The sequence below is a fragment of the Henckelia pumila genome, chromosome 1 (assembly GCF_033568475.1).
Source record: "Henckelia pumila isolate YLH828 chromosome 1, ASM3356847v2, whole genome shotgun sequence".
Lineage (NCBI taxonomy): Eukaryota > Viridiplantae > Streptophyta > Magnoliopsida > Lamiales > Gesneriaceae > Henckelia > Henckelia pumila.
In genome coordinates, this window is record NC_133120.1 from 124,833,691 (window position 1) to 124,977,869 (window position 144,179).

At 35.0% G+C, this 144,179-nt stretch overlaps 8 protein-coding genes and 1 pseudogene across 16 annotated transcripts; 3 read left to right on the plus strand and 6 right to left on the minus strand.

The window, feature by feature from the left end:
• Nucleotides 1–9,031: 9,031 nt before the first annotated feature.
• LOC140873941 (fructose-bisphosphate aldolase, chloroplastic-like) lies at nt 9,032–9,816 on the minus strand. The gene is made up of 2 exons (XM_073277225.1): nt 9,796–9,816; nt 9,032–9,412 (listed from the first exon to the last, which is right to left on the minus strand). The coding sequence occupies exons 1-2, from the start codon at nt 9,814–9,816 to the stop codon at nt 9,032–9,034; spliced, it is 402 nt and encodes a 133-aa protein (XP_073133326.1).
• Nucleotides 9,817–11,741: 1,925 nt separating this feature from the next.
• Nucleotides 11,742–17,614, plus strand: LOC140889142 (rab GTPase-activating protein 22-like). Of its 3 annotated transcripts, none has more exons than XM_073296855.1 (12): nt 11,742–11,875; nt 12,267–12,363; nt 12,814–12,909; nt 13,105–13,208; nt 13,405–13,616; nt 14,338–14,460; nt 14,541–14,629; nt 15,749–15,854; nt 16,313–16,410; nt 16,641–16,904; nt 16,995–17,078; nt 17,188–17,614. In XM_073296855.1, the coding sequence occupies exons 2-12, from the start codon at nt 12,268–12,270 to the stop codon at nt 17,200–17,202; spliced, it is 1,287 nt and encodes a 428-aa protein (XP_073152956.1). In that variant the 5' UTR covers nt 11,742–11,875; nt 12,267; the 3' UTR covers nt 17,203–17,614. The 3 variants fall into 3 exon arrangements, with proteins under 3 accessions (XP_073152956.1, XP_073152952.1, XP_073152961.1); XM_073296851.1 differs by lacking the exon at nt 11,742–11,875 and adding an exon at nt 11,923–12,151; XM_073296860.1 differs by lacking the exons at nt 11,742–11,875; nt 16,995–17,078; nt 17,188–17,614 and adding exons at nt 11,923–12,151; nt 16,503–16,552 and having other exon boundaries at nt 16,641–16,758.
• Nucleotides 17,615–27,258: 9,644 nt separating this feature from the next.
• LOC140876058 (uncharacterized) lies at nt 27,259–28,791 on the minus strand. The gene has a single exon (XM_073279913.1). The coding sequence runs from the start codon at nt 28,767–28,769 to the stop codon at nt 27,378–27,380; it is 1,392 nt and encodes a 463-aa protein (XP_073136014.1). The 5' UTR covers nt 28,770–28,791; the 3' UTR covers nt 27,259–27,377.
• Nucleotides 28,792–42,864: 14,073 nt separating this feature from the next.
• Nucleotides 42,865–44,426, minus strand: LOC140876138 (uncharacterized). Of its 2 annotated transcripts, none has more exons than XM_073280014.1 (3): nt 44,222–44,426; nt 43,866–43,930; nt 42,865–43,640 (listed from the first exon to the last, which is right to left on the minus strand). In XM_073280014.1, exons 1-3 carry the CDS (start codon nt 44,378–44,380, stop codon nt 43,070–43,072), a joined length of 795 nt encoding a protein of 264 aa, XP_073136115.1. In that variant the 5' UTR covers nt 44,381–44,426; the 3' UTR covers nt 42,865–43,069. The 2 variants fall into 2 exon arrangements, with proteins under 2 accessions (XP_073136115.1, XP_073136114.1); XM_073280013.1 differs by having other exon boundaries at nt 42,865–43,664.
• Nucleotides 44,427–46,055: 1,629 nt separating this feature from the next.
• Nucleotides 46,056–47,847, minus strand: LOC140873942 (multiple organellar RNA editing factor 2, chloroplastic-like; annotated as a pseudogene).
• Nucleotides 47,848–62,300: 14,453 nt separating this feature from the next.
• Nucleotides 62,301–64,074, plus strand: LOC140876254 (uncharacterized). The gene is made up of 3 exons (XM_073280173.1): nt 62,301–62,483; nt 62,871–62,965; nt 63,054–64,074. Exons 1-3 carry the CDS (start codon nt 62,397–62,399, stop codon nt 63,841–63,843), a joined length of 972 nt encoding a protein of 323 aa, XP_073136274.1. The 5' UTR covers nt 62,301–62,396; the 3' UTR covers nt 63,844–64,074.
• Nucleotides 64,075–64,849: 775 nt separating this feature from the next.
• Nucleotides 64,850–69,121, minus strand: LOC140875726 (uncharacterized). Of its 5 annotated transcripts, none has more exons than XM_073279502.1 (10): nt 68,903–69,121; nt 68,273–68,371; nt 68,038–68,176; nt 67,765–67,940; nt 66,848–67,046; nt 66,380–66,553; nt 66,111–66,211; nt 65,888–65,956; nt 65,774–65,814; nt 64,850–65,304 (listed from the first exon to the last, which is right to left on the minus strand). In XM_073279502.1, the coding sequence occupies exons 4-10, from the start codon at nt 67,773–67,775 to the stop codon at nt 65,213–65,215; spliced, it is 687 nt and encodes a 228-aa protein (XP_073135603.1). In that variant the 5' UTR covers nt 67,776–67,940; nt 68,038–68,176; nt 68,273–68,371; nt 68,903–69,121; the 3' UTR covers nt 64,850–65,212. The 5 variants fall into 5 exon arrangements, with proteins under 5 accessions (XP_073135603.1, XP_073135599.1, XP_073135602.1 ...); XM_073279498.1 differs by having other exon boundaries at nt 65,888–66,013; XM_073279501.1 differs by having other exon boundaries at nt 65,719–65,814; nt 65,888–66,013.
• Nucleotides 69,122–133,345: 64,224 nt separating this feature from the next.
• On the minus strand, nt 133,346–135,230 carry LOC140874865 (large ribosomal subunit protein uL14). The gene is made up of 4 exons (XM_073278320.1): nt 135,135–135,230; nt 134,749–135,033; nt 133,866–133,907; nt 133,346–133,620 (listed from the first exon to the last, which is right to left on the minus strand). The coding sequence occupies exons 1-4, from the start codon at nt 135,145–135,147 to the stop codon at nt 133,538–133,540; spliced, it is 423 nt and encodes a 140-aa protein (XP_073134421.1). The 5' UTR covers nt 135,148–135,230; the 3' UTR covers nt 133,346–133,537.
• A 1,804-nt stretch (nt 135,231–137,034) lies between these two features.
• On the plus strand, nt 137,035–143,156 carry LOC140882007 (nuclear transport factor 2-like). Of its 2 annotated transcripts, none has more exons than XM_073287717.1 (9): nt 137,035–137,458; nt 137,575–137,709; nt 139,444–139,753; nt 140,264–140,544; nt 141,149–141,323; nt 141,726–141,847; nt 141,939–142,004; nt 142,537–142,615; nt 142,881–143,156. In XM_073287717.1, exons 1-9 carry the CDS (start codon nt 137,420–137,422, stop codon nt 142,994–142,996), a joined length of 1,323 nt encoding a protein of 440 aa, XP_073143818.1. In that variant the 5' UTR covers nt 137,035–137,419; the 3' UTR covers nt 142,997–143,156. The 2 variants fall into 2 exon arrangements, with proteins under 2 accessions (XP_073143818.1, XP_073143826.1); XM_073287725.1 differs by having other exon boundaries at nt 140,270–140,544.
• Nucleotides 143,157–144,179: the final 1,023 nt, after the last annotated feature.

Genomic DNA, 144,179 nt, shown 5'->3' on the forward strand with positions numbered 1-144,179 from the left:
GGTTGAGAAACTGATTTTTCATAGTTATTTAATGCATTTAAGTTAATTAGAATTGATTAGAAAAAATTAATGATTCCAACTTGAATAGATTTAACAAGTCTAAAAATAAAGTGTTGAACAAAATACGAAAAAATCTCCGCGATAAGAACAAACACGCTTCTTAATTTGTGCCACGTCATATGTATATAAAATAGTTGACATCTTCATGTGTCTTGATCATTTTGTTTGAATTAAATTTCTCTTTGGAACCCTCGTTGCACAAAATTTTCTTGACTATTTATTCGTTTAAACTTTATTTTATGCAATGATTTAATCTCGTATAAATTCATCACATCCCCTTTAATTGTGTTGTCTAGATTAAGTATAATAATCGAAATCTTAGTAATCAACTATCGGTCTCTGTGGGACGACTCGGACTTAAAATCTGATTTATTACAACTTGACCTAGTATAACTCTCATAAGATAGTTGTCTCACATGTTAATTTTGTAAGATGAGTCCCCTATTCAACTCGACATGAAAATAATTTTTTTTTATTCTAAAAATATTACTTTTCATTATAGATGTGTTTTAAGTCAACACGTGTAACAGAATACCTACTGTTTGTTGATTGGTGTCATGCAAAATTTTATCAAAAGTTCCAAAATACCTAGGAAAAAACATATAATGTTTATGATAATTATATTATGAAATGTATCAATGTACTAATATATTTATTAGGTTCCGGATATCTTAATTGAGTGGATTTATGGTGTAATGTAATCTAAGTAGAATCCAGGTAATGAAGAGAACTTTGGCCCAATAATAAAGGTTAATATATGGTAAAATAAATTTATTTTGTGGTTATTTGATTTACTGGACTTGTAAAATTTATCGTATGCCGGATTTGGCATATATTATTGATCTTTAATTTGTTTAATTTAACACATATTTGATATTATTGTTGAATAGTTACTTTGATAGTTCTTTGATGATAAGAGTTGTAAGTTTAATTATAAATTCTCTGATGTGCAATGACGTAGAAGAGTATCGTATACATGAGGTAAAATTTCAACATCCGGATTTCAATATTAGGAGTGAGACTCCCATGATAATCATCAATTTAATGGTTTCAAGGCGATTTGGTGCAATTTTTAAAGAGTAGAAGATTTTGCCCTTGTGGGGTGTGATGTAGAAAATCTCTATCTCTTCTCTTCACAAGCTCGACGCAAACCTGAAAAGAAAATAAAAAGGAAAGATAAATCATAGAGCGATGATTTCTTAAATTTTTCCTAAAATAAGCATTATATGATCAAAATAGTTCAAATTGGAGTCCTAGGTATGCATTTCATTTTGGCAGGATTATTTTGTTGACCATAGAAACTCCTATGAGATGGTCTAACGAGTCAATTTTTTAAGATATGTCTTCTATTCGACAGATCTCGTAGATATAGATCCGTGAAACCATATCATAGGAGACATACTCCTTATTGATTGGAATCACTCAAAATTTTATTAGAAAGTTCAAGAATAATTAGAAAAATAACTCATATTATTGATGATAATTACACTCTGGAATGTATTAGTACATCGATTAGATTCTGGGTATCATAATTGAGTGGATTTAGGTGGAATCTAGTTGAATTTCGGCAATGGAAATAAGTTTGCCCAATGATAAGAGTGGAGATATCGAATAACTTTATTTTATATATGGTTTTTTTATTATTGGTCTATTAAAATGTGTTGAATTGTTGGATTTTGCATAGATGATGGAATGATCATTTGTCTAATTTAACATATATTTGATATTGTTATTACCTAGTTACTAACTAGTTACTTCGAGAGCCTTGGATGCGAAGAGTAATTGTAACTATAATTATACATAATCGGGTACGAAATGATATACGAGAGTATTGTATGAAGATTTCTCGTTCCTATATTCTCTTGAAAATTTTAATTGATCTGATCGAAATGATGATGTGATATTTATTATGTCTTGACTCTTGATAGTAGGGATGACAACGGGGCGAGTTCGGTCAAGCCCGAGACCCCCCGTCTCCATTTGGCCCCGTCCCGTGAATCCGACGGGTCCTATCCAAGTTAGACCTGTTGAACCTGCTAGAATTTATATAATTTAAATGTTATTAAATAAAAAAAAAGTTTAAAAAGTTTAAAAATTAACAAACATCATTAAATTTATTTTTCAAATTTATATTAATAATATTTAAGACAAAAAATATTCTCACAAGTCAAAATTTATCAAAATTTATTTAATTAATAATTAACAAAAAAAATTATATCAATATATTTTTTATATTAAACACATCATAATAAATTAAAAACATTTCAATCCAAAAATATTATAAACTAAAATTATGGATAAGGTATTCATTATTCAATATACAAAATATAATTATATATTATTAATTAATATATATATACATATATATTTTTATATTAATAATATATATCTTTTGGTAGGGCTGGTTTGGCCAAACCCAAGATTTGCCCCAGACCCACATGTGAACCCTCTTGGTTGGGTCTAGATCTGCCCCGTCGGATCGGGTTCAATACGAGACCGGGTTTAGACCCTACTCATTATCATCACTATTTGATAATTGCTATGCTGGTATGACATTTTTTTTAAAACAAAGAAACACCGAGCGATCAGGATATGGTGTAGAAAATCCTTCCACAATATAACACAAAACAAGGAGGGACATTGAAACAACTTCTCTTGAAAAATACAACTTGGTATTTTTACAGTGTAAGCAGGATACACCAGTATTATCTGGTTTTATACAATATAAAATGCGCTTAGAAATATTATGTATAATATTTAAATGAGCCTCACGAGCCAAATGATTTGCGACCTGATTTAATTTCCTTCCTTGTAGACGTGCATGATCGATGTAACATGGAATTTGATCCAGCAACACTTGAATATCAGTGACTACATGTTACTGTTAGGTGGATGGTGGCATTGAAGATGGTTGGATTGCAGATGGTGGGTGAAGGCGCGTGAATTAAATTCACGCGTACTGGGGAGCTCTATAAATAGAGCTCTATTTTCTTCAGTTTTATTCATCCCTTCAAGCTCTCCCTTCAAGAGCAATACAAAAAAAATATTGAGTGTTTTTTTGTGTGAGTTAGAGAATTATTTCTCGGTAATACTCGGAGTTTGGGTTGGTAAGAGAAAGTGTTTTGTATACACTTGTAATATTTCTCCCTGATATAAATATTTGCAGTAGCTCTGTGGACGTAGCCTATATTGGGTGAACCACGTAAATCTTTGGTGTTCTTTTTGACTATTTTATTTTGTATTTTATTATCGTCATGATCTCTTCGGTATAATCCATAACAACTTGTATCAGAGCTGTTACGGTGTCCGAGAGCCTTGGTGAAAAATTTCTTAAAATTATGAGTATGCTCTGTGGTTGCAGCTTTGACTAATCTTCCACATAAGAAAAGATTTTTTTGAAATTTTATTAAGGCATAAGAAGCGATGGCCGGAAAGGACGAATCGCGACCTTGAATCAATAAGTTCAATGGTACAAATTTCACGTTCTGGCGGTTACAAATTAAAGATTATTTGTATAGTAAGAAGCTGCATCAACCTTTATACGGAATGAAGCCAGAAAATATGGAGGCTGATGAGTGGGAGCTCCTTAACCGACAGGTGTTAGGTGTAATGCGATTGACCATAACAAAGAACGTGACACATAATGTGACGGAGGCAAAAACCACGGAGGAGATGATGTCCATTTTGTCGGACATGTACGAAAAGCCATCGGCAAATAATAAAGTGTATCTCATGAAAAATTTATTCAAATTGAAGATGGAGGAAGGTGCTTTGGTGGCAGCACACATCAATGAGTTCAACACGATTGTCTTCCAGCTAACATAAGTTGAAATCAAATTTGATGACGAAGTTTGTGCTCTTATTCTTTTGGCGTCTTTACCAAATATTTGGGAGCCGATGCGGGCAGCGGTTAGCAATTCTGCTCGCAAATGATGTCAAAGATCGAATATTTGGTGAAGAAGTTCGCAGGATGGATTCAGGAGAAGGAACATCATCGAGATCTACCCTAAATATTGAAAACAAAAGTAGGGGCAAAAGTGGTGAGAAGAATTCTAACCGATGGCGTGGCAGATCCAAATCAAGAATTGGAAAAGACAAAAATAATTTCGAAAAAAAATTGAAGTGCAGGAGCTGTGGTAAAACTGGTCACTTAAAAAAGAACTACAAATCACCCAAGAAAAATGCAAATATTTTTACTGAGGATGTGCACGATGCTTTGCTACTATCCTTGGAAAGCCCGACTGATTCTTGGGTTATGGATTCGGGAGCTTCGTTTCATATCACCGATGATCGTGAGGTGTTCAGTAATTACATTGCTGGCAATTACGGAAAAGTTTTCCTGGCAAACGGAAAACCTTTGGAAATAGCTGGTATGGGTGACGTTCATTTGAAAATTTCAAATGGATCTATCTGAAAAATAGACAAAGTATGTCATGTACCAAGATTGACCCGGAATCTGATCTCTGTGGGACAGCTCGATGACAAAGGCCATAAAGTAACTTTGGTGATGGCTCTTGGAAAGTAAGCAAATGAGCCATGATTACTGCGTGTGGAACGAAAACTGGAACCCTTTATATAACTTTCAGTTGCAGAGATATGCTAGCAGCTGTGGATGCTGGGGCAAATTCAAGTCTATGGAATTGTAAACTTGGGCATATGAGTGAGAAGGGAATGCAAATGATGATATCTTCTTAGAAAACAGAAAAAGGTGAGCTTTTCAAAAGGCGGTAGAGAACCAAAAGCAGCAAAGTTGGAGTTGGTTCATACTGATGCATGGGGACCATCTCCTGTGACATCCCTTGGAGGCTCAAGATACTACGTCACTTTTATTGACGACTCGAGCAGAAAAGTTTGAGTTTATTTTATGAAAAATAAATATGATGTTTATGAGACCTTCAAAAGGTGGAAAGCCATGGTTGAAAATGAGATCAACTTGAAAGTGAAGTGCTTACTGTCTGACAATGGTGGAGAATATGAAGATGTTGAGTTCAAGAGGTACTGTTTACAGAACAAGATCAAGATGGAGAAAATCATTCCTGGTACACCTCAACAGAATAGTGTGGCTGACAGAATGAACAAAACCCTAAATGAACGTGCCAGAAGCATGAGATTGCACGCTGGACTGTCGAAATCATTTTGGGCTGATGCAGTTAATATTGTAGCATATTTGATCAACAGAGGACCTTTGGTACCACTTGATTGCAGAATACCAGAGGAGGTCTGGAGCGGAAAAGGAGTAAACCTTTATTTTTTGAAAGTGTTTGGTTGTCTCTCATATGTTCATATTGATTCAGCTAGTAGAACAAAACTTGATCCAAAATCAAAGAAGTGTTTATTTATTGGTTATGGAGATAATGACTTTGGTTATCGGTTCTGGGATGACCAAAATCGAAAGACCATTCGGAGTAGAAATGTCATTTTCAATGAGCAAGTATTGTACAAGGACATGTCAGACAGTGCAGCTGGAGATAAATGTCTTGAAGTCAAGAAGACAAATGAAGTTCCATTGACAGATATTCCCATGAATGAGTCAGAGGATAGTAACCAAGAAGAAACCGCACAAGAAGTTGACCCACAAACTCCGATGATTGAACTCAAGAGATTTTCGAGAACAATAAAACCACTTGAGAGATACTCTTCTTTACTTCATTATATTTTGCTGAAAGATAAAGGTGAATCGGAGACCTTTGAAGAAGCAATGCCAAATGATGATTCAACCAAGTGGAAGTTAGCCATGGAAGATGAGATGGATTCACTGTCATCCAATCCGACGTGGGAGTTGACGAAACTTCCAAAAGGCCAAAAGACATTACACAACAATTGGGTGTATCGGTTAAAATAAGAACATGATGGTAGCAAGCAGTACAAGGCAAGACTTGTTGTAAAAGGTTTTCAACATCGGGAATGCGTTGATTATACCGAGATTTTCTCTCCAGTGGTGAGGTTAACCACTATCAGAACTGTACTTAGACTAGTGACAAAGGAAGACTTACATCTGGAGCAGTTAGATGTAAAGACAGCGTTTCTTCATGGTGACCTAGAAGAAAAAATTTAATTATACAACCACAGGGATTTGATCTACGAGAAAAAGAAAAAAATGGTATGTAAATTTCAGAAGAGCTTGTACGGTCTTAAACAAGCTCCAAGATAGTGGTACAAGAAGTTTGATGGATTCATGAGCAACAATGGTTTTTGAGGTGCCAAGCCGATCACTGCTGTTATGTAAAAAAGTTTGGCGGTTCTTATATCATACTATTGTTATATGTAGATGATATGTTGATAGCAGGATCTTGTATGGAGGATCTTGGTAAGCTCAAGAGAGAGTATCAAAAGAATTTGCTATGATGTATTTGGGTGCTGCAAAACAAATCCTTGGAATGAGGATCTTAAGAGATCGGGTTAATGAAATCTTGAAGTTATCTCAATAAGAGTACGCGAAAAATGTTGTTAGAAGATTTAATATGGATGAAGCTAAAGCTGTGAGTACTCCTTTTGCTAGTCATTTCAAACTAACCAAAGCACAATCACTATCAATAGAGCAGGAGCAGGTTTACATGAACAAGGTTCCTTATGCTTCTGTTGTCGGAAGCCTCATGTATGCAATGGTGTGCACAAGACCGGATATAGCACATGCATTGGGAGTTCAGAGTTGTGAGCAAGTTTATGAGAAATCCAAGAAAGCAACACTGGGAAGCAGTGAAATGGATTCTCAGGTATTTGAAAGGTACTGCTGGTTTATCTTTATGCTTCAGGAGGACTAATCAGGAGTTACAAGGATATGTCGATGCCGATATGGGTGGTGACCTAGATGGCAAGAAAAGTAATATCGGGTATGTGCTCACATTAGGTGGTACGATAGTAAGCTGGGTGTCTAAACTGCAAAAGATAGTTGCACTTTTGACTACTGAAGCTGAGTACGTTGCAATGACAGAAGCAAGCAAAGAGATGATTTGGTTGCGATCATTTCTTGAGGAATTAGGCCAGAAGCTTGAGGATAGCACGTTACACTGTGACAGTCAGAGTGTTATTCATTTTGCAAAGAATCATGTTTATCATGCTAGGACAAAGCATATACAGGTTCAATATCATTTCATCAGATCAGTTTTGGAAGATGGAATATTGTTTCTTGAGAAGATTTTTGGAAGTAAAAATCCAGCTGATATGCTCACAAAGACAGTAACCATTGACAAACTAAAGTTGTGTTCAACTTCAGTCAGACTGCAAGTATAAGAGAGGAGACATGAGCTGCTGCATTGACTCTATGAAGCCATTATTGAAATCAAGTTTTCAAGTGGGAGAAATGTTAGATGAATATTAAATGTTAGGTGAATGGTGGCATTGAAGATGGTTGGATTGTAGATAGCGAGTGAAGATGCATGAATTAAATTCACGCATACCGAAGAGCTCTATAAATATAGCTCCATTTCTTCAGTTTTATTCATCCTTTCAAGCTCTCCCTTCAAGAGCAATACAAAGAAAATATTGAGTGTTTTCTTGTGTGAGTTAGAGAATTATTTCTCGGTAATACTCGGGGTTTGGGTTGGTGAGAGAGTGTTTTGTATACACTTGTAATATTTTTTCCTAAAATAAATATTTGCAGTAGCTCCGTGGGCATAGCCTATATTGGGTGAACCATGTAAATCTTTGGTGTTCTTGTTGATTATTTTATTTCGCATTTTATTATCGTCATGATCGCTTCGATATAATCCATAACAGTTACAACCCCCAATATATTCTCATAGAGTGAATGACATTAATGACCACTTGTGAAGTTGTCACAAGTCCAAAGTATCATAAAGTTAAAATAAAATTTTGTGTTGGGGGTTGAGCTAAATATAAACCATCATTCTTTTATATGAAAATAAATATTTGTTCATAAAAAAATTAATGTATCAATTTATATGATAAGTCTTATAATAATAATAATAATATATCAACTAAATACAAAAACAAGGCAATCTTAAAAGAAAAAAGCACATAAAAAGAGTTAAAAGATAAGAACCATGCTCTTATACAATCAATCAAATTCATCGATATTATGTTTTAGTATGCGAGACTTCTTGTCATACTCCTATTATGGATTCGACACCTATTGATGTAGTTTTTGGGAAAACTTATAGAAAGTACTTCTCAGTTTTTTATCAACAAAATTTCAAATTTTTGTTAAAGAAAAGCTAAAAAGTACTTCTAAAAGCTCTCTCAAAAACTACCTGAATCAACAAACTTTTTCCAATGTAGATAACCAAATAATCTGTAAGAAAATCATTGTCCAATTATCAAAAATTGTTGTCTTCATAATTTATTGCTGAAAATGCTCTCTCTCTATAGTCATCGTCGAAGCTGAAAAATTCAACAATAAGAGAATCGATCTATAAACTGAAAAAAGAATGATATGAATTTCTTTGTTTCAACTCATACTTGACATAGCCTAGAAAAACAAGTAGGGGTGTGCAGTCAGTTAAAACCGAATCGACCGAACCGAACTTATGAAAACCGAACCGATCGATCAAGTTTTTTAGCAAACCGAACCGACCGAATTTTTATTGCTAAACCGACTAAACCGAACCGAATTTTTATGAAAACCAAAATAAGTGATTTTTTATTTTTTTAAAAAAAACCTTTTAAAATGCATTTTTACAAAAACAAAACTTAATTAAAATAGTCATTAATGTCTTCGATAGAAGGATCGAAGACTGTCTACCAAAATACAACACCACAATATTCAAATAACAATGTGTAAAAGAGGGTGATTGAACTGAATCTGACAAACATTTGAAAATAATTAAGCTTACCATTAGACTAATTATGTCAATGTATGAAATCGAAGAGAAATAGAGAACGGAAAAGAAGTTTTGATTTATGAAATCAAATTGACCACTCTCCTTCAATTGCATCTTTTCAAGAAATCAATAACTGGTATAGAGTTTCGTAGGAAAGAAATTCAAGGGTTTAAACCTACGAATTGCCTTTCTTAAGCAGCGGAGCGAGAGGCAAGGCCATCGAGACCTTGGCACCATGACTCGTCATTTGAACCAGCAAAGGGAACCAAACCCTTATCGACTTTAATGTCAGGGATGATATTTTGCTCAACAAGAACATCAACTATTTTCTTACCATCAATGGTAGATTGGTAGAGAGTCTCCTCAAACAAGATCGCTCCAGAGATGTACTGGCCGAGTCCAGGCGCAGTCACGAGAAGCGTGTGATAAGCCAGATGGTTTGCCTCGGTGTTCTCCAGCCCGATGGATGCTAGGCGCTTCCCGCAAGTGGCGTTCGATTCATCCACGACAAGAATACCACGCCCCAGATTTGGCCAAAAATTTACATGAAAATCGAGAAGTGGAGAGAAATTCTGATGTTGGGAATTAGGGCGTGGCTCAACAAATCGATGGGGAAAATGAGAAACTAAATTGAATGGAGTAGTAGATATATTTTCTAATTGGGCTGGAATTTAATAAAATTGGGTATGTAGTGTTTAAAGCCCAACAGAAATTAAGGCCTAATATAGATATATTTTTTAAATATATAAATAAATATCGATTTAACCGATATTTTTTCAAAATAACCGGAACCGAACCGACTAAACCGATATAACCGATATTGTTTTTAAAAAAATAACCGATCAACCGAATAAATCGAACCGAATTTTTGATTTTTTTTCGGTTCGATCGGTTTTTTCAGTTTGACCGATATTTTGCTCACCCCTTAAAACAAGCAACATTCTAAAAATTTTACCAAGGACAATTGCATACTCATAATTCCCCAACTATCTCTCAAAGCATCTAACTTAATCTGAGTAAAATCTCGAGGATAGATTGTTATGCAAGCGTATATGTATACTTGATGTTGAATAATTTGAATGTTAGAAATTTAACATATTGAAGAACTAAATTCGTTCTACATATGCACTACCATAACACGAAAAGATCAATATGCAAAAAAATAAAGGCTAATACAATTTATGAGATGATGTATTTTTTGAATAACTCCATAGATAAGGACTTGTATGCCACTATTTGTAGATATTCTCTAACCATAATAGAGTATTTCAAGATTTGACAAATATTGATGATATCTATCCAGGATATGATAATTCAAATATTAAAATATGTACCATTCTAATCAGATAATATTCGTGATTTACTTTCTTTTAAATATGAGACGTCTCTCATATTTATCTTGATGAAATATGTTGACCGTAATTAAATTATTTTATAGACTTTAATAAAATAATCTAACAATCTTTCACTTGGGTCTACATATTTTTCAAATTAACTAAATAATCAAATTATTTTATGGACATTAAGAAAATAATCTAACATGACTTCGGGAGCTCCGATTGTATTCGACCGATCTGATCCACACTTCGAAAGTTATGATCTTATATGCATCTCACGTGTCAACATCATTTTGACATCTCACTGCTGTTGTAGTTTGGACGATCTGATCTTCTTCGGATGGTCCAATCTTGCCACTTGTCATCTTTTTTTTGACATCTCATTTGTGTGCGTGTCTGCCCATGTTTTCAATATCGGACCGGACCACATCGATCGGTTCAACCGAGAACCAGTCACTGGTCCGGTCCGAAACACTCTCAAAAATTATTTTTACGGTTGAATTACTCAGAACCGGTCAAAAATCGATCGAACCGGTCAATAACCGGCCCCAAGAACCGGTTCAACCGGTTTTTCGAATATTTTTATTTTTTATTTTTAAAAGTCAATTTTTTTATTTTATTTTAAAACCATAATTTAATATTTTATTTTATATATACATAATTATTTGGAATTTATACTTCATTAAAAATATTATTTTAGTATTATTAGAGTTTTTTTAAATTTATTTATTTATTTTTAAAAAAATATATAACTATAATTAATATTTTAAATATATTTATATAGCTATTTATGTTTCAAACTATGATAAATATATACTTTTTGTCTATTTATATACATCTTTTAAGTTTTTAAAATTTAAAATATATTATTAATTATATTATATTATATTATATTATATAAACGATTTTTCGGTCCGACCGTCCGGTTAAAATGGTCCGATCGATTGAACCGTTTTTTCGAAGTAGACCGGTTCGATCAGCGGTCCAGTTATGAAAACATTGGTGTCTGTGCGCTTCCAAAATGGTTCAGTTGGATCTGAACTACTTGGGTCCATGGACTTCCCAGACCATTTCCGAATGTCTCGGAGTTGATTTTTAAGTTATTTTTCCTTAATCATGTTTTACAATTTAATATAAGAAAACGTAGCTTATAGGTCACTACAACCAAACTAATGCATCTATACATACAATACAATATAATAATACATGAACCCCTTAGAATAACCATCTTGGTCAAATTAATAGGTGAACAAAAATGTCCCACACTACTTATAACTATTATCTTTCAAATTTATTTTTCAATTTAAAAATATAAAAAATGTTTATTATTTTTAAATATAATATAAAATATTTATGCACGCGAATTTTCGCGTCCGCTGATTACTAGTATAAATTATAACATCTTATATAGTTTGGCAGTGCATTTTAAAAGTGTGTATAATCTTTAGCCAAAACAAGAAATAGTATAATATTTCTCTAATTTTATATTAAAACTAAACTTGTGAAGATTTAAAATATTGAAAAAAAAGTGGGCAAGAGAGAATCTAACAATCTCTTATTACCGTCCCCAAAGGACAGTGTTTATGGCCAGCATGTATTTACTAATATTTCCAAAACATTGTCGCAGATTCGGCTTCGTAGAATTTTTCTTCGTGAAAGGTTAAATTTTCCGCGATATTCTTCACAGCAAGTTAAAAGGTTCGTTTTGTAAATTTGAATGCGTCCCATTTCACTGTATATTTTGCCCTGATCTGAACGTGCGTGACACGATTTTGTAATAAATTTGGGCGAGGAAATTTGTGTTCCCATTTCAAGAAATTGTGCTGGATCGCGATAAGTTACCAAACGAGGTCTTCGTTGGATAATATCTATCTGATTGTGGGTTGTGCTGAGCGTTGAATTTCTTGAGTCTATTATAAGTAATTTGTGAAAATACATGGGGAACTCCATGTGCATTATGTGCAAGAAAGATGGGTAGGCACCGGTTGAATTCTTTTTGTTTTGTTTTCATTTGTTTCGTTTTCGTGTTTCGTAATTGTAGCAATATGTGCGAGTGATTGCTGGTAAATTCGGATTCTCTTTGTGGCAGGATGTTTTTTAGCTCAGCGGTTGAGGAGCTGGATGCTTACTATCCTATTAGACCTGAATGTCAAGCTGATGCTCCCAGGACCAAATTTAAGGCGCGGGTATGAAGAATGTTATGCTTGGATTTCCCCAATTTTCTAATTTGATTGGTGATTTGAGCACCCTGCGTCGGACATTGGATACTATCTTTTTGTGCTGGATGTAGGAAGATGCTTTAGTTCTTTTAAGTTTTTAGCGCAGCTTCTTTTTTTCATACAGTTCGATTTATATTAGCTTTGTCATGGTAATTGAGGAACACACTTGACTTTGTAACTGGTAATTGACGGTATCGTAATACATGATCTGTTTGGAAATATGCATGTCTCCTAAATTTCAAATTAGGATATGAATGCTCAAAGTCTTTATTTCTTGTTCATCCTTATATGGGCATGACGAGAATACCTGCCTGTTTCATGTGAATATTTTATATGACTATATGACCTATTTTTCCTAATATCGTGATACATGGGGACCACACTTTTTTATATGCTTCTCTCATGCCATATTTACAGGTAGGCAAGACTCTCGGTCCAAGAAGATGGAATGCAGCATTTTCTCAAGATGGTCATTTGGATATAGCAGGTGTTCTTAGAAGAATTCAAAGAGGGGTAAGTTGATTTTGTGTGGCTATACCTTGTTATTGCTCATTGTAAGTTTTGGATGCCTGCTTATATCAAGTTAACTTCAGATTTACAATCCTGCATATTTTCACGGTCTAAACCAAATTGCAACAAAGATAATATTTATATACAATTGTTGGCATGTTGCATTACTATGAATTGGTTTTTTCCTTTTATGGTTAGGGCATTCATCCATTGATTAAAGGAGAAGTCTGGGAGTTCTTATTGGGTGGTTTTGATCCTAACAGCACATTGGATGACAGAAATGTTGTCCGACAACGGAGAAGGTATTAAAATCAATTTGGTGTATGACTCAGTTCTAGAACAGCTGCAATAATGATTAATGACTGAATTGAATTGATCTACATCACATCTAAAATTCTGTTTGCTGTCTATCCTACATTATAAAAGTAGAGCCAATTTCTCTGGAGAATTCGTCTTCATTGAATTCAAACATCAAGTTGTATCTGTTTATACTCTTAGGGAACAGTATGCGGCATGGAAATCCGAATGCCAACAGCTGGTACCTGAAATCGGCAGCGGAAAGATTATCACAACATCTATAAGTAATGATGATCGCCACCAAATACAAGATCCTTCAGTTAGCAGTAACGACCAAGATGATGGTTTTCTGTCAAATGGTGGCTCTTTAGATCAAAGCACGATTCAGTGGAAGCTTGGATTGTCACAAATCGGTCTGTTTTTAGGCACAACTTAATCGACACCTTTAGTTTGTGCTGAAGCTTAATTTTTACATGGTCTCGTGTTGCGTCGACCATTTTTTCCGACATACTCTTGCCTATTTAGGTGTCTTTCACAAAGAATGGTAGCACTTGTATGTTATGATCTGCATTCTTCGATGGAAAATTTAGTTGCGGTATTGTGTTACCTATAGCAAGGTGGGGTTGTATACGAGTTTTTGTGAGGACTGGCAAAAAAATAAGGTCTAGATTGACACGGGGATCTCGAGATGATTGAAACCATATAGTTGGGATTTTATACATTTACATCAGAATATTGGTGAACAATGGGCACTTAACCATTTAAGCTTTTAGACTAAGTGACTGACCTTATCTGGATCACACCGCATACAGTTCTTGGTCTGTTTCCCAAACTTGGATAGTTTCCACATGTGTGGAGCATAATGACAATAATCATTGAAAGGAAATTAAGAGAGGATGTTGAAAGTGAAATATCGACACAAAAAAATGCAGCCTATGCACCCATACAATATATGCACATTTTAGTCGCAAATACTGATGGTCTTGGTGCAGACATGCACATCTATTCTACTCCCTTATTATCATGTAAAATTCCCATTTTCTTCCCAGCCTATCTGAAGTTCTTGTCAAAAATGATTTTAAAGTATGCATTATTTACTTCTGAATCTCACTGCTGACATAAATCATGCTCTAGGTTTGGATGTTGTGCGAACAGATCGTGCTCTTGTTTTTTATGAGGATGAAGCTAATCGTGCAAAGCTCTGGGATATACTGGCAGTATATTCTTGGCTGGATAAAGATATTGGATATGTTCAAGGTGATATTTCATGTACCACAACTGTAATTGAAGAATCAACTATCTAGCCATTGTTTTATTTATTTTATTACCTTGATTAGGAATGAATGATATATGCTCTCCAATGGTTATTCTTCTCGAAGATGAAGCGGATGCCTTCTGGTGCTTCGAGCGTGCAATGCGTAGAATGGTGAGACTCCCCCAGTCTTAGCAATGTTCTCATTTGTATTATATTGGTGATGATGCAATTTCAAATGATTTACGTTGAAGTCTGGTCTCATATTAAATTCATGAATAATCACTTTATATTAAGATGATTGTAATCATGTAACTGTGTCTTCATCCCTTTGATTGGATTGAGACTGACTAGATTTTTGTAACCTACTAATTTTAATTTTGAATTGACTTCTGCCTTTATGCTCATGCAAAATACATGAGAGGCATTCAGGTAGATCTTAGAAGCAATGATATCTAGAGCATTAGCACTGTATTCTGTTTTTTGTCCCGTGATACACTGGGATTAGGATCTTGATTCTATACAATATGATATTCACAGGTGTATTCTTATTCTTCCTCATCTAAAAAAAGCTTAGCTCATTTAGTGATGATATCCAAGAACATGATTAGGACATAGACTGGCTGGGCTGGCGCTCTTGAAGACAGTTATCATTAAATTCACTGTCTTTAATGAAAACCCCATTACGAACTAAGAGCCATCAGCCATCTCTTCCTTTCTCTTCATGGTAAGGTAATAAGTGGATAACCATGTGAGACAAATGACTTCTCGGTTCTCAAGTCACAGGTCCCTTGCTGATAAATAGCTTTTACAATTTAGAAAAGTTATTGTCTCACATTGGCCAGTAGAAAACAACAGAACATGGAGTTACTTTAGAGCATTCTACCGTGGCTAGAGGCTTTCAGTTGTTATAGGTCTAGACTTGTTAATTTGGGCGATGTATTTTATTCCTTCAAACATATAGATATTTGTGAGTATTTGTTTATCTTGTGGTCTTCTGTTGATTCAAGTGCTATTATGAGTCTTGGCTGTGGAAAGTCATAAAGCCCTGGCATGTATCTCCATGGATCACACTCGACACCAAACAAGTCCTATTTTTGGAATGCCCTCCTAGAATCAGCTGGACTGTTTAACTGTACTATGGATTATGCTGCTAAATTTTACGTAATGCTCTCAGTCGTTTATCTATAGACACTCTATTTTCTTTTATTTGTTTTTAATAAATTTGATTTATGATGATATAGGTTATATCTCCTCTTGTTTTTATAACTCATTTTCCATCCTGTTTTAAAGAGGGAAAATTTCCGTTGCACTACAAGTTCCATGGGGGTGCAAACTCAACTTAGTACTCTTGGACAAATTATTAAAGCTATAGACCCAAAGCTCCATCAGCACCTTGGTAAGTCTGGTTTTCTTATTAGAAGTGTTTTCGAAGCCCCACCTTTAACTTTTTCATCTTTTCCAAAATGGCATCGGTAAAATATTTTTTAATCACCTCATATGAAGTGCTTTACAAGTTTCCCATTTGCCACCATTAACAAAATTTATTGGATTTAGCCTTGAATATTGCCTTCTAATTGTATTATGTGTTTCAATTTCATCCCGTTAACATTTCAAGTCTGATGTTTATCTTCCTTAATACCTTTCTTAAAATATATTCTCATGACTATTCCCTCACTCAGATTGAGGAGCAAAGATGCTGCAAAAAAGATGCATACTTTGAAATATGAAATTAAGAATCTGCAAGATATAACCTAGAACTAGTCGCTGGCCTCTCTCTCTCTCTCTCTCTCTCTCTCTCTCTCACAACACACACAATCGACTTCTTTGATCTTACGCCACATTTTTCTTTGACAGAGGAGTTGGATGGTGGGGAGTACTTGTTTGCAATTCGTATGCTCATGGTTCTTTTTCGTAGAGAGTTTTCATTTATTGATGGCCTGTATCTCTGGGAGGTAAACAAAGTCACCTTCTTTTGCTCAAATACGTCATCAAACCTACAGAAAATCACTGATTCTTACTTGTTTTTCATTGTTTTATTGCCCAGAGTTTGGTACCAAACTAGATTTTGTCGAATTCATTATTCATTTTGTTTTCGTAAGGCTCATTGGCCCTTTTTTCACCTACTTGTGTGGGATATTCTGTCGCAAGAATCTCTGAATGTGGTGAAAAAATTGTAATTCAGGTCATGTGGGCCATGGAATACAATCCAAGCATCTATTCATCATACGAGTCAAGTGGTTTAATTTCTTCTCAAGTTCATCAAACCGAAGAAATTAAAGCAGATAACAAGCTTCTGAAACAGTGTGGGAAATTCGAGAAGAAGAACGTGAAAACTGGATTGACGGACCAGAGGGGTGCTCTTGCTATTTTCCTAGCTGCTAGTGTACTTGAAACCAAAAACAAACAACTTCTTAAAGAGGCTCAAGGCATGGATGATGTCGCACAGGTACTTCTTCTACTTGAAGTATTCACATAAATTTATTTGATGGGCTTCTTTTAATATCTGCCAATATCCATTTTCGTGGTACCATTACAGATTCTGGGTGAAATCACTGGAAATTTGGATGCTAAAAAGTCTTTGAACGCAGCACTGAAAATTCACAAGAAGTATTTGAGAAAGGCAAGCTATATTTTCTCTATGACGGCGTCTCCATATTGTCCACCTGTTAAAATCCAGCATACCTTTAATATATTTGACCAGATTTCTCATTTCTCGCTGTTAAATGCAGGCCAAGAAATCTTAGTATCCACAGTTATAGCACGACAGCAAGTCACTGGATACAACAAACTTGTCGTTTAGGCTTTTTTTAAATCATTTTTTTCATAATATACCTATTCTTTCAAGCGCTTCAGCCAATCGGTCATTGCTCCGATTCATTCTTTACAAATAGTTGTATATAAGATTCTGGTAATGAGTTATTCACGGCCTACGTACTGTCTGTGGCATCCGACTTCTCGGGAAAGAAAAAGATGTGCGAAATGTCTGATATTTGTATCTGTGTACCGTTGATATTTACTTCCCTTACATCAATGGTGAGGGAATTGTTGAGCGAGGAATTTACATTAGCCAAACTGGGAAATTGGTTCAGATTTGGCGAATGGTTTTTGGCTTCTTCTGTTGTAACATTTCTCGATTATGTAGTAAAATTACCAGTTACTGCCTTCTGTGTTTGTTGAATATTATCTCCATCACTTTTTCCTTGTAGCATCTTACATTCAAACACCCATCATACTCTATCCAAATCTCATGTAACCTATTCTTCTAAAACAAATGTGATAATATATACTCCCTCCGTCTTAATTATATTGTTCATGTTTTTTTTATTTATCCCAAATATATAGTCATATATCATATTTAGCAATATTTTTTTAAACTTTTTTATTAATATACTCATATTAACTATACCTTGAAAATTGTGCAATCATTTTTTAATACATTAAATATGGATAAAATAAGAAGTTTATATAAAATTTGTTTTTTCAATAAATTTTTCTTAATCTGTGTGAAAAACAAAATAGGACAATGTAATCGGCGGAGGGAATATAACTTTGTCCTTGGGACAGTTTTTGTGGCTCGGTAGATGTGTTACACTCGACGAAGAGTTTTTGTGCCATGTAGATAGAGTGTGTTGGCTCAGGTCGTTTGATTTGAAGGGCTCTACATGAATTCATGGGATAATTTCATCTTACCATTACAAACACTATCCCAATAATGTATTTAAAGGTGAAGATTTATCAATATTTGTGGATACATTGAAAAAATAGTAAGACTCACGTGTATTGATAGATTTACATCGATGCAGTGTCTGTACAGATATGATCTCACTTACTGAATTCCTGTAGGTTTTTTATTTGTTCTCCGCCCATATATTTGTTCTCGGTCGAGTATAAGAGTATAGTATGCAACACAACATGAACATGTTGGAATAAGATTCGCAGGAATCTTCAAAATGTTCGAGTACATCGATCGCAACATAAGGATGTTGTCCTTATACATGTTCCCTATTGTATTTAGACATGGATCTATAGCTCCAAATGAATCGGGACCATCGTTAAGGTTCTGGTTTTCCTATATATTCTTGGTCTTGTTTATATTTGGTTTCGAGCCTCATTCTAAAGTATGGTACAATCAAGTAAAATGAATCATTTAACAAATAACTCAGGTGAGACAATTTGTGAAACGAATCTTCAATTTGAGTCATCCATAAAAAATATTATTTTTTATATACAAACAATATTATTTTTTATTGTAAATATGTGCAGGGTTTATCCGTGTCACGGATAGAAGTCCCACAAGAAACATAATCATCATTTAATAATTTTCCCATTTGGTATTTTATTTTTTATTTTACAAGAAACCTGTTAAACCTGCCAATATGAGTTCTTGGATAGTCACACCAAAACAGAAACATTTTTTTCATGGAAAGGGGAATTGAATTTTTATCCAAGCTTGTGCTTATAAGTGCATGGAAATCATTGCACACAGGCTGCGTCTTCATCCAGAAATAAATTGATGATGTCACAATTAAAACAAATAAAATTCTCATATAGGTAAAAGAAATCATGTCATTTGTCGTTCCATATTCGTAAAAGAATCCTGCTAGAGTTTGACTTATATCCAAGGGTCCCATCATTTATTTAAGATAATTACTCAAGAATATAATTAATATATTTATCAATTAAGATAAGATAATTTACACAAAGTGTAAGAAAAAAATGTCTCACAAAGTAACGAAATGGGAAAACATTTCAGCACACAAACACAAATACATATCTATTAGTATGATGTTTTATTCAATTAGTTTCAAATAAATGATAAAAAAAAATTATTTTATCGTAATATATGATTCCAACAATTTCTAAGATAAAAAAAAGGGGTTTCATTTTTCTTAATCTTGTATTCACGTCTACCTATCTATATAAAGGATACTCGTTGTTTATCGCCTTCTTCAATTGGATACCATAATACCGTATTATCTGGGTGATTGAATTTAAATATTATATTTTACTTTAAGATTAGTTAATTACTGATAATTTTTGCTTACAATAATTTTGATCTACTTATGTTATGTTCTGATTTTTAGTGAAATAAATGTTAAAAATTATACAATTGAGATATGCACATGTACACATTAATTTGCAAATGGTTTCTAAATTTCCAACTCATATAATTTATAGTTATGATAGAAAATAATATTTATATTTTGCCAAGATATAATTAGTATGATGTAGAAAAATCTGTCTAAGGATAATAAAAATAAAAAAAGAAACAAATTAAAAGAAGAGACTTTAAATTGGAGTTCGACTGAAGATATTGAAACAATAAAACAACGAGAGAAGAAAAAAATTGGTGACTTGACAGATATAAAATGAGAAAATCAAGATAACAACAATGTTGGGTAACTTAATTAATTTATGGGATGATAATGGTAATTAAAAGAAATTAATATTCGAGCTTTCTGTTATGAACAAATTCAATGAAAAAGATAGTATTAATATCATATTATTGAAGATAATAAATATGTAAATATGAATAAAAATAAAGTTTGTTTCCTTGTGATTGTTGAAGATTCATATAATTGAGATAAAAATATTAAATGTTGAAAAATATATTATTATTATGTTGAATATTGAATATTGAATGTTGAATATTGAGTTGTAAAATGTGAAAAATTAGTGTGTGATGATGTAGATGATGATGTTTTAATTTTTGGACTAATCTCAAATGTGGATCTATAAATAGGTCTTCATTTGTGATGAAAAATACAATTGAAGTTGAGAGAAAAATATTATAAAGTGTAGAGTTTGATATATTTTGAGTTTTGGAATATTTACTTTTTACCGTAAATTTTTACTTTTTCACAACACGTTATCAGCACGATCGCTCGAAGGTTCTCTATATTTTCCGACGATCCAAAATACAAGAAGAAGTCAAAAATATTCAACAAGTAAGAATAATTATTTTATTGTTTATTGTGTATATATTTAATATATATTATCATGTTATGAAAAAAAAAATTAGTTTTTAAAAACTTGTTATAAATCCTGGGAGGATGTTAAGACGACATCCCACACTCCCGGTAAGGGATACGACAAGTATAAAAGCCTCTAAGATTTTTAAACAATAACGTGATATGATATATGTATATATACTAACTATATCAATATATAATTTCATGTTATTATATAAGAGGTTGTCTAGGACACTGACCTTATAATAACGTGATATGATATATATTTTATTGCGTATATTTAATTATGATTATCATTATACGCATCACATGATTATCACGAATTTTTATTCAACACATAATCATTTTTTTCTTACCCTCAACGGTCACAAACGGTCACAAACGGCTAGTTTTTTTGCCTATAAATATGTTCACTCAAACTCATTTTCAATCACACCAAAATTCATTCTTCATCTCAAAACATTCTCCTCGGTTTTTTTTCGAAAAAGAAGATGGAGTTTTTGGCTTTTCTAAGGATATTTTTCATAACGACTATGATCATCATGTTCACGAGTTTTGTACTCACCAGCGATTTTCCACCACCTATTTTCTCTATTTGTATACGCACTTGTAATCTTCGTTTATCCATTATTTTGAATTGTCATATTAATGGAAATTAACTAATAAAATGTATTGTTATTTTTTTAGTACCACCATGTCAAATTTGGCAAAGATTGAATTCGTTGCGCTCGATATCACTGGAAAGAATTATATGTCATGGACTCTCGATGTAGAAATGCATCTTGAGTCATTGGGTCTAAGTGATACCATCAAAGAAATTAATATATCAACCTCACAAGATAAAGCAAAGGCAATGATTTTCTTACGCCGACATCTTGATGAAGGGTTGAAATATGAGTATCTCACAGAAAAAGACCCAATGATTTTATGAAAAGGGTTGAAAGAAAGATTTGAGCATATAAGGGAAGTGATACTTCCAACCGCCCGTGATGAATGGAATTCGTTGAGAATCCAAGACTTTAAAAAAGTCAGTGAATATAATTCTGCAATGTATCGAATAGTCTCACAATTAAAATTCTGTGGACTTGAAGTCACAGAGATGGAAATGCTTGAGAAAATATTTTCCACTTTTCACGCATCAAATATAATTCTACAGCAACAATATAGAGTATGTGGTTTTACGAGATATTCCGAACTCATTGCATGTCTTCTTGTGGCGAAAAAGAACAACGAATTGTTAATAAGAAATCATCAATCCCGACCCACTGGATCAACGGCATTTCCTGAAGCAAATGTCGTAATGAAAAATGAAAATCAAAATCAAAGACATAGACCAGATTTTGGTCGTGGACGAGGTCGAGGACGTGGGCGTGGACGTGGACGTGGACGTAAAAATGATCGCGGTCGTGGTCGCGGCCGTGGATATGAAAATAATAGAGATAGTTACTTCAATAACTCATCTCAAAAGAACGTCGCGAACCACCCACCAAAAAGGCAGCATGAAAACCCGAGTGAAAATAAAAATCACTCAAAAAGATCTGAGAGTGTTTGTTATAGATGTGGCACTCCAGGACATTGGTCACATATTTGTCGAACCCCTGAGCATCTATGTAAGCTTTATAAAGAATCGACAAAAGGGAAAGGAAAAGAGACCAATTTTGTTGAAAATAGTGACCATTTAATTGGCTCAACTAGTTTCAATGCTGCAGATTTTTTGAATGATTTCGAAGACATTGATTAAAAGATTGGTGGGACTATATTGTAACAAATTTGTATTTTTAATGCATTCTTGTATTATAAAGCATGTTATATTTTGCATTTGTATTGTACTTAATTTTTCTTTATTGCATTTTTTGTGAAGTTTGATATGGAAAATGCTATGAGCAAACATGGAAATAATATCATGGAAATTTGCATACCAGATAGTGGTACAACACACACTATTCTGCGAGATGAAAGATATTTCTTGGAAATAAAACCAACAAAAACAATGGTGAATACCATATCAGGTCCTGTAGACTTGATTGAAGGTTGTGAAAAAGCACATTTTTTGTTACCTAATGGTACAAAATTTCTGATAAATGATGCTTTATATTCACCACAATCGAAAAGAAATTTGTTGAGTTTTAATGACATATACTCTCATGGGTATGATACTGAGACGATAACTGATGGAAATCAGAAATATATGTGGCTTACCACATATAAATCAGGAAAGAAATATGTGGTTGAAAAATTATCAATGCTCCCTACTGGATTGCATTATGCACATATAAGGCCAATCGAATCAAATATGGTGGTTAATAGTTCTTCAATATTAACAAATTGGCATGATCGATTGGGACATCCTGGTTCAATAATGATGCGAAGAATTATTGAAAATACGCATGGTCATCCATTGAAAGACCAGAAGATCTTTCAGAATAATAAGTTTCAATGTAAAGCATGTTCTCTTGGAAAACTTATTATAAGACCATCACCAGATAAAATCCAAACAGAATCACCCATATTTCTTGAACGCATTCAGGGTGATATTTGTGGGCCAATTCATCCACCATGTGGACCATTTCGATATTTTATGGTATTGATCGATGCTTCTAGCAGATGGTCACATGTATGCTTATTGTCAACTCGGAATGTGGCATTTGCAAGATTAATGGCTCAAATAATAAAATTGCGGAATCAATTTCCAGATTATACAATCAAAAAAATAAGACTTGATAATGCTGGAGAATTTACATCCCAGACTTTCAATGATTATTGTATGTCAATGGGAATCACTGTTGAACATCCTGTAGCTCATGTTCATACGCAAAATGGATTAGCTGAATCATTGATTAAACGTCTACAACTGATTGCTAGACCAATGATTATGAAAACAAAACTCCCTATTTCTATATGGGGACATGCAATTTTACATGCTGCGGCATTAATTCGCATCAGACCAAGTGCATATCATAAATTCTCCCCATTGCAACTTGCATTTGGTAAAGAACCAAATATCTCTCATCTGAGAATTTTTGGATGTATGGTGTATGTGCCTATTGCACCACCTCAACGATAAAAAATGGGTCCTCAAAGAAAAATCGGTATTTATATCGGTTATGATAGTCCATCAATCATTAGATATCTTGAGCCTCAAACAGGCGATGTGTTTACAGCACGCTTTGCTGATTGTCATTTTAATGAAGAAATCTTCCCAGTGTTAGGAGGAGAAAAGAAACACATCGAAAAAAAAATCACATGGTATGTACCATCATTGTTACATTTGGATCCAAGGACCAAACAATGTGAGAAAGATATACAGCAAATTGTGCACATGCAAAGAATTGCAAATCAAATGCCAGATGCATTTGCAGACACAAAAGGGGTAACAAAATCATATATACATGCTGTAAATGCCCCTGCTCGAATTAAAATTCCAAAGAAACAAATTGAAGACACTCATGATGTCATAAAACGCTTGAAGCGTGGAAGACCAGTCGGTTCCAAGGATAAAAATCCTCGGAAAAGAAAAGGCATAGAGAAGCACGACGATCATAAAATAGAAAATGGTGTTCCAGAAGAATCACCTGATGATGAAAATATTCTGTCAGAACCACAAACTGACGAGAATCGTGAAATCTCTATCAATTATATTAATACTGGAAAAATATGGAACCGAAAAGACATCGAAGATATTGATGAGATATTTTCTTATAATGTGGCTTGTGACATCGTAAATGAAAATGAGGATCATGAACCAAAATCTTTTGGTGAATGTAAAACTCGTCATGATTGGGTCAAATGGAAAGATGCCATCCAGGTTGAATTGGATTCGCTGAATAAACGTAATGTTTTTGGACCTATAGTCCTCACACCTGAAGGTGTAAAACCTGTTGGATACAAATGAGTTTTTATTCGAAAGCGAAATGAGAAAAATGAAATAGTCAGATATAAAGCTAGACTTGTTGCACAAGGTTTTTCTCAAAGGCCTGGAATTGATTATGAAGAAACGTATTCTCCTGTTATGGATGCAATTACGTTTCGATATTTGATTAGTTTGGCAGTGTCTGAAAATTTGGAAATGTGTCTTATGGATGTTGTTACAGCTTACTTATACGGATCACTTGATAGTGATATATACATGAAAATCCCTGAAGGATTTAAGATGCCTGAAGCACAAAGTTCAAAACCCAGAGAATTTTATTCTGTAAAATTGCAAAGATCATTATATGGGTTAAAGCAATCCGGCCGAATGTGGTATAATCGGCTAAGTGAGCACTTGATGAAAAAGGGATATGTAAATGATCCAATATGCCCTTGTGTTTTCATCAAGAAAACAACATCCGGATGTGTAATTATTGCTGTATATGTTGATGATTTAAACATCATTGGAACGAATAAAGAAATTCAAGAAGTTATGATGTACTTGAAGGAAGAATTCGAAATGAAGGATCTTGGAAAAACCAAGTATTGTCTGGGTTTGCAAATCGAACAAAAAGAATGTGGAATTTTTGTTCACCAGGCAAATTATACAGAAAAGATCCTTAAACGTTTTAATATGGATAAATCAAATCCATTAAGTACTCCAATGGTTGTAAGATCATTAAACATAGAAAAGGATCCATTCCGTCCATGTGAAGATGATGAAGTTATTCTTGGTCCAGAAGTACCATATCTAAGTGCCATTGGTGCCCTTATGTATCTTGCAAATTGCACTAGACCTGATATATCTTTTGCTGTAAATTTATTGGCAAGATTCAGTTCATATCCAACAAAGAGGCACTGGAACGGAATTAAACATATATTCCGTTATCTACGAGGAACGACAGATTTGGGACTTTTGTACTCAAAAGACACCAATCAAAGTATCATTGGTTATGCTGATGCTGGATACTTATCTGATCCACATAAGGCACGTTCCCAAACCGGATATGTATTTACTCGTGGAGGCACCGCAATTTCTTGGCGTTCACAGAAACAAACACTCGTAACAACTTCATCAAATCACGCCGAGATTATTGCATTACATGAAGCAAGTCGTAAATGTGTATGGTTAAAGTCAATGACCAAACATATTCAAATATCGTGTGGATTGACAGTAGAAAAGAAGCCTGTGACACTATATGAAGATAATGCTGCATGTATTGCTCAAATGAAAGAAGGATACATCAAAAGTGACAGAACCAAACATATCCCCCCAAAATTCTTTGCCTACACTCAAGAGCTTGAGTAGAATAAAGATATTGATATCTGTTACATTCAATCAAGTGAGAACTCATCAGATCTCTTCACAAAGGCTCTTCCCACGACGATATTCAGAAAGCATATATACAACATTGGGATGCGCAATCTACGGAATATGTGAAGAATCACTCATGTTAACATGAGGGGGAGTTTACGTGGCTGCACTCTTTTTCCCTTACTATGGTTTTTATCCCACTGGGTTTTTCCTAGTAAGGTTTTTAACGAGGCAGTATAAAACACGTAATGAATACAGTCATCATATCACGGTCATCATCACAAGGGGGAGTGTTGAAAAATATATTATTATTATGTTGAATATTGAATATTGAATGTTGAATATTGAGTTGTAAAATGTGGAAAATTAGTGTGTGATGATGTAGATGATGATGTTTTAATTTTTGGACTAATCTCAAATGTGGATCTATAAATAGGTCTTCATTTGTGATGAAAAATACAATTAAAGTTGAGAGAAAAATATTATAAAGTGTAGAGTTTGATATATTTTGAGTTTTGAAATATTTACTTTTTACCGTAAATTTTTACTTTTTCACAACATTAAAGACTTATTAGTTGAAAAATAAACTAATAAAAATAATTTTGGAAAAAACAATGGCCTATATATAGTTCGAGGACCCAATTACCTTTTAATTTCTATTCACTCCCCCAAACTCTCAAGTATAACATTGAATCCATTGTATATAGATCACTTCGGGCTCCCATGTTGCTACATAGCCCTGGCCCCAAATTGGATGAAAATCATCGGATATGGTATACTATTTTCGATCATTGATCGGGTCCGACCCATATGCATTTGTCTCAAGGGTTACATGTTTTTGACACACAAAAATCATTAATGATTAAACCAAAACTCACATTCTGTCTCTCGGAAGCAACAATGATTTGGTATACTTTGTATTTTGTTGTCATATCATAAGATTAACTTCAAAAGGTGTGAAAGGGTTGGCATGGAATTCAGAGTACCAAACATGTAGTACACAATTATAGGAAGGAATACAATTGTAGGGCCATCTCCAACGTAACACCTTTATTTTTTTGGCAGAGTTTCTTCAATTAATAGCCTCTTATATTTCCACCATTCTTTTTTATGTATTGAACTTATATATATACATTCCATTTTCTAGAAATTATGAGAATTAAAATAAGTATTTGAATCAATTATATTATTGGGCATGCATGTTGTTTTTATTTTATGGCAACAATGTTGACAATTTGTCATCATTATGTGTGATGGCATCAAGGATTTGAAGGACAAATGATATAAATATGAATATGTCAAGTCCCCTTCAATCCATAATTAAATAGCTGGATTACTAGGCACTAGCAATAACTATTTTCCATGCATGCCATCATAAGGGCTGTTTCAAAAAAAAAAAAAAAAAGCCAAAATTCTATACAAGATTGCCAAATTATTGCATTGAAAATCATTTGTTTTCATCTTATATTATACATGCAATTTCATTAATCTTGTTACGACATAATGCATGTCAATAATAACAAGAGTGTACCATGATGCAAGAAATGGCTATGAAGAAAGTTGAACATTAAGTACCATAAAATATAGATATCTAGTTACACAATTTTCCCTTTTCTCCCAACATTTGTAACACTTGGATCTAACACGATTTCCTAGTCAAAATTCAAATGGTCTTCGGCAAATTTGTACACATTTCTACCCCAACCCTTCATTTTTTTCCTCTCTAGCAAAACCAAGAAAACAGAAGTCCTATGGATATCAAGGCATAAGAGCAATGTGATCTCCTAGGATAAAAGTTCTCCAAGAAAAGGGCAGTTTGGGGAATATCTGGCTGTCTGCACACTTTCAGCTGTCCCAGCACAGCACTGAGCTTGGCAGACCTCAAGCCCTGGTCGATGCAAAGGTCGGAATTGCCCTCCAACTTCAACTTATTCCCAAGTTTGGACACAAGGTCAGCAGAGAATGGAACCCTTCCGGTCAAATTATTGTTCTCCAAATTCAACTCGGTGACAAATTCCAAAGCCCCAAATTCCTCAGGCACTATCCCTTCAAGCCTATTGTTATCCAGCCCTAAATAGCTCACTTTTCTCAGATTCACCCCCATTGATTTTGGGATATTCCCAAAAAGTCCTACCCCTGATAGTCCAATACCAAGAATGCCCCCAAGATTTTCCCATATCTCCGGAATCTGCCCTCCAAGAAAGTTCCCACTCAGATACACTTCCTTGAGGCCGGGCAGTTCCGATAAGAACAGGGGCACTCCGAAGTTGCCGAAACGATTGTAACTCAGATCAAGAAACTCCAATCTGTTCAAGTTCTTGATCATTTCTGGGATTCTTCCTGAGAACTCGTTGTAGCTTAGATCAAGCTTTAACAAATCAGTCAAGTTTCCGATGGATTCCGGCAAGCTTCCTTTGAACCCATTTTCGCTCAAATCAAGAACCTTCAGTTTCTGCAAGTTGTGGAAAATAATCGCAGATATCTTACCTTCGAAGTTGTTCCTCGAAAGCGTGAGCTGTTCCATATTGGCCAACTCGCCGAACCCTCGTGGGATTTCGCCTGAAACACTTGTTCCTGTCAAAACCAGCCTCCTCAAAGCGCTGAAATTGCCGATCCTGCCCTCCAGAGACCCGGATAAACCCGGGTTTTCGATAAAAACCAGCTCCTCTAAAGAGGAAGCTTGAGAAGAAGATGACAATGGCGAGAAATCGGGAAACGGTATTTTCTTTCCGGTGAAGCATTTATAGAAGAACAGCTTCTTGAGGTGAAGGAGCGGGGTTAAAAGAGAAGGCTGGAAGGTGATGGAGTAGGAACCGCAAGGAGGGTTGGGAGAATAGTCGGAGACGTATCCGAAGCTCAGCTCCGTCACGTGGGCCGTGACGGCGTCGGAGGTGTCGGAGAAGTAGTCGCAGACGACGCCGTGTGGGGCGGAGGCGCACATGTCATCTGGGAAAAGCGTGCGCCAGGGGATACCGGAGTTGATGGATTCGAGAACTCGGTACACCGCCTCTTGCTCCGCCGAGCCGAGCGGTGGCTGTGACGAGACTGAAATGAGCATGTAGGATACTGATGCGAGCAAGAAGAGCAGGGGGAGAGTGAGGGTAACCTGTGCCATTGGAGGATTCAGAAAGCTTCGAGTGTAGAGATAATTTATATCAAGAGTGAGGGGGTTGGGTGAGGGGAGGTTTATATAAGCACCAAAACTCACGATGAGAATGTTTATGTCTTAATTTTATTATATGAATCTCATTAGAATAAAAAAAAATATTATTTTTAACTATAAATATAGATCTAAACAATCATTTCACGGATATAAATTTACAAGATTGTTTATATATATATATACTAGTGATCGACGCACATGTGTTGTGTGTCTAATATAATATATGAATAATTATATTATATAATTTTATATGTTTTTCGAATCTAAAATCCAACAAAGTAAATAGAATACATATAAATTCGAAAGTTCAAATCAGATATTAACAACCAACAAAAACATAGAGATTGAGAAGAAGATTTTTGAGTTCTTACGTTGTGTCAAATTTGGAATGGAGAATGGAGTATATCTGGAGAAGTTTGTGAGGACAAACGTGAAATAGTTTATGGCAATTTGGAATGAGAAGTGGGAGGTTAAAAAATTAATCAAAAGATTAATTTAAAACTTAATTTAACAATTAAACATGAAGTTGTTTTAATTGATAAATCAAAAAATTATTGAGTAGAGAAAGGGTAAAAAAGAGAATAATAAAATTGGTGTCCTCAAAAATATTTTTTATAAGCCCTAACAGAGATATATATTGATTATATAACACAAGGGATGTTTGTCTTGAAATATGAAAACGAAGATTTTAAAGGGAAACTCTTCTGTCAAAACCATTGCTGAATCACTGAATGTACGTGAAGCGGAATGACAATTGTGACCTTTTTGTTGTTTGCTTGTGTTTGGGACCATTTGGTTTATAAATTCTACTTTTTTAAAATCTTCTTGTTGGGAGGGGAGTGATCGAATTACAAGGGCAAAATTGTCTTCAATGTATGGAACAATCACATGATGAACTTAAATTTTTGCACGATTTTTTTTTTTTTTTTTTTACTAATATCGTGATTTTCCTAGTTCATATGACAATATCTCCCATAATTCAACGGCCCTTCAAAATGGTGAATCCACCTGCCCAAAATTAAACAATCGAATTGCTCAACTTACTCTTTTTTGTGAATAATAAATTTTTCAGGAAATGATGGTTTTTCATCGAGAATATATATATATATATATATATATATATATATATTTCCTAGTATTACTTAAAATCAGACTCCTTTATCAAGAGAGTTTTACATATGTTATACCGCATCATGAGTGAATGACACAATTGATTTGTAAGCTTTTAATAATATCATAAATGATGTTAGAGAATGATTCAAATAATTTTGTTGTCTAGAATTTGGTGTGTTGGATTTGAAAGTCAATAATCAATATCCCAAATCAGGTTATAAATTTGTTGATAATTTAAAGCAATGATAAGAAATGAAAAAACAAAATGGTGGGCCTAAACCCCAAAATGGGAAATTTAGGAGCCACCAATTTGCTCCATTCAATGCATATATATGATCCAACGGCTGAGACTCCTTGACAAACCGTCATATGGTTAATAGTACGGTTTTATTAATTATTTCTTTTAATATATAGTGTACGTATAGGCTGCAGTCCTCTACTGCATGCTCCGCCAATCGTAACATGTTGGAAAGTCGGGGGTATGAGAATAAAATCATAAACACAAATCTTATATTTAACCCTCGATATCGTCTTACGGTTTAATTTTATGATACATAATTTTAGTATGACTCATCATGAAAAAGTAATATTATTTTTAAATTATATTTTTTTATTTGTTTCAAATATGTATTTTTATATCATTTTTAAAAATGATTTTTTTACTGTTATTAACTAAATTGTGAAAAAATATGCAACTATTTTTTTAATGATTAAACAAATATAAAATAAATTTGTAAGTAAATTTATTTTTCCAATTTTTCTTAATCTGCCTATTAAAATACAGGCCTATAGAATGGGATGAAGAGGCAAAATATTAATCTAAATATTAATATAAAAATATTATTTTATTTTTAAAATTTTTTATTGTAACAATTAAAAAATTAAATAAATGTTCAAATTTATTTTTCCAAAATCACGTAAAGTCTCGAAATTATAATTAGTAAAATATAATCTTACCATATATCAAAGAAGCTTCAAAAGTCTCTCTCAAGTTTTAGCGGACTTTAATTCAATATTGTCGTGTGTATAATTCCGATTCGAAACAAAAATTCTTTTTTTGAATTAATTTCCGATTGCTAAAAATAATTCGAGAATCTGAAAATTCGTAATAATTAGTTCTCAATTGGTATATTTTTTAGTCGATATATATCATCGACAGTAAAATCTTAATATAAATAATTTATTTGAAAATAAATTATGTGGGATAAATCTTCATTTAAGTGACAATAAAAAAGCATTGGGGGATTCACTTTTTGAGTAAAGATTTGGAGAAGCAGCAAGCGGCACACACCGTAGACCTGCGGCAATCGCAGCGGCGGAGGGAGACAGTGACACGGCGGCAGCCGCCGACATGTCGCGGCGCTCTGTCCTTTTGTCCCTACTCGCGACTGCGAAAGCGACGGATAACTGCAAGCAGCCACGTGGCGGGCCATGAGTGGCCCGGCGCAGGGGGGAGTACGGAGGATCGTGGAACAGAGCATGCGAATTCCATTTCTGGTCTCTAATTCCGCAGATCCTCGCTGTCATGTGGGACCCAAGGCCTTTATCGGACCCGTTTCAACCCGACGTGGGACCCGTGTACCCGTTTTACTATATCTCTTGGTCTTTTCTTACCCATTTACGGTTTACCTCTCTTTCAACAATTATTGTGTGTTAATTAGACTTAAATTGAAATGACCGAGGTAAATTTATATCATTTGAATTTTTTAAAAAACACCAATGTTTATTTGAATTTATTCGATTTGGTTTTCTGTTATTTTTTTAAATATAGATTTGTCCAAGTTGATTTTTTATTTAACATTTTTAAAATTACGATAAACCGCATTAAACAAACTTTAAATGACATGTTTGCTCAAAAAACTGTGGGGAGGAATTAGGAGAATCCAACTTTCTATTGGATTAGTATTGAAACTTCTTGTTGTGGTTAATCTTATTTCAATTGAGTTTTGTGTCATGGATGTGCTTAATGTATTTAGCCAAAACATCTTGTAAATAAATAAGATTCCAATTATATTTTCATAATTTCCTTCTAAAGTTTTATTAGCTTCACTCGACCGAGCATTTTAATTGTCCAAGACCAAAAATATAAAAATAATAAACAAATAAACAAACAAACCAACCAACCAAGATTTTATTTAATTATTTGTTTTATTTTTTTTAAAGAAGTAAATAATAATAAATTATTGAAAGACCTAATTTTATTACTTATCAATCACGCTAGCTATTTAATTTTTACCCGTGGTTAATTGTGGTTTTTACCCAAAGCCTTAAAAATTGGAGCTTCCTTTGTTTGTTCTTTATTGCTTAGAGAATGAAGGGAGAAAAGAAGCCTTCAGCGTACCAAGGTTCGGTTTTGTTCAAATGAGGAAATGCATGACTTTTCCTCTTTTTGATATATTCATTCTTTTTTGGTTTATTTATTGTCTGAAAGGAAACTACTCATGTTTCCTAAAAATAATAGATAATTTACTGGAGAAAAGTGTTTTGTACTAGAGGGTATTGCTTTTCCAAGAGGGAATCATATGTAACATGATCAAAATCTCTCTCTTTTCTGTTTCTTCTCTAATATATATTGACTACAATTTTTTTTTAAAGCATGTTCTTTCAAGGCATAGTTATTCTCTAAATTGAAAAATGCACATTTTGCTTTAGTACAATAGTGGGAGGTGTTGGTGTCCATTGTATTTTGACGTTGAGATTTATCTAATTATTTTGTAAATTTAATGTCCAAGAGACCCACCCATAATTCACTGTAGCTCACCATCAAACAAGACTCCTCAACTTTGTTGGGTTGGTGAAACCTCAATCCAACTCAATCCATAGTTGATTTTAGGTTAAGAACTTAGGCGGGTCCGATCAACTCGTCAATAATTTTTAAAAACTTAAAAAAATAAATTAAATAATCAATTCTTAAAATATAATGTTAAAAATTAATAAATAAATTCAATATTTGATGAAATTCTGAAATTGACTACTCAAATTATTACTAAAAAAATTTGCAGATATGTATAAAAGCTACCAAATGATCATACATAAAAAATATTACTAAAAATTTCTCAACGCACACATATGACATATCTATATTTTTTTGATTAAACATGAGGGGATGACCAAATAATTTATTTTCAAAAAAGTATATCTTTTTTAAAAAAATTTCCTCACCAATAAGTAATAACGACATAGTGTTACAATATTCTTTTTTTTTTTCATCAATATTATTTTTTTCTCAAACAATGTACTAGTATAATTTAATTTTTTTTACACTCCGACTTTAATTTTGAAAATATTATAAACGCAACCGTAGTTAACTTCATCAAGCATATTATTTTTAACTTCATCACACATATTAAACTTACTTATATATAATATATATAGTACATTTTCCCAAATTTCACACAACCAATTAGCAATTAAATCAAAGGGAAAAAATAAATATTTTAATAATGGATAGAATTTTAGTCCCCGTTGGACGAATACTTAAAAAACATTTTTGTAAAAGTGTTTTTTAAAATTTTTTAATAAAATATTTTAAGAGATGTTTTTAAGAATAAATATGTGTTTGAACAACTATTCTATAAAATCATTTTAAGATTTTAAAAGTAATATTATTTTGATTTTCATCATTGTCTTCCATTCTAAAAACACATCTCAATTTTCCTCAAAAAAAAAAATACTTTTCATTTGTTCTTTAAAATTATACTTTGAGAACACTATTTAAAAATATTTTCAAAAAACTTTTACAAAATGTTTTCCAAACACATATTTAATTAAGCCCATTTTGGCATAACTTCAACTGAGTTACTAAAATGATAACCTACTAAACTCATATTTTTCTTAAGGCAGGGTGTGATATATAACCCAATTTTAAATAACATGTCTCTTGTAAGATTTTCTCGTAATCGTTGATCATTGAGACCGGTCAACTCTGTCATATTTATAAATAAACATATTTTTGGCATAAAAAAATAATTATTTTTCATGAGTTGAAAATTCTAAGCGCACTAGATATAGTAATAATATATTTGGACTAAGTCCAATTCGATCCCTCAAGAGACTATTATCTTACTAGGATATAAATTATTTAATTAAATCAATACTAAATAAAAGAAAAATGTTTTTTTGTACGAATTACTTAAACTAATTAAAATAAACTAAATTATTCTAATGCATAAATCTTAATTAAATTAAACAGTAGAGTAAATTCAAGACAAATTCAAATTTCAAGAAAATTATCAGGAACACATAACGGTACCAAACATCAATTATTGCAACGTATTGAATTTAATCAAGTACGAATTTTCTATATTAATTCACGATAAAATTCTCTATCATGATTATTAATCTATTTTTAGAATTAAAAATCTTATTTTTATTTAACAGTTCAATTATTTTTATTTGAATTTAATTAAACAAAAATGCATTTGCAACGATGAAATTTTAGCTTTTTTCTAAAATCGCATACTGAAATCGAATACTATTTTTTGTCGGTTTAACCATGTGTTGATCAATATTTTTGAAATTATTTTCGATATAGTCTCTTTTTTGAGTCAAAATTGTACAACAAACATGAAATTAATTGGTCATATTAAAATCAAGAAATCTATGTGAATATTAATCAATAAACATAAATTAAATCAAAACATCAATCAATCCAATAAATAGACAAAAATCAATAGTTTAGCACTATCGTGGCCCCAATCAAAAAACGATTACTCCATAAAATCAAAACTAGACAAAAATCTAAGGCTTGAATCTTTAACGAATAGAGAAATTGAAGAAGAACAAGAAAATTTCAGCGATGATGTGTGGATCTTGCTTGTGTCGTTCATCTTCTCTCTTTTCAAGCCCTAGTTGTCGTCTTGAAAAAATGTCAAAAGTCCTCTCAACTTGGGCTCAGGTTTTTTTTATATATCTAATAAAAAAAACCCTAATTTTCTCATTAAATGATACCCAAGAATGTCCAAAACCGAGTGTAATCCAAAGTTTTCATAAATTCCAAAATTCTGCGCAAAATATAATTTTTTTTTTGCGAAGTGCACGTACCTAGCTTGTGGCACATCCGTGCAAGGTCCGGACGCGGGCACGTGAATTATTTTTTTTTGCAAATTTTTCGAGGTTGTTTTTACGACGAAGCACGGACCATGGTCCAGACCCCTTAAAGCGTCCGTGCATTCAACTTCTTGATTTTTCTTGAGTTTTTCTTATAAGTCTTCCATTCTTTCTGGCTAATTCCAACGTGGCACTGCAATAATTGACTTTCTCTTTAATTTTTAAGTTTTCTACAATTTCAGTCAAACCTACAAGCAACAAAAATATGACGATTTAAGTGCAAAACTCGGGACAAAAAAATATCATATAAACACGAATACGACAAAATAAAGTTTTAAATACGCTATAGGATTCGTGTTTATCAGTGAACCAAATAAGATATCTATATCACAAAATTAACTGGTGAGTAGGAGTTTGTGATTTTTAAATATGCAAAACAATAATTATTTCACTTATTTTGTTGAGATTAAAATAAATTTTCTAATTCTTTTGAATGAAGAGATACATACACGGAGAGCTACTCTCGTAATATATGAATCTGGCCAGGCTTAATCCCAAACTAATAAGAGCTCGATGTGATTTTAAGAAGGAAATTAAATATCTGGGACAATTGCAAATTTGGTCAATCATGTTTGTAATTTTAGTATTCTATAATATTTTGGTTTTAATTCGAGATCTTTTTTAACGTACAATTTTATGTTATAATATTGGTATATATAGAGCAAATGTGTGCAATGTCACGTAAATATTTTCATATAAAAATGGATAAAACCGCAAAATAAATAACTCAAATTACCGATAAAATAAAAAAATATTGGATTAAAACTCAATTCAGATAACATGATAAACTAAAATCGCAAAGCTTCAAAGTGTGATTTATACTTAAAAATTAGCACAAATTGATCATCGCTTGAACAAATATATAACTTTGCGAGTGTGGTTCTTGAATGTATCAGTTGTTGTATGAAAGCTTGTGAACTTGAAAATACGACTGAAATCTTGTGTTCAAAGATTGCAAGAAATCGGAGAGTCTTTTTCAACTGATCTTCAAGTCTATTTATAGACATCGATTGCAACGGTCATAAATGAATAAAAAAATATTTGTTCCTCATAAAAATGTATGTTTCCTTGTCTGGTAGTTAACGTAGACAATGTATGATGAATAGTACAAATTTGTTTGCTGGTATTATTGCAACGTCTACAGTGTACGAATGTCTTTATCCAAAAATAGCTAACTACCAAATCTGAAGCATTCTCAAGGTGTTGGGAAGATTTATATACACAACTAACAATTTTAGAATATTCCTCAATGTGTCAGTCGTCTTTACTTCAGTTGTGATCAGTCCAATTGAGCATCCTTGACTATTCGAGAATAACTTTAATTCACGGTTCAGTCAAGGTGCTTAGTTCAGCCGTAGATTTCAGTCATCAAATACTCAATTATATCCAGTTTTAGTCTGTTGAGTATTTCAGTTATCTAGTCTAGTCGTGTGTATCCAGTTAAGGTCAAGGACTATTGACTTTGCATATACTTTCTAGTTTTGCCTTTATATATATTTTGTCGTAGATTCACTTAACACCAAAACTTAAATGTTCCAACAGATTGCCGAGGAATTCCATTCCTATCATCTTAACTTTTTTTTTTAATTTCTCACAGACGACGTCAATTTAGGTAACCAAAATTTAACACAGGTTCAGTTTGGTGAGCGGATCTTCAAATCTTCCAATCTGAGGGTCAGTCCGGTCAGATAATATCTGCTCAAAGGAAAGTAAGGTTAGGGACGCCAAAGATGTTTTCAGCATGAATCCTATGATGCTTATATAAGTCAGTACTCAAAATACAAATGCAAAGAGCAAAGAATAATATGAAGAGAAAAAGGGAGTGAATGTAAGTGAATATGCAGGTGAATGTTAGAGTGTCAAACTATAACAAATATCTGGTATTTATAGATGTAGAAGAGGTTGGAATTACCTTGTGCAAGTTGAATCCTTGTCAAAGTAGAATTCTACCCAAGATAGCAAACCTATAAGACTGCGTTTACTTGCCTTGATAAATAAATGATAACATAGATAATACCAACTAATCCTATGTTTACTTGCAAAATTGAAAAATGATATAAATCTTTAGGCCCGTTAATGATAGGATTGAGAGATGATTTTTAGTTCTAAATTTTTAATGGGATTATAAATATTATGGAGTGAGAGAATGAAAAAAAATCAATTATGTCATTCTTTTTTATCTTCCACCTTCTTTCCTTCTTTACCGAACATATGATTATTATGATAGCTAAAGAGTGAAATTGTAATTTGTTCTTAATTATAATTTCAATTCCAAAATTAATCCATCCAACTAAACATAGTATTATTTATCCATAACCACTCTCTATCATATCAAATTATATTAATAATCATACTTTAATCTATCATTGTCCAATCCCATCATTCAAAGTAAACGTAGCCTAAGGGTATAACTCAATTGCTATGGCGGCTAGGACTCATCAAATTTGGTAGATTTGGTCTTATCCCAATTATATCGGGATTTCTTCCTTATCATTATAGATTCCCAAGTGTTTTCCATGTTTACGAGATATAGCGTATCCATGGCTATGCTCAGTTAATGAGCTCGGGTCGACCCTTTTCTTGGTCAACCTAGACTTGGTCATAAACCCATGCTTAGTGGCTCAGTCTTGCCTTTGGAACTGGCCCCTTCACTTGGGCCGTTCGGGCTTGGCCATATGAGTTCAGCTATTTGGTTTTAGCTACAAATTCATCCCTATGGACTTAGACTATCTTGGGCCCACTACGCGGTTTGGACATTTACGAGATAGAGCTTAGCTGAGTTTATTTAAAGAGAGTGAGCTCGAATCATTCTAGATCCGATTGTTTAATTTTAGGGGCATCATATAGATATCGGTTTATAATAAATCAACCTCCAATCTGCCATGTACATATTTATATCTTATGTTTGCTATTTAATAATAAGTGAACACCTTATAAAAACTATTTTGGTACTAGCTAAATGTAGAAATCCGAAAATAGACCTCACTTTTATTCAATATCGAATACAACGGTGAGGATAATAATGATAAATTGATTATCCCAATTATAACCTCTTATACCCATTTTCTCTAACTTTTGAAGACCACTTTCCCCGACTTAAATATCTTGAGTTTTCCTATGCAACCTTTTATGTGCTTCCTTTTTATTTCTTCAATTGAAGGTGTAATTTTTCTTATTTTTATCATGTTTTTCCCATATTTTTTTAGGTGGAAATCAATTTTGAGTGATATAATTTGTAATTGATCTAAAAAATCAAATGCAAATTTCTCGAGAAGTTTATAAAGCATACATGGAAAACTTGATATTTAGTGCTCCTTCCTTGCATTATTTCAAAGAAAGTAGAAAATTTAGAGCTTTTCATCGCTGTACATTTGATTTCTAAAATTCCCATAATCTTATGTTGTTGTCTGCTATTGGCTTTTTTCGGTCGTTTTCAGAGCAGTTTGATATGTGGAAACTATTAATTTGCATTTTGCCCATATTCGTTCATTATTTTGCTTTTAGTTATTGATTATATCAATTTGTTTTTGTTCTTGCACATGGTAACATATTTCAGTTTCTCAAGGCTTCGTATTTTACGAGGTTCAGGTCTTATATATGTTTTTGTTCTTGCAGATGGTAGCATGTTTAGTGTAATTGCAAGGAAGATGTTAATCTGATCCTAGTAGAATTTCTCTAAAATACTTCAGAGATTTTACCCGACGCAATAACTAATTATTTATCAAAATAGACGCACGTGAAGTAATAGGTTATATACCTTTTTACTTCAAATGAACACGGTTATCCCAGCTTGAAATGTTTTCCTCCTCATTTCATGTCTCTAATATTTTGGTTTGAAATGGAGATAACTGAGAAGAGATCAAGAAGAAGCGCGCGGCACAACAACACTGCTTAATTTTTTAACATATATATATATCTTTCTCTTTTCTATGCATACACAATTAGTTTTGTGTTTCAATTATTAGTAGTATTTCGCTTCATGTACGTATGTAAATGACATTCACCTTCATTTATTTATTTTTAAAAATAATTTAATTCATGCATCTCGAATATATTTATAATTAATCTTGGATGTAATTTAATTTCTGCGTCTCAAACATACACACACAGATATAGTGCAATATGGATTGATTTCAAAAACCAAAAAAATTAAAATATATTTATAGTTATATTATTGTTTACCCTCTTTGATATGTGAATGAGTGAATCAGTACTATCCAATGATTTTTTTTTTTTTTTAACTTCTGATTGAAATCAATTGCTTTGAATATATCCATTAAGTTGATGGATTGGTTTTGTCATTTATGGAAGTTTAATCTAAAGGAAAGTTGAATATTATTTATTTTCGACACTTGTATGACTTGGAGGTGTCTAGCTTCTATAAATGTTTGTTGTGGTGAATAGAAGGCAAGGTTTTTTTTTTTTTAGATAAAACCGTCTGTTGTGGCTAGGTTAGGCGGATCTCTACCCGTTTATTAGATGAAAAAATTAGTACATGAGAGAGGAACTAGGCCAAAACCTCTCAATAAATTACAAAAAATTCAACCGACAGATCAATAGGAGGTAAGTTGATTGTGGGTAAGGTTTAATTGATGGTTCTGTAGATTTAATTTGCACATAGTATATATGTTCGATATAATTCATTTATGGCTTCTCTAATACTTTTATGCCTGCTTCCTCTCTAACATTACTTAACATTTTTATGGTTCTGTAGAGATCTTAAAGATATTTTTGTGCTTGCTTCCTCTCTAATACTTAACATTTTCACTTTTCAAATAAACTTGTCAAAGTTGATAGAAAATGGTCAACACAAATATTTTAAGGTTTCAGTTACTATGTTGTGCTGACCCAAAATAAGACATGATACGTATTGCTGTTTGCATTGGAAAAGCTCATACAAAAATAAAAAGGAAAAGCAAAGCCAAAATAAAATAAAATAAAATAAAATTTTGTTATTTGACGTTGTTTGTGTTCTTCTCATTGCTGTATAAAAATTGTTTGTTGCTTTTGTATTCTTTTTATTGTGTTAAAATGATCAATGATCATTTATGTTTTTTTTTTAAAAAAAATCTATTTACAAAATGAAGCCATGGACAGGGGGGCATCGAGATCATCCTAATTATGGAATTTTGTTAATATATATATGAGGTGGCTCAGAAGTCTTTATTTTTTTTTTTTTTTGCATGGCTTATGGGGTGGGAATCCACCATCGTTATGGGCGGAAAACCAGCTAAGGTTCAGTGTAGACAAAGCCCACACTGAACCCAAAAAAAAGTTGTAGATATATAGGCCCAAAACATTATATATATTTCCTCAAAAAACAAACATTATATATATATATATACACACATGCACACACGCTAGCAAAATTTTGCATGCAATTTGTGCACAAAATTAAATTTTGTGTGAAATTTATTGAGGTTTAAGTGTTTTTGAAGTTAATATAATTTGATGTTTTGGTATGCCACTAACATGCTCTTTCTTAATCTATAGTGTGTGTGTGTATATATATATATATATATATATATATATATATATATATATATATATATATTATGTATAAATTTTAGATTCAAATTAATTTTGAGATTTTTATGCTAATATTACATGTACAATTGTACATTGTAGACCCAAAAAAACAATAATTTTTTTCCTTTCATAAATTTTAGACCCAAATTTTATATTCAAATTTTTACCTCAGCTACGTACAATTTGTACAATGTATTTTTCTCACGAGTCACGAGTGTCATGCGTTTTGATTAACAACTATTACAATTCATATTACTTGTTTCATATTCTAAATTCTTTACAAAACCCATTTTTCACAAAATTTTAGGTATGCAATTATCCTTCAATATTCGTCGATTATTAAATTGTTTTTAGATTTTGTATCTTTTTTGCAATAAATATTGAATTCATGCTTATTTTTGGAATGTAGAATTTATTTTTTCTATCAAATTTACTTTTGATTATGGATTATGTATGCAATGTTTTTTGTCATTTTTCTGGCATTTTACCATCAAGTAACATGAGCTTCTGACTGTGTAGTTTGTGTTCAAACATAAGACAAATTATTTCTGATTGTTGATTAACATGTGTTTTTTTTTTGCTATAATTATAATATATTGTTGCCTACACTCATCCAAAATCCTAACTCCGTCCTTGTTTGCCGCTACTTTTCGGTGCGTACTAGGTAAACCACCGAACTAACGCAATAGTATGATTAAAACGCACCAGACAAGCCTTGTACAACAGGCTGGTCCAAGAAAATGTTGGTCGAGATAATCGAACACTTGACTACTGGCCAAGTGTTTATCTACACTATCAACTTGGACACCCTTTTAGAAAACCGCAAAAATCATTCTTCAACAAGTGATCTAGAGCATGAAGTATATCTTGTGTGTTGGCATGTAAGATATCACACGCGTCAGATTAATTGAATTAATAAGTGCAAACAATAACATTTATATATTTCGCTACAAACACAGTGTGTCAGTGTGTGTGCCACTGCTGCTCGTACTATATTAATCATGAATGTCATAATCCATAACTTTAATTAACAATATTGTCGTCCCTTGTTGCTAACTTATTATTAAAATGTAGTGGTTTAGATGTAATTTTTATGAATGTATGAATTTTCGAACTTTTTAATTGTGTATTTAATTACTAGAATAGAAAAACGTATATAATGCTTACCAGGTTTGCAGGTCCAATATCCAAATTGGACTCATCAGGTTTTGGGCAGATCTAGTGAGTCCAGGGTTTTTTTTTTTTCTTCGGAGAATCCCGATATTGACCAAACTCGACCCAGAGTCCTGTCGCATTATAATTATCCTATGGAATGAAATGATGAAGTTAAAAGATGCGATGATAAATTGAAATATAAAAACTACATTGTAGTTTATTAATTCAAATTATTGTGAAACTTTAAGTCAAATACGAGATTATTGAATTTCATATTTTGCACAAAACAATGTCTAAGAATGCCACTCATAATTCAACTACGGTTTATACATATACTTCCAACAATTTTCAAATCTTTACTCCCATTTATTGGTGATAGAATGGAGTCACGTCGATATGAAAGGATACAAAATTTATTTGGCAAAAAAAATAAAATAAAATTTGTAACTGCAAAATAGCATAACGTTCATCATGCGAAAGAAACATAAGTGGGGGACGATTTGGTTTGATATTTTGTAAGGCAAAAACTTATCATAAGCTGAGTATCATTATTTTTCATATACTATATTATTAAATTGAGAAGTTTAGAATAATTAATTTGAGATTATGATATATTTTATTGATAAGAAAAAATTTTCTTCCTCATTTAATTTAATAAAAAGTTATAAAAATCATATTTTAGATAATGATAGTTTATCTTTATTTATATTTTTAAATTTTTAAATAATAATATCACCTACAATATAAAAAATTATTATAAAAAGCCAATTTTAAGTGTTGAATTTTAATATAATTAATTCTAGATATTCAACACACGTATCGTGTGCTAAATATTAACTAAGCAGCGCTAGTTATTGTTTTCAATTATTAGTTCTTAAAATTTTCTTATGACTTTAGTTTACATTATCATTACCCAATATTTAGTTTCAATTTGATTCAATATATATATATATATATTTAGTTTCAATTTCAAAATTTGTTTTCATATATCGACTTGACTTGTCTTAAAAATAATAATAATGATAATAATAATAAACAAATTCAAATATATATATATAACGGTATATGAAAGATTGTCTATATTCTATGTGCGGATGGGCCAGATGTGCACAAATAAGTTGACAGAGACATGCAATGAATTTACCATCCTACCCTTCCAATTATATTACTTAAAATTTCCCCCCATGTCCCACACATATTTAAAAAAGGATAACATAATTCTTGCGCCACAAATGCGCACAATATACGCACACAAAGTAGCAACAAACAACACCCCGTTCTCAAAAAAATATCAAGAAACATAGGAAGATAATTACCATACAATTTTCAACTAATTTGCTAGCTAATCACATCAAGGACTTGAGAGATCTAGCTTTGATCGGTTTTCGAGTTCTCTTCTTCCTAATCTCTTCGTCTTTCTCCACCTCGTCCTCGTCATCATCCTCGTCCAGACCTTCAATTTCCTCTTCCTCAATGTGACACGAGGATGATGCTTCCTTGTCATCTTCAAGATCATTCTTGGGAATGTTTAGTTCTTCATTAATACTCTTGCTAACTTCACCTCTTTTCTTGCCCCACCGCGGTCCAAAACCCGAATAATAATAGAATACATACGGATTCGAGGAAGATTGTGCTTGCGCCGTCCGTTTCTTGATTCGCGGACGGCCCCGAGCCTCCGCCGACGGTTTCGCCGAGTTCTTGGTGGCGGAAAGAGCGGAGTTATTGCTATAGCTTCGCACCATGATAAGATGGTGGTCACATAGTGAATTGCCTTTGGCAGCCTCTCTTCGGCATTGCCAGCTCTTGCCATCCGTCTTGCAGCACAAAATAATCGGGTTGTCTTTCGGAGAAGTGCCCGTCTCATTCGAGGCGGAACGTTCCCATTTCGTTGCTTTATTCAACTCATCCATCCACTCCCTATCACCCCAAAGAAATCTTTGGCTATTCAAAGACAAATAAAAGTTGGTTTTGCGACCAATGGGATGTAAATAGATACACTTGAGCTAATGATTCAAATTTCAAGCAGTATTTAGCTAATTGATAGTGGAAAAATACAACAAAATCACGTGCCGCGTAAGAACCCTAAGAGATTATTGTAACACTGGATTCGACACGAATTAAATAAAAATGCGACAACTTTACCTTTCAATCACTGCAATAGAGTCTCCGGAGCTCCCATTTCCAGCGAAACTATCGTTTCCATTCACCTGCGCAAAAAACTTCCCCGTGTCGAGAAAAAAAGGAAGCGACGATGGTATAATAACGCAAGAAAGACAAAACCCAGAAAGTAATTGGAATTCAGAACAGCACGTAAGAGGAATTAAATGGTGGGATCGAGTGTTTGAGCAGAACCCTAAAGGCGAGCTGAAGAAAACCCTAAAAGAAAGGCGAGGAAAAGGGTGGAAAATGCTGGAAAAAATTGACGAAAGAAACACAAGGGCCCAACAGATCCGCAACTCCTAGGGAAATGGTGGTAGGTGGGAGGGCATTGAACTGACCTGAGACGGCGGAGGAGATGGTGGTGGCGGCGAGAAGTTCATCACGTCCCATGGAGATTGATTGAGCTGACATATATGCGGCTGAGGAAGAGTTCCCGGATCCAGAGACGACGTCGCATAGAGCAGAGGAGAAATTTTGGCATGCTTCCGTATTCTCATGGGGGTTTCCCTTTGAGCCGACAAAAGTTTCCAGGAGAGGGTTGGGTGCCGTTTGAGACTTTGAGGACGATGATGTAGATCCAATGTTTATATATATATTATTACATATGTTTTTTATTTTTCTTTAAAATGGAACTATTACGTTTTATTTTCAAATCCAATTTATATTTTGTTGTATATAGATGTAGGAAGTTGTATATGTTTATTTTTCTTTGAAAAGGAACTATTATGTTTATTTTCAATTTCAATTTACATTTTTATATAGATGTAGGAAGTTGTATATATATATAATATATATATATATAGGTATATTATGATATTATCTATACAGTCCACACGTAAATTTTAATAAATAAAACACCTTTTATATAATTTTAAATCATAAATATATCTCGATCTGACTCGATATATACGTGCGCAATGCGTGTATCTATTGATAAATTACTTTTTTTTACACGTGCATATATGATAAATTGCTAATTTTTTCAATTTTATGCATATTTATAAAATTAAAAAATTAAAAAAGATATCTGTTAAATTATAAGAAAAACTCACAATTATTTCCTTCATGTCTTCGAGTTTTGCATGGTGCATTATATTTTTGGTTTGATATTTAAAATGGTCTTGTGTCCTTTTTATATTGTATTTAATAATTTATTCGAGGAACGTATTAGATAAGATGTCATTTAATGTATTTTCAAAAAATAAAATTTTTATTTTTTGTTTTTATAAAATTGAGTGAATAACGTCAATATCATAACAAAAATGAGCAGTTGAGGTTGCTATCATAAGATAAAATAATATCCTCTTTAGCTTTTAGGCCATAGTAACTGTTTATTATTACCAGTTGACATCACGGTGGCTTTTTCGGTTTTAACATGGATTCGAACCAAACCAACTTTTTACCATATTTGAGAGATATTTATATCACTTAACTACTTAGATATTGACGACATGATATACTTTTTATAAACTATCATTATTAGATATTTTGTCGCGTATTTTTTGGTAAATGATACACAAAATGTTAATTTAGGATCGAGTCTCGAGTTTACTTATGTAAAATCTCATAGCGAAATATAAAGAAAATTATTACTATCTACATGTACATGTGTAGTAATGACCCCATATTATTTTACTTTAAAATCATTTCCGATAAAAAAAAAAAAATAGAAATTTTATCTTTGTTTGGCTTTTTTAAATATCATCTTACATTTAAGACTCTGAATTTATATGATACGCTCAATTTTCAGGTATTGTCAAACGCATAGTGCTATACATTTATGGATCCAAAACAAAATTTAAAAAATAGATAAATAAAAACAAATCTTGATTAAAAAGAATGATAAATCATTTAATATTATGTCTAACTCAAGTCATCCTTTGCAATATAATATGACGGGAATTCCACATGATAAAAAATCTTATGAGATGGTCTCAAGGGTCATTTTTTTGAGACGGATCTCTTATATGGGTTATCCATTAAAATTTTTTACATTTTATACCAAAAATATTACTTATTATTATAAATATGGGTAGAATTGACCCGTCTCACGAATGAAACCATCTCATAAGAGTGTTACTCATTTCACATTACCATGGCCTGCTTTGGACATAGAAAGTAGAAACTTGTAATATAACCGATTCCAAATAGTTAGGTAATAAGTCCCGATTATTAATGGTCACAATAAAGACATGCATGAAACCACATAAAAATTATGAGTCTTGCGAGTCGATGCAAATTTCATGAATTGGAAACACCCCTGCGGAAATCTTTAATCAGAACCAAAATTATTTCTCGAACATGATTCTAGAACCCGAAGATCAAAATCAATTTTCGACTGTGATTCTGGAATCGTCCAGATAAATGAAGAGAAGGCATGGTGATTTAAGGGAAACTCTAAGATCCACAATCTACACAAGCCATTGATGTAATTTAAGGAACAATGGCAATCACCCATCTCATATTATCACTACGCCGGACGTACCGGGTTCGATCATTGTATCTTGGCCGGTTTTGAGCTCTTTGAGGCACAGGTTCTACTCTCCTTTCTCAGGTTCTACTCTCCTTTGTCTCTTAGGTGAGCGTTGAACTATCTCTCCATTGACCAACAACTCAGCTGGCAAACCATGAACAAGCACGTAGGTTCAGATGATCGATTCACACTCACGCACAACGGATAACATCTAACGACAATCATAAACTTCTACGACATTATGCGTTGATAAATGAGCGGGAGATCAGAATCGAGTACTGGTTCATTGGCTGAAAAACAGATATCATAACCGCGATGGTAAAAGGAGAACGTGTAAATTGAACCCCACAACTTTAAACGAAGCAGCATTCAAACATCATCATTTAAGCAAGCACTCCACGGAACGATCGGTTTTCTAACCTCTAACGATTGCCCAAATGCCCCGAAAAAAGCTCACCATTTAGGACTGACTGTTCAGGGAACCACGCTGATATAAGCAAACCGAACTCGATGAAAAAATGATCTATACTTAAGAGACTCATTTCTACATCTTCGTTCTATTTCAAAGAGATCAAACAATCCTTTAAGTATCAGCCTTTCACATACATAGTAACAAAAAGTCGTCCGAAGATCAGGCAAGGAAAATGTACCTCCGTAGTTCTTGTTCTCGGCGTCAACATAAGAATCTGGAAGAACAAACAGAACACCAGGCAGACCTGAACAACACAAAAATTGCAATAACTCCATAAATAAATAAAACATAAATCGGAAAAATCGTGTGAAAACGTGTATCCATGAACGAACCTTCAAGCTTGTTAGAAGTCTCCTCATCAATCTCACACCCAAACACGAAGTATCTCGCGCATAAAACATTATATATTTTCTTCTTCGCCTCCTCCTCACTATCTCCATCACAAGTACCAAATACAGATTAACAAACACATAAGAATATACACAATCAAGAAAAATTGAACAATTCATTTCCTAAACTACACAGTGAATTGGTGTCTAAAGGGGAAAAGCGAGAGCACAAAAGTTCAACCTTCCGAGTACTTTAGCAAGCGTTTGAACACAGCAGTCAATCATCTGCTGCTTCGTGGCTCCTTCACCGCCAGGCTTATCCATCACAATACGCCAGTGCTCGTAATCGCATCCGGGGAAGAGCGGGCCCATCTCAGTGGACAGTCGGTCGCTGAAATTGGAACCGGAATTCAGCGGAGAATATGACGAATACGACCTATTAACTCTGTATCGGATGGTGTTCAACCGAATGAAATTAGGGTTGATGGCCCCGATGGAGTGAGATACGGTTGTTGCGGCGCGGCGAGCGGTGGACAACGGGCGGCCGAATCCGTCGAGGGGGAGAGATTTGGAGGCCGCGAATGAGATGAGACGTCGGACGACTCCGGTTGATCGGGCGGCCAGAATTGATCGGGATACAGTGGCCGCCGTTTTATACTCTGGGAGTGTGTTAGAAATGTGTGAGGTTTTTGAGAAGAATCATTTTCATCCACAATTTTAATTTTTTCCATGAGCTCAAAATATCAATCTTCTAATTCAAAACGCTTAGGCCCCGTTTAGTTTCAAAAGTCAGGCCAAAAAAGTACTTTTTTAAGTATTTTTTAGTTAAAAAGGTGTTTGGTTGACCAAAAAAGTGCTTAAATAAGCACTTTTTTAAGTCAAAATTAGAGCTTTTTTAAAAGCCAAAAATTGTAGCTTTTAAAAGCACTTATTTTAAAAAATCACTACAAAATCCAAACGGGCTCTTAATCTCGTTTAAACTTGAAACTTTCTCAAAACCTTTGCTTTGATCAAAATAGGTAAAAAAAAAACGTGTAACAAAAAAATTGTCAGATATAGGTTGACCATGTCAAATGTTATTAAATACGTTTAAATGAGATTTTTTTAAAAACCAAAATTGATTAATAAGATGAAAAATGATCATAAATTAGCGCTTTTATTAGTAAGTGATTGCTAACAATGCTAGAAATGTACAATATTTGATGATTAAGTATATATCGATAATGTAAATGCAGTACATATTGAGGGATTTTACAGCTAATAATGTTTTAAAGTAGACCAATTAATTTAGTTTATGTTCAATGATACGAGATATGAAATGAATTATGAAATGAATTGAATTAAAATCTCACAAAAAATTAATGCATTACACTTGAATTTATTATATTTATTCATTATTTACTTCGTTAATTTGTTTGAGATGACTAAAATTATAGTTTAAATTAAAAACGTTTTTTACGCTTAACTCGTAGTAATCATGCTTAAGTTTAAAAAGCTTGAAGCTTGGCTCCCACACTTCGATACGCTTCACATTTTTTAGAACTTTGCGAAATATATTAACATTCAACCAATTTTTCAAATCTATCTAAATATAAAAACATAAAAGTAACCTAAAAAATTTAAAATATAGATAAAATAAGTTGAATTTAAATAAAATCTAAAATATTTTTTTTCTTGATCAAACAAAATTTAACTTTTGTTTTTAATAAACCGGTTGTTTGATCTATATGCGTAAATACATATATACCGCAGAAATTCAAAAAAAAAAAAAAAAAGAGATGATGTTATGAATGATATAATATTTATGTAAAAATTTTAAAATATAGATAGAAATTTGATTGTATTTAAACAAAATTTAAAATATTCTTTTTCATTATAAAATAAAATTTAATTGTTGCTTTTAATATGGTTGTTTTGAAAAATTGCATTATTATGAGTAAATTATAAATTTTATAAAATAAAATTTTATGATATTTTCTATATTTTGTAAATTTCAGTTGATGTTAGAAAGTCGAAATATAAAGAGATTCGTACCGCATGCATATACAATAGATAGATTATAATTATTTTTCATTATCATACTATTTTGGTTTGTTTATTTAATTTTTATATATTTTTCATATTAATTTTTGATAAAATGATCAATAAATCTCTGATAACAAACACAAGTTTGCTGTCAGTTCCATCAATTATTTATGGTTTTTAGATAAGATAAAATATTTAAAACACAAATATCTTATTTAATAATTATTATTATATTTCAATGTTGGGTTAATTGTCAATCACTCCCTAAACCAATTTATAACTTATTTATAAATCCCTACATAAATAAAACTTACTTTCAACTCCTTGGAGAGAGAAACTTTTGTTTATAAATATCAATTATACCCTTATCTCTTAAAATTCATAAAAAAAATAAAAAAAATGAGAGAATGGATAATAATAAAAACAAAACCAATCCAAATAATATATATATATATATAAATTCAAATTAAAATCAAAGAACAAAAACCATATCATATACATGCTTATGTTGATACAGAAGCAAGTATGTGTTTAGTAAGCAAACATATACTTTCAAATCATTATTGGAAGAAATATGATAAAGAATTAAAAGTTCGAATAGGAGATTGATCAATAATCATGCTTGATACAGTAGCAGAAAAATTAAAAATAGAAATTAAGGAAACAAAATTTGTAATACCCATTATATACCAAATAGAATTAGGAATGTACATTATAATAGAAAATAACTTTTTAAGAGAATATCTTCCTTTTACACAATTTGAAAATCACATAACTTTAAACAAAGGATCATCAATGATTTATATTCCTAAAATACGAACAACATTTCGTGTAGGAAATGAAGGATTTAAAAAGAATTTTCATAAACGAAATACAAATCCAATATAACTAAAAATAAAAAATATTTTAACAATTAATCATGAAAAAAAAATCATGAAGAAATTTCATGATATTTGTTCTGAAAATTCTCAGGACAAAATTAAGAAAAAAAAAACAATTCATTGCTTCAATAAAACTTAAAGACCCTAATATCACAATCCGTGAAGCACCAAGAAGATGCAACATGGATGATGTAAAAATATTCAAAAAAAAGGTTCAAGAATTACTAAAACTTAAGATAATCATCCCAAGCAAGAGTCCACATTCTTCACCAGCCTTTTATGTCAGTGAGAAAGACACTGATAAGAAAAGAATGATAATTGATTATCGAAAAATGAATAATGCAACAATTATGGATGGATATTACATCCCAAACAAGAATGATTTACTATCTTATATAGGAGGAATGAAATATTTCTCCAGTTTAGATTGTAAATCAGGATTCTGGCAAATTCAGCTAGAACCACAAACACAATTACTTACATCATTCAGTTGTCCAAAAGGACAGTATCAATGGACTGTATTACCTTTCGGACTTAAACAAACACTAGGTATCTTTCAAAGATATATGGATGAATCTTTTAAATCATATGTAGATTTTTGTTGTGTTTATATAGATGACATATTAATTTATTCAAAAACACTAGATCAACATTATAAAGACCTCATGACAGTATTAGATATTTGTCATAAAGATGGAATTATACTTTCTGAAAAGAAAGCACAATTGTTTAAAACAAAAATAAATTATTTAGTATTACAAATAGAAGATGGAAAACATTGTTTACAACAACATATACTTAATAAAATTCACGATTTTCCTAGTGAAATCAAGGATAAAGATCAATTAAAAATATTTTTAGGATTATTAACTTATTCTGGAAATTACATTAAGAAACTTGCAGAAATCAAAAAACCTCTTCAGGTAAAACATAAACAAGACTACAAGTGGAAATGGTCTAAAGAAGATACTAATTATATAGATACTATTAAAAAGAAAATAATTAGTAATCTTCCTGAGTTATATTTTTCTTCCAATAAAAATATAATAATAATTGAAACAGACGCTTCAGATGAGTACTGGGGAGCATGTTTAAAAGCTTATACAGGAGAAAGAAATTTAGAAGAACTTACTAAAATAACTACTAGAAAAAATGAAGAATTATGCAATTATACATCAGGAACTTTTCAAGGTGCACAATTAAATTATCATTCAAATGAAAAAGAATTATTAGCTTTAATATTCACAATTAGGACTTATAAAATTTATCTTATTCCTAAACCATTTTTAGTAAGAACAGATAATATGAATTTAACATATTTCAAGACAAGGAAAATATCAAGAAATGCAGGGAGAAATGCAAGGCTAATTAGATGACAATTAGAATTGAACCATTATCAGTTCGAAATCCAACATGTCAAAGGAACGGATAATTCATTACCCGACGCATTGACCAGAGAACTTCATCCAAATTATACTATCCGTAGTAACGGAATAACAAAAGAGATCCTAAGTGATCCAGAAAATGACCACGAGTCATCCGAACATGCCTTAGAAAGCATCGGGAATATAAATTGATGAAATGAGATTTATATTCAGAGACATGAATTATTTTATGACTTTCAGTCATCCGAACATGCCTCAGAAAGCATGAGAAATATAAATTGATGAAATGAGATTTATATTCAGAAATATGAATTACTCTATGAGTAAAGACAATCAATCTCATTTATGAAGATTGATTCAATTCTTGCAAAAGAATTTCATAAATGCAATGATACGCATAATAAAACTATCCGAGTTACTCACGAAAAAGAGTTAAATTTCTAACCAGTTATATATATATATGTTTTATTATGCAGGATGGAACAATTAAATCAATTAGAAGAACAATTGATTGACATAGATGAAGAAATTCAGATTATTCAACAAAGAAAAAAGAATATAAAAGGAAAAATTCAGAGGATTAAAGAAAAGATGACAACATCATCATCATCATCCTCACCAAAAACTCCAATCAAGTTAGCAACTCCATTTAACAAAATAACGGAGATGAATGAAAAACAGTCAGTGGTCACAGCCAACACTGATAACCAAGAAAAAGAAAAGAAGAAAGAACCGGTGGTCACAACCAACATCAAGAAAAAAAAAAGGACGTTTAAAAGTGCCCTTGAAGAAAGAGAAAGAAAGATGGTCAATCTGCGACCACAAAAACCAATTTTTGAAAAAATAAATTTTTCAGAAAAACTCAAGACTGAATTCTTTGAAACACTAAACTATTTAAGAATAGCCAAACCATCTGCAGAATCTTAGCTACAAACTTGTGACACACAAAGCATATCAAGAGCAAGAACACTGCAAGGTGCTCCAGCACATGAAGTCGCAAGATTCTTTTCAAATGGATTATTAAGTGGATTGGAAGTCAGTCCCAACAATCAAGAAATAGAACTATTTCCATATCAATTGAGAAATAGTATCATCCAGTTCAAGAAAGCAGTCTTTAAGGACGATCCAGTATTAACATTGAGTATTCACTCAACCCTTCCAGATTGGGATGATAACAAATTCTATCAACCAATGGTATATATTCAATGTCGAAAACAAAAAGACAAGTTCTTATTCGAAGGATCAAATGAAGAGAAACCAGTAATGGATATCTCAATACTTCCTGAGATAAGAATAAAGACATTGATTGACATGATCTCAAAGATAGAAAAGATTGATGGAAACTCAAATGTTAAAATAAATTTTGCAACCAGTAAAATTTTATTAACCACTGGACACAAGGAGACAATCCAAAAGAAAGAACAAGCCATGTTAGCTCAATTCGAAGCACCAATCTATGAAGCAAGAGTTGACATGACCCGAGAAACCCAACAAATGCTATGTCAAAAACTAAGAACAATGATTTTCACTCACAAATGTGGACATTGCCAACTCATTCAGACAGAAGAAACATCTGTCAAAGAGGACAAACCAGCTGTCAAAGAAGACAAACCAATAAAAAAATGGTCCGAATGTACCAGTGATTCAGAAAGTGACACAATGTAAAAACAAATGAAATCATGGACCACACCACATGTGAAAGACATCCACTCAGATGTAAAATGAGATGTTTTCCATTATGTAGTATGGTCCCCCTCTTTCTTTATTTTTACTACTGTATGCGTTTCTCCACGCCTATAAAAAGGAGATGTTTGTGTTGTAAATGAATAAGTGAAGTTTGAGTATCTCTCTCTTCTCAAGTTTCTTACAATCTGGTTCATACAAGACGTATGAAAACTATCAAAAACTAAAAAACATAAAATCAGAAACAAAAATAAGTCTTATGGCTAATAACTAAACAAGCAGGGTGTAAGGAGGATAAGGTTGGAAACCAACCATTGAAGATTCATGGTTAGAGTAAACCTGGAGATCCATAGAGAAAGTACCAGTTGATCAAGTGATCGTTAAGGGAAAGCAAGGATTTGGCCTCTGCTCAAAACCAAGATTCATTCAAATAAGGTAACCTTCCTAAATCTCCTGCAACCCTTAATTTAAAGAAATAGTCAAAATACATTAATCATGTCATCATCCTTTATAAGAAATGGAAGATTGATAATAAAAAACTGGTTTGAAATAGAAGATGATCATGAATATGATACATTTCATGAATATCATTTAAATACTTCTAATTTAACCATATTCGAATCAATTTATCAACTAAAATTTGTAATTATAACCTATGAATGTAACCAAATTAATCTGAAAATATTTATCTGTTATAAATGAATCAGATCTGTAAAGCCATGAATGAGAAAGTTCATAAGAATTTGAAGAATTCCGCAACCTGATATCAGAGCAGGGTTAAATAAAGCAGATTATTAATGTCTGGATTAACTTTAGATATTGAGATTAAAAATTTATTTGATAAAATAATCTTACTAAAAGATTTACGTCAAATAGATCAATTATGGAATAAAATAAAAGATCTCCAAACCTTTTATTTCAAAAATCATAAAAAAGAACATTTTTCAAGCAACTGGAAAATGATAATTCAAATTTCTGAAAACGAAGAAATTGAAAACATAACAATATGTTATGAATAAGAACAAACTTTGTTATCGAAATCCGATCAACAAAAACAAAATAATAAAAGTAACAATTTTTACTAAATGGAAAATGTATGAAAATACAAAAATGAATATCTTTAATTTATATTCTCAAAATATAAATTTTGATATAGAAAATTGTGAAAACAATTTGAAACATCTTAAAAATTGTCAATCTTCAATTGATAGTTTCGAAGATTTTCAGAATTTATTAGAACAGATAGATTCAACAAAAAGGCTTTTAATAGCCTTAAGAAAATTAAGAAGTTCTATCATCTGTTAAAATGACAGAAGTAACAATTCCAAATCAAAATAGTCAGATTGATGAATCTGAAGAGAACTAAAAGTATAATTTGAATATTATATTTAATCAGAATAAGTTTGCTGAGATACAAAAAACAGGGTTTTCTAATTCAAAAACAAATCTAATAGACCAATCAGGAATATTAAGCAAGATTTCAAATTTTATTAATCCTAGAAAAAATTTAATTTATTATTCAATTCGTACAAAAGAACGATCTTGTAAAATAAATAACGAATCAAGGTCTAATACTCTGAAGTTATTAACAAATTAAGATATTGATACCATCATGGCAAAAGCCAGTGAAAAAGAACGATCTATACTGAAATATGTTCACATTGGAGGAATCGAAATAATAGTATCAGCTCACTACCGAGAAGGAATAGATACACCAATTGAAATCACAGTTCGTGACAAAAGGATACGTAATTTTGAGGATTCTATCCTTGGAAAAATTGAAGGAAACTTATGTTACAAAAAGATGAAATTTTGTATTTATCCACAATACAATATATCTTTTTTTGATAAAAACATAAATGACGTTTTAACATTAGATTATTACTTTTATAGAAATAATCTTATGTTAACAGAAAACCATCCGATCAATATAAACTATGTTGTCGGTTTAGCAATAAGTAATAATTCTCAAACAGGAATAATTTCAACAAAACCAACTATTTCTGCTGAAAGAATGTTTAAAAATATTACAAGAATTGAACACCCTCGAAAAGCATTTATTGAAGAAATAAATCCCTATAAAAGATGGAGTTCAGATGACCTCCAAATCACAAAACAGTCTGTACCAAGAAGATCATTATCATTTGCTAGAAATGATGAAGATATTCTTGAAAAGATTGGAACCATGAATCAAAATATTCTTAAAATTAAACAAGTTATTGTTAATGAATCAACCTCATTGCAATGACGTCCTTAATAAAATTAAAAAAAGATTTAGGAGATTTAGAAAATAATATCAATAAGATCAATCTATCAATACAAGAATTAGAGAAGAATTTCAAAGAATATATTGATTTAGCAACGACTAGATTGAACAGGAAAGACATAGTAATGAAATATTAAACTATCTTAAAGAAGTTCTTCCAATAGATAAAGAAAAAAGGAAAATGGAAGAAGAACCACCATTCAAAATTGAATCATGGTATAGAAATCCCCTTAGTTATGGCAAACATAAGTATGGAGATATTTAGTGAAACAGACTCATCTGATTTTGAACAAATAGGAGTAAATACAGAAGAATTATATCATTCACATCAGGAATCAGAACAATACAGAGATATGGATATTTCAAAATCAGAATCTGAAGATGATTCTAGACCACGATTAAATCTACGAACGAATGTAGAAGATAGTGGTGGAAGAGATGATGAAGAATTTAAATATAAAAGAGACCAATACTCTGGATCTTATAAAGATGTTAGAGATATTCTTAAAGAATAAAAAACATCAGGATTTGTGAAACAGAATATCTTAGATTTAGGTTGTTCAACAGCCAAAGAAAGAAAATCAAAGATAGTTCATTGGGCAAATGAACTATCAGTACAAATTCAATTAACACCATTATTAGACAAAAGTGAGAATATTCAAGTTTTAACTCATGGGATGATAAAAATGACATTGGTAGGAGCAGTAAGAACTTGGGCTGAAAACCTAGTAATTACTAATCTACCACAAGGAATGACAGAACATCGATATTTCGAACTATTTGTTGATGCCTTGTACCAAGAATTTTTAGGAGTTTCTAATAATGATGCTAATCTGGTAGCTAAGAACATAGAACAAAATAAAGCAATTTTTATTCTAGATAGTATTAAACTATGCAATTTATGTTATCTAGAAGAATTTATATGTGATTATGAAACAAACTATTATCAGTTAATAGATGCTGATAAAAAAGAACATTATAAATTAAGTATTTTTAATAAAATACCTAATATACCAATAAATAGTAAAGATGAATTTTTAACTAGCGCTTATGCCAAAACACTAGGAAGAGCTATTAAATTCATTAAAGATTTTATAACAAAGAAATGTCATGAAGTAATATTAAATAAAAGAATATTCAGATCTTACAAACAAAACAATAAACTTTGTTGTGACAAAATGGAATTCACAGTAAAGGAATACGGTTGCAAAACAAACATGTCACACAAACATTTAAAACTACAGAAACAGAATAAATTTAATAAACCTTATAAATCTTTTAATAGAAAATTTATTCCCTATAAGAAAAAAAAATTTAAAAGGAATTTCTTCAAAAAACCTTATAAAAGAAAATTTGATAACAAAAAACCACCTTGCCCAAAAGGTAAAGGAAAGAACTGCACATGTTAGTTGTGCAATGAAGAAGGTCATTATGCAAATGAATGTCCAAAACGAAACGAAAAGAAAAATAAAGTTAAACTTCTTGAAGAAATATATACTATTGGATTCTATCCAGTAGAAACAATTGAATTTTCATCCGACGATGAAAATATTTATTATCTTAATGAATCAAGTGAATCAGATTTTGAATCCGATTCCACATTAAATAATTCAAAAAATAATAATGATTAAAATAAAGACAAGGACATTTTCGAAAAGACAAATATAGGGAGTAAATTGAAACTTATGTTTGATTTAGGGAGTTATCTACAAGTTTTCCTTCAATATTCTATAAATACTAGAATACTCTATTTTTTTTTATGGATAAATTCTAGAATACTCCTGTATTAAATATGAAGTATTTAGTTGCTAAATTTAACTTTGTAGGATAAAGTGTAGGATTAAACGTATCAGAGAATTGCACTTGTACCATAACCCATAAATTTAACAATTTCAGTTTTCAACAAATATATATATATATATATATATATATATATATATATATTGATAGGATCGGATTTGGGAGAAAAATACACAAGTTTAAAAAGATTTTGGGTTACAATAGCCCAGTTCTTGAAATTGAGCACCAATTATTAAATCGAGTTTGGTTTTCAAATCAAACGAAAAACACTCAAAATAATTCTTCGTAGAAATCGATTAAATATTTTGTAAGCTATTTGAAGAAGATGCAAGTTGAAATGATGAAAACAGTTTGTTTGAAACATTTTATTAAACACTTTGTATGCTATGAAGAACATATAAAATGCTTCAACTATGCATAAAACAGTAGCAAGAGTAAAGAAATGCGATAAAAAATAGACACAAATTTGTTTATGGATGTTCGGAGATTTCTAAAACTCATATGTCACCCTTATTCCTTCTCAGAAGATTCACTAGAAGACTTTGACTATTACAACTCTTTGCAATAACCCACTCCAGTTTAGGACTTACCTACTGCCTAAACAAGAACTCCTAGCACACTCGATTGTAGATTGCAACCTCACAATCCGCATAATGTTTAACGTTTTATGTCAAGACTACAAACACAAACTTTTACGTCTTTGTGTTAAGACTCTCACTCTACTAATCTATGAAATACATCTCTCTTATATATGTGAGTGAGTTGGGTGTGAAGAACTTAACTGGAATGCTCAAGAATTCTGTTTTGTTCTTCACACCAAGGGCAAGCTCTCAACTAGCTGATGAATCTTGTTTAGACGCCCTCTGCCTTTGAATCCTCCTTCAAAATCTTGTATTTGATCTTCAAGATATTGTATTTATAGGCTCCAAGAATGATATAACTGTTAGACACAGAAATAGAGCCGTTGAAATAATACTATAATGTTTTTGGAGCTCAACTGACTTTTGGTGCGAAACTGAACTTTAGAGCTCAACTGAACTTTGGTGCGAAACTGGTGCAAAACTGAAACTGAAGTAATGTAGCAGTTTCGGTACTGTAGCAGTTTGGGTAGCAGTTGAGCAATCTTTAGTTTGGGTAGGTAGACTGATCTTGACAAACTTCAGTTTGGGTAGGTAAACTGATAGTGGCCAACTTCAGTTTAGGTAGGTAAACTGATCTTGGCCAACTTGAGTTTAGGTAGCAGTTTGGCAAGCAAAACTGAATTGTCAAACTGGATGCTGTTTTGCATGATCCGTTGATATCTGAGCAAAGTGATAAACATGAAAGTTATAGCTCTTTGTCTTGGATTTCCACAGCATCAAGAATCACTCAATTTGGATTTCATATGAGAGTTAAGCTCAAAAAACCAGACTGTGCCAGAAATTCTGCTCTGCAGAATTTCAGTTCTGAACCAGAACTTCAATGCAGTTTAGCATCTCCTTGTGCTCCGGTTCAGACTTCAACTTGTGAATATTATTTGTATCACATTGTCTTAGCTTTCTAACTCATTCTGAATCGTTTTCTTTGGATAATTGAGCTGAAATATATGGCCAAAATACCAGTACTGCTCGAGGTCAACTGCTTCTATTTTCTTGCTCCACTGATCCGATTTAGTTTGGTATTGAGATGTATGTTTGATCTAGATAAAATCCGTTTTTTCTCAACTGACGTGAAATACAATATGTTCCAAATTTAGTCTTCTATACATTCATTATGGTGACTAATCATTTTCATCATTGAACTGTAAGATATCGTCGAAATACTAGAGCTCGCCAGAAATTCGGTTTGGCTAAATCTCAGTTTTGGCTTCCATCTTGAGTTAAGAAACTTCACACTAAAGTAAATATATTAGAAACACAATAACAAATTTTGTTATCATCAAAATCAAGATTGATTGTGTTTCACAACCCAACAATCTCCTCTTTTTTTATGATCACAGAACTTGGATAAAACTAGGAACATTGAAACATAAGTAATGCAAAAATCATATTTTTATCTAACATATTCCTCTCCCTTTTTGTGTGAATCAAAAAGGTACAAATAAAGCACAAAATTTTCTCCCCCTTAAAATTATAATTAGATCCCCCCTATATTTTTGAAAGTTTAAAATCGATAAAAGTAGAGGAATAACTAATCGATATATTTTCAAAATATGCAATGCACGGCAATATCCAACACAAATAAATAAAGTTGGGCAACTAGAAAGCTTCATCAAGATTGGACAAAATTAACTCGAACTAGCAACCAACACAAAGTCAAGATTGACATGCCAACTGAAATATTCATAAATCATTTAAGCGTTCCTTTTTAATATTTAAGGACTACCACTGATGTAAGGGAATTAACTAGGCATGCTTAATATCAAAGACATGTTAGCACAAATAGAACATCATATTGACAGTCAAACTCAAGTCCTCTTGTAAACACGTATAAAAGTTTAAGAACGAGTGTTCCAAGTTTTCTTGATGATGTATGGCTGTGATTCGAGGTAATAAGTCCCTTCAATCGATGAGTGCAACATCCTTGAGCTTCTTGACAAAAACACCAACTCTTGTCCATGCCCTGTTTTCTGCTGCAGCATACTTGGTTTGATTTAACCAATAAACTATTTTCCCTCGTGCATGATCATGCTGCAAATTTTATACCTCTAAGATTCTCTATGAGTCCAGTTTTCAATGCAAAAAATGGTTTGTCATTTGGACACTCTAGCAAGGAGTTATGTCATTTTTACCAAAGTCGCTGCAAGCTGCAAGAAAACTCAACTATGCATATATGTGTTAGAAAATCGTGAAAAACGAATTTGAACAATCAAAATCAGTTTCAAATACTCTTTCAAGAACAACCTTCTCTGATACCACTTGATAGGATCGGGTTTGGGGGAAAAAATACACAAGTTTAAAAATATTTTGAGCTACAATAGCTCGGTTCTTGAAATATTGAGCACCGATAAATTAAATCGAGTTTGGTTTTCAAACCAAACAGAAAACACTCAAAATAATATTTCGTAGAAACCAATTAAACATTTTGTAAGCCATTTGAAGAAGATGCAAGTTGAAATGATGAAAACGGTTTGGTTAAAATATTTTATCAAACACTTTGTATGCTATGAAGAACATATAAAATGCTTCAACAATGCATCTTAAAAACAGTTGCAAGAGTAAAGTAAATGTGATAAAGAAATAGACACAAATTTGTTTATGGATGTTCGGAGATTTCAAAGACTCATACGTGTAGTAGCCCGGTTCCATTTTACAAGATTAAGTGATTTTAAACATGTTAGAAAATGACATATAATTTTAAAAGTGTCAAAACATGTTTAACAGTTTAAGGAGTCTTTATTTGGTGAAAACAAAGTTTCAAGACTCACTTATATATTTTATTTTGTTTTCGACCTGATCCACAATAACATAAAGCAATTAAGTATTAACTAACTATAATTAAAAACATAAAGTATAGCTTTCAAAAAAAAAAACATAAAGTATAAATTTTCATTCACGCAAAGCATCACATTCATAATATTCAAATTGAAGATCAAAGCTTTTCTAGACAAAAAAATAACAAAACTAGTCACTGGTGTGCATATTACATTTGAATAATTTATCGATAAAGAACTAAACCTAAAAAATTAAGCATGATTTGTATTATTGTTCACTATAATGCATTTCCAGATAATAACTCCATAATGAAAAATGATGCAACACAAATCCACTCAAAAAAATAGATAAATGTTGGACATGAAATCTATAGAATAGTCATTTAAGGCACCGTTTCGTTTGAGTAATAGGATAAATAATACATAGATAAGTAATATAATATTAATTAAAAATAAATAAGAAATAATAGATAATACATTATGTGATTTAATGGATAGATTATAATTTATTTGATTTAATTGATATAAAATTAATAATTAATAGATGGATAAATAATATGACGAAAATAACACGAGATTGAATGTGATAAGTTATACATAGATTAATAATACACCAAACCAAACAATGCCTAAATAACTTCCACATAATCGCTCTAAAAAAGATAATAAAAAAAACTCACAGAATCATGAAATTGAAAAAAATCAAACACAAACTCAGTCATAAAATTGGAATTCAAACAACAAAACCTAATTTGATTGAAGCTAACAAAATATGAAACACCCAAAAATAAAATATACAATTTTTTGCTCCATTTTAGACACATACACAAGAAATAAGTCTCATTTTTATTTTTTCCACAATAAATTTTTTTTTAAAAAAATCGAACACAGAAACCAAACTCACCTTCCACTCGATGTTATCTGTCTGTGTGTTTCAGCCGTCGAAATACAAGGTAGTGCACTTTTTTGGTTGTTCCGGTTATTATATTTGTGCTTCAAAGACGCCGTCAATGATTCTTGGGTTGAAGGTGACAAAGTCAAATGTTGTGATAAGAAAGAATGAAGTAATTGTGATTTTAAAATAAGGATATTTTGGTATTTAGAACTCAAGTGGGAGTTCAAACGCATGAATAAGTTTAACAGGAACTGAGTAAAGAGAATATCTGACGTAGACTGATCAAATATTTTAGTTTGATATTAAAGATTTATTGATCATTTCGTTAAAAATAACAACATATTATATAAAATAAAATAACACAACCCGATAAAAATCACCGTGATCTCTTTTAGGGGTCATTTTATGCTACCCGATCTGCCAGATCCAATGGCCCCGGGCCATTTTTCACATCACATCATAGTGATGTGTCACGGCCTAGGCATTGGATAGCCCTCCAGGCACTACCCGGAGGACAGCATAGAACAATTACTGTTTTAGATACATGGTAATTGGTGATACATTATCTATAGGCTAGATATAATATTTAACTCATAGTAAGACAAGCTTAAAAAAAAAAACTCATAGTAAGACAAAATAGTGCTTTAATGATTTTTAGAGTCCTTAAAATTAGAAGATTTTAAATATTTTTTTTGAATAATAATAATAATAGGAAAAAGAAATGGAGAGAAAAGTTGAAGACAGAGTGAGTGTAACGGTCACTTGCCATATTCAAACAATATAATACACAGAAAACCCTAACCCACCAAAACTCGACCGTTATGTGAAGAAGATTTAATGCTGCTCTCTGATTTTCTGCCCCAATAATTCTCCAAAATCAAGGGGCTGTAAAATGGGTTGTTTTCTCGGATGTTTTGGAGATGCCAAAGATCGCCGGAGTGGGAGACACAGGATTCATCGGCCAGGCTATCAAGTGCAAGTAATTACGCATTCGTTAGTTTTGTTTGATTCCGGATGGAATTTTTCGAGAAAATTGTGAAATTGTTGTGTTCCATTAATTAATTTCGGATTCTCGATTTTTTTTATGCCAAGTTCGTCTTTTTTTTTTTTTCTGGTTGAGTGGGTTGAAGGTTTGTCCAAACAGGAACAGATTCGAGCGATTCTTTGAATTTGATTCCTTGTGCTCCTTCAAATGATGTCATTAACTATGTTCATATAACAAAATTTACTATTTGGAGCTGATCCAGCAGTTTAGTCATGGCTACTTGGTTTTACTTTTATAAATCTATATATCGCGATTTGATTTCGATGTTTACATGTTTGTTTCTTATGATAAACTGAATTAAATGGTGATTTGTTGCTGCAGCAAAAAAGAGTAGGAAATTTTCAGCAGCAAAGCGTGTTGCTTGCAGATCAGAGCATCACCGAAACATCACCTCCCAACTTGGTTTCCGAGTTGCGGTGGGCACTTGATTTCTTTTCCTAATCTTGTTGTTCTAGCTTTGTTCCATGAGTTTAATTTTACAATTTATCTGGCTTTCGTTTGCAGAAATAGACCAGAGGAAGTGGAGCAGCAGCTGAGTCCGAGCCCAAGAAAAAGAGTTACTTTTAATTCAAACATCACGACGTATGAGCATTATTCACTTTATGAAAGTACCGATTCCCTGCCAGAGGGTAACTCAAATGTTCAGAAAGAGGAAGAGAGAAATCCTAGAAGTTCAAGCCAACCACTACTGGAAGATGAGAATTCAGTCAAATCCTGTGTCGTATCATATCCTCCGAATCACAGATACCATGATGCTAGAGATAGTGATGATGAAGAAGAAGATTACAGTGATAGTGACTTGGATGATTTAGAAGACGACTATGAAGATGAAGATGATGTAGATTGTGCATCAGGTGGCCGAGAAATGATGTGGCCTGGATCGACTTTAATCCAATCTTTGGAATCTAGAACAGATTATCAATCAGCTGGTGTTGACGAGAAGGCTCAGTTACTTGAAGAAGACAGGACTCTTGGATCAAAATATCAAGCAAGAAATAGAAGTGATTATGTTAATTCTGTGTTGAACCCTGTGGAGAATGCAACACAATGGAAAGTTGTCAAATCTAAAGGAACATGTTTGTTGAAGTCACAGAAAGAGAACAATCCATCATTAAGTGTAAGATGTGATCAATTCAAGAATTCGAATCAAGAAATCGCTGTGGATGCAAGTCTTTCGAATTGGTTGGTTTCCTCAGGATCTACAATCCCCAAAAAGACTAGTTCCAGTGACATTGAGTACATTAACGTGTCCAAAGGGGACAACAGAGATAAAGTGGCTATCAACTCGTTTTGAGACAAGAAAATAGATGACTCGAAATCAAGACTCTGCCGAAGATTAACAAGCCATTGAGAGATCCTTGTGAAGCTTGTGAAATTATTGTTATGAACGGATTCGATGTGTGCGTGTGTGTGTGTGAATTCTTGATTGATTCATTTGGATTCTTTTATTTGTTTGTTGTATTATTATTTTGTATTTTATATATATGCGTGTTGATTTAATGGATTGATTAATTTGTCTATTGTATTTTTTGCGTTCAGACTTTTGTTAATTTGTTCCTCCTATACACATTAGCTGGATCTGTTTTGCCGTTGTATTAATTTAGCAGATGTGTAAATGAATGAACCGAGTCGAGCCAAATATTATGAACATTGTGTGGCTTCAATTCGAGCTCATGTTAGAGTTTTAATTGAAGCTCGAAATTTCAATGTTTTTGGCACGAATTTTGTTCGAATATTATGAAGATTGTGAGGTTCCAATTCAAGTTCAAGTTAGAGTTTTAATCGAAGCTCGAAATTTCAATGCTTTTGGCACGAATTTGATTCGAACATTGTGAGGCTCCAATTCGAGCTCAAGTTCGAGTTTTAATCGAAGCTCGAAATTTCGATGTCTTTGGCACGAATTTACAAGACTTGAGTTCGAACTCAGCTCAAAATATTCATTTTCTTTAACTATTCAAATCATAACTCATAAAGACAAGAAAGGCTAGAATATTTATTTGATATATATAATTATGTTTATTATAATAATTAAAATATTGAAATTCACCAATTTAAATTCAAATTCACCTCGAAAACTAATTCTGCATAATTCAATAGCTTTGAATTCGAATCAAATATTTTTAACCCGAAAACTTTCATGTCAAAGAGTATATAATAATTTTTGTATTACATGTCGAAAACTTAAAGTGCAATATAATGGTAGATCATCTAAAGCTGATTAAAAAATAAATTAGAAATAATACTTGTAACTGAAATGTGAAAATTAATATCCATAATAGAAAAAGATGGGATACATGATATTTGGCTTCATGGTAGAATACAGAGAGAATAGACAATGGAAACAGAACGAAACAATGGATCTTCTGTTACATCAGAGTTTTGATCGGTTCAGATGATAAGAGAAAGAGAATTATAAGTAAATAATAACCCCTTGTGCATTGTTTGGCAAGATTGCATGAGGCTAAAACTTGCCAGAAATTTATGGATCAGAGCTCACTTGAGGCAATCCCAGCGTATCACCCTCCCTGTTCTCTCCGAAAGATCTGAAGATCGAATTCAAGTTGTTACCTTTGAGAAACAGAAATTTTCATGGACAAATCTTTACCTCAATCAGTAGTAGTTGTATATGAAGCCTCTTTTGGGCCACCATTCATGTGTGGCCATCACAACCGGGAAACATTGTTTGTTCCCGATGTTTCATGGATCCCACGTACGTGAAAAATATGAAGACACCAAATTCGCTCAGCCGCAACACCTGGAAATATGATTTAGAAAACTAATCAGGTGGCAAAATTTGAGGTTTTGTTTGACTTCAAGCACGCTTTGGTTTGGTACAGAATGAAGATATGGCAAAATTTGGTAAACTAAGATTGAAGTGCAGTGATTGTTTGCTCCACAAAGAAAAGGCCGATACGAAAAGAAAATCATATTCCACACGGCAAAGAGATTTTGTACTTAAAAGGCAGTCAGTTTTACCTTAAATATTTATTCAGGCACGTGCATTGGTTTTATTACAACTGTTGCGATTTTGTACTTAAAAGGCAGTCAGTTTTACCTTAAATATTTATTCAGGCACGTGCATTGGTTTTATTACAACTGTTGCTCAATCGTCAGAATGTTGGGTGACTTCAATTACATTGTAGGAGGGGAATTTTCAATTGAATCTTACATGTTTACGAGAAACAAGAATTTAGAGAAACGAATAAGTCTTATTAAATGCTCACACGTCCTATGCGCCACTTCATTAGTTAAGCAATTGCAGCATCTGCAAGAGATTGAAATCCGTAAAATAATGCAAGCAATATCAGCAAAGATCATTAGCAGATAAGATCAATAACCTGGAAGCTGACGAACATCCTGTAAGTTGACCCTCTAGATCAAGTAGATAAGATCTAAATAACTGTGACCTACAACCAGACAGGAACAATTGGCTTCGACTAAAGAAAGGAGAGATAGATTCAGTGCTGTAGATGATAAAGATATAAACGAATCATTACAAAATAAACTGAGATGACAGTCGTTTTAAGAAAAAAAAAACATTCTTTAAGAATGGAAGCATACCATGTAGGAATAGCAACTGCTAAAATGACTGGTGAGAGTTTCCACAATAGGTTGATTCGATTTTTGACTAATGATTCCAGAAAATTTACGACATTTCTTTCCTGGTTTGGTCAGACATAATAATGGATGCAACAATTACTGCAAGTACAATCATTAATAAAGTTGAGGAATGATGACATAAAGAATTAAGGAAGATGGAATAGAAGGAAGAAACAAGCAAATATTTCACCAATGTACATGCATGTACCTCCAGCAGTAAAAAGATATACCTTTGTGTCCATCTTCTCTTTCGGGAAAAGATTATGAGATCTTCCCGGTTGTAAGTTGAATACGTCATGGTATAGACTTGAGATGGTACAGGGCCTGTATGAAATTTTCATCATATGTTCTACTTCTATTACAGTATTCCAGTTAGCTGCAATACATCCAAATAACAAAAGCTCCTGCCAAGAAAAACTTTCCATGAGAATAGAAATGTGATGCACGAAAAAGCATTTATCTTATTATAACTCAAAACAAAACCACAGTAAAGGAACATCAAGAGCTCAGCATATTACCTCCACAAACTAGACATATAAAAAGTACTTAAATATTTATCAGGTTCATTATGTTTACATATGAAAGTCAACTGGGTGTTGGGTGACAAAAAAGCTAATATTCTTTTATTAGAATCTCATTAACTTATTCAGCAAAGCTAACAAAAAAGGTTACTAAACACAGATTAGCTCTGCCCTTACTATTGTTTCATGTAAGTTATCATCATCGTCGGCTGAAATATTTAGTCGTTCAAACATTTGAATCCATTGACTTTCAGGTGCAGAATAAATTAAACTGGCACCAGATACAAGCCTCGTAGAACGAAGGTCAAGCATAAACGACAAGCTTTTCGATTTCCAGCTATTCCAGACCACTGATTCGACTGGGAGTTCTTCTGTCCTGCAAGGAAATAGAGAGAAAATGTAGATTTTCTGGTATGCTTCTGTAGAACTAATTATTTCAACAATATAGTCAATCCATACCCAATGTTTTCAAAGAGTGTGGAAGTTGCAAGAAGCAAAGATTAACCAACAGCTGACTAGCCAAACGGCAACATATTGTAGTAAAACCAAAAATGTGGTTGAATTCAAGTTCATCTAGAATAAAAAACCTGAGAAAATTTTCTATGCAAAAAAAAAAGCCTGTGAAAACGAATTACTCTGCTTGACAAAGGATCTTCACTATATCTCAGCCAGAAAGTATAATCTGGTGGAAATGTTAGCTGCTTTTGAGTCAAGTTTGGAAGACTTTCTAATTAACCGTTCAAGGTGGTGGGTCAAGACGCAGTGCTAAGCTGAGAGATCTCATAAAAACCATTTCTGAATTATTCACTTCATTGCATGATCAAGATATAAAAGAGAGACCCAGAACAGAAAAAGTGTGGATAGATGTACAAACGCAGCACGAGGAAATAACTATAGCAATTGCTACATGTCAGTTATCAAGTGATGTTCTGGTATATTTAAAGAATCTTTATACACTCGATTTGTTATAAATCATGAGAATGCACGATTCTATAGATCAGGTGATAGTTGAATCCAGTTTTGTCTTGCCACTTAAATGGATCTAGAGACTAGAGAGCTGGGAGATTACATTAGAGAAGCTGAATTCTTTATACCTTCTGTGCATGAAGCATTTCCAAGATCACCACTTCCTATGCTTTCCGAAAGGATTTCAAGGCAAGTCTCTGCTGATGATGAGCATTCTACAATCAGCTGCCTTCTTCCAAGTTCACGAATAGTATTTTTGCTAAAATCTCCTTCGACCAATTCTCTTGTCTCTTATTTGGAACATCTGAATGGATGAAAAAAGAGGAATTTCCTGAGAAACAATTCCGCATCATTTTTTCTCAAGGTATGAAGGCATTCTTTGACTATCCTTCCAACCTCACCTCGGTCCATCTCAATGGAGGCTTCTATTATGGCTCTAAGATGCGACTCCTTCAAGGGTAGGGTGTGAATTAGATGTTCTATTAAAATATCGGTAGCTCGACCAAGATCAGCTGTACTCCATGACAAATTAGCAAGACCCTGCTCAAAACAAGAATACCAGATGTTTCAATGAGTAGATTAAGAACTAATATAAATTAAAAATCAAGAAAAGGAAGGGTGACACAAGTTTGAGACCTGTGGGAAACAAGGATCAGATGTCAATTCAGATAATGCATAATCAAGCTCCTTGATAGAGTCTTTAGAGTCATTAGAACTGGTCAAGCCTTCGGACATCTGACTATGCAATGGAGAAAACATTATTCAGGGGTCGATAGAGTTACTGATCAAGCTAACTGGAAAGCAAGTGGATTACCAAAGCAGCAATTGTACACTAATGAAGCTAATCTCATGCAAGAACAGGAACAAACTACAGAATTGACTTTCTTTTTCCTTTGTATTCAGATTCCCCCGTCAACTTTAAGTGGAAAAAAAATCGAATTTCATTCAAGAAATGGAACTGGGCACCAATATCAATGAACTTCATTTTTTCCATTTTCATGCAAAAAATAAACTTTGAATTTCTTTCAAGAAAAGGATCGAGGGCCTCCAGAATTTCCTTCAAGAAAAATAACGAGCTTAGAGCTCTAGGCAAAGGGCTGTGGCAGGAGCACCGTGGTTCGATGCCATGGATTGAAATGTAGGAACAACTAGAACAGAATCCCTTCTTTGATGTTGCAAGAATCCCAATGAACTCAGAACAAGCAAATCTTTGAATTCAGATCACTGATAAGTTACAACATACAGGAAATTGAACTGGGAACTTACATTCTCGAGAAAAAGGGCCCATTGGAAAGCTTGCTTGATGTTGCAAGAATCCCAATGAGCAAGACGGCCGGTGGATTGGTACCCAGATGCCAGAATCAACATATCAACAAAGGGTTTTACCAATTTCATCAAATCTTCCAGCGATATCTCGGGGTATGACCAACCCATCATCTGATTCCGCTGAATTTCCAAACCCTAATCCAATTCAGAAGCCCTCACCTTTTCATATTTTCCCGCGCTCTCGAAAGACCATGCTGGCTCAGCTCATATTGTTCATTTAAATTTAAATTAAATCTAAATTTTAGTTCAATTTAAAAATATAACAATAGAATTCATTTCGGCATACGAAAATAAAATATCAAGTTGATCTAAAATGGTTTAATTGGTAAATAATCATATTATAAAATATTTTTATAATTTTTAAAATTATTTTAAAATTCAATATTTATTTTAAATTTAAATAGATACACAATTTATTTTTCAAAATTATTTTATTTATTACATTTATAATAATACATTTATATTTATTTAAATTTTATATTATAAAATATATATCGTACTACGAAACATTATAAATATTAATTATTACTTAATATAAAAGTACACATATGCACGCACACACACACACATATATATAACAACTAATAAATTATACATTCACAAAAAATATATATTAAAAAATATTTATAAATATATAATAAGCAAAATCCATGTGATATTGTGTTGTTGCTCCGATCTTCATAGGCTATCGATTTTTTTTCAATGATATATATATATGTGTGTGTGTGTGTGTGTGTTTTCATTTTTTAATATACAATTTTTTGTTTATAGTATAGTAAATATGAACTATATTTTTTACAATTTTAATAAATAAAATAATTTAAAAGGCGAAACATGTATCTAATTGAATTTAACAACAATATTGTACTCAAAAAAATTAAAGTAAAAGACAAAATTGACTTTTGAGTTTAATCATATAACAATGAAACAATTTTCAATAGGGGCAAATTCTCATTGAATCCCCATTAGCAAACTCAAATTGTTCCTCAGTCCCCGTGTCAGAGTTTATATGTTTACACTTCCTGACAAAAACCTGACATGTGTTTGAACTCCCTAATTGAGGCTAAATTACAAAACTTTCCTCAATTTTAAATGAAACCCAATAATACTCATTTGAACAATAATTTATATTTAATAATAGTTATTTTTTCTCTCCAATCCAACGTTTCCCCAATGTTCTTCCTCCTTGAACCTTTACGGATAAATCAACGACGATCTACACATTTGTGTCAACATGTAATGCAATAAATTGAGGCGAAAGGAGTTTAAAGTCAAGAAGATTTCGAATTCTTGCGAAAAAATAGCATCAAATCAACAAGTTTAAGGTATAATATTTTTTTTGAAAAATTAAGAAATTTTTATATCAAACTACGTCTTGATGATTGAGGTTTTTTTCTTTTCCAATTGAATTATTCTTTGAGGATTGTCTACTTGTGTGTGTTGTTTTGTTGTTATGTTGAAGTTCCAACCATCGCATGAATTATACAGTTTTGATGGACAATATTTAAGTTTTATGTATATGAGTGGGTTTGTGTTCATTTCAACCTATTGTGGATTGATTATTTCAAATTTGTAATTGTTCTCGATTATAACGATTTTATTGTCAATTTTTATATTTTAGTATTAGATTATAAATATTATATGAACGATCCTTATAGTATTCAAATCTGCTACCTAAAAGTGTGATTTTGTGATTTTTGTTGTTGTTCTGGAATATGTTATGAATAAAGTTATGATCTTCATTGTTTATCTTATTGTTTTTGTTTTTGTGGAATATGTTTGAGCGATTCTTTGAAATTTGTTATGGTTTTAGTGATTTTATTAAATTTTTGTGTCTTCGTGTGAATTGTACAGATTTTTGGTCAATCTTTGGTTTTTTCGTCCGTGAGTGTGAATGAATCTCGTTTACTGCAATTTTAAGATAGAGTGGCTGAAATTTCTTGTTGTTCTCGATTATAATGAATTAATTTCGAATCATAATGGTTTTAGTGTTGCATTATGACTTAGATATTGATAATTATTTATCATTAAAATAAAAATGGGTTGCTTGAATTTGTTACCGTGTAATGTTTTTTTGTGTGTCATGTGTTATATGAATGAATGTATGATTTTCAATTCCAATCTTATTGTATTGAATGTAGTTTTTTTAATAGTTTGATAATGAAATCTATAAATGATTATTGTAATATTTTTTTCGGTGTTGCTACAAGTAAAAAAAAAAACATATTTTTGTGATTTCAATCTTCATTGGATGTAGTTTGATAGATATTTTTGCGAGCCTGAGAATAATGTGCTAAAATTTCATTAGAAACGATGATTTTTCGATATGCATCTCTGCCATTATCATCTGAAAATTATTCTATTTTCATATCAATGCACTCTATTCGACGAGTTCACTTTTTTTTAAACAGACATCCTGAGATTATCAAGATAGTTGAACGACTATTTATGGAAAGTCATCAAGTTATTGTTTGTAACATTTAGTAGATAATTTTGTGAAGCTAATTATACTAAATCATTTATGATTCTCTAATTTTATTAAAATTTTCATACACGATTTTATCTTTCTAACCTCAATATAAATTATTTTATTTTTATTTAGGTGTTGAGAAGTTACCGTCGACATAAAATAAAATATTGGGCTTCTATAATCAAGAAAGCAACATATGCTCCATCTTTACACTTGCACAGGAGAAAGCGGTTATGAAAGTTGGCTTGAGCACATACCTTCGTGGAAATATATATGTTTCAGTGGAAGAATTGTTGGTGTATGTTTGATTTCACGATTATGTGGAACACACAGTTGTTTTATATTTCTTTGAGTTCTGGTTATGTATTCTTATGTATTGTGTTATCTTGTATTGTTTCAAATATATTTGAAATTAGCTCGAATTGAAGACAATTGAAACAAATTTACTATCACTTGGGAAGGTTGATCATAGTGATCCAAAATTTTATCGTGAGAAGTAAAACGTTATGTGTTCAATTGAGACACATCTGTACTTTTTAGCTAATGTATTGTGCCGAAGAGACATTGTTGCGCAATCTTCAATTTCATTATGCAAAATAATTTTTTTACAAGGTAAAACTTGAAGAAACGAGTGAATGATAGATGTATTGTATCAACATACTCAATAATGAAAGGTAGATTGTAGTAAAAGCCTTTGATTGGTCACTGTCATAAAGCTATTAATTTTTGTTTTATTATGAGGGTCAAATGAGTAAATTTCAAGCACATTGGTCATTGTCGTCTTGTGCCGGAAATCAAGCGTATTATCCCTAATCTTTCTGAGAATGTTCCAAATACCTCTCATTTAGAGCCAAAATCTTAGCCGCTATGAAAGAGAGATCTTGATGGCCCAAATGATTGTTCTTCAAGTTGGAATAATTTGTGCTCGATTAAGGCTAATGAATTCTATTAACGCGTATCTGTTATGCCGGATCTCACAGTCTCATATTTTTTGGGATTAATGGAGTTGAAATACATGCGTCTTCTTACAAATTGATGTAATAGATGATAAAAACTCAGATTCAACAACTTATGAGTTTCAAATTTTGAATTATTACTCAATTGTAGCCATTGAAAGACAATTTACATCAACAAATGTGATCTCATTGAGTAATATTGGTCATTGTGTTCCTCCTATATCTTAGAAAAAGTAGTGCACAAGACATTACATGACAAACATTTGGGTAATTGTTCTACCGATCTTGAGGTATTGAAAACTGATCTTAAACGTTTGTTATGAGAAATATAGTAGAATCTTGGTGCATGTGTAAACGATGAATTCAAGTTCACAATGACATGTTCTATTGTGCTCGAAATCAAGAGTATTATCCTTGATATTTCCGGAATTGTTCCAAATACGTGACATTTAGATCCGAAATTTTGGACGCTAGAAAAGAGTGGTCTTGATGACCCAAATGATTGTTCTTCAAGTTGGAACAATTTGTGCTCGATTAAGGCTAATGAATTCTATTACGTATGCATTGTGCCGGATATTAGTAGTTTCATATTTTTTGAGATTAGTGGAGTTTAAATACATGTAATGTCTTACAAATTGATGTAATATATGATAAAAACTCAGATTCAACAACTTATGAGTTTTAAAGTTTGAACTATTACTCAATTGTAGCCATTGAGATATTATTGACATCCACAAACGTGATCTCATTGAGTAATTGTAGTGACCCGTATCCGTAATTAACGATTAATGACTGTATTAATCATGTGATCATGTTTTGAATTATTAATACATGATTAAGGGAGTTTCTGTTGGATTAACAGACTTCAGAAATGGATTCAGAATTATCGGAAAAGGCCCGAAGGGTGACCAGGAACGGAAGCAACGTTCATGATCGGAAGCAACGTTCTGGCCTATTGATGTCATCCGTGATGTCAGCAAGATGATGTAATTTCTTACGTATGTGATGGGACATCGGACGCAACGATGGGGAGAACGGACGCAACGATCGGGAACGGACGTTCCGTTTCGTGTCTATAAATAGAGGAGCCAAGATTCATTCCAAATCGCACATTTCCTTTATTCTCTCTCGATTCCTAGGCCTTTTAACTCAGATCTAGGGAGTTCTAGGCATCCTATGGGGAATCCGGAAGTGGCATAGCGATCTGGGTGTCGTAGCGGAGCTGTGGCCTAGTTTTGAGGAAGCGACGACAAAGGGCTGACGACGGACGCATGTATAGCTATGGTTTCCTAAAAATATTTAGGAGTATGCAATAGCTTAGTTAAGGCTTTTAGAGCTTAATTAATGATGCATGGGTATTTGCATTGTAGAGTTGATGATAGGCTTGGAATCTAGAATGGGACTGCTAGGAGTCTGCCTTAGAAAGGTACGTAAGTACTGACTGAGATAGTCAGCGGAGTTTGCATGCTTATATGTTGCATTTGTTTGCCATATTATTATGCATCATGTGCATATCATATTGTGTCTGTCCATCTTTTGAGATGAGCCACGTAGGGTCGCTCAACCCTGTTCGGACGGTTGATGTCGAGCGCCCCGTGACCGACGGGTTAGCCGACACTGGCATCTGGAAGACACGGTCTACGTCCATTAAGAATGAGCAGTATACACAGGTTTTGCTCCCTGGGTTGTACCACTCATGTCCTAGGCGCCATTACTGAGCAGTTGTATACAGTTATCCCAGATATGGATACCATGTCATTTGCATGCATCATATTTGTATGTTTTACCCGTGCTTTCTTATTGAGCTTAGAGATCACGTCCAGTCTTTTCTGTGTATCTGGACACCCCATACGACGGGGCAGGTGTAGGTGCAGGATCGAGCACCAGGAGCTTGAAGTAGCCAGTGACCAGTGAAGACAGCAGGATTAGCTGTAGGTTTTGCCCTTTAGACTTATTTATTCGATTGAGTTGTATAATCGAATTTGTTTAACCGGTTGTATTCTGCCGATAAGCTTTTATTTAAGTCTTTCGCAGCGATTTATTTAATGCATGCTTAATTATGCTCTTAACTCTGATTAGGTAGTGGATCCGGGTTGGGTCGCTACATTTATTGGTATCAGAGCAGGCATGCAAGAGACTTGAGATATAGTATTAAGACTTTGAGTTATCCTTGTAGGATGGATGAGACCTTGGAAGAGGTGTTGATGCGGCGATTAGATTGCCCGAAGACTATCATCATCGGCAGGATTTCTGAAGATTTGTCTTGTGAGATTCCAAGAAGTACGGATAGGAGCGATGGATCGTGTCCGAGCTTTCAAGATTTCTACTCATGTGGATCCTAGCTTTGGATCGAGTACCGGATGCCAGAGGCAGTGGCAGAGGATTGGTGGGGACTTACTTGATGTTTGCATCTGTACAGTCCGTATCATGATGACACTACTCTGAAGATTCTCTAGTCGTAGTTGGAGAGATTGTTAGATAGACCTTCACCAGGGCCTCGAGTGCCTAAGGCATGACAGGTTTCGAGCGTAAGATCATTAAAATCATGCAGAACATAGTTTTGTTAGTATACTTGTATCGATGTGTTTGGTAGGCACACGGGAAACTTCATGTTCAAAAGCATGATTTGGTTACAAGAATAAAGCTGACGGTAGATCGTGAGCAGAAGAGGTCGACTGACAGGCACTGATGTAGAGCATAGCTGGTTAGCGAGCTCGAGTTAATTTCTTCGGAAGTCTTGGCAGGACGAGATACCAAGGGAGTCGAGCAGGAGTATGCTTGCATTGATGCGTGTGTCGATTAGAAGCTTCATGCTCAAGAAATGAAGACGAGTACGATGATTTAAATACTGTATTGTTGTAGTTGTAAACAGTATTTTAGTTGTAATGAATCATCATACTATGGTTGTATTATTTCAAGATCGGTTGTACATTTCATTGTATTTTGGATACTGTATGTATTACATGGGATTTTAATAAAGAAATTGTACATAACTTGAAACAATGATACATGTATTATTAATTCAACAATTCGTGAGTGATTGCAAGTGATTTTGCTAAGGTTGGCTTGGTTTTAGTTGATTAGTGTTCAACTATTGTAGCTCATGGGATTTGAGTGGGCCGACTGTGACTGTTTGACTTGCGGTTAGTCTAGGCGTTTTTCTAGGATTGACCTAGTTAGTCAGAAAGCTAAGATAGTTCCAGCGATGAGTGGACTCATCTAGAGGCGTTAAGGGTATTGTTCGGTCTAGAACATTGAGCTTTGTTCTAGGTTGTTTCCTTAGAATAGTAGGCTGTCTGACCTTTGATAGGTTTAGACTTGTGATGATGGGTTTTCATCAGGATGCCAGGTCCAGTATATACCGAGCGTTGTGGACTATGACCATGACTAGACGTGATGGGGCGCGACCCTATGCCAGCGTTGCCTGGGAGCCTTTGTGCTTCATGAGATGGCGGTGGGAAGGCTACTCAGTCTAGGATTTTGGTAGCAGTCACAACAGGGTATGACCTTGGATTGGATATCAGGTTTGATATCATTGGCTAGATATCGTCTGATTTTGTCAGAGATATGGTTTTAGTGTTCTGCTATGAGAACCAGTCTTGGAGGGATTTCCTTGACGAGCGTGTGCTCTGAGCGGATAGGTTTTAACCTTTGGGTTACTGCTAGATGTGTGGATCTAGTAGGTGGACGGGTTTCTACCAGCGATGACTAGGGGTTGTCATCAAATTGTGGTCAGAGTTTCCCTGTGATAGGAATCATCCAAGATACTGGATGGGATGCTGTTTCGAGACTTCAAATCGAATAAGAGGACTACTCCATGATGATTGACTTCATCTGTGATGGATTATATCAGACGTTATGGATTGTATAAGATTATTTGAGATGTGAGAGAAGCGTGGCCTGTACCCGTGAAGCCTTGGTGGTTGTCCAGGTGGATTATCGTGATAAGCTACCTTAGTCTCGAATAGTTGCACAATCTTAGCAAGGAATATAATCAAGAGAATGTCTAGAGATTTTGAGAATCTATGGGATTCATTAGTTATGATTTTTGGACTTGACGAATCGTGTTGTTCAACTTGAATGAACGAGACAAGGATAGTGAGTCCAGTGTTTGCGCTAAGTACTGCCTGATATTTTCAGAGGTTGAGCGTAGGATTTTCCATGGGATGGAAATGGGCTAGGTTGATAGATCGCGAGTGAATCTTGGGCTTAGTTCATCTTGATGTTTGCTTTGGGTGAACAAGACAACAATTAGTAGTGTTGATGTGGCACGGGGAATTGTGCTAATGACTACTAGTGGCAATTGGCTAACTCTGTCAGAGTTAGGTTGATTAAGTTCAGTATAAGAGGCAGCTGTCAGTAGCAAGGCACGAGATTGTGTCGATAGGCTACTAATAGCTATTTTCTGGTTATCAAGTATGGGTGTGTTGAAACCAGAGCGATTTGGGTATTCCAAGTGCTTGGAAATAGTTCTTCGTGGCAGCTGAGTCATGGTTATTGATTGAGCCACGTAGGTTTAGATGATCAGTGGTTGTATGATCGGACGAGTGCGAGCATCAGTAGTTTGACGAGATCGATAGGGTAAATCCAATCAGTGATGATTTGGATATAGCAATCGAGAAATACTTGGGATAGTACTTGGTACAGTCTCGGAGCAGGTGATGCTTTGGAGTCTCTAGGTTTGCCAGAGATGAATATACTGAAAGATTACAAATGACTTCTATGGTCAAGTTAGGTGTTAATTTGACAGGAGAAATAAAAGAAGGAATTGGTAGCTCACCGGATAGTGTTCTTGTGATGATGTCTTAATATACCGTTGGGTTTGAGATCCAACGAGAATTGTGTACTCGTATGAACATCAGTTGTCTGATCGTGAGGTGTGACATTAGCTGGGTTTTAGTTCTCGAGATCCAGCAGAGTGTGTCACTAATTTTCAGCATGTGGTGCGTGAGGTCATTGAGATGATCAAGGTAGTCGTTGATCGACTTAGTGGCCAACAAGATTGTTGTGGGAATTGAAGATTTTGCAAGATCGGAACGGATTGAATTCGTTCTTTCCAATCAGTGAGTCACATTTGTGCAGAATGTCTGTCAAGGATATTGCGTTTTAGCAATGGACAATGGTCGGATGCATGATAGGTAGCTAGTGATGATGGTGTCATCAGAGACTCCGAGGTGAGTTATATCAGGTGAAATGACTGTCGAGTTTCGAGATGAAATAGGAAGCATTTCCATATGTCTGTGCACTGTGGAATGTCCCAATCGAGCATATTGGTGGAAGCTTGTCTTAGTCTTGATGATCGTACAGTGATTGCGAGTATGTATAACTATCAGAAGGATGTCCATCGATTGAATTCATGAGAGAATAACCTATGGTCGAGACGATGTAGATCATCAAAGGCGTGATGACTTCCATTGAAGTGTATGCGTGGCTTCGCAGGCCAATGGTTAAAGGATGACTTAACGTCATTATCAGTGAGCGATGATAGTTTTCATCAGGGCACAGTGCTGAGTTATACTAAGAAACAAGACCTGTGATTGATACTAGACTGGATGGTCTGAGTTCCCAGTAATTGCTTGGGAAGCTCGTTCTCTACAGTAGATCATGGGAAGGATGACCAGTCTAGGAAATCGTGTTAACCAGTTATGTTGGAGTATAGCTATATGTCAATTAGATTCTCTTGAGAAGAAATTCGGGCTTTTTTGTGTCAGCACAATGTTGGGATTGGTGTTTTCTGACTAGAGGTGTTGAGCACTGAGAAGTTTTGGAACCATTAGATGGTTAGATCTAGTTTGGTGATTCGACGAATGTCGTAAGCTAGTCAGGTTATGAATTGGTCTTCACCAGTCTAAGATTTCCTTTGGGACGATGATCTCGATCAAGCGGGTGTTTGTATCCTTCGTGATCAGGGAGATCGTGGTCCGAATGAAAGATGTATCAGTGTTGTGATACGCTAGTGCCAGAGGAGTTCGACTGTCGACCAGTAGCGCAGTAATCTTCAGTTGGGAGAATTTTAATGTGGTTCAACATTAATGGAGCTTACAGGAAATTCGACAAGAGTCTGAGTGTGTCGGGAGCTATTTCGACCAGACACTCGAGCAAAGGTTTTTAATACGTTCTCGAGGTTCTACCCTAGATTTCGAGGACGAAATCTTTTAAGGGGGGGAGAATGTAGTGACACGTATCCGTAATTAACGATTAATGACTATATTAATCATATGATCATGTTTTGAATTATTAATACATGATTAAAGGAGTTTCTTTTGGATTAACGAACTTCAGAAATGGATTCAGAATGATCGGAAAAGGCCCGAAGGGTAACCAGGAATGGAAGCAACGTTCATGATCGGAAGCAACGTTCTGGCCTACTGATGTCATCCATGACGTCAGCAAAATGACGTCATTGCTTACGCACGTGATGGGACATTGGACGCAACGATGGGGAGAATCTGTAATGGACTGGGCCTCTGCTCTGCCATCTCTCAGGCTCTGCTCTGGCCCAGCCACACTCATGGCCTTCTCTTCACCTGGAAAGGAGAGTTTCATGCCCTCCCCAAGACTCGAACATGCACCACCAGGCTTTAAGTGCATATTCTTTCGGAGTCTTGGTACCATTGAGGAGATCTCCTCAATGGTACCAAGACTACGAAAGAATATGTACTTAAAGCCTGGTGGTGCATGTTTGAGTCTTGGGGAGGGCATGAAACTCTCCTTTTCAGGTGGAGAGAAGGCCATGAGTGTGGCTGGGCCAGAGCAGAGCCTGAGAGATGGCAGAGCAGAGGCCCAGTCCATTACATAAAAGGGCGCTGGGCCTCTGCTCTGCCATCTCTCAGGCTCTGCTCTGGCCCAGCCACACTCATGGACTTCTCTCCACCTGGAAAGGAGAGTTTCATGCCCTCCCCAAGACTCGAACATGCACCACCAGGATTTAAGTGCATATTCTTTCGGAGTCTTGGTAGTACCAAGACTCCGAAAGAATATGCACTTAAATCCTGGTGGTGCATGTTTGAGTCTTGGAGAGGGCATGAAACTCTCCTTTCCAGGTGGAGAGAAGGCCATGAGTGTGGCTGGGCCAGAGCAGAGCCTGAGAGATGCCAGAGCAGAGGCCCAGTCCATTACATAAAAATAAAGGCCTCGCTCGATCGGTGGAGTTCACCCGATCGAGCGGGCTACTCTGCTTCAGAATTTTGCAGAGTACTCTCGGGTCTGCATCCATATTGGCCTCGCTCGATCGGTGAAACTTTACCGATCGAGCGGGCATAAATCTCAACCCTCTGTTTTGCAAAATAAAGGCCTCGCTCGATCGGTGGAGTTCACCCGATCGAGCGAGGGGCCTTCTTTAAAATTTTTTTTTTTTTTTTAGCTCTTGGTTTGAACAATCTTTTATTGTATGATTAATTGTCTATTAATCGTTAATTTCCCTAAGATGAGATTAGCAACCCGGGTCCCCACAGAATGGATGCAACGATTGGGAACGGACGCAACGATGGAGAACGGACGTTCCGTTCCGTGTCTATAAATAGAGGAGCCGAGATTCATTCCAACTCGCACATTTCCTCTCTCTTCTCTCGATTCCTAGGCCTTCTAACTCAGATCTAGGGAGTTCTAGGCATCCTATGGGGAATCCAAAAGTGGCATAGCGATCCGGGCGTCGTAGCGGAGCTGTGGCCTAGTTTTGAGGAAACGACGGCAAAGGGCTGACGACGGACATATGTATAGCTATGGTTTCCTAAAAATATTTAGGAGTATGCAATTTCTTAGTTAAGGCTTTTAGAGCTTAATTAATGATGCATGGGTATTTGCATTATAGAGTTGATGATAGGCTTGGAACCTAGAATGGGACTGCTAGGAGTCTGCCTTAGAAAGGTACGTAAGTACTGACTGAGATAGCCAGCGGGTTTTGCATGCTTATATGTTGCATTTGTGTGCCATATTATTATGCAGCATGTGCATATCATATTGTGCATGTCCATCTTTTGAGATGAGCCATGTAGGGCTGCTCAGCCCTGTTCAGACAGTTGATGTCGAGCGCCCCACGACCGACGGGTTAGCCGGCACTGGCATCTGGAAGACACAGTCTACGTCCGTTAGGAATGAGCAGTGTACGTAGGGTTTGCTCCCCGGGTTGTACCACTCTTGTCCTAGGCGCCATTACTGAGCAGTTGTATACAGTTATCCTAGATATGGATACCCTGTCATTTGCATGCATCATATTTGTATGTTTTACCCGGGTTGTACCACTCATGTCCTAGGCGCCATTAGAGCTCACGTCCAGTTTTTCTGTGTATCTGGACACCCCATACGACGGGGCAGGTGTAGGTTCAGGATCGAGCACCAGGAGCTTGGAGTAGCCAGTGACCAGTGAAGACAACAGGATTAGCTGTAGGTTTTGCCCTTTAGGCTTATTTATTCGATTGGGTTGTATAATCAAATTTGTTTAACCGGTTGTATTCTTCCGGTAAGCTTTTATTTAAGTCTTCCACATCAATTTATTTAATGCATGCTTAGTTATGCTTTTAACTCTGATTAGGTAGTGGATCCGGGTTGGGTCGCTACAGTAATGATCATTGTATTTCTCCTATACCTTAGACAAAGTAATGCACAAAACATTACATGACAAACACTTGGGTAATTATTCTCTAGATCTTGAGGTATTGAAAACTTCTCATAATTTTTGTTGTGATACATATTTTAGCATTTTGGTGCATTTTCAAACGATGAATCTCAAGTTCACAATGACATGTCCTATTGTGCAGGAAATCAAGAGTATTATCCCTGATATTGCTGAGATTGTTCCAAATATCTGACATTTAAAGCCGAAATCTTGTATGCTAGGAAAGAGTGATCTTGATGACCCAAATTATTGTCCTTCAAGTTGGAACAATTTATGCTCAATTAAGGTTAATGTATTCTATTAATAAGTACATGTTGTGCCGGATTGTAGTCTCATATTCTTTGGGATTAGTGGAGTTGAAATACATGTGTCGTTTTACAAATCGATGTAATATATGATAAAAACTCAGATTCAACAACTTATGAGTTTGAAAGTTTGAATTATTACCCAATTATAGTAATTGAGATACTATTGACATTCACAAATGTGATCTCATTGAGTAATGATCATTGTATTTCTAATATACCTTAGACAAAGTAATGCACAAAACATTACATGACAAACACTTAGGTAATTGTTCTATCGATCTTGAGGTATTGAAAACTTCTCATAATGTTTGTTGTGAGACATATTCTATCATTTTGGTGCATTTGCAAATGATGAATCTCAAGTTCACAATGACATGTCCTATTGTTCGGGAAATCAAGAGTATTATCCTTAATATTGCTGAGATTATTCTAAATATCTGATATTTAGAGTCGAAATCTTGGATGGTAGGAAAGAGTGATCTTGATGGCCCAAATGATTGTCCTTCAAGTTGAAACAATCTATGCTCAATTAAGGCTAACATATTCTATTAATGCGTACATGTTGTGTCGGATCGTAGTCTCATATTCTTTGGGATTTAATGGAGTTGAAATACATGCGTCGTCTTACAAATCGATTTAATAGATGATAAAAACTCAGATTCAACAACTTATAAGTTTGACAGTTTGAATTATTACCCAAGTTTATACATTGGGAGATAATTGACATCAAAAAATGTGATCTCATTGAGTAATGATAATTGTGTTCCTCCTATACCTTATACAAAGTAGTGCACAAGATATTGCATGACAAACACTTGGGTAATTGTTCTACTGATCTTGAGGTATTGAAAACGCATCAAAAAGTTTGTTATGAGACATATTGTAGCATCTTGGTGCATGTACAAACGATGAATCTCAAGTTCACAATGGCATGACCTATTGTGCCGAAAATAGTATGATAATGAAAAATAATTATAATCTATCTATTGTATATGCATGCGGTACGAATCTCTTTATATTTCGACTTTCTAACATCAACTGAAATTTACAAAATATAGAAAATATCATAAAATTTTATTTTATAAAATTTATAATTTACTCATAATAATGCAATTTTTCAAAACAACCATCATATTAAAAGCAACAATTAAATTTTATTTTATAATGAAAAAGAATATTTTAAATTTTGTTTAAATACAATCAAATTTCTATCTATATTTGCTGGGATTGTTCTAAATACCTGACATATAGAGCCAAAATCTTGGACGCTAAGAAAGAGTGATCTTGATGGCCCAAATGATTGTCCTTCAAGTTGGAATAATTTATGCTCAATTAAGGCTAATGTATTCTATTATAATGCGTACATGTTGTGATGGATCGTAGTTTCATATTCTTTGGGATTAGTGGAGTTGGAATACATGCGTCGTCTTACAAATTGATGTAATAGATGATAAAAACTCAGATTCAACAACTTATAAATTTCAAACTTTGAATTATTACCCAATTGTAGACATTGAGAGACAATTGACATCAACAAATGTGATCTCACTGAGTAATATTTATCATTGTGTTCCTTCTATACCTTAGACAAAGTAGTGTACAAAACATTACATGAAAAATATTTGGGTAATTGTTCTGCCGATCTTTAGGTATTGAAAAATCATCTTAAATGTTTGTTATGAGAAAAATGGTAGAATCTTGGTGCATGCGCAAATGATGAATTCAAGTTCTCAATGACATGTTCTATTGTGCCAAAAATCAAGAGTATTATCCCTGATATTTTTGAAATTTTTCCAAATACCGAACATTTAGATCCGAAATCTTGGACGCTAGGAAAGATTGATCTTGATGACCCAATGATTTTCCTTCAAGTTGTAACAATTTGTGCTCGATTAAGGCTATCAAGATCACTCTTTCATAGCGGCTAAGATTTCGGCTCTAAATGAGAGGTATTTGGAACACTCTTAGAAAGATTAGGGATAATACACTTGATTTCCGACACAAGACGACAATGATCAATCTTCTTGAAATTACTCTTTTAACTCTCACAATAAAACAAAAATTAATAGATTTATGATAGTGACCAATCAAAGGCTTTTACTACAATCTATCTTTCATTATTGAGTCTGTTGATACAATACATCTATCATTCACTCCTTTCTTCAAATTCTACCTTGTAAAAAAATTATTTTGCATAATGAAATTGAAGATTGCACCACAATGCCTTTGCGGCACAAAACATGAGCTAAAAAGTACAGATGTGTCTCAATTGAGCACATAACGTTTTAATTCTCACGATAAAATTTTGGGTCACTATGATCAACCTTTCCAAGTGATAGTAAATTTGTTTCAATTGTCTTCAATTTGAGATAATTTCAAATATATTTGAAACAATACAAGAAAACACAATACATAAGAGTACACTACAACCAGAACTCAAAGTAATATAAAACAATTGTGTGTTTCACATAATCTTGAAATCAAGCGTAAACCAACAATGCTTCTACTGGAACATATATATCTCCACGAAGGTCTGTGCTCGAGCTAACTTCCCTAACCGCTTTCTCATGTGCGACTGTAAATATGGCGCATACGTTGCTTTCTTGATTATAAAAGCCCAATATTTTTTGTTATGTCGACGGTAACTTCTCAACACCTAAATAAAAACAAAATAATTTATATTGAGGTTAGAAAGATAAAATCTTGTATGAAAATTTTAATAAAATTAGAGAATCATAAATGATTTAGTATTATTAGCTTCACAAAATTATCTACTAAATGTTACAAACAATAACATGATGACTTTCCATAAATAGTCGTTCAACTACCTTGATAATCTCAGGATGTCTGTCCGAGAAAACAACAACAACAATAAGATAAACAATGAAGATTATGACTTTATTCATAACATATTCCAGAACAAGAACAACAAAAATCACAAAATCACACTTTTAGGTAGCACATTTGAATACTATAAGGATCGTTCATATAATATTTATAATCTAGTACTAAAATATAAAAATTGACAATAAAATCGTTATAATCGAGAATAATTACGAATTTCAAATAATCAATCCACAATTGGTTGAAATGAACACAAACCCATTCATATACATAAAACTTAAATATTGTCCATCAAATCTGTATAATTCATGCAATGGTTGGAACTTCAACATAACCACAAAACAACATACACAAGTATACAATCCTCAAAGAATAATTCAATTGAAAAAGAAAAAAAAAAACTCAATCATCAAAACGTAGTTTGATATAAAAATTTCTTAATTTTTCAAAAAAAAAAAATATTCCTTTAAGTTTTTGATTCGATGTTATTTTTTCGCAAAGAATTCGAAATCTTCTTGGCTTTAAACTCCTTTCGCCTCAATTTATTGCACTAAATGTTGAAACAAATGTGTAGATCATCGTTGATTTATCCGTAAGGGTTCAAGGAGGAAGAACATTGGAAAAACGTTGTATTGGAGAGAGAAAATAGGTATTATTAAATATATATTTATTGTTCAAATGGTTATTATTGGGTTTCATTTAAAGTTGATGGCAGTTTTATAATTTAGCCTCAATTAGGGAGTTCAAACACATGTCGGGCTTTTTTCAGGGAGTGTAAACATATAAACTCTGACATAGGGACTGAGGAACAATTTGAGTTTGTTAATGGGAATTTAATGAGAATTTTCCCTTTCAATAGTTCATATATCAATTTTACATTTTATCAATAGTTCGTATACCAAAATAATTTTTACTTTTTAAAAAGATATACAAATCAACTCTTAAAAATAAAATAAATTTAATTACTGAGTTTCATATTATTAATTTGAAAATCAAATATATCATTGTGTGTTGGTATAAACATTAGTATAACGTGAAATTCTAAAAATTCTTTCTCTCTTCGCCAATGGGCTTCAAGGTGTGAGTCGGCTTCCTACTCCGGTAGGTTTCTTCTTCTCTTGGTTTTTCCTCAAGAGTTGTGTTCTTAGGAATGGATCTTGAGGAGATCGCTAAAATGGTTACTCAATTAAATCTTATGCCAGAAAAACGAGAAAGATTGTTTCGTCTTACCCGCGGATGTGGCAAAATTAGGGCAATCTCGTTTGGAGTCAAGTTTGGTGGCCAAGGTTTTCTCACCTAAAGCAGTCAATAGAGAGACTTTTTGTGTAGCACCCGGTATTTTATTACGTAAATTCGCATGCATAATTAGGGAAAATAATTATTTAAAAATTTGAAAATGTGGGTTAAATGATATTTATGTGTTATTATGTGATTCATGTGCATGGTTTAAATTTTAATTTAGCTTTTAACCTGCAATTATTGTGATTTTTAGATTTTTGAGTAAATGATTAATTTTATCGCGTAGACGGGACTGTGGACGGACGAGTTATTAGTTTTTCATCAAAAATATTTTATGAGATTTTTTTAGGAGCTTTAAAATATTATTTTAAGGTATTATTCATGAAAATTATAGTATTTATTAATATATTTATATATGTGCCCATTTTTACCCAAAATAAGTCATTTTAATGACTTTTAGTAACTTTTAAAAATCCCATATTTTATTATTTCGAGATTTTCATGATATTATCAGATTAAAAATTTTAATTATGAGTTTTAAAATATTATGTTATGGTATATTAATTAATAATTTAATTTTATCCTAAACTACACCCTAAATCCTACCCTATCTCACGTTTCTCCTTCTAGCCGCCTCCTCCATCTTCTTCCACCTTCCCCCACGTTTTTCCAGCAGAAACACAAGCCTCCATAGCCGACTTCGAGAATTTTTATTGAGTTTTTGTATATCCGTCATCCCGGAGTCCGTACACACGATAAAAGCTTCGAATAAAATCAAAGGCATGTTGAATTCTTTTCGTTTCAACACCATATAAGCTAAAAATTCTGATTTCATCATGTTTTGCATTGATAATATGATGTTCATGCGAGATCTTTATTTTATGGATGAAAAACTCATGGATATGGCTTGTTTGCATCTTATTCTCACGTGTTTCTTGCATGGGTTGAATATGGCTGCTGCTCCTTGGTTGGAGACATGTATGGGTGTCCCTAGGGTCAGTTGGCTCGAGTTTTTTGAGCCAAGAGGGCCAGGCGAGCCATATCAGTTGATGGCTAAGGGTGCACGCAGATTTGGGTTCTGAGGTAGAAGGCTTCGTTCTCCTTCCACAGGACACAGTTTGGGCTGATTTTTGACTGGTTGGAAATCTCTAGATGTTGGCTAGAAGTGAGAAGTGGTTTGACGGCAAAAGGTTGCTAGAGTTTGGAGAACGAACGGTTTTGGCCGAGTCGTTCACCTGCGCGCGCGAGATCAGATATGGGCTGGTGTTTGGATTCGTTCTCCACCTATAGTACATGGTTTGGGTTGGTTCTTAGCTTTTTGGAAATGTCTCAAAGTGGGCTACCCAATGAGGGTGGTGCTCCGGCCAGAGGTGGCCTGAGCCGGCCGACAGCAGGCCATAAAGGCCTGCTGCTCGCGACCGAGAGCAAGAGATGAGGGGAGGGGGGTCGGGCTGGGCTGAGGGCGGACTAGGTCGGGCCTGGGGGTCCGGGTAGGGTCCGTTGGGTCTAGGGTTGAATTAGTTGGGTCGGGGTCCGGGTTATGTTAGTCGGGCTCGGGTATTTTTATTTTTAAGTTATTTATTAGTTTAAGTATGTTAATGTGCTAAATTGATTCTCTATAAATTTATTTGGGCTTTTAATTATTTTATTTTAGGCCATAAAATATTTATTTAAGTGAGTCCAATAATGTTCATGGTCTTGGGAGCCCATAGGAATTATTGGGCTAGTTATTGGGCCAAAAATTTAATATTGGGCTTAAATATGTTATTTGGTCTTATATATGTTACTTAGGCTTAATTGTGATGTTTGGGCTTTAATTAAGCTATTGGGCCAGTATTATAATTTATAGGCTTAAATCTAGGGGACCAGCAGTCTGGACAATTCCATGAAAAATAACTAAGTTCGGAATATATATTTAATTTATTTTATGCATGAAGTTTATTTTAAGGATAAATATATTTATTATGAAAATTAATTAAATATATATTACGAACATATTTTAAGTGCATGCATACATGAAATATTTTATGATGTATTAATGATTGAGAATTGAGCATAAAAAATATTTTTGATGAAAACTGAAGTGATGTGACAGCACAGAGGTGGTTTTACCACCAACATAGAGGTAGTTTACTATCAACACAGAGGTGGTTTACCACCAGCACAGAGGTAGTTTACTACCAGCATACAGGTGATTATTCACCGCCACGTACGTTGGTTCTTTAGACTGATCAGTCGGCACAGTTATTAGTCACATTCATGGATATGACCATAGACCGTTTATGATGATGACATGCTCAATTATGCTATGTATGATTAGTTGTAGTAACCCAGATTCCATTTTAAGATAATAATATGATAATCATGATTAAGGGTCCAGTCTAAACTGCTGAACTGTTGAGCTGCTGAACTGCAGCTAGGGAATATGAGCATCTAGGGAAACATGAGCAGCTAGGGAATCTGCTGCTAGGGATTATATAGCTAGGGAATATGAGCAGCTAGGGAAACATGAGCAACTAGGGAATCTGCTGCTAGGGATTATATAGCTAGGGATTCTTTAGCTAGGGAATTCTCTTGCTAGGGATTCTACAGCTAGGGAATTCTGCTGTTAGCCTGTTAGGGAATTTCGTTACTAAGGAAGTTTGAAAAGCTGCTAGGGAATCCCGAAATGTTATTAAGGAATCCCGACCTGCTGCTAGGGAATCCCGAACTGCTAATAGGGAAGCCCGAACCCTCCAGGACAGGCAGGCAGGTGTGTGGATGCTTGCATGAATGACAGTTGGCGCCTAAGCATGAGCTGTCAATAATGGTAGTGACTCAGCTCAAGCATCTGATACGTGGCGTGCTTATAGGAGCTCGGACGTCTCGACGTCAGCTCAAGAATCCCGATCACCCCAAATATTTGTCTATAAATAGGAGCTGGGGATTCAGTTATTTTTCACATCACTTCCATCTCACTTCATATCTTTGCCCGGAAAAGAGTAGCTCGGGAGCTCGGGAAAGAGTAGCTCGGGAATTCGGGAAGGAATAACTCGGGAACGAAGAGCTCGGGGTCGGACCAAGAGACCTGTTCGGGTCAAGCTTGAGACCAGGTCGGGTCAGGAGTTGACCTAGGACAGCTAGGGGTTGTCTTTTTCCAGCTTAGTTCAGACTTCGGTGTTAGGTACATACACATTGACTGAGATTGCCAGCGAGTATACATGTTTATATGTTGTATTTATTTGACATTATTATGTGGCATGGTGTATGTTTTACCATTTTATATATTCATATATCATGTGCACATACACGTTGAGCCTATACCTTGTTATACCTGATTATAGAGCCGCTCAGCTCTATACTCGATAGTCTGTCATTGAGAGTACCGCGATGGCGGGGACATCTATGTCTGACTACTCTGGTGTACTAGACGAGTGTGGTTGCACCCAGAGGTTGATCCGTGCGGTGGCAGCACTCATGTGGCGCCGGTACTGAGCATGACTTTTCAGATGACCCTTTACCAGTCATCATGTTGCATGCATCATATACATATGTTTACTCATGTCTATGTACTGGGTGTTAGCGCTCACGTCCTAGTTGTTATCTTGGACACCTTATTCCACGGGCAGGTCGCAGGATGGACGGAGCCGGTAGTTCGAGGCAGGACTAGGAAGCCAAAGCTTTTCAGGGGATTTTATACAGCAGGATTTGCTTAGCTGTATAATGGTTACTTTTAAGTTCTTCGATATGGTTGTATCACTACAGATTTAAGCCTGGATATGTTCTCCTAAGCTGTTATGTAAATTATGGATTATGTTTCCGCACGTTTTTACTCTGTTAAGAATTTTGTTGTATTAAGTTTAATGCATACTATTAGTTGCCAGTTAGTAGGTGATTCCATGCAGGGTCACTACATTAGTTATGATGTGTATATTGACTGATGATGACATATGTTTATGATACATTATTCTTTTAAGATCATGCATGCACGCTCATGTAAGTTATATGTATTAGTATGATTATGTGTTTGCATGATTTTAACCCTTGTTATGCATAAGATAAAACATGTTGGGCCTCTAGGCTCACTACGCTTATATGGTGCAGGTGAGTATGATGATATAGTAGATGACACGGTTGCTCCGACCGGCGGTGAGGGACTATGAGTTCACACGTAGACGGCACCCGTGACCGATGTTATTCGTATATTACGTCATGATATTTTATCAGTACTTTAAAACAAGTTTTCCGCATTTACACGTTTATGGTGGTCTAAAATATTATTTTATTTTGGATGCATGGTTTATGGATTTTTAGTTGAGATATTAATTTATTACTGCATGATTCGAGAATTTTATTAAATATTTGGACATCATTTATATCAAGTTTTAATTAATGTTAAATTTTAAGTTTTTATACATATATGTATGGGCATATATGTATTATTATTATTATTATTATTATTATTAAAATTCTAGTATTTTATTAGATCGAGTCGTTTCATTTGGTATTAGAGCACGGTCCTTGGAGGGTGACTGGTCTGCTACATGGAGCTCAGAAGCCACACTACCGGTTTGTAAGTTTTAAATATTTTAACATGTTTTACTAGGAGCATGTGTTCATAGTTTAAGGTTTTATGTTATGAAAGTTTTAAATACTTGGTTATGCATTGCGATTTACGTGAGGAATGTGTAATGATGCAAGTTTCCTCGGAGACGAGTAGTCCATAGTTGTGAAATTGGGTAAATTAAGATTTGGGTGCATCTACTTGGAAATATTTTGCGTGCAGGGAGGATTCTGGATAAAGGTAAATCTGCGTTTGCGTTGCTAGAATCTGAAGCTACGCATTCGTTTATCTCAAAAGAGTTTATCAAGCGGGTAGGTATCACACCCGAGTTGCTACCACAGGTTATTCTATCACCATGCCATCTGGAGGGATTCTCACTACTATCAGTGTCATCAGAGGCCTGGAATATGAGTTGCAAGGGCATACAATCAAGGTTGATTTAGTTGTATTGTCTATGACAGGCTTTGATCTCATACTAGGCATGGACTGGCTGACAGTCAATGGAGCTTAGATTGATTTTCGGCGGAGGACGGTATCAGTGAATCCTTCTGAGGGTGACCCGTTCATCTTCTTTGAATCCCAGAGCAGCAGTGCTTCGCATGTCACCTCTTTTGTGCGTGCGAGGAAATTATTACGGAGGGATTGCCAGAGGTTTCTTGCCAGTGTTGTCACATCGTCAGAACCATCTAGTAGATCTTTATCAGATATATATGTTGTTCGTGACTTTCCGGATGTCTTTCCGGATGACGTTGCAAGAATTCCACCAGCGAGGGAAGTGGAGTTCGGTATTGAGTTGATGCCTGATACTTTGCCTATCTCTAAAGCATCGTACCGACTTGCTCCTACTGAGATGAAAGAGTTGAAGGAGTAGATTCAGGAGTTATTGGAGAAAGGCTTTATTCGCCCTAGCTTTTCTCCTTGGGGAGCGCAATATTATTTGTGAAGAAGAAGGATGGTAGCATGAGATTGTGTATTGACTACCGAGAGCTCATCAAGGTTACAGTGAAGAATAAGTACCCACTGCCGAGGATAGAGGACTTATTCGATCAGTTGCAAGGAGCTTCGGTTTTCTCAAAGATTGATCTGCGATCTGGATATCATCAATTGCAGATCAGAGATGCAGATGTGTCCAAGACTGCCTTCCGGACACGTTATGGGCATTACGAGTTTCTAGTGATGCCTTTCGGATTGACTAATGCTCCAGCGGTCTTCATGGATCTCATGAACCGGGTATTTCAGCCGTATCTCGATCAGTTCATCATAGTATTTATTGATGACATATTGATCTACTCCAGGAGCATTGAGGAGCATAAACAACACTTGCAGACAGCTTTGCAGACTCTGAGAGAGCATAGATTGTATGCAAAGTTCAGCAAGTGTGAGTTTTGGCTTGTGTAACGTCCCAATTTCACAATCGAAACGTTACTCAAACATACATACTTAAATTTGGTAAAAATAAAAATTTTGCAGAAGCATCATCTTCTTTATTAAAAGGAGCATATAAAAATTGCACATAATAAAATAGTATCTAAAAATCTTTGCCAAACATGGCCAACAACTAAAGAAAATTAAACTTGTTTGCCTCTCATCAAATAAAAAAAATAAAACAAATGTTTATAAAACATCTCCCAAGCTAAAGCGTTCACACTCATGCATTGCCCGTTGGACCGACCCCGACCTTCTCTTCATGCCCGGTCACATAATCATCAATATAAGCATCCACATCATCGTTACCTGCACCATTCAAGTATAGTGAGTCGAAAGACTCAGCAAGAACATGCAGAAAAAGTATTTTCTACTTTAAAAGAAAAACATTAACTTAAACATTCATGCAATAAACATAACTTTGATGTAGCCATAACATATATTTGAGGTGATGAAGTATGAGTAGTGTGGTAACCGTCATAACGAGCCATTCATGGTTTCCTGTTGATCAACAAGCATATGACATTACGCCCGTAAACTTTCATTCTTTGGATAGCTGCTTCGGCGCTCATCCCGAAGTGCATAACCCATATAACCATCCCGTGAGCCATGTTTAGATAGCCGCTCCGGAGCTCATCCCGAAGTGCATACCCCATGTAATCACCACAAGACGCATAATTCATCAAAATATTTTTCATGTATCATATCATTCATCTTATCAAATCATATCATATCATATCATTTTCATAAACCTCGTAACATGCTCATAAAATTTCTCGTGATGCTATATGTTTAAATTCCTTCAAAACATTTCATGAAAAATTAGCTTTCATGAGAAAATCACATAATCATGCAATACATAACTTGACCAATCCACGTGAGGCATTTCGTCCGTTTCGGACCTTGAAAACTTTAAACTTCTTCATGGACATTCTTAAAAATAATTAAAATACCAAAATCATGATTTTTAGGACTAAAAAACTCATAAAATGGGGTGGGAAAATCGAGCCTGAGGCACGGCCGCGCTGCCTCAACAGCGCGGGCGCGCCGTCACGGCGCTGCCACCGGCGCTGGCGTGCGCACAACCAGCGCGGGCGCGCCGCCTGCTAGAAAAAGTGCGGGCGCGCCTCCTGTGCGCAGACATGCGCGACTCAGGTGCGGGCGCGTCGCTTGGCAGCGCGGGCGCGCCGTCGCGACTCCTTTTTCCGAAAACTGATCTTTTCTGCTCTTTTTCAAAACCACACTGCTTAGGGACGATTTTCCATAAAAAATATCATTCAACAACATCAAAATTTCAAAATAACTTGTACCAATACATCAAACATTCAAAGATTTTGAGTCAAAAACCTTCATAACTACTTTTACCCAAAAATCTGATATATTGCATTCAAATCTTTCAAAACTCAATAAACATGAACCGAACACATCAGGAATGCTTCACGTATCACAATCAAGCAACATACTCATAAAATTTTCAAGAAACATGCATAGATCATCAATCAAACACCTAGGGTTTTACCTTCAAACTACATATATTCTTGAATGTGTTTCAAAATCAGTAAAAACTTGCCTGAATCGTCTGATTGGGATTAACTTGGACGGCGGAACGATCGAGCCTTGAGAAGTGGAAGAACCCTAGCCTGAAGATCGCAGTGTTCGAGAGAGATTTTGAGAAAAGAAAAGTGAGCGTTCAAAATGAGTGTTCAGAAATAAATTCTGAACGCTTTTCTTTTGTGACTAATGGGCTTCAACACGGCCCATTAGTTACTCTTAAAATCCTTTAAAATTTTTTTACTCTCCCACTTAAATAAAAATACACTGCATCCCTTTAAACTTAATTTAAAATATTTTCTTAACTCGTTTCAAGGCTAGACTCGTTTCTGCGACCCAAGATTAATTCCAACATGAAAACTTTAAAATCATACATATGCTTACAATTTCAGGCATTTAAATTAATCACATAATTAAACATAACAATTAAACATTCTAAATAACATGCATTAAATCATATAATTTAATCAATTAACCGTGATTAAGCTAGTGGACTTTTTGGACCTTACAACTCTACCCTCCTTAAAAGAATTTCGTCCTCGAAATTCGACTTACCAAACAGTTCAGGATAGCGTGCTCGCATATCCTGCTCGGTTTCCCAGGTAGCTTCCTCAACCAACTGGTTGCACCATAATACTTTCACCATTGGAATCTCTCTGTTTCTCAACCTACGAACTTGTCTATCTAAGATTTGAACAAGCATCTCCTCGTAGGACAAGTCTGGCGTCCAATCCACTGGCTCATGGCGGATAACATGAGAAGGATTTGCCACATACTTCCTTAGCATGGAGATATGGAAGTCATTGTGAACACCCTCCAAGTTGGGTGGTAGTGCCACTCGGTAAGCTCGTGCCCCAACCTTTTCTAGGATCTCAAAAGGTCCTATATATCTTGGACTCAATTTACCCTTTTTCCCGAATCTCATAATACCTTTCCATGGTGACACCTTTAAAAATACATGATCACTTACTTCAAACTCCAAATCTCTACGTCGCTGGTTGGCGTAACTTTTCTATCGACTTTGAGCTGTCAACATTCTGTCTCTGATCTTGGCTATCACATCTACTGTTTGGGTCACTATTTCCGGTCCCAAAACAGCTCTTTCTCCAACTTCATCCCAGTGTAGGGGAGTTCTACACCTTCTCCCATACAACGCCTCATAAGGAGCCATGCCAATAGTTTCTTGATAATTATTGTTATAAGTAAACTCCACTAAAGGCAATTTCGATTCCCAATTACCTCCAAAGTCGATCATACAAGCTCTCAACATGTCTTCGAGTATTTGAATCACTCGTTCTGACTGACCATCTGTCTTAGGGTGGAAAGCTGTACTGAAAGCTAGCTTCGTTCCCAATCCTCTATGTAAACTTCCCCAAAAGTTTGAAGTGAATTTAGGGTCTCTGTCAGATACTATCCTCGCTGGTACTCCATGCCATCTGACAATTTCTCGAATGTACAGCTCTGCATACTGATTCATCGAGAAGTTATTTCTGACTGGAATAAAGTGAGCTGACTTAGTTAACCTGTCAACTATCACCCAAATCGAGTTCATCCTTCGCGTTGAAACTGGCAATCCTACCACGAAATCCATGGTGACATCTTCCCACTTCCATGTGGGTATTGGCAATGGTTTCAGGAGTCCTGCCGGTCTCTGATGCTCGATCTTCACCTGCTGGCAAGTCAAACATTCATTCACAAATTTAACAACATCACTCTTCATTCCTGGCCACCAATATAAGGATTGCAGATCCTTATACATTTTCGTACTTCCTGGATGAATGGAATACGGAACAGTATGGGCTTCAGTCATCACTTCAACTCTCAGTGAGTCTACTGCTGGCACCCACATTCTACCTCGATGATGAACAATTCCATATTTTTCAGTGTACAATGTACCACCCTTAGCTTCATCTCTGTTCCTCCACAACGTCAACTGTTCATCAGAAGCTTGGCCTGCACGAATTCTCTCAAGCAAACTAGGTACTACTGTTAAGGCTGCTAGAGTGCATACCTCCATTGGTTCGAATACCTCCAACCTCATCCATTCAATTTCAGCAATCAATTCCTGCTGGACTGTCAATTGGTTCAATGTCGCAGACTTGCGACTCAATGCATCTGCTACAACATTAGCCTTACCCGGATGATAGCTAATGTCACAGTCGTAGTCCTTCACCAATTCCAGCCATCGCCTCTGTCTCATATTCAACTCCTTCTGAGTGAAAAAATATTTTAGGCTTTTGTGATCAGTGAAAATCTGACACCTTTCGCCGTACAAGTAGTGTCTCCAAAGCTTCAAAGCAAAAACCACTGCCGCCAATTCAAGATCATGAGTCGGGTAGTTCCTCTCATGAACCTTCAGCTGTCGAGATGCATATGCTATTACTTTATTATCCTGCATCAAAATAGCTCCTAATCCACTCTTAGAAGCATCGGTATAAACCACAAAACGACCCGTGCCTTCGGGAATTGCTAGCACTGGCGCTGACATCAGTCTTTCTTTCAATTCGGCAAAGCTCTTCTCACATTGATCTGACCACACAAACTTCACACCTTTTCGAGTTAAGGAAGTCAGTGGTAGAGCTATCTTAGAGAAGTCTTGAATAAATCTCCTGTAGTAGCCTGCTAAACCCAAGAAACTTCGTATTTCTGTAGCATTCTTCAGAGCAGCCCAATTCCGAACCGCGTCCACCTTAGAAGGATCGACCTCAATCCCTTTAGCTGAAACTATACGACCCAAAAATGAAATCTGCTCCAGCCAAAATTCACACTTACTGAATTTAGCATACAACTGCTTTTCTTTCAAAATCTGCAACACTGTAGTCAAGTACTGACGATGTTCCTCCCTACTGCGAGAATAGATCAATATGTCATCTATGAAGACTATGACAAACTGATCCAAGAAAGGTTGAAACACCCTGTTCATCAAATCCATGAACATAGCTGGTGCATTGGTCAACCCAAACGGCATTACCAAGAAATCGTAGTGGCCATAGCGAGTCCTGAATGATGTCTTCTGCACATCTGCATCTTTTACCTTCAGTTGATGGTAACCTGATCGTAGATCGATTTTTGAGAACACCTCTGCCCCTTTCAATTGGTCGAACAAGTCGTCTATTCTGGGCAAGGGATATCTGTTCTTCACTGTAACTCGGTTCAGATCTCTGTAGTCAATGCACAATCCCATTGACCCATCTTTCTTCTTGGCGAACAACACCGGTGCACCCGAAGGCGATACACTCGGTCTGATGAACCCCTTATCTAGCAACTCTTGCAACTGATCCTTTAATTCTTTCATCTCGGTCGGTGCCAATCTGTACGGTGCCTTAGAAGCTGGCTTAATTTCAGGCAACAATTCTATCCCAAATTCGAATTCCCTGACTGGAGGCAATCCCGCAACATCATCGGGAAAGACTTTCGGAAAATCTTTCACTACTTCAACATCTTCAAGCTTCGGTCACTGCAACTCCTGATCACACGATAGGCTTGCTAGAAAACATGTACAACCCTTGCTCAACAATTGTCAGGCCTTACCTGCTGAAATCACACACGTTGTGCTCTTCTTGTTCGCAGCACAGAACACAAACGATTCCCCATTCTGAACCTTAAAAGACATAGTTCTCTGCTTACAGTCTATGGTAGCCTCATGCTGAGACAACCAATCTTCAAAAAAATCACATCAAAATCTGACATCTCCAATACAAAGAAATCTGCATACAAATCTAAACCTTGCATCTGAATCTTACAATTTCTTACCACACTGTTGCTCTTCAATTCTTCTCCTGAGGGCAACGACACAATAAACCCCGAAACAGACTCATCCGACAAAATTCCCAATTGATTCCTTTTGAATCCCAAAATCACGACTTAATTAATTCTAAGTAGTAGTTCAAAATCAATCTAACTTAAACCAAGAAATAAATCTCAAATTTTATATTGCATATTCAATATAAATATTAATCCAAACTGATTCTTCTCGTTCTAAATCCTAGTCTCTCATCAAGATCATGCACCTGGTTTTTCTCTGCCAGAAACTGGTTTTTCTGGTTGTTTTGGTTGCTCTGATCACTCTCATTATTCGGGTTCCTACGGGTAGCCATTTATTGATGTCCAACATAGTCCACATACTTAATTACGTTTTAAACATAAACATCATACTTGAACATGCATAACTCATAAATCATAAATAATATCATGCATCTAAGACAATCCATAACATAAAAACTTACAGACATGAAGACGAAGCATAGGGTCGTGGCGAGAATGCATGTGTGCGACAAACCCAGAGCGAACTGCTCTGATACCAAGCTGTAACGTCCCAATTTCACAATCGAAACGTTACTCAAACATACATACTTAAATTTGGTAAAAATAAAAATTTTTCGGAAGCATCATCTTCTTTATTAAAAGGAGCATATAAAAATTGCACATAATAAAATAGTATCCAAAAATATTTGCCAAACATGGCCAACAACTAAAGAAAATTAAACTTGTTTGCCTCTCATCAAATAAAAAAAATAAAACAAATGTTTTTAAAACATCTCCCAAGCTAAAGCGTTCACACTCATGCATTGCCCGTTAGACCGACCCCGGCCTCTTCTTCATGCCCGGTCACATAATCATCAATATAAGCATCCACATCATCGTTACCTACACCATTCAAGTATAGTGAGTCGAAATACTCAGCAAGAACAGGCAGAAAAAGGATTTTCTACTTTAAAAGAAAAACATTAACTTAAACTTTCATGCAATAAACATAACTTTGATGTAGCCATAACATAAAAATATTTGAGGTGATGAAGTATGAGTAGTGTGGTAACCGTCATAACGATCCATTCATGGTTTCCTGTTGATCAAAAAGCATATGACATTATGCCAAAAAACTTTCATTCTTTGGATAGCCGCTTCGGCGCTCATTCCGAAGTGCATACCCCATGTAATCACCACAAGATGCATAATTAATCAAAATATTTTTCATGTATCATATCATTCATCTTATCAAATCATATCATATCATTTTCATAAACCTCGTAACATGCTCATAAAATTTCTCGTGATGCTACATGTTTAAATTCCTTCAAAACATTTCATGAGAAATTAGCTTTCATGAGAAAATCACATAATCATGCAATACATAACTTGACCGATCCACGTGAGGCATTTCGTCCGTTTCGAACCTTGAAAACTTTAAACTTCTTCATGGACATTCTTAAAAATAATTAAAATACCAAAATCATGATTTTTAGGACTCAAAAACTCATAAAATGGGGTCGGAAAATCGAGCCTGAGGCACGGCCGCGCTGCCTCAACAGCGCGGGCGCGCCTCCTGTGCGCAGACATGCGCGACTCAGGCGCGGGAGCGGGTCGCGACTCTTTTTTCCGAAAATTGATCTTTTCTGCTCTTTTTCAAAACCACACTGCTTAGGGACGATTTTCCATCAAAAATACCATTCAACAACATCAAAATTTCAAAATACCTTGTACCAATACATCAAACATTCAAAGATTCTGAGTCAAAAACCTTCATAACTACTTTTACCCAAAAATCTGATATATTGCATTCAAATCTTTCAAAACTCAAAAAACATGAACCCAACACATCAGGAATGCTTCACGTATCACAATCAAGCAACATACTCATAAAATTTTCAAGAAACATGCATAGATAATCAATCAAACACCTAGGGTTTTACCTTCAAACTACATATATTCTTGAATGGGTTTCAAAATCAGTAAAAACTTTCCTGGATCATCTGATTGGGATTAACCTGGACGGCGGAACGATCGAGCCTTGACAAGTGGAAGAACCCTAGCCTGAAGATCGCAGTGTTCGAGAGAGATTTTGAGAAAAGAAAAGTGAGCGTCCAAAATGAGTGTTCAGAAATAAATTCTAAACGCTTTTCTTTTGTGACTAATGGCCTTCAACACGACCCATTAGTTACTCTTAAAATCCTTTAAAATTTTTTTACTCTCCCACTTAAATAAAAATACACTGCATCCCTTTAAACTTAATTTAAAATATTTTCTTAACTCGTTTCAAGGCTAGACTCGTTTCTGTGACCCAAGATTAATTCCAACATGAAAACTTTAAAATCATACTTATGCTTACAATTTCAGGCATTTAAATTAATCACATAATTAAACATAACAATTAAACATTCTAAATAACATGCATTAAATCATATAATTTAATCAATTAACCGTGATTAAGCTAGTGGACTTTTTGGACCTTACAGCTTGAGTAGGTGGCATTTTTTGGCCATATTGTTTTTAGAGATAGGATAGATGTGGATCAGTCTAAGGTTGAGGCAGTGCAGAACTGGGGGACTCCAAAGAACGCATCAAAGATTCGCAGTTTCTTGGGTTTGGCAGGGTACTACAGAAATTTTATCAAGGGCTTTTCTTCTATTGCAGTTCCCTTGACATCCTTGACCAAAAAGAATGCGAAGTTTGTAGTAGCCCGTGCCCTAATTGAGTAATTAAAGGATTAATGCTAATTAATTGAATTGGGTATTGGACGGATCGGAAGCTCCGAAGGCACGATCGGAAGCTCCGAACAGGATCGGAAGCTCCGATGAGCGATCGGAGGCACCGATCGATATTACGTCAGGCATGACGTGTGGTTGGATCGGAAGCTCCGATCAGGACCGGAAGCTCCGATCACCCCTATCCGGAGTCAACAAGTGATATTTTGACACGTGGCAGATCAGGATCTTCGGAAGCTCCGATGACAGGATCGGACGTTCCGATCGAGGTTCGGACGTTCCGATCAAGGATCGGAAGTTCCGATCGTTGTCTATAAATAGAAGGCCGAGACTTCACTTTCATTTGCCAATTCCGAGTTCTCCTTTCCTTTCTAGTCCTTTTGGAGCTGTTCTAGTCTTCTTAGGCTTGGACCGGAGGTCGGAGAGGCGTTCGATAGTCGTAGCGGAGTTGTGCCCAAGTTCTGGAGGCATCGACATCAAAGGGCTAACGACGGACGAAGGTATAGCTTTTGCTTCCTATAAATATTTAGGAGTATGCAATAGCTTAGTTAAGGCTTTTAGAGCACTTTAATGATAGTAGTATCATTTGGCAGTGTAGAGCAGACTATAGGCGTGGACCTAGAGTTGGTAGAGCTTGCACTGTATTGAGGTACGAAAGTACTGTTCGAGATATCCTGACTGAGTATGCATGTATTATATGACTGCATGATTTATATGCCATGATATTATGCTGCATTCATTTGCATCTTGCTGTATCTCCTTCGAGATGTCTGTAGTAGGGTTGTACCCTATCCTGTTAGTGGATGGACTTCCATCGATTTGGGTCCGGCGTTTCCACGGTTTTCTCGGTATGGGAGCCACCTCCTGAAGCGACGGCACAGCGTGCTACATACCAGGGCCCGGTCTGTCTCTGTTATCTGATCCTTGACCTCGAGTCTATAGGGAGTTCACTTTGCATGCATGTATACTCATACTCTCGTACTGAGCATTTTATGCTCACGTCTCGTACTCTGTATTTTCTGGACACCCTATTCCATGGGGCAGGTTTGCGATTGGACGAGGAGGGTGGACCCAGGAGGGGCTAGTCAGTGGTTGGCCAGCTGGAGCTTCGTCTAGGTTTTATTACTGTTGTTTGGGTTTATACAGCTATTCGATTTGGTTGTATATTATTGGATAATTACAGATTCCTTTACTTGGGATTGTATAATGTTATTGGATTCCGCAGTTTTATTCTGATATCTGTTTTATTAAGTTAATTGCATGCCTAAGTTCTGTTTAGTAGGTGATCCGGGTAAGGGTCACTACAAAGTTCGTGTGGAGTCCTTATTATCAGAGAATCTTTGATCAGTTGAAGGAGGCACTCACTTCTGCACCAGTGCTAGTGATGCCAGTCTCTCATGAGGAGTTAGTGTTGTATAAAGATGCGTCTAATCTGGGTTTAGGCGTCGTACTTATGCAGTGTGACAGAGTGATTGCATATGCATCGAGACAGCTGAAGATTCATGAGAAGAATTATCCGACGCATGATCTAGAGCTTGCAGCAGTTGTGTTTGCATTGAAAATTTGGAGGCACTATCTGTATGGCGAGAAGTGCAAGATTTTCACTGATCACAAGAGCCTCAAGTACTTCTTCACTCAGAATGAGTTGAACATGAGGCAACGCAGATGGTTAGAGCTTGTGAATGATTATTACTGTGCCATTATGTAAGGCCCTGAAAGATTAAGTTATTAATTATGGAATTGAGATTAAAATTCCGAATTTGGAAAAATATCAATTGGATAATTTATGAAAATTTGAGATTTAATTTTCGAGCTGGAAATATTTAATTTGAGAATTTACGGATTTTGAGATTTAAATTCCGGGATTCTTAAATTACAATATGAAAATATTTGAATTGAATATTTATGGAATTTAAGAATTAAATTCCGAGTTTCGAGAATGAAAGAGGATTTAATGAGATGGTGAAATCCGAGCAGGGATCAATTTCAAATATAAAGAAGTTCAAGGACTAAAATGCGATAAGGTCCAAAATTATATAATTTTGATCTGAGATTATTTAACTTGAGAATATATGGAGTTTAGATTTAAATTCTAATATTCTTAAATTATTTAGAATTGAAATTGAATTATTTTGAGTTTCCGGAGACTGATTTGCAAATAGACCAAAGTCCAGGGACAAAAGTTCAATTTTCTTGCAAGTGGCCCTTTATACGTGTAATATGCTTGGAATTCATCATAATTTTCATCCAACTCAGCCAAGAAAACTGAGAGGTGAAAGAGGAGGGTTCCAAGTCCAGTTTTCAATCTTCAAACTTTGATATCTGGTGGTCCGGTTATCCGATTTCAATTCCGAAAATAGCGATGCGATCCTTGCAACTAGAGCTTCGATTAGACGTAAGTATTCTTATATCTCCAGCATGTTTTGAAGGTTGGAAGTTGATAGAATTCAGAAATGATTGTGGATATGTGTTCTTGCGATTATATGAATTGTTATATCGCAACCGGATCGAAGAACGGATGTTGTATGCATGTCTTATGATTTTCAGCCATGAGTTCGAACCCTTGCACTTTGATATGCTGAAATTTTGATGATATCTTGTTGCTATATGTTGGTTATGAGCTATATATGATGTTGGTTATGAATTCGATATAGTTTCGGTTACCGATTTTATATTGTTATGCCGTCGGTTCAAGATTTTGATTCAGTTTGAGTTTAGAGTGTTTGAGCTGAGTTGGATAGGAGTTGAGTGCTGATATATGCAGCATATTTACACTTCATATCAGATTGTATTTGAATGTTTCGAGTTCGAGAAGCTAAATTTTGAATCGGCCAAGAATTGAGCAAAGTTTGTAACTAGTTTTGCCTTGAAGTTTGAGATGTGATTGAGCAGATTTTTATGTGAGTTCTTAGCTGATATAAATAGCTTGATATGCTATATTTCTTATTTGTAAAGAAGCGATTTGGACTCGAGACTTTAGCTTTTGGAAAACGAGATCGAATAGCTCAAGGTTGAAGTTATTCTACCTTGAAGATTAGATGATGAACTTGAGATGATGAACTTGAGCAGAATTTTGTGATATGTCCAGATTTGGAACACTTTCAGAATTCAGAATGACAGGTATAAGACGACATCGAGAGTCAGGGATTTGATACTCGAGAATGATGATTCTTGAGTTATCCCGAACAAATCATATACTTGTTTATTTACTTGTTCTTGAGTTAGAACTTATGTTATTGTCGATCCATCACAGGTAGTGGATCTTTGATTTTGATTTTGATATGATATGAGATATGAATTGATTCTAATGCCAATGTTTGATGAACCTTATTTTCGAGTCAGATATGCCGACGATATATGGATATCCATGTCAAGATCGGATACGAATCTTGATGGCAGTGATTTGATATGAATAAATTCTTGATAGCGCGCTATATAAATCTTATGATTTGAAGTCTTGATTGATATGTTTCGAATGGATATATGTGTTATATTAATCTATTCTTGAATTAAAATGGTTAGAATTGACATGTTTATATTTTAACGCATGTATATGTCTTTTATACTGGAAATTATATTCTCACCGGAGTTTATCCGGCTGTTGTCTTGTTTTGTATGTGTGCAGGACAACAGGTGGGGCAGGAGCTAGTCGGAGATGACATTGATAGCTCGGGAGAGAGTTTTAGCACGTGGTGTCTCGGGTTTGTAGCCGAATTGAAGTCTTTGAGGTCTTGACAAGCATGCAAGATGATTATACTTGTAGTAGTTTGAAGAACACTAGTTGAGTTTTGTACATAACTAGTTCCTTTGATGTCATTTAAACTACTTAGTTGATGTAGCTAATGCTTATAGACATGATTTAATCTTGTTCTATATATGGATATATTTTAGAATTGATAGAACTTGAATTGAAAAGAGTTGAAGGATCAAATTTTGCTGTAGAAGAACAGGGCATGTTTCTGCCCAGGCAGTGCTCGAGCCGCTGATTTATGCAGATCGAGCACAGTCCCGAATCTAGCCTACTATTTTGAGGAAAAAACAGGGGCGCGCGGTCGGGGGTTTTTGACCGACCGAGCGCACCCATGTTTGAAAAAAAAAATAAAAAAATTTGGTTGTTCTATTTCAAATCTTGGATCATTTGTTAATTAATCATGTTTAGTGATGAATTGCCCCAAGAATTGATTAGCAACCCGAGGCCCTACACATTAGCTACCATCCGAGCAAGGCTAATATAGTGGCTAATGCATTGAGTCAAAAGACGTCAGTAGTATCTTGTTTATCAGTGCAGTTGCCACTTCATAGGGAGATTCAGAGGTTTGATTTGGAGATCTACTCGGGCGGTCATGCGCCGAGTTTAGCAGTATTGATAGTGCAGCCAACTCTTCGAGATTGGATCAGAGATGGACAGCCTGCTGATGAGGAGTTACAGCGTATGAGGCAGAGGGACGAGGCCAAGGGCAGTCTTCTTTATACTGTCATGGATGGTATTGTTCAGTACCGAGGTCGGATGTGGGTACCGAACGTTGATCAGTTGAGGGCCGAGATTTTGACAGAGGCTCACACATCTTCGTATTCCATTCATCCCGGAAGTACGAAGATGTACAGAGATTTGCAGTCATTATATTGGTGGCCTGGTATGAAGATGAATATTAGGCGATTCGTATCAGAGTGTTTGTCTTGTCAGCAAGTCAAAGCAGAGCATCAGCTTCCAATAGGATTGCTTAGACCTCTTCTCATTTCGGAATGGAAGTGGGAGAACATCACGATGGATTTTGTGGTTGGCCTTCCGAGGAATGCCAGAGGTTGTACAGCGATTTGGGTGATTGTGGATAGACTCATCAAGTCAGCTTATTTCTTACCCGTGATGACTACTTTTACTTTGACTCAGTATGCAAAGCTGTATATCAGAGAGATTGTTAGACTGCATGACATACCTGTGTTTATCGTGTCAGACAGAGATCCGAGATTCACATCTGCGTTTCGGAAGAGTCTACAGATAGCATTGGGGACTAGGTTACTATTCAGCACAGCTTTTCATCCCCAGACAGATGGCCAGTCTGAGAGGGTGATCCAGGTTCTTAGAGGACTTATTGCGAGCTTGTGTCATCGATTTCCAGGGATCTTGGGAAATGAGATTGTCGTTAGTGGAGTTCATCTATAACAACAGTTATCAGGCGTCTATAGGTATGACTCCTTATGCGGCTCTCTATGTGTAAGGCCCGTAAATATTAAGTTCTTAATGACGGGATTTAAGATTCAAATTCCGGATATGAGAAAATATTTATTTGAAGAAGTTAAGAAATGTGGAATTGCAATTTCTGGTCAGAAATATTTAATTTGAGAATTTTCGGATTTTAAGAAGTTTATTATCCGGAATTATTAAATTAAAAGATTAAAAATATTTGCAATTGATATTTATGGAAGTTAAGATGTGAATTCCAAGATGATAAATATCAAGGATTTAATTTGAGGATGAAATCCGAGCAAGGACCCATTTGCAAATATTGAGTAGTTCAAGGACTAAAATGCGATAAGGTCCGAAATGATTTAATTTTAATTCGAGAATATTTAATTTAAGAATATTTAGAGTTGAGAATTAAATTCTAATACTCTTAAATTATTTAGGATTGAAATTGAATTAAAATATTGGCCGAGGACCAAATTGCAATTATTGAAGAATTCAGGGACTAAACTGCAAATAGGCCAATATATATCTAATATTCACTCTTTTCAACAGAATTCACGTGGGATTCAGAGGGGAAACAGAAGAAACCGTGAGAAAATAAAAAAAGAAGGGTTAAGCCATTTTTACCTTTTCAAACTCCGATATCTTTTGATCCGCCCGGTAGAATTTTCGATTGAATATATATTTGCGATCACAGCTCCGAGTGCTACGTTTTGACGTAAGTTTTATGAAGTTCTACCATATTTGAATTTTATGTTGTTGTTGGAATTAATATTTGATTGTATAAACATGTTCTAGCATATACGACGATAGTATATCTAAGACGGATCGAGAAAAGATCGTCGTTTGGACATGTTTTGGAGTATTGAAAGAATTATCGAAATTCTGAATTTTGAGGGCTGCAATTCACGTGATTAGGCTGCTGAATTATGGATGTTATGATACTTATAAGATTGTCTAATTGATGTTTAAGCTTTTAGAATTTCCGGTTTTAATCCGTTATGCCGCCGCTTCAAGATTTTGAATTGTTATTCATTCTATATGTCTAGAGCTCATATTCAAGTGTTTAGTGGATGAATTGAATATGTGGTTATATTTAGAATGAAGGTATAATGATATTTGAATCGAAAGATTTATCGAATTCGAATAGTTGTGACGTCGGTTTGAATTCCGATTGTGTTAGTCAGATTTGAAATGTATCAGCTTTAAAGAAACATCGATTCAGATTGGAAATTGATGTTTAGATATGTTATACATTATTTAGATTTGACTTAAAGATTATCGAAGTTTAATTGATGAGTTCGAGTTCGAATGACTTGAAGTGTTTGAAGTTGAATCAAAAATACCTTCATGTAGCATTGATTGAAATGAGCATAATTGTATGACTGATTTGGCTAGCTTTGAGATGATCAGCATTGGCAACAGATTCAAGATGTTTGAATCGCGATTAAAGGTATGAATAGACATTAATAAGATGGGCAGAATAACTCGAGATTGTTGTTGATTATCGAGTTGCCTAAAATCACATACATACATGTTTAATATATGTTATTGTTTACGTTTACATAAATGGGATAGATTATTCAAGATAGATATCTTCTTGAATTTCCAGAATATTTATGTCAATGTTTATTCGTCTTCTTTGATTTATATTATGTTCTGTATTGAACATGTCTTACATATTCCATGTGATGCTTACAGATTTGTCGGTATCTTTGAGTGATTATATGATCATATGATTATATGATTGATGTGTTCAAGATGTTGTTTTAGCTTATGTATGATTTGATGCATTCAGATTATGTTGCATTCATCTTGAACTCCAGCCTGAAAAGTACAGAGGGTTGAAAGGCCTAGATTGCAGATGCCGTTTGGAGAACTGTAGTTGAGTGGCACGGAATGTAGATTTACTTCCAGAGTCAGATGACTCATGGCACGGAATATAGATTTATTTCCAGAGCTAGATAACTCACTATAGTTGAACCAACGTCAGGGGATTGAGAGATTTGATGCCACCTCGATTGGGAGAGTCGGTGGTTAGTTAAAGATTTTATTTCCCCGGGATCCCAGAATTACGATTTATTGATATCAGATTCGATAGCCTATTCCTTGGCACATGCATTGCATTTATGCATTAACCTAGAGATTTCTAGAGATTAGAATATGCGTTTATAAATGCTAGCATGTTATGTTATGGCATTCAAGATTTGAATGAGTTTATATACTTGGTATTAAAGATGAACATACTATCATGTTTTACCTCCTATTACATGATTGAAGATTTATGATTCATTTGGCATATAGATATCATATGTTTAACTGATGTATATGCATGTTGTTCATACTGAGATTTATTCTCACCGGAGTTATCCGGCTGTTGCTTTGTTTGTATGTGTGCATTGCACCAGGTTTGGGGCATGAGCGAGTCAGATGTGGCTTGGATAGCTCAAGATTGAGAAAGATTAGCATGTGGTGACTTCGGGCTAAGAATAGATTACTGTCAAATGCATGTTAGAAAGTGTTGATTTAGTTTGAGCTTAGAAAACTTAGAATTGAGTTTATTGTATTGCATCTTAGAAACATGTATGCAATTATTGTTATGTGTAGATATGCATGTGTTTATGCTTCGGACATATTGAGATTATGTATGCAATTTTTCAGATTTGAAATAGCCCTAGCAACTTTGATCTTTGTTGTATTCTTTGATAATTTTTGTAAATTTCTGCACCGACCCTTCTTGGTAGAATGAGCATAACTTTTTACTGAAAACTCCGATTAGGGTGCGGTTGGCGGCATTGGAAATCTAAGACAAAGATCTACAACTGTTATGTTTATCATTTTACCAGATTCTGTCCGAAACCTATGCGCGGGCGCGCGTGGGGTTCTGAAAAAAAAAATTTGGTTTGAATATTCTTTTATTATATGATTAATTGTTGATTAATGGTTTATTGCCCTAAGATGAGATTAGCAACCCGAGGTCCCCACAACAGGTGGTATCAGAGCATAAAGTCTTGGACTAAGATAGAAGTTGAGCGGGGTAGATTGAGTCGCATGCATTTATAGTATGACATGAGTATGCTTTACTTGCTTTACAGAATTGTATGCGACTATGATTGCTTGATTGAACACTACTTGCTTTATTGAGATAAGAATTACATGCTTATATGTTGTTATGTATGCCTGATTTCTTGAATTCATTAGAAAAAGTGAATTCGTTTTAAGCACTGTAATATGTGAAAAAGCATGAGAAATTGCAAGTATGTGTTCTATTAAGAAGCATGAGATTATATGTACGATATACTGACATTGTATGTTATAATATCTGCCATATATATTGCTTCTGTTATTGCATAAGACAGATTGTACAGATAGAATGAGAACCTCATACAGAACAGAACCGCAGACAGAACAGAACAGAGTTGAGGTAAGTTTTTGAGCCGATCGATATGATGATTGCCCTGAGGAGTATGTTAGTTGAACAACTCCAAAGCTAGTACTCGCAAACTCAGAACGATACAGAATATGCTATGTCTAGAAAGGGGTTGATTTGAAAAGCTGGATCAGTTGGTCAAGAGAAGAATATTCAGATGAACATAGAATCAGCTTGATTTTATATCAACTCCAAGACTTAGCAAGAAGTTGGTGAAGTTGTCAGAAGAAGTACTGAAATTGTTTGGCAGGTAAGTAAACAGAATTGTTTCTTTCCATATATGCTAAAGAAGATAGAACAGTAGACTTTGCAGACTAGAAGCATAAGTTGATTTCAAGCCAGTAATAGAAGAACGAAATCATGAACCGGTAGTACGAGGCAGAGTTGAATTTTTATTCATGCCTCTGTAGTTGTGGAAATGCTATGATCATTACCTTTACTATAACTTTCATAGCAGTATAGCTATGAAGCAAGCGATAGTGACAATAACAGCAAATATCGAGTCAGTCTAAACACCAGCAGATGAAGATATATAAGCATAGCTCCCCTAACTGAAAGGCTCAAGTTGTATCAGATAAGAATATTACAGGTACGTGAGTTAATTCTAGTTAACCGCTTATATATTTATTGCATAGCATACATTCATAGATCAGTGATTTGTTATGCTATAATCTGTATCTGATGAGCCTGTATTCATCGTATTTGCTGAGATTTTGCCTGTGAGTAGATGGAATACAGTTGTAAGATTAGTCATAGCATATGAAATACAAAATTGAGGAAATAAGATTGAATGTGCTGATATCAGGCGTGAGATATTAAGCTAGAATGCATTATAGATATTAATGCAATAACTGAGTACCAGTTAACAGCTGATTGAATCCGTGCACTAATAAAGCAATAGAAATGAATAGAATTTATGATATGAGTTTCAGAAATTAGATTTTTGTTATGTCGGTACTGATGATATCACGATGACCGTGGAAGAATGTTAGTAGAAGTTTAGTTGATATATTGAAATAGTACAGAATTAACCAAAAATTGACAGCTATGTCAGTGGTTAGACTGTACAAAAATAGTTCAATGACATATTTTGACCTTTCTACTACATGAATTCAGTTCTATATAGAGTGGTGTCTAGTACAAAAGTATTATGGCAACTCGTATAGAAGAGCATTATGTGAACTGAAGAACTTCAGAAACAGCTAGAAGATTGCGTAGAAAAGAGTTATGTAGTACCGAAATGATGATTAATTCTATGACAATGAGTTAAGTCGAAAAGAGTATATTCGACTATTGTCAGCTGAGAAGTAAGAATTAATACAAGAACTCATATCAATAGAGAATAAGAAATATCAGTTACAGTTGAGCTTTTTCTTCAAATTTTGCTGAAGCTATTACATCATAGAAATCATGATTCTTGAATTTCTTAATATCGATTCGGAGGTTGTGTTATTTGACCTCGATTGATGTTGATTGACTCTTAATCTTTGCTAGAGTCTACTTTGATTCACTCGCTGTCATTCAGAATATTTGATTTTGACTGACATTTCCTTGAGCGAGTTCCTTTGATTTGAAATTTGAGAATTATTGATTATTTGATGTGTTTATTCAGTGTATCTTGATGTATTTGGCTCGTAACTGATAGAAATTCAGATTCAGACTAGAAGCAAGATTTATGGGTTTTAGATAATTGATGAATTTATTGGGTACGAATCTGTACTTGTTGAATATTTATGCTTGACAGATACTTAAACGATCAGAATTGTTGCGATCCAAGCTAAACTCGATTGGTTTGGAACGATAAAAGTAACATTGATCTAAGATCAAGCAATAGAATATTGATTGAGAACGCTAGATTAAGATAAGTGATAAGACAGCAGAGCAGAACAGATGAATTTTTGCGGTGAATAATCGTTTGATTATGCCAGATATTCTAGATATGGAATATCAGATTCTGAAAGATGCATATGACAACAGATTTAATATCCATTTAGTTGTCTAAACATGTATGACTTACACGTAGTCAGTACTTGGAAATTAGTATTGGAAGAAGAACTGAAAACAGATACGACAGAATTGACAGTACCAATACTAAAATTCCAGTAAAAGAAGCAGAAAAGAAGAACGCAAGTGGTTTATGTAACAGATTAGTTACATAAGATTTGAAAACAGATCAACTTTGTGAACGACTTTAGTTTGAATCTACTCGAATCGTCATGATTTTGCGGTTTAGAGTGTAGTAGATTTCTATAGATTTATGAATATGTTGTATTAGATATGATACAAACATAAAAGATACTTGTCATGCATTTAGCAAGATGATCAGATTACAGGAATTATGGAAATCTATTGTCAAAATAGAGACTTTAGATTTGTTTTCTAGATTGTGGCATTGATTGTCAGATGTTCTGAGTGTTTGGTTGTATGAGATTTCATTATACCATCCTCTGATTAGTGGACTATCAGATGTGATTATCCAAATTTTTGAGGATATGCTCAGAACTATAGTACTAGATTCGGTACTAGTTGCTTGATTATTTTCCACGTGATTACTATGATTTATGTGACAGCTATTTGATAGATATAAAGACAATATTTTGATGATTGATTGATCAGAAACACATAATTGTCTTTATATTGAAACAATATTATAGAAATATCAGCTATCAGACCAGATACGAGTCAAGAAACGATAGAGAATGTGAAGATTGTTTCGAACAGAATAAGAATAGAGCAGCATGAACAGAGCTAGCAAATGAGCAACAGATATAGAGATTTGAAGCCTGAGCAGAATGATCAATTCAAAAATTGTTTATCGAGCATCAGTAGATTTAGAAAGAAATTTCAGAATTGATTTCTATGAGTATTTGATCTAGCTTATTGATTAATACTCAAGCATGAAGTATCAGATAGATGAATTGTTATCCATATGCATTGGCTGAAGAATATCAGCTAGAACATGTATGTGTATTCAATTCAGATGCAACAGAAGTTAATAAGATTTTAAGCAAGACAAAGTAATTGATGCAGAGTTAGATCACAAGAAAGAGCAACTTAGATATAAGTTGACTCAGCAATTATATGTGAATGCGAATAGATATGATTGCAGAAACAATCAGAAAGAAGATTAAGCTATGATAGAAGAGAAGATATCAGAATATATATCGATAGCTCAGAGAATTGAAGTTAGTATTACTTCAGTCAGCTACACAGCCTACTAGAATCAGCAGTAAGATCGATGCGATTTCGAGGACGAAATCATTCCTTAGAGGGGAGGAAATGTAAGGCCCGTAAATATTAAGTTCTTAATGACGGGATTTAAGATTTAAATTCCGGATATGAGAAAATATTTATTTGAAGAAGTTAAGAAATGTGGAATTGCAATTTCTGGTCAGAAATATTTAATTTGAGGATTTTTGGATTTTAAGAAGTTTATTATCCGGAATTCTTAAATTAAAAGATTAAAAATATTTGCAATTGATATTTATGAAAGTTAAGATGTGAATTCCAAGATGATAAATATCAAGGATTTAATTTGAGGATGAAATCCGAGCAAGGACCCATTTGCAAATATTGAGTAGTTCAAGGACTAAAATGCGATAAGGTCCGAAATGATTTAATTTTAATTCGAGAATATTTAATTTAAGAATATTTAGAGTTGAGAATTAAATTCTAATATTCTTAAATTATTTAGGATTGAAATTGAATTAAAAGATTGGCCAAGGACCAAATTACAATTATTGAAGAATTCAGGGACTAAACTGCAAATAGGCCAATATATATCTAATATTCACTCTTTTCAGCAGAATTCACATGGGATTCAGAGGGGAAACAGAAGAAACCGTGAGAAAATAAAAAAAGAAGGGTTAAGCCATTTTTACCTTTTCAAACTCCGATATCTTTTGATCCGCCCGGTAGAATTTCCGATTGAATATATATTTGCGATCACAGCTCCGAGTGCTACGTTTTGACGTAAGTTTTATGAAGTTCTACCATGTTTGAATTTTATGTTGTTGTTAGAATTAAGATTTGATTGTATAAACATGTTCTAGCATATACGACGATAGTATATCTAAGACGGATCGAGAAAAGATCGTCGTTTGGACATGTTTTGGAGTATTGAAAGAATTATCGAAATTCTGAATTTTGAGGGCTGCAATTCACGTGATTAGGCTGCTGAATTATGGATGTTATGATACTTATAAGATTGTCTAATTGATGTTTAAGCTTTTAGAATTTCCGATTTTAATCTGTTACGCCGCCGGTTCAAGATTTTGAATTGTTATTCATTCTATATGTCTAGAGCTCATATTCAAGTGTTTAGTGGATGAATTGAATATGTGGTTATATTTAGAATGAAGGTATAATGATATTTGAATCGAAAGATTTATCGAATTCGAATAGTTGTGACGTCGGTTTGAATTCCGATTGTGTTAGTCAGATTTGAAATGTATCAGCTTTAAAGAAACATCGATTCAGATTGGAAATTGATGTTTAAATATGTTATACATTATTTCAGATTTGACTTAAAGATTATCGAAGTTGAATTGACGAGTTCGAGTTCGAATGACTTGAAGTGTTTGAAGTTGAATCAAAAATACCTTCAAGTAGCATTGATTGAAATGAGCAGAATTGTATGACTGATTTGGCTAGCTTTGAGATGATCAGCATTGGCAACAGATTCAAGATGTTTGAATCGCGATGAAAGGTATGAATAGACATTAATAAGATGGGCAGAATAACTCGAGATTGTTGTTGATTATCGAGTTGCCTAAAATCACATACATACATGTTTAATATATGTTATTGTTTACGTTTACATAAATGGGATAGATTATTCAAGATAGATATCTTCTTGAATTTCCAAAATATTTATGTCAATGTTTATTTGTCTTCTTTGATTTATATTATGTTCTATATTGAACATGTCTTACATATTCCATGTGATGCTTACAGATTTGTCGGTATCTTTGAGTGATTATATGATCATATGATTATATGATTGATGTGTTCAAGATGTTGTTTTAGCTTATGTATGATTTGATGCATTCAGATTATGTTGCATTCATCTTGAACTCCAGCCTGAAAAGTACAGAGGATTGAAAGGCCTAGATTGCAGATGACGTTTGGAGAACTGTAGTTGAGTGGCACGGAATGTAGATTTACTTCCAGAGTCAGATGACTCATGGCACGGAATATAGATTTATTTCTAGAGCTAGATAACTCACTATAGTTGAACCAACGTCAGGGGATTGAGAGATTTGACGCCACCTCGATTGGGAGAGTCGGTGGTTAGTTAAAGATTTTATTTCCCCGGGATCCCAGAATTACGATTTATTGATATCAGATTCGATAGCCTATTCCTTGGCACATGCATTGTATTTATGCATTAACCTAGAGATTTCTAGAGATTAGAATATGCGTTTATAAATGCTAGCATGTTATGTTAGGGCATTCAAGATTTGAATGAGTTTATATACTTGGTATTAAGGATGAACATACTATCATGTTTTACCTCCTATTACATGATTGAAGATTTATGATTCATTTGGCATATAGATATCATATGTTTAACTGATGTATATGCATGTTGTTCATACTGAGATTTATTCTCACCGGAGTTATCCGGCTGTTGCTTTGTTTGTATGTGTGCATTGCACCAGGTTTGGGGCATGAGCGAGTCAGATGTGGCTTGGATAGCTCAAGATTGAGAAAGATTAGCATGTGGTGACTTCGGGCTAAGAATAGATTACTGTCAAATGCATGTTAGAAAGTGTTGATTTAGTTTGAGCTTAGAAAACTTAGAATTGAATTTATTGTATTGCATCTTAGAAACATGTATGCGATTATTGTTATGTCTAGATATGCATGTGTTTATGCTTCGGACATATTGAGATTATGTATGTAATTTTTCAGATTTGAAATAGCCCTAGCAACTTTGATCTTTGTTGTAGTCTTTGATAATTTTTGTAAATTTCTACACCGATCCTTCTTGGTAGAATGAGCATAACGTTTTACTGAAAACTCCGATTAGGGTACGATTGGCGGCATTGGAAAGCTAAGACAAAGATATACAACTGTTATGTTTATCATTTTACCAGATTCTGTCCGAAACCTATGCGCGGGCGCGCGTGGTGTTCTGAAAAAAAAAATTTGGTTTGAATATTCTTTTATTATATGATTAATTGTTGATTAATCGTTTATTGCCCTAAGATGAGATTAGCAACCCGAGGTCCCCACACTATGGGAGGAGATGCAGATCTCCCTTGCACTGGGATGAGATTGGAGAGAGAATTCTACTTGGTCTGGAGATAGTGCAGCAGACTGTAGATATTGTGACTCAGATTCGCGATCGTATGAGGACTGCTCAGAGTCGTCAGAAGAGTTATGCTGACATGCGACGAAGAGATCTTGAGTTCGCTGTTGGTGACCACGAGTTTCTGAATGTGCCACTTATGAAGGGTGTGATGTTCTTTGGTCGGAGAGGCAAACTCAATCCGAGATATATTGGACCATTCGAGATTTTGGAGAGGGTTGGCACGTTGGCCTATCATTTGGTGCTACCACAAATCTTGCGGCAGTGCACAACGTGTTCCATGTGTCCATGCTTCGGAGATTGTGAGGCTAGCTTTGTTGATCTGGTGACTCAGACAAATCTCTGTTACGCTCTGAGCTCTATCTCTGTTACGCTGAGGGCACACCTTTGAGAAGTGTCCCGATTGCTGACAGGTGTTACAATTACCAAATACTCCCACACACTGATCCGGTGAGTGTCTTCCCCCACACTTGCTGCAGTACATGGCTGAAGATCCAGAACTCTGTCCTGAACCGAATTTCTTGGAACCACTGGAACTAGAAGAACTGTTCCCCTGCCTCTTGAACTGTTTACCTCTTGATTTGTACTGATCTTTTCTGTTTCCCCCACTGTTTCCACCTTCATACCTCTGCTGCTGGTTCTGATGCTGAAGTGGCTGATTCTGATACTGAGATGGTGGGTTTTGATACTGCCTCTGTTGCGGAGGTGCTACCTGGTTACCTCTTTACCTCCACAAGTCTGCTACTGCTCCCTTTTCGTGATTCATGGCATCCGCAAAGTTGTTAGGCCTGTTGGTGTTTACCAACGTGAAGACGTCGGGGTTCAAACTATTGATGAACTGATCTGCCTTAACTTCTTCATCTCCGGCAATTAGCGGTGCAAAACGCAACAGACTATCAAACTTAGCCACGTACTCTTCAATGTTCAGATTCCCTTGCCTCAGATTGGCAAACTCTGCTCCCTTATCTTTGCGATACGAGATAGGGAAAAACCGCTTATAAAATTCAGATTTAAAAAGAGTCCAAGTAACTTCCGTACCTCTACTCTCCATTGCTTTTTTTGTCATGATCCACCAACTCTTAGCAACCCCATGTAGCTGATGAATGACTAACCTGATTCTGCGGTCATTGGTGTAGTCAATGGAATCGAACAACTGATCGATATCATCCAACCAACTCTCGCAGTCAATTGGATTTTCTGAACCTATCAATAACGGCGGATTGAACGACTGAAACCTCTTCAGCAAGGTTTCCATAGGCGTTGCTGAAGCATCCAACTGATCAATTTCAGTGCTAGCTTGCTCAGTCGCAGGGATAACTGGCGGTGTGTTTTTGTTTATCACTCGACGAGGACCCATCTGAATAAAAAGGGTTAGGGCACAAGATATCTCAATCGCTACAACCGGTGCCCCTTTACAACCGCTCAGAAAAACCGGATACCAGTCGCTAACATAAGTAGTTATATCTCAAGTAGATCATGCTTTATAAAAGTAAATCACATAACCATGTAATTCAAATAATTCTCAACAATAAAGCATGCTCGCATGGAATTAATTATACAGCTAAAATAATTCAAACACATGCGAGGAGCCAATACACGCAGACTCGATCTACCCGCTCACTCTAGTTCAACCAAGAATCTTATCGCTTTGATACCACTTAATGTGAGACCTCGTTTCTAATCAACTAATATCAGACAACAATTGATAAGTAAACAAGAAACCAATAATATATATTTTTTTTAAAGAAAGCTCGCGCGTCCGCGCTGACATCAGCGCGCCCGCGCCTAAGCTCTGCTAAAACCAGCGCACCCGCGCTGATGCTGCGCAAAAACTAGCGCCCCCGTGCCCATAACTCGCAAAGAGGCCGCGCGCCCGTGCCGTCTTCTCGCCCAGAAGAGTTAAAGCAATGAAATAAACTCAATCAAAACCTAAACACTTGCATTAAAAGTATTTGACATGTCAATAACAATACAAATAAGGTTTAAGGAAGAGAAACATTCAATACGGTAGTACCTACATCGATTCTTGCTTACAAAACAAATACGAGAAGTTCGAATGACTAAACATGTTCGCAAAACATAACTAGGTTGACATGCTGATTCGAATTCTAAACGAGTCTCACTTCTATCTCTTGCTCTGGACGCTAACCAGGTCTATGCTGACTTGATCCTGCCCTTCCTATTGCCAAGTACACATACAAAACAAAGCAACAGCCGGATAAACCGGTGAGAATGATAATCCCAGTAAAAGCAACATATCAAGTAATACAACAATAAACATGCTTTCAAGACAACAACACGATCAATAACAACATAATGAAATGAATGTCTTTAAACCGGGATATCAAATCTGATAAACGAAGGATTGCTACTATGCTTTTGGGATCCCGAGGATGAGATCATGTGACGACTCACCGACTCTCCCAATCGAGGTGGTGCCACATATCTCACTCCTCTAGACTTTGAGCAACCATAATGAGTATGCTAGCACTAGGCGATACGACTACGACCTAGGCCACTCAATCATAGTTCCCAAACGTCCAAACAAAAAGGGCGGTTCTGCCCGCTGAATCAACGTAGGCTCAAGATGAATGCATAACAGAAACATAAAACATAAGCCACATAGTCAAAAGCAAAATCAATCAACAAGACACAAGTTCCTCATGCTAGAACAAGTGTAGATGCAATATGTGATTTAAAAAGGGAAACTTGAGAACCAACTGTCCCGAGTATGCTATCCCTCTACGATGACTGCTTTTACCTTTCAATGTCGTAGATCCAACTCCGGACAAGCTACAACAAAAGATTGTATCAACAACTATACAACCTAAAAAACAAACATCGGTTCAAGAAAATCTCTTTACCATTCTTCGTCCAACTCTCGACGAACAATGCTGCTAACATAGGGCTCGACAAACTCCAACGAATCTGTACGAATACAAGAGTTGATCAACAACCATGATAACTCACAAGCCAAGACTTCAATCAATACAAAAACGATTCGAAAACCCCAAAACTCAAACCGACGGCATAACGGCTATAAACTGAACAAACCGAAAACGCAGACAGCAGTTCAATACCGATATAACCTAATATCAATGCCCAAAACAACAATAGCAAAGCAAACCCATCAATCTCAAAATCCACATTTTCGAAAATGGCTTCCAAAAATCATAACAAATCCGAACGTCGCTCTAATTCAAAACCGACAGATAATAAATGATCAGAACTCTGTCAAAAACAATATACTCGAATCTCAAACGATTCTAAGATAATCTGCCTTCAGAAATAAATTTCAACGGTCGGATCGAGCTCGGACTGGATTCTGGGAGCTTGGAGAAACGTTGGAAGCGTTTCAATGGTGCTTCTCGGTTGGGAGGAAGATGAAGAAGACTTTGTCAAACAATTCTATGAGTAGATAATATATAAAATCCATAATTTGCGTTTTAGTCCCTGAAAAATCCAATTTTTGCAAAAAGGACCCTGATCAAAATCAAGTCGGCTCGTGAACTCTGTAATCTCCGATTAACTCAAATAAACTCATTTAAGCTAAAAACAGGGCGTTACAATTCTCCCCCACTAAGAAGAGATTTCGTCCTCGAAATCAACAAGAACCACAACTCATAAGATAGAATAAAGAACTAAAGACAGTAAGAAGAACTCACGTCATCCGAATAACTCCGGAAATCACTGTCTCATGTCAGATTCTGTCTCCCAAGTCGCTTCCTCGACTCCGTGATGGCTCCACTGCACTTTCACTAACGGAATCAACTTGGTTCTGAGTTGTTTCTCCTTCCGATCAAGGATCTGAAGCGGTCGCTCAAAGTAGCTCAGAGTCTCGTCTAACTCGGCTTCGTCAGGCTGAAGAATATGAGAAGGATCTGGATGATACTTTCGCAGCATAGAGACGTGAAAAACGTCGTGAATACCAGATAAAGATGGAGGAAGTGCAAGTCTGTAGGCAAGATCGCCTATCTTCTCGAGAATCTCGTACGGCCCGATGAATCTCGGAGATAACTTCCCTCTCTTACCGAATCTGACAGTGCCTCTGAACGGAGAAATCTTCAGAAAGACTCGGTCTCCCTGATCAAAACTCAGAGGTCTACGCCTGACATTCGCATACTTTGCCTGTCTATCTTGAGCTGACTTCATTCTGGTCTGAATGATCTTAACCTGCTCTGCCATATCTCTAAGCATCTCCGGTCCCAAATCTGGTGACTCAGACAAATCATCCCAAAACAATGGAGATCGGCACTTCTTACCATACAAAGCCTCAAAAGGCACAATACCGATACTTGCTTGGAAGTTGTTGTTGTAAGAAAACTCGACAAGAGACAAAGAATCCTGCCAACTAGTGCCAAAGTCTAGCACTACCGCTCGTAGCATATCCTCTAACGTCTGGATAGTCCGCTCTGACTGTCCATCGGTCTGAGGATGATAAGTTGTACTCAGATGCAATCGAGTACCAAATGCCCCCTGAAGACTGTGCCAAAAGTGCGAAGTAAATCTAGGATCTCTGTCTAAAACGATCGACTTGGGAACACCATGCAATCTCACAACATTGCTAACATACAACTCAGCCATCTGATCATGACGATACGTCATCTTGTACGGAATAAAACACGCAGACTTTGTCAATCGGTCGATCACTACCCAAATGGCATCGCATCCTCGAACGGATCGTGGTAGCTTCGTGACGAAATCCAAGGAAATGTAATCCCACTTCCATTCAGGAACAAACAGACTGTGCAACATACCTCCTGGTCGCTTCCGTTCTGCTTTTACTTGCTGACAGTTCAAACACCGAGATACAAACCTCGCAACATCGCTCTTCATTCTCTTCCACCAGAACTGGTTCTTCAGGTCATTGTACATCTTACGACCTCCAGGATGAATACTAAACCAACTGCAATGAGCCTCTCGAAGAATACGCTGCCTCAACTCCGAAATATCAGGCACAACAATACGGTTATTCACAAACAAAACATCATCTCTAACCTGAAATTCAGACTGATGCCCAGATCTGACTTTTTCTACTGAAACCTGAATGCTCGGCTCAGACTTCTGTGCTTCTCTGATTGCAACAAACAACTCCGGTTCGGCTTGAATAGCAACCACTCTGATAGTCTCCCTATCTGTTTCAAACTCTAAACCCGAAGTGCAACAATCATCGATCAACTGAGAAATACCAATAGTAGAAAGAGATAAAGAACAAAGCTTTTGGCTCAAGGCATCTGCAACTGCATACGACTTTCCCGGATAATACTTGATTTCATAGTCGAAATCCTTCAACAGGTCTAACCATCTTCTCTGTCTCATATTCAGCTCTGCCTGTGAAAACAAGTACTTAAGGCTCTTATGGTCAGAAAAGATCTCGAAAGACTCACCATACAGATAGTGACGCCAGATCTTCAGAGCAAAGACGATCGCGGCTAGTTCAAGATCATGAACCGGATAACGAGTCTCGTGCGGTTTCAGCTGTCTCGATGCATACGCCACCACATGCTTATGCTGCATAAGAACACAACCCAAGCCTTGGTTAGAAGCATCACAATAGACTGTGAAACCTCCAGTACCCTTCGGAATAGAAAGAATCGGAGCACTGGTCAGTCTCCTCTTCAGATCAACAAAGCTAGCCTCACAATCTGCAGTCCAGACAAAAGGCGCATTCTTCTAAGTTATCTGGGTAATAGGCTTGGCAATAGATGAGAAACCCTCGATGAATCGGCGATAATAACCAGCTAAACCCATGAAGCTTCGGATCTCAGGTACTGATGTCGGTCTAGGCCAATTCATAACCGCTTCAATCTTGCTGGGATCGACAGAAATCCCATCTCCAGAAATGATATGACCGAGAAAGACAACTCGATCCAACCAGAATTCACACTTAGACAACTTGGCAAATAACTGCTCAACTCGCAAAATCTGCAGTACGGTCCTCAAGTGCTCTGCATGGTCAGTACGGTTCTTCGAGTATATAAAAATATCATCGATAAAGATAATGACGAACTCATCTAAATAACGCTGAAAGATACGGTTCATCAAACCCATAAAAACCGCTGGAGCGTTAGTCAAACCGAATGGCATGACTATAAACTCAAAGTGACCATACCTTCTTCTGAATGCGGTCTTAGGAACATCTTCTTCTCGCACTCTCAGCTGGTGATAGCCTGACCTCAGATCAATCTTAGAATAGATAGAAGAACCCTGCAGCTGATCAAAAAGGTCATCTATTCGGGGTAAAGGATACATGTTCTTAACTGTAGCCTGATTCAACTGACGGTAGTCGATACAAAGCCGCATAGAACCATCTTTCTTCCAAACAAACAGCACAGGAGCACCCAAAGGCGATACACTAGGTCTGATGTATCCCTTGGCAATCAAATCTTCAAGTTGCTCCTTCAACTCTCTTAGTTCAATAGATGCCATACGATAAGGAGCTTTGGAAATAGGTTGAGTACCTGGCACCAAATCGATGCTGAATTCGATCTCTCGCATAGGTGGCAATCCAGGAACATATTCCGGAAACACATCAGCAAAATCTCTAACCACTGGTAATTCTACCAAAGCTGGGCTAGATTTCAGTACATCAACTGCATAAACCAAAAATCCTTCTGCACCTCTCTGTAACAAACGAGTCATAGATAACACTGAAATCAAAGGGATTCTAGATCGAGAACCCTTACCAAAGAATTTCCACTCGTCTGCCATTTCAGGTCTGAACCTGACAACCTTCAGAAAACAATCAACTGTTGCCCTGTACTTGGTCAAAGCATCTATACCGACAATACAATCAAAATCTGACAGTCCAAGCACAATACAGTCGAATTCTAACAAATTCCCCTCAAAACAAAGTTCACAGTTCCTGACTAGTCTGACAGAAACAATTCCTCCACCCAACGGTGAAGTAACAGCTACTAAAGTAGGCAACAACTCAGTAGGCAAGGCATGCAATAACACAAATTTCTCAGAGATAAAGGAATGGGAAGCACCTGTATCTATCAAAACATGAGCAGAATAACCAAAAATCGAATAGTTACCTGCTATAACATCGTCAGGTGCTGCCTGAGCCTGATCCTCTGTCAAAGCAAAGACTCGTGTCTGCTGTCTCGGAGGCTGGTTCGCACTAGAGTTACCTCCCTGTCTGTTCTGCTGCTGAGGCTGGAAAGAGTGCACTGCAGAAGACTGCCTCTCGGGTTGAGCTGCAGGTCGAGATGAACTTCCGCTCTGAGCTCTATCTTTGTTACGTTGAGGGCACACCTTTGAGAAGTGTCCCGGTTTCTGAAATGTGTTACAATTACCAAAGACTCCCATACACTGATCCGGTGAGTGTCTTCCCCCACACTTGCTGCAGTACATGGCTGAAGATCCAGAACTCTATCCTGAACCGAATTGCTTGGAACCACTGGAACTAGAAGAACTGTTCCCCTGTCTCTTGAACTGTTTACCTCTTGATTTGTACTGATCTTTTCTGTTTCCCCCACTGTTTCCACCTTCATACCTCTGCTGCTGGTTCTGATGCTGAGGTGGCTGATTCTGATACTGAGATGGTGGGTTCTGATACTGCCTCTGTTGCGGAGGTGCTACCTGGTTACCTCTTTGCCTCCACAAGCCTGCTTCTGCTCCCTTTGCGTGATTCATGGCATCCGCAAAGTTGTTAGGCATGTTGGTGTTTACCAACATGAAGACGTCGGGGTTCAAACCATTGATGAACTGGTCTGCCTTAGCTTCTTCATCTCCGGCAATTAGCGGTGCAAAACGCAACAGACTATCAAACTTAGCCACGTACTCTTCAATGTTCAGATTCCCTTGCCTCAGATTGGCAAACTCTGCTCCCTTATCTTTGCGATACGAGATAGGGAAAAACCGCTTATAAAATTCAGATTTAAAAAGAATCCAAGTAACTTCCGTACCTCTACTCTCCATTGCTTTCTTTGTCATGATCCACCAACTCTTAGCAACCCCACATAGCTGATGAATGACTAACCTGATTCTGCGGTCATCGGTGTAGTCAATGGAATCGAAAAACTGATCGATATCATCCAACCAACTCTCGCAGTCAACTGGATTTTCTGAACACATCAATAACGGCGGATTGAACGACTGAAACCTCTTCAGCAAGGTTTCCATAGGCGTTGCTGAAGCATCCAACTGATCAAATTCAGTGCTAGCTTGCTCAGTCGCAGGGATAACTAGCGGTGTGTTTCTGTTTATCACTCGACGAGGACCCATCTAAATAACAAAGGTTATGGCACAAGATATCTCAATCGCTACAACCGGTGCCCCTTTACAACCGCTCAGAAAAACCGGATACCAGTCGCTAACATAAGCAGTTATATCTCAAGTAGATCATGCTTTATAAAAGTAAATCACATAACCATGTAATTCAAATAATTCTCAACAATAAAGCATGCTCGCATGGAATTAATTATACAACTAAAATAATTCAAACAAATGCGAGGAGCCAATACACGCAGACTCGATCTACCCACTCACTCTAGTTCAACCAAGAATCTTATCGCTTTGATACCACTTAATGTGAGACCTCATTTCTAATCAACTAATATCAGACAACAATCGATAAGTAAACAAGAAACCAATAATTTTTTTTTTTAAAGAAAGCTCGCGCACCCGCGCTGACATCAGCGTGCCCGCGCCTAAGGCAACGCGCCCGCGCTCTAAGTAAGAGCTCCCGCGCCCATATCTCGCAAAGAGGCCGTGCGCCCGCGCCGTCCTCTCGCCCAGAAGAGTTAAGGCACTGAAATAAACTCAATCAAATCCTAAACACTTGCATTAAAAGTATTTGACATGCCAATAACAATACAAATAAGGTTTAGGGAAGAGAAACATTCAATACGGTAGTACCTACATCGATTCTTGCTTACAAAACAAATACGAGAAGTTTGAATGACTAAACATGTTCGCAAAACATAACTAGGTTGACATGCTGATTCGAATTCTAAACGAGTCTCACTTCAATCTCTTGCTCTGGACGCTAACCAGGTCTATGCTGACTTGATCTTGCCCTTCCTGTTGCCAAGTACACATACAAAACAAAGCAACAGCCGGATAAACCGGTGAGAATGATAATCCCAGTAAAAGCAACATATCAAGTAATACAACAATAAACATGCTTTCAAGACAACAACACGATCAATAACAACGTAATGAAATGCATGTCTTTAAACCGGGATATCAAATCTGATAAACAAAGGATTGCTACTGTGCTTTTGGGATCCCGAGGATGAGATCATGTGACGACTCACCGACTCTCCCAATCGAGGTGGTGCCACATATCTCACTCCTCTAGACTTTGAGCAACCATAATGAGTATGCTAGCACTAGGCGATATGACTACGACCTAGGCCACTCAATCATAGTTCCCAAACGTCCAAACAAAAAGGGCGGTTCTGCCCGATGAATCAACGTAGGCTCAAGATGAATGCATAACAGAAACATAAAACATAAGCCACATAGTCAAAAGCAAAATCAATCAACAAGACACAAGTTCCTCATGCTAGAACAAGTGTAGATGCAATATGTGATTTAAAAAGGGAAACTCGAGAACCAACTGTCCCGAGTATGTTATCCCGCTACGATGACTGCTTTTACCTTTCAATGTCGTAGATCCAACTCCGGACAAGCTACAACAAAAGATTGTATCAACAACTATACAACCTAAACAACAAACAACGGTTCAAGGAAATCTCTTTACCGTTCTTCGTCCAACTCTCGACGAACAATGCTGCTAACACAGGGCTCGACAAACTCCAATGAATCTGTACGAATACAAGAGTTGATCAACAACCATGATCACTCACAAGCCAAGGCTTCAATCAATACAAAAACGATTCGAAAACCCCAAAACTCAAACCGACGGCATAACGGCTATAAACTGAACAAACCGAAAACGCAGACAGCAGTTCAATACCGATATAACCTCATATCAATGCCCAAAACAACAATAGCAAAGCAAACCCATCAATCTCAAAATCCACATTTTCGAAAATGGCTTCCAAAAATCATAACAAATCCGAACGTCGCTCTAATTCAAAACCGACAGATAATAAACGATCAGAACTTTGTCATGAACAACATACTCGAATCTCAAACGATTCTAACAACATCCAAAAACTAGAATGTATCCAATCGTAGAAGAACTTACAATATAACAGAGCTCTCACTGCAGTGATCGATAATCTGCCTTCAGAAATAAATTCCAACGGCCGGATCGAGCTCGGACTGGATTCTGGGAGCTTGGAGAAACGTTGGAAGCGTTTCAATGGTGCTTCTCGGTTGGAAGGAAGATGAAGAAGACTTTGTCAAACAATTCTAAGAGTAGATAATATATAAAATCCATAATTTGCGTTTTAGTCCCTGAAAAATCCAATTTTTGCAAAAAGGACCCTGATCAAAATCAAGTCGGCTCGTGAACTCTGTAATCTCCGATTAACTCAAATAAACTCATTTAAGATAAAAACGGGGCGTTACAATGTATTAGTATGATTATGTGTTTGCATGATTTTAACCCTTGTTATGCATAAGATAAAACATGTTTGGCCTCTAGGCTCACTATGCTTATATGGTGCAGGTGAGTATGATGATATAGTAGATGACACGGTTGCTCCGACCGACGGTGAGGGCCTATGAGTTCACACGCAGACGGCACCTGTGACCGATGTTATTCGTATTTTACGTCATGATATTTTATCAGTTCTTTAAAACAAGTTTTTCGCATTTACACGTTTATGGTGGTCGAAAATATTATTTTATTATGGATGCATGGTTTATGGATTTTTAGTTGAGATATTAATTTATTACTGCATGATTCGAGAATTTTATTAAATATTTGGACATCATTTATATCAAGTTTTAATTAATGTTAAATTTTAAGTTTTTATATATATATATGTATGGGCATATATGTATTATTATTATTATTATTATTATTATTATTATTATTATTATTATTATTATTATTATTATTATTATTATTATTATTTTTAAAAAAAATTCTAGTATTTTATTAAATCGAGTCGTTTCATTCGTGTTCAGATGCCGAAGATTTTGCAAGCATCTAAGCATGTGGAAGTAGAGGTGGTGGGAGAAAATATCTTTCTCCTGGATTTCAAATCAGGGGACGGACAGAAGGAGGGCTTTGCTTGAGGGTCCTTGGAACTTCTTCAAGGACTTAGTCTTATTTAAGGAGCCAACAGGCTTACAAAAGCATTCGGAGATTATATTCAAAGAGTATACGGTATGGTTCCAACTTCACAATTTGCCACTGGCTTTTATGCACTATGAGATTATTCGTAGTATTGTTGGAAAAATTGGCAATGTATGTGATGTCGATACAGATGATGATGGATTGTGCTAGGTAAAATTCGCCCTGGTGCATGTCACCAGAAATTTGAAACTTCCCCTAAAAAAGTGGATTTGGGTTAAGTCGGAGGATGAGAGTGAAAATATTTGCATTATCTTATTGTACGAACTATTACCAAACTTTTGTTTTGAATGTGGTCGTCTTGGTCATGTGGTTTGGGATTTTGATGCAGAGATTCTTAAATCTGATAAACAAGAGTATGGTAATTGGCTTGGGGCAATGGGATATAAGAAATCTGCATCTCCACATACATCAGAGAACTCGAATCGTAGTAACTCTTCACATGCAACTTCCCAGCCATTGAAATCTCTTATTAGGCTGAATAATGATATGGAGAAACAAGACCTCATATTAACTCGCAAGGAAACAATAGCTTGTCGGTCTTATAATCAATGTCATTTATGGGTTGAAGAACAGTCGGAGGACAAACGAGTAGTGGTGGGGAAGGGCTCAAAGCGATTAGTTGAGTGTCCAGAGACTATGTCTCCTCCGGTGGATATGGATATTCTAGAGATTACGACCAGTAAAGATAATGATACACAACCTAGTTGGCCAAAAAAGATGCACTGGAAGAGAATGGCAAGGGATTCAGGGAAGATTAATTTCCTAGATGAAACTTTGGGTAATTTTGAAGAAGGGGAGAAGCTTCTGGTAGATAATATCGGGGAGGATCCGAGGGATGTTGAAAATCCAAAGAAACAGTAGAGGGGTCCGGATAGTTCTAAATTCGCTACGGCGGTTGCTACGGTGCAGTCTCGCAGATCATTTTGAGTTGCCTCGCTTGGAATGCTAAGGGGCTTGGGAACCCTCGGGCGTTCCGTGAATTAAGACGGTTAGTAACCGAAAGGCGCTCGGATATACTATTCTTAAGTGAAACAAAATTGCGAGCATCACAATGTAAATTATGGAAACAATGGTTGAATTTTGAGGGTTATTTTGTAGTGGATTCTCAAGGTAGGAGTGGAGGTTTGATGTTGTTATGGAAGGAGGATTTGGATGTTCTTATTAAATCATACTCAAGTAGACACATTGACCGTATTGTTTGCCACAATCAAATTTGTTGGAGATTCACCGACTTTTATGGACACTCGATGACTTCTCAACGGGACTCGTCTTGGGAATTATTGAGATGTTTGGATTCGATGCATGAGTATTTATACTTGGCGAGCAACGGGTTTTTCAAATTCGAATAAATGTCGTTAACTTGTCTTTTCCTTGTACATTCTCTAACATCATCGTACACTGTTGTGTTCTGCTTTTGCGACGTCAGATCTATACGGATGATCTTATCCATAAAAGTTAAAACTGATGTAGCAATCACGCAGTCTTATGAATGGTTTAGTCGAGCATTCATTTAGCTTTGATATATCAATTTGACTAGACTGTAGCAGTGCAGTTAGTTGGAGTAGTTTGGCTTTTGGGAAACTGATTCAGTTTAGCTCCCTAAACTAAACTGAATGCAGTTTACTTCATATCTTTTGGTAGAGCTTTTAGGTCAACAGTCAACTCAGTTGATGTCTACAATTTAGCTCGTCTAGTCTATGTATTTGCTTCGCTTTACTTTTGATGCTAGGCAAGATCAGTTGACCCATAAATTTAGCTTAGTTTGCCAATATCCAAAACTGTGTATGTTCCAACAATTTTTTCCTTTTTGGTATTGATAGAACTCTTTGAATTTTTTTCTTTTTGATGTCAGGAATCTTCAGTGCTTGATTGCTCTTCTATTTTTCCTTCTGAAGAAGTGTTACTCAGCTTCGTTTGTCCAAATAATAAGTTCCATTTAGGTTAGTTTCTCCCCTTTTTAGTATTTTAATGGAGCTATGGCATGAAGCTTTATCTATTGGAAATTCTTGATTTTAGAATTTCATGTCTTTAAATATCTTGACTATTCTTTTTTGTCTGTGCCTTTAGCTGATCTCTTTTGAGTAGGCATTCCCCCTCAATTACTGATGTCCTTCAGTTAGAACAATTGGACTGATAGGATCAGTTTAGCTCATTGTTTTTCCTTGAGATGAATCTCGACTAGAGCTGTTAGACGGGTCAACCCATGGCGGGCCGGGCCAACCCACCAAAAATCCACCTTTTGGCGGCTCGATGGCGGGCCGACCCACCATCTCGACGGGCTAGAAATTCTCAACCCAACCCAATCCAAAGTGGGTTGCGGGTTAGGCGGACCGACACGCGGGTTGGCTCACTACAAATAAAAATAAATAAAAGTCATTATAATTAATTATAAATTTCATAAATAAATATTAATAGAAACATATTAATAAAAATTTTAATTATTGATTTCATATGATTACTTGTTGGGGTTTGATTTACTCGATTTGTTTAATTTCATTTTTATATTTTTAAAATATTTTTTGATTTATTAAACCCAACAAGTAATTTTATTTTTATATTTTTAAATTTTTTTGATTTTTTTTTATTAATAATAAATAAAAATAAAAATTTAAAATTCAGTTAAAATGAAACCCGAATCGAAAAAATGAAAAAATTTCGGTTTTTAACCGAATCAAATCGTGAAATTCGGTTCGGTTTCGGTTCGGATTAAATGAACACCCCTAGAGCTGGGCCTCTAGGTGGGTTTCTGGATGATGGCGGTGGTATGAGAAATGCGTATAACAAGGAATCATCTATGCTTTTATTTTCTATTAGCTCTGTTCAAATTATTTATGTTTATGCAAAAATTTAATTATAAACAATCGAAACTAATATTGCATAATCATTTTAGCAGTTGCGAAACAACTGAATTAATAAAGCTGATTAAGGCTTAAAATTTAAAAAGATAAAGATGAGAAGGCTTAGTCTTGAGTCAATATAATTGATTCAGTTGTGGTCTTCAAGATTTAAACAATCTTCTGCAAAGACTTGCACAACTAATGTTCCCCCTCACTTCAGTTTTCCTCCTAAACTGATTCTCTCTCAATTAGTCAACTTCTTTTAAACTGGCTTCTTGAGTTCTTTGCTTCTTGTCACCTGCAAACACAAAATCAAACTAGACTATGATACTCAAGTTTATGTGGATCCTCGATGGATTAGTCCTTCAGGAATCCATACTTGAATCAACCTAACTGGTCGATTATTGAATGTATCCCATAAGATTTGTGCTTTGTGTCTTGTGTGTTTATGAGGTAAATAATATGTACTGAACTATGAGTGGTATATATAATGATTATTGTGTCATGGGAGATGTGTTTATGAATATTCTTGTGATGCAGTTTGTGATTTTATTTTTCCCCATTATGAATCTTTCTGTATCCTTTTGGATCAAGTTTTTTGTAGTGTTTATGGTTGTGTTGCTCTGTCGTCGAGATGTATTTATCTTGACTGGATTTCCAGTTTTGCTTTGCACAAGGGCTCTCCGGCACATATCCAATTCCAAACTTTCGGACATTGTTCTAAGTGTCAACAATTTCATCATTCTATGAAGCTAGACTATTCTGTTCACGCACCCAACTAGGTTTGACAAAGTGAATATACTTTCGTTTGCGCATATTCAATTTTGGTAGAGTACTTTGTCTCAGTTGTTCTGCAGTCCTGTCACTAAACCCAAGACCAGTTTTGTCTCTTATTGGTTTTTGTGACTCTTGAAATTTTGTCAACAAAACTGAGGACTTATTCCAAGTTTGAATTAGTTCAGTCATCCCAAATTTTCTGATTTTAACTGCTGACTCTCAACTTGTAGCTTATCATTCTCAGTCTTGAGCTTGACAATCTATGCCTCTAGACTGATCTTCTCAACCGAAATCTCCCAGTCAGGTTCAATTGAACAGTCTGGCAAGTCATTTTAATTTGCTTTGATTTCTTCAAATTCTAAGCACAGTCTCTGGTACTCATTAGTCATGTCATGCAATGCTTATGCTAATTCCTCTTGTGAAAAATTATTGGAGTTAAAGTCAAATACATGTCTACTTGTAGACGGTTGTTTTGAAGCTTGTTCTTTGGTGGATGATTGATCATAATGAGCCATGAAGCAGTTTTATTCATTTATGCTCATGGATTTTTCTGATCAGTAGGGTTCTTCAATGAGTTCGATTAGTAGACTCCTGCTTTCTTCAGTCCTTATATCTTTATTTCATAGCTCGATCAACTGTTGCCAAAGATTTTGGCTGTAGAGCATGCCTCAACATTCTTGGCGGTACAGTTGTCAACAATTGTGTGCCAGAATCTCTTAGCAATTTCTCCAAATATTTCCATTTGAGATAAGTTCAGAGACGAGAAGGGATCTCGCTCTGATACCACTTGTTAGGATCGGTTTGGGGGTGGGTAAACTGCTTTGATCTCACTTAACAGGGAATCGGTTCGGTAAGGTGATTGGCACTGTAGCAGTTGACCTTTTTAGTCTTCAAGATTGAGTTTAGTTGAGGTTGGTCAACTGAACTGCTTCCTTCTCGCGTGTCGATGTTAATTGAAAAAAATAAATGTGCGGAATGATGTCAACTAACAGATTAAAACTGTGAACGAATGGATTGGTGAGTGGGTAAGAGTGATCGACTGAAAATAATATGCGCAAGTGTTTGTTTTTGGATATTCGAAGATTTCAATACTCTTACGTCACCCCTTCTTCCACCTCAAAAGGATTCACTCTAGAAGACTTTGACTATTACAACGCTTTGCAACAACTCACTCCAAGACTAGGACTTACATACAATTTCTTATCCCAGAACTCCTAGACTTAAGAACTCAGCCCTCGATTGATTCTTGTTACAACGAGGTTTGCATTACCTCAACTGATAAATACAACTACAACGCTTGTATTAAAACTCAACACTTAAGCACAATTTGATCCTGTTGATCTGATATGTTGATATGCTCTCTTGTGTTCTTCGTTTCTTGATTTCTTCTTAGAATTGAACTTTGAGTTCCTTGACTTGAACATTTGTGGATAAACTGAAGATGTTCAGTTTATCTTTGATAACTTGAATGTATGCACGTGTATTCTTCTAAGGAGCCGGATGCATTTCAAGCACCCCTGAATGTGTATTTATACTTGTCTTTTCCTCGTACATTCTCTAACATCACGTACACTGTTGTGTTTTGTTTTTGTGACGTTAGATCTGTAAGTATGATCTTATCCATAAGAGTTAAGCTGATGTAGCATTCACGCAGTCTTATGGATGGTTTAGTCGAGCATTCATTTAGCTTTGATATATCAGTTTGACTCGATTGTAGCAATGTAGTTAGATGGAGCAGTTTGGCTTTTGGAAAACTGATTCAGTTTAGCTCCCTAAACTGAATGCAGTTACTTAATATCTTCGGTTGAGCTTTTTGATCAACGGCCAACTCAATTGATATCTACAGTTTAGCTCGTTCAGTCGATGTCTTTGCTTCGCTTTATTTTTTATATTGGACAAGATCAGTTGACCTATGAATTTAGCTTAGTTTTTTCAATATCCAAAACCGCGTATGTTGATTAAGTCTTAAGCATTTTCACGTTTTGGGATGTCCAGCTAAGACAAGGCCTAATAAGCCTAATGAAAAGAAACTTGACTCAATGATGGTTAGGTATTATTTTATTGGACACTATAAAAAAATATGGGGGTATTAGTTGTATGTTCCCATAACTAAGTCAATTTTTTAGTCGAGAAATGCCCGGTTCTTTGAGGATACCAATTTTGCGGGAGAGATAAAGCTAGAGATATTATCTTTGAAGAGGAATATGTGAATCCACAGGTGTTTTAGGAATTGATCAAGATATCATTCCTGACCTTGACCAGACACAGTACAACAAGATAATATTGAAGATCCTCCCATTCAAGACAATATCCCAGATGAACAAACTCAAAAACCTCCAGACCTATGTCATCAAGGAGACCCATTAGAGAGAGAAGAAATGCGGAGCCAGATGATATAAAGTTCGTCTTGTCGCAAAAAGCTTTACACAGAAAGACGACTTTGATTATAAAGAAACTCTCTCTCCGATTTTTTTGAAAGACTCTTTTAGGATTATAATGGCATTAGTGACACATTTTGATCTTGTGTTACATTAGATGGATGTTAAGACAATATTTCTCACTGGTGACATTGATGAAACAATTTTTATGGTGCAACCAAAAAATTTTTGTATCTGGAGACCCAAATAACATGGTTTGCAAAATCAAGAAATCCATCTATGGACTCAAATATGCATCTCGACAATGGTATTCTAAATTTCATAAAGTGATTATCTCATTCGGTTTTGAAATAAATTTGGTCGATGATTGTGCATACCATAAGTTGCAGTTTTGTTCTTGATGATTTGACAGATGGTTCTGAGTTTGCAATATGGTATTCTCCAACAATCTTAGCAATAAGAAAATTGTTTTATAAAATACTTGATTAAGGACTCTGGAACTTAAAACATTCGGGCATGTAAGCAACCGTCAACCTTGTTTTGCTAACAAAGATTGATTAAAGCAAGATAAGTCTCTTAATCGCATCTCCAGACTCCGATCATATTTGGCACGACAAAGATTCTGCCAACGTATCCAGTGAATCTTGTTTTCCATTGATGTCCCTCCTCACAGATTCTGTATATCATAGATTGCAATTTTTAAAGAGCCCGGAATTCGGAAGAGAATCATATTATAATTGCTTGTGCCACAACCTTGATGAAGTTTCATATTGTCAAACGTCAAGATTTTGAACCACCGAGTATCTGAACAAATATTTATTCTCCGCCTTGTCTTCTGTGATTATTTAAGCATAAGAGAGTACATGGGTACAAGTGAATCAAGTTATTCGTGAATAACTTGTGAGCGACTCGATCAGAACTTGACTCGAGCTAAATTTGATTGAGGTCGATTCCAGATCGAGATAGCTCGAGTAGTCATTACTCAATTGGAGTTCGAATTTGAGTTGTTTCTAAATGACTAAATAACTACATTTTTTTTTAAATTTAGAGATACAAAATCTAAGGAGATTTTTTTATCAATATATATCTAAGATTTAAACCTTGAGCTCGATTCCAATTCGAGGTAGCTCGAGTCATTACTCAATTGGAGTTCAAGTTTTGGTTGTTTCTAATTGAACTAAGTAACTACATTTTTATTTTTATTTAGAGGATACAAAATCTAAAGAATGTTTTGTAATCAATATATATCTAAGATTTAAATCGTAAACAACAAGTGCATCGAGATTTTCGAATATGAGCTCGAATATTTCAACACGTACACAAATATTTGAAGCTCAAACTTAAAATTGATTTGGATCGAATTCGAGTTCAAGTAGATAAAATTTAAATCAAGTCAAACTTAGGTAATGTTTGAGAACGCTTTTAGAAAACACTTTTAAGCTTTTTATTCACAAAAAACTAAAACTTGCTTCTTAAAAACGTTCCCAAACACTACGTTAGCAATATGGCACTCAACTCATGTACACCCCTCGTCTAGTATGTTTTGGTAAAAACTAAATATCGGTTTTTGCTTTAAGAAAGTAGCCTGCCAAAAGAAAAGGAAAAGCAAACTCAACTCTTTCTATCTAAAATTAAAATTTTGTCGCCCCAAATCTATTCTAGTCAACTCTCTAGATCCACCACTATGAAAGGGGATGCACAAATCAGTTTGCTTCTACAAAGGCCTAAACAAAAATAAGTAACATTTTACCGTCGGTAATCCAGGTCAAACCATAAAAATGTGATCAAAAGCAATCCAAGATAAACTCAAATCTAATATGGAAAAGCAAATCGATTCAGTACATAAATATGAGGGAAGACTTCAGCTTCTATAAAAAGCCACGAATACCCTTACAAAAAAAAAAAAAAACCACAAATACACAACAGCAACTTCCATATCTCAAACTGAATTGCTCTAAATGAGTAAGAAAACAAGAACAAAATTTCAATACTACTAAACAATAGCATTGGCGGCGCTAGCAATCCTAGGCCAGAGATCAGCACACTCCTTCCCAATCGGACCCGTGATGGCCGAACCTAAAAACCAACGAAATGCAACACATTACACAGGGGTGTCTATAAAATCTGAAGAAATGCCAACGAAAATGGAGTGAATGAGCTACTTGACACTACCGGCACTGTTCATAAAGCCCAAATTTAGTTTCGAAACAGCATGAAAGGAGAGCTATTCTCCAATCTCCATTACCCGTAACAACAGACAACTACCAACTCTTATAAAAAGTAAATTTCTAGACAAATATGGCTTATAAAAGGAACATTACCTTTCATTTCACCCTTGGGATTCACAATGACCCCAGCATTATCTGTTGATGCAAAAGAGAAAAGACAAAGATCAACAAATGTTGCCATCGAATAAACAGGATTGTACTTTAACAATCATCATTTTGCACATTTTCATAACATCCATGCTATCACATTCAAAGTGTAAACATTTCGCAAATTTATTAACTAGTGGTGGTCGGCCATCCTAGGAAAAAGCATTCTTCGTCCAAGAGCCGACATTATGGTTTTCCATCAGTGAACTGTTGCAGAACTTTTTGTGAAAAGTCATTTCTGAATGGGAATGTAGAAGGGCATATCAAGACTACAATCAGATACCAGCAAACCAACTAAGAAAAATTATAAGATTTTCCTTCACACTACGAAGCAGGCCTTGCTAATTAACACAGTAAACAACACAACCAAAAATTTGAAACCAGTGGTCAAAAGTATAGCTCACATGAGCACGCAAGAATTCCAGGAGCCAAGAGACGAGTAGAGTGGACAATTCAATGGAATTCAGAAGGCAAACATCGAAACTTAAGAAAAATTTCACATAAATTCATATAATTTTGTTTTCTCTGGCAGTTGCCTCCAGTCTGTGTATAGGTACAAGTAGAGCTACCATTCAAAATTTTCCATGACCGCTGAGTTTCTCGGCAAATGATCAAGAAATGTAGTCAAAAGAAGAAAAAAATTACCTAAGCAGCTAGCATCATGATTGCAGAAACTGGATGTTAGCTATAACATGTGTATGCATGTAATATTAAACTCAAGAAACCAATTAGCTCCTAAATACAAGTGAAATCAGGAATCACCCAACAACAGCAGGAGGCCAAAAAAAGCCAACCAAAACATAAGTTTTCGTCCGCTAGGACAAAATACCTTCGAAGTACATGAAGACACCGTCCTTTCGGCGCCAAGGCTTGCGTTGGCGAACGATAACGGCGGGCATAACCTTCTTTCTGAGATCCGGTTTCCCCTTCTTCACAGTAGCCATCACCATGTCGCCGACGCAAGCTGATGGAAGCCTGTTGAGCCTTCCCTTGATTCCCTTAACCGATATAATGTAGAGATTCTTCGCCCCCGTGTTATCGGCACAGTTCACCGTCGCCGCCACCGGCAGACCCAGCGACATCCTGAACTTGTTCCCCGCCGATCCTCCGCGTCCTGCGCACAAATACAAGGATTTCAAAAACAACAATAGCATAAAAATGATTCGAGTAGAAATGGAAACATAGAAAGGCAGAGTTTTCAATCCAAGATCGTACCTCGCTTCGACATTTTTGCAGTCGTCCCCGAAATCCAGCTGAAACCTGGAAAGAGAAAGAAGCTAGGGTTTTATAGGATGTGGGCTGGGCCTTTTCGCATTTGCTATAAACGGGCTGGGCTTCATATATGGCTCAGATTTAAATTTGATTTTGAATTTTGGGGTCCGTTCGGGAAGACACTGTAACTCTCACGTTTTTAACTTTCCATTTCAATATACTTTAACTTTGACAAAATCATAAAACATATTCTTTAAATTTAAAATTTGTAAAATAGTTTGATGTAAATGCATGTGAAAAATATCGAAAACAATAAAAACTAATTTAGTATTTGATTTATTTAAATGATATAAACAATGGATCCGTAGAGTTAACTATGTTCGTTAAAAGATAAAAACTCTCATGAGACGGTCTTACGATTCAATTTTGTGATACGAGTTTACTATTTGGGTCACTCATAAAAAAATATTATTTTTTATACAAAAAATATTACTTTTTATGATAAATATAGATAGAGTTGACTCGTTTCAATGATAAAAAAACCGTGAGACCGTCTCACGAAAGACTTATTCATGTTTAAAATAGTTGTCCGGACGCCTTTTCAACTTTCAAAACCAAAAAATTTTTAGAGAATAATTTTTCAAACACATTTTTTTAAAAAAAAAAAAACAACTTTCAAAAAACTTTTCAAATATCATTTTTATGAAAATATTTTATAAATACTTGTAAAAACGTAGTGTAAATAAACAAACATAAAACATAAAATAATAGATCCAAATTTTTTCCGTGTCTCATGACTCATCGTTATTTTTACAATGTCCCAATTGCATATTTCAAATCATGACAGAATCTATTAAAATAAAACTATAAAACAACAAAAAATTTTTACAAAACTAACACCCAAATATGAAAAGTTAAGTACATGACCAATTGGAAAATCTTCCCCTTAATTTTTTTAGTTTCATGGATTCTTTAATCAAGTAAATAATTAATAATTTAAAATATTTTTTATCACAAAACTTTTATGAAAACAACAGTACAAGTTTATTTTGTGAGAAAAATATCTTATTTGACACGAACCATGAAATACTATTACTTTTATGCTAAAACGTATTACTTTTCATTATAAATAAAAGTCGATTTGATGAGTTTCAATGATATAAATCTGTGAGACTGTCTCACAAGTCACAAGAGACCTACTCATTTTTAATTTGAGTTACAAATGTAAATGTAAAATTAGTTCATTAAAAAACATATTTGAATAAATAATTAAAACCAAAATTAATCTAAGTGAAAAGCTAGCAAGTTTTTTGTGAGGTGTGTCGACCTGACTCACATCTATAATGAAAAATAATATTTTTGATAAGTAATAATTTCAATAGATCGAGTCGAGCTGAAGATCAATATCACAAAATTGACTAATGAGACGATCTTATATGATTGTTTAAATATTTTTTTTATTTAAACTAAACTTGAACTAATGTATTAAATAGAATTTGTAAAGTTCTTGTATTAAATATAAATTGTGAAGTTTAATTTTGACATTTTGACAAAGACAGTGAAATGGATAAATGAGATCCTATTTGTACAGGCACGACCTCAATGCAGACTTAAAATCTTATTATTTTTGAATAAACTCCACAAATATTAAGTATCATTGAAATAGTGCTAGTAAAAATAGAATGAAAATATTCCAATGAATTGGTAGTTTCCCCAATATTGATAACGGATCGGATTGTCTTCCAACAAACCAAAAACGATGTCACAAGGAACCACCATTAACGTCATTATGACGTGGAAATCATTTATTTTTTAAATTTAAAAGGGGAAATACAGTCGTTCTAAAAAAAAAAAAAAGGGGGAAATACAATAAAATGTCATTAAGAACAGTTAAATTAAATATCCACTCACTGCTTCGCTCACACACACGCATTCACTCTCTCTCCAATCCAAGATCCATCGATCCATCGATCAATTCTCCCTTCAAATTTCTCCCCCGCACGCGATTACGCAGCCTACTTCTTTATTTTCCCTTTTCGGGAACTACAATAATTCCATTCGCATACATAAATTATAAATTAATAAAAAAAAGACGCTCTTCAGTGCCCAAGATTTTATATTTTGAGTTTCTGTGGCAATTATTTACTATATATAATCGCAAGCAAACACCTTGGTGAGGAATTTGTTCTGGGATTTAAACTATTATATATTTGTTTGAACCCTAAAGGTCTTTCCGATCTAGGGTTTTGGGGATCGCTGTTGTTTGTGGAGGTTTTTGCAGGGGGAAAATGGCTACTCATGGCGCTGCTCCAGTGACCGTAACTCAGGTAATCTTATGGTTTACTTGCGTAGTGGGTGATTTTTTGTGGTATATTTCTTTTGAAAAAGTAATCTTGTGAGTACTTATGGGTGGATTTTTTTTGTTTCCTGTTATGAATATTAGATTGGATCGTATTTCGTCCAGCAGTATTACCAGGTGTTTCAGCAGCAGCGGGATTATGTACATCAGTTTTACACTGATGAAAGCTCTATGATTAGAGTTGATGGGGATACCGTCCATCCTGCAAATGATATGATGGTGTGGACTTTAAAACCCAATTTTCGTCTCTTTTTTTTTTGGTTTCTTTGTAACGTGATTATTGCTTTCGAGTATCAATGTCCTTCTTGAGACTGAATTACATTGAAATTTTAATTCATGGTGATAACTTGATGGTTTTTACATTAGTGATCTAAGGATGATTCATTTTAGCTGGTTTTTGGTCTTTGGGACATTGAAATTGTGGTAGGAAGAAATATCTTTTCTCAATCTCCTCCTTGGTGATGGGTTCCTTTTGAAGTATGCCAGTTTTTCAAGATAAACTTTTTATGGTCATGGGTTTTGTTTCACTGGTTATCTTAGAAAGGTAACAAAAGCCCGTGTCTTCAATGCATATCTTTTTACGGTTTAATTCCTGCATGGTACGAGCTGCTGATGGAGTATTGGATAATTTGATGTTAAAATATTTTAGAGCAATTATGTTTCATCATATTATGCAATTATTCTTTCTTTATTGAAAATATACCTAATGTGATCTACAAATGCTCAGTCATAACCATATATGAAATATGAAATCATGAAACTACTGAACTTTTGCGTCGGTATGCATAGAAAATGTCTTTTTCTTTTTTGACTTGTTAATAGTGTTAAAATTCACATAATCCAGAATACGAAGACAAGGAACCAGAGGGTGTTAAATTCTTCCTGCTTTGCCTTGTGGGATGATCTTCTGGAAACTTTCTTCAAATGCTATTCCTAGAGATATGGGTTATACATATGTATCCATAAAAAATACCCCCACTTGACCAGTGTTCTAAAACTCGGGCTAGGCGGCCCGGCCGCACCGAAAACATGCTAATCGGTCGGCCTAGGCGGCCTTGGCGCCTAGGCGGGGCTAGGCGGTCCTAGGCGGGGCTAGGCGGAAATAGGGTAGGATTTTCAGAATTTTTTTTAAATTTGGGCTTTTAAATTTAAAGCTCAAATTATAAAAAAAAAACTGAAGTGTAATTTCTTTTTGTGTTGGGCTTAAGTTTTATAAGCCCTAAACTGATGTACGACAAGAAAATCGATTTGTTGGCTTGCCCTAGCATCAAAATTCATCTTCATTGTCTGCGTGATTGAGTAACCAGAGCATCTCGCGAATTAAAAGGCGGAAGAAATCAAAGCGAATGAAGAAGCCCACATTTTGAGTGCCATATTTGAAGAAAAAATTGGTGTCTGCTCTTTCCTCAAATGCTGAACTCATTTTAAATTTGATATTATTGTGTTGGAGTTTTAATATTTCATTTATTACATTGAAACAGTGGAATGCACCTAGCGCCGCCTAGTGGGGGGACTAGGCGGCGCTAGGCGCTGGTCTGGCGCCCGACTAGCGCCTAGCGAATTGCGCCAGACCAGCGCCTAGCGAATTTTAGAACCATGCACTTGACCTCTATGAAAGAGATCCTGATTTTTAAATTTGGCTGTTGTATGAATCGCTGACATGGTTTGTGAGTTGTGACCCAACAGCAGCAGTCTGGATTTCTCAGTTGTCAGTATTGAGAATTATCCAATGAATCCTGCTTCTAACAAGATTTTGTGTCTGAAACTTACATTTAGGCTTTCTGCTGTTGCTCGTAGTACTTTTCACCTTTGATATGTACTTACTGCGTTTGTACGTTGTGCAATTTATACAAAATTCATTTGCTGCATTTGGTGGTTAACTTTATTCAATAGGAGATTATGTACGCTATTTCCACTTCTATATTCATATGTAATTCTTATATTCTTCTGCAGCAAATTCATCAACTAATCATGTCGCTAGACTTCACTGGAATTGAAATCAAGACAATAAATTCCCTTGAATCTTGGAATGGAGGTGTTCTCGTGGTTGTTACTGGTTCTTTGAAATCTAGAGATACTACCAGGTGGAAGAAATTTGTGCAGACCTTTTTTCTTGCCCCACAAGAGAAAGGTTATTTTGTTCTGAATGATATGTTTCACTTTGGTGATGAGGTGGTTGGTCACCAGCCTTCAGCTCCAGAAGTGCAGGAACAGACTGCCGATTTTCAACCAACTGTTCCTACCAATCTTCCTGATCCACCTGGTAGAGTTGACTAATCTGTTGAGCTTTTTTTATGATTTCAGTAGTCGATGCTTTCTTATATACATAAATTTCCTTATCATGAACTCCTTCTTTTGATGGCAAAATGGTCTGAGTCTCACACATGTTTTCTAGGATGCTGTTCAGCTTTAGACTTTTTTGGAAAAATATCTATATCATCAATAATCACATTTTATGCATTCACTTGCCTTTTCATATCTGTATTTGCATGCTACGAATTCACTTTTGTCTTTCCTTCAATTGGGACTTTCTCTGTTTATAACTATGCTGTGGTTTTAGATTTCATTTACAAAGTTTTTTGGCTCAAGTACATGAAGTTTTTGTATTTTTATAGTCACGTGCAAACACACTTTTTTCTTTCCACTGCTTTTGATCGAAAACATTTATTTGAATGTTGAGACATATGTTTGTGACAATGAAACATTTTCGCGAGGAGGAAAAAGGTGTCTTGTGATTGTGTAATCATCAGGCTAAAGCATTTGTTTTGAACAGTATCAGATTATGCCTTGGAGGAAGAGGCTCGGGACTATGTTAACTCAGTTCATATTGAAGGAGATGGGCCTGACCATGAGTACGGTTATCAAGAATATTATCATCAGGAGCCTGAGCCTGAACACGAGCCTGAAACTGATGAACTAGAAGTGGAAAATCCAGTGGAAGAAATTAGTGAATCACATCTAAGTACCGTGGCTGCTGTGCCAGAGGCTCAGCTTTCTGTAGAGGAGGAACCGGAACAAGTTTTGGAGCCTGAGAAGCTAACTTATGCTTCAATTGTAAGTGGCATTTTGAGTAGATGTAGATCGAATATTATCATTTGAGTCATCATATATACGTACGTGTGTGTGTGATATCGTTGTATATAGTATATAAATAACACCCTGCCTCTGTTTGATTGAGATTTCGAAATGGAAGCATGAGTGCATGACATATGATTCGATCATGTAGAGTTGATAATCGCATTAACTATAGTGAGAAAGAAGGCCATCGGTAATCTATCCAGTACTATCAACTTTAGCTGATTGCTATGTGTGTATCTGCTATCATCACGTATTTGATAATTGATATTGCAAGTGTTTCAATTGAGGTCATGCCGGATTCCCTTGTGCTCTGAAAGTGATTTCCGCTCATTTCCTATTTTTCTCTGTTTTCTGACATTTGAACAGCATATTTTAACTATAGCACTTCCTTTGAGGTGGTTCTTTTCTTTCAAATATATGTTCCCGGGGAAGTTATGTCAGATCTAATTACAATTTCCAGTTTTCCACTTTTTATTGCTTATTTCCTTCATTGATTGTTTTTTGTTTTCATTACATATTCTGACTGATTATTTTTCCTCCACTTCTTGTGGTTGTGTTTCTATCCTTTCAACGTGCGAAGTTGCGGGCGAAAGGAAAATCTTCATCATCAGTTAGCTATCCACCAGCCTTCTCTCAGAGCACACCATATGTTTCCGACTGGAACCATGTGTCACCGCCTTTGCCCCAGCAGTCAATTCCCAGTGTACTGAATACTGGTCCAGATGTCACGGAAGAAACTTTTTCACAAGATGAAGGTAGGCTGTAAGTTTTAAATGTTGTTTATGGAAATGCCTATTTATTTCACTTTTATTTTTTGATTGTGTTGTGGTCTACGCCGAAGCTGATTTACTCTAAATGGCATCCCTTCGCTGGTTACTACCATTAAGTGCTGGGGCCTGGGGAGTTTATTATTGAAATAAGAAAAGTGAATTGGGCCGGGCCCAAGCTTGTATTTGATGGATATTTGAATGTTGGTTTCATTTTTTTTAGTTTTTGCTTGGGCCTTGTGTCATGAAGAAACTAAGGCATTTGTGTAGAATTTGTAAAATGTAACTAACGTATTGTGCGACTTATTGACACTAAGTTCTTATGGAATTGTACTTATTCTTTCTCATTATTCAACTTAAACAACTTTATTTTTGCCAATATTTTCTCAGGAGAATCAAAATCTGTTTATGTGAGGAATTTGCCATCTACGGTAATGACGCTAGATATTCTACAAGAATTTAAAAATTTCGGCAGAATCAAGCAGGATGGAGTGTTTTTGAGGAATCGCAAGGTTCTTTTCTTTCTGATATTCCTTGATTTCATGTGATATCATATGGTAATGTAATTTAATTTGATTATTTAAATGCATCCATGGTTAACAGGATACCGGTGTTTGCTATGCCTTTGTCGAGTTTGAAGATGTGCAAAGTGTTCAGAATGCAATCAAGGTTGACAAATATCTCTCATTTACGATAAAATTTTTAATTTCTTGGTTTCTCAAAGTCCTTGTGAATGCCTACATCTACTTGGGAACTGATTCACTCATTATGCATCTTTAAGAGATATCCAATGTACTGCTTCCTTACTCAAACATATCTCTATGTTTCATTATGCTTTCAATTAGTTAGTTTGTTCTCTATCCATCACCTCGCATAATTATCTATCATGTCAGAATTTATTCTCCAGTATGTGTTATTACTTCATGTGTGTGTTGTCCTTTTGACAAACCTGCTGTGATGCAGTTAAATGCCGTAAAATGATTCTTTAAAGTAATATTGGTTTTGGGGATACCTTTTATTTATTGATCTTTGGATAGATGCTTCCAACATGTAGTACCAATATTTTGCGATTTGTTCCGTTTGGGATCGATTCTGGATGTCTGATATCATATGGTTGTGAAGTTCTATTTTGTTCTCAATTTTTATTTTTTTGACATCAACTATGTATTTGGTATCTGATTATAATTTCTTGTTTCTTTAGGCTTCTCCAATTCAATTGGCCGGAAAACAAGTGTATATTGAGGAGAGGAGACCAAATAGTGGTGCATCTCGTGGTGGACGTATGTATTTTAAACTCCTCCACCAAATGAAGAATTAAAATTTTCATTTACTCGAATATAAAAGATAGCCTGTGATCCCATCAATTCTTTCTTGTTATAATAAACTTTTGGCTGATATGATTCAGAAAGTTTATCATTATATATACATATATATATATATGATAGACTCATGCTCCAGACATCATTAATTACTGATGTGTATATATTAATGGTTAATTTTTTATGAAATGTTGCTGCTGTTCATTTTGCTTGCTTGATTGATTAGGTGGAAGGGGCCGAGGTAGAGGGGGGCTTGGTGGAAGGACGTTTGGAAGGGGCAGCGACCAAAATGGCAGCGACAACAGCAGCCGCTCAAGAACCAATGGTTTCCGTGGCATATGATGAAATAACGCTCGGGTCAGAACCTGTGGCATTTGATGAAATAACTTGTCTGCAAACGTTTCGAGTGAGCAAGTTTTTGTAACAGAAGCAAATGCTTCCCGTTTCGTTTCCTATTTTTGTTTGGAAGGACATTTTCTTTGAGTTTCTTTTTGCTATGAAACTAAGCCTTGTTTCCTCTTGATTGTGTTTTTATCTTCCATTTCAAGAGGAGGGCCTATCTGTACTTTGGAACACTTAACATGGACTCTTCACTGTGTGATTTTCGTTTACAATCTTCTTTTTTAAAAGCATTGATTTAGACAAGTTATAATATGATGAAAATCTTACTTATTTTGGTGTTTTAGCCATTTTAATTTTTGGGCTTCTCGGGTTAGTGTGTTTTTGGTAGCACACATGGATGTGTGCCCATACGAATTTTCTGTTTTTGGGCTAGGCACCCGAAAAATGGGGCAGCAAAAATAAATACAAGCATATTAAAATATATTTAATATTATTAGAAATTATATATTAAAATTAGATTGAAAATTATTGTGATGGTGATGTGATGATATTTTAATTTTTGATTATGTAATGGATGACATATTTATTTTTGGACATTTTTCAATTGAGGATCTATAAATAGACCTCAATATTTGTGAAGAAATAACACAAGTTTAGAGAGAAGATTTTATAAGTGTTTGGTTTAATATATATTTTGAGTTTTAGAGTTTTTAGTTTTTACCATAAATTTTTATTTTTCACAACACGTTATCAGCACGATCGCTCGAAGGTTCTCTATAATTTTCGATACTCCAAAACACAAAGAGAAAGACAAAAATATTTAACAAGTAAGTATATTTATTTTATTGTTTATTTATTTGTTGTGTATATATTTAATATATAATATCATGTTATTATCAGAAATAATTAAAAAAAAATTAGTTTTTAAAAACTTTTTATAAATCTTGGAAGGATGTTAAGACGACATCCCACACTCCCGGTAAGGGATACGACAAACATAAAACCCTCTAAGATTTTTAAATAATAACGTGATATGATTATACATTACTGCTTATATAATTTTATTGTGTAATTATATTTGTATAATTTCATGTTATTATATAAGAGGCTGTCTATGACACCGACCTTATAATAACGTGATATGATTATACATTACTGCTTATATAATTTTATTGTCTATTTA

What these genes read in the sequence shown, in the direction of transcription:
- LOC140876058 (XM_073279913.1), bottom strand. Translation starts at nt 28,769, where the DNA reads ATGGCACAGGTTACCCTCACTCTCCCCCTGCTCTTCTTGCTCGCATCA.
- LOC140882007 (XM_073287717.1), top strand. Translation starts at nt 137,420, where the DNA reads ATGGCTACTCATGGCGCTGCTCCAGTGACCGTAACTCAG. An exon ending in ATCCTGCAAATGATATGATG is followed by an intron (nt 137,710 to 139,443) that starts GTGTGGACTTTA and finishes ATTCTTCTGCAG; the next exon opens with CAAATTCATCAACTAATCAT. An exon ending in TGGTGCATCTCGTGGTGGAC is followed by an intron (nt 142,616 to 142,880) that starts GTATGTATTTTA and finishes TTGATTGATTAG; the next exon opens with GTGGAAGGGGCCGAGGTAGA.
- LOC140875726 (XM_073279498.1), bottom strand. An exon ending in GCAGTTGCTATTCCTACATG is followed by an intron (nt 66,014 to 66,110) that starts GTATGCTTCCAT and finishes TATCATCTACAG; the next exon opens with CACTGAATCTATCTCTCCTT. An exon ending in GGATGTTCGTCAGCTTCCAG is followed by an intron (nt 65,815 to 65,887) that starts GTTATTGATCTT and finishes AATCTCTTGCAG; the next exon opens with ATGCTGCAATTGCTTAACTA.
- LOC140873941 (XM_073277225.1), bottom strand. Translation starts at nt 9,816, where the DNA reads ATGAGTATGCAATTGTCCTTG. An exon ending in TGAGTATGCAATTGTCCTTG is followed by an intron (nt 9,413 to 9,795) that starts GTAAAATTTTTA and finishes TCCCAACATCAG; the next exon opens with AATTTCTCTCCACTTCTCGA.
- LOC140889142 (XM_073296851.1), top strand. Translation starts at nt 12,114, where the DNA reads ATGGGGAACTCCATGTGCATTATGTGCAAGAAAGATGG. An exon ending in GGACCAAATTTAAGGCGCGG is followed by an intron (nt 12,364 to 12,813) that starts GTATGAAGAATG and finishes CCATATTTACAG; the next exon opens with GTAGGCAAGACTCTCGGTCC. An exon ending in GCATGGATGATGTCGCACAG is followed by an intron (nt 16,905 to 16,994) that starts GTACTTCTTCTA and finishes GTACCATTACAG; the next exon opens with ATTCTGGGTGAAATCACTGG.
- LOC140874865 (XM_073278320.1), bottom strand. An exon ending in TGTCTTCATGTACTTCGAAG is followed by an intron (nt 133,908 to 134,748) that starts GTATTTTGTCCT and finishes TTGCATCAACAG; the next exon opens with ATAATGCTGGGGTCATTGTG. An exon ending in TCCCAAGGGTGAAATGAAAG is followed by an intron (nt 133,621 to 133,865) that starts GTAATGTTCCTT and finishes GTTGGTTTTTAG; the next exon opens with GTTCGGCCATCACGGGTCCG.
- LOC140876138 (XM_073280013.1), bottom strand. Translation starts at nt 44,380, where the DNA reads ATGAGAATACGGAAGCATGCCAAAATTTCTCCTCTGCTCTATGCGACG. An exon ending in CATCTCCTCCGCCGTCTCAG is followed by an intron (nt 43,931 to 44,221) that starts GTCAGTTCAATG and finishes TTTTTTGCGCAG; the next exon opens with GTGAATGGAAACGATAGTTT. An exon ending in TCTATTGCAGTGATTGAAAG is followed by an intron (nt 43,665 to 43,865) that starts GTAAAGTTGTCG and finishes GTCTTTGAATAG; the next exon opens with CCAAAGATTTCTTTGGGGTG.
- LOC140876254 (XM_073280173.1), top strand. Translation starts at nt 62,397, where the DNA reads ATGGGTTGTTTTCTCGGATGTTTTGGAGATGCCAAAGATCGCCGGAGT. An exon ending in GGCCAGGCTATCAAGTGCAA is followed by an intron (nt 62,484 to 62,870) that starts GTAATTACGCAT and finishes TTGTTGCTGCAG; the next exon opens with CAAAAAAGAGTAGGAAATTT. An exon ending in AACTTGGTTTCCGAGTTGCG is followed by an intron (nt 62,966 to 63,053) that starts GTGGGCACTTGA and finishes TTTCGTTTGCAG; the next exon opens with AAATAGACCAGAGGAAGTGG.